The sequence below is a fragment of the Oncorhynchus nerka genome, linkage group LG14, assembly GCF_034236695.1.
Source record: "Oncorhynchus nerka isolate Pitt River linkage group LG14, Oner_Uvic_2.0, whole genome shotgun sequence".
Classification (NCBI taxonomy): domain Eukaryota; kingdom Metazoa; phylum Chordata; class Actinopteri; order Salmoniformes; family Salmonidae; genus Oncorhynchus; species Oncorhynchus nerka.
In genome coordinates this window covers 65096204-65240382 of record NC_088409.1, presented here as the reverse complement: position 1 = coordinate 65240382, position 144179 = coordinate 65096204, and the positions used below count along the sequence as shown (strand labels likewise).

Sequence of the window (144179 nt, the reverse complement as noted above, 5' to 3'; positions counted from 1 at the left end):
ATTCCGACCACTTAACTTTTCCCACATTTTGTTACGTTACAGCCTTATACTAAAATGGATTTCAAAAAGTGTAATCCTCATTAATCTACATACAATACCTCATATTGACAAAGCGAAAACAGGTTTTTATACATTCTAGGAAGAAAATGTAAATGCATAAGGAAAGGGTCAAGGGGTCTGAATACTTTCCGAATGCACTGTATGTCACAATGGGCAACAGACTATGGGGTGTCCGCATCTTTGGACTCAACTGAATTACAGTTTACAGGCATGGTTTACTTCAGGGGTTCTCAAAGAAGGGTCCGCGGACCCCTTGGGGAGGTACTGCAGGGGGTCCGTGGTCAGTAAATATATATATATATATCAAATATGAATTACATAAATATTTTTATGAATATTACTAACAACAACAGATTCAACTAATTTTGGCAAAGGTATCGTGGAACAAGTTTTGTGGTTGTAATACAATACAACTTAATAATATTAAAGGAGCTATATATTTGTTTTGATTCATTTAACTAGGCAAGTCAGTTAAGAACAAATTCTTATTTACAATGACAGCCTACCCTGACCAAACCCAGACCAATTATGCACCTCCGTACCCCACCCAATTACAGCCAGATGTGATACACTCTGGATTTCAACCAGAGACTGTAGTGCCACCTTTTGCACTGAGATGCAGTGCCTTAGATGGCTGTACCACACAGGAACCCACATTGCCGTGGGAGGTTCACAGGGATATTGGCTTCCACAGTACTCCACCAATAATAAATTGTTCAACTCAATCATTTTCATAGTCCAGTTAAAAATAATAATAACATCAATGCAATGTAATTTAAGCTTTAAAACTGTATTTCTTTTTCTCTGCCTCATGGCAAAACAATAAATCATTGCAGGATATTTGCTTTAAAGCCGTAACAACAAAAAGTATCTCTGCCCCATGATAAAATGTGTAGAATTGAAAAAAAAAAAAAAGCTTGAAAACTGCAACATTTCTCTCCGATGCCAAGAGGCGGGCCTTTAACATGTTCCTTCCCAGGGCCCAAGACTTGTTTCGTCCGGCCATGCACTGCCAAAGTCATAGTAGAACTCCTTGTATGCTATTTTTTTTTTATCTCACTCAAATTGTGTTCTGATTATGAGGGGTGCCCTCATCACAAATGGGTTTCCTTGGACCCCAAAAGTTTCAGAACCTCTGGTCTACCTAACGTTACACTGCCAGTATCAACAACGTTTCAGGTCCTTGTCTTACTATTTCTTTCCTTAAATGCTGATTCACTCATGACAAACATCAAACCTTTGGTAAGTGACGTAGACGCTAGACATGCCACACTCTTTGCCATTAATACCTGGATTAATAGTGTTTCCCTGACCACAGCATACCAAGTAGTTTGCAACATAAACCAATAAAACAATGACTGTATTGGGCATTAGGATTCTGAGTAGAAATGACAACCACATCCTCTGTCAAAAAGAAAAATGCAGACATTCTTGTTTTAAGAGGCAATGGAAGTCCCCCAGCTCTTATTGGATAATGACAGATTATCAGATTCTCTGACTGCCCTCACACAGGCAAGCACTTGAACACACACACACACGCGCACACACACTCACACACAGGGAACTGCGCTGGTGGTCTTGCTATGGAGGCCTGGTAATGCACAGCACCATGCCAAGCCAGAAGAGAGAGTGCAGAGCTAGACGGATGCTATGAGGGGGAACAGATACAGTAGACTATATTACATTGAGCCCTTTTTAAAATGACAAGTCAACAGCTGTTCCCATCGTAAAATCCTTCATCTGAAACAGAACTGCTGTCTCAGCAGAGTTGTATGTTAATGCCAATAAAACGATGAGCACTAATCATAGTTGTTTTTTCTTTTCTTAATTATCTATTGTTGGAGCCTAGATATTTTGCTGCTTTGCAGAGGTTCGCCGCCATATCAGCGGTAACTATTCACAAAAGTTATGCATTACATGTTTGGTGCTTAACTTCTCTCATTAGGTTTCAATAACACATTTTCACTTTGCAAGGTTCATTAAAGCCTCTCGAAAATATTCTAAATGTGCCATCGTACATTTAATCTCCAAACAACGCTGCTGCTACTCTCTGTTATTATCATCTATGCATAGTCACTTTAATAACTCTGCCTACATGTACATATTACCTCAATTACCTCAACTCTGTACCGGTACCCCCTGTATATAGCCTCGCTATTGTTATTTTACTGCAGCTCATTAATTATTTGTTACTTTTATTTCATTTTTTTAAGGTATTTTCCTTAAAACTGCATTGTTGGTTACGGGCTTGTAAGAAAGCATTTCACTGTTGTATTCTGCGCATGTGACAAATAAACTTTGATTTGATTTGAGATCCATGTCTCCCTGTAACCAGCTCCTCTCTGTTACCATTTCAAAGGCTCTCTCTAATTCCCTTTCTCTCTTCCTCTCTTTTCATTCTCTCTCCTCCTCTCTCTCATTCCCGCACTCCCCCCTCTCTCTTCCACCCTCTTTCTCTCTCTGCCACAAAACACAGTCAGCTCTTATTGGCTGATAGTCTGTCTCGAACCACGCCAATATTCCCTGACTCATGCGTGGGTATTGGCTGGCGCTGGCTCAGCTAATGGCAGGTGAGGCAGTAGCGCTGTGCTGTGCTGTTGTGTGCCACTTAATCAATGCCCTGCAGAAGTGCCAGACAGCTCAGCACTGGCAGCTCCCTCTGCGTTGGGCATGGCTAACCTTCTGGAGCCAGCAGCGCTGGGGAGGGCATGGCTAACCTTCTGGAGCCAGCAGCGCTGGGGAGGGCATGGCTAACCTTCTGGAGCCAGCAGCGCTGGGGAGGGCATGGCTAACCTTCTGGAGCCAGCAGCGCTGGGGAGGGCATGGCTAACCTTCTGGAGCCAGCAGCGCTGGGGAGGGCCTGGCTAACCTTCTGGAGCCAGCAGCGCTGGGGAGGGCATGGCTAACCTTCTGGAGCCAGCAGCGCTGGGGAGGGCATGGCTAACCTTCTGGAGCCAGCAGCGCTGGGGAGGGCATGGCTAACCTTCTGGAGCCAGCAGCGCTGGGGAGGGCATGGCTAACCTTCTGGAGCCAGCAGCGCTGGGGAGGGCATGGCTAACCTTCTGGAGCCAGCAGCGCTGGGGAGGGCCTGGCTAACCTTCTGGAGCCAGCAGCGCTGGGGAGGGCATGGCTAACCTTCTGGAGCCAGCAGCGCTGGGGAGGGCATGGCTAACCTTCTGGAGCCAGCAGCGCTGGGGAGGGCATGGCTAACCTTCTGGAGCCAGCAGCGCTGGGGAGGGCATGGCTAACCTTCTGGAGCCAGCAGCGCTGGGGAGGGCATGGCATTTCTACACACAAACAAACACACGGGCATACACGTGGACACACACATACACATTAGTGGTGGACGCACACACGCACAGGGACACGCACACACCCAACCCCTTCCTCTTCAAAACACCCCGCCCCCACCCCCACCCCCAAACCCCACATCAGCTCTAGTGGTGGGTTGTCAGGTACAGGCAGCGTATGCCAGGCTGGTCTGACGTACCCTACACCCCACATCAGCTCTAGTGGTGGGTTGTCAGGTACAGGCAGCGTATGCCAGGCTGGTCTGACGTACCCTACACCCCACATCAGCTCTAGTGGTGGGTTGTCAGGTACAGGCAGCGTATGCCAGGCTGGTCTGACGTACCCTACACCCCACATCAGCTCTAGTGGTGGGTTGTCAGGTACAGGCAGCATATGCCAGGCTGGTCTGACGTACCCTACACCCCACATCAGCTCTAGTGGTGGGTTGTCAGGTACAGGCAGCGTATGCCAGGCTGGTCTGACGTACCCTACACCCCACATCAGCTCTAGTGGTGGGTTGTCAGGTACAGGCAGCGTATGCCAGGCTGGTCTGACGTACCCTACACCCCACATCAGCTCTAGTGGTGGGTTGTCAGGTACAGGCAGCGTATGCCAGGCTGGTCTGACGTACCCTACACCCCACATCAGCTCTAGTGGTGGGTTGTCAGGTACAGGCAGCGTATGCCAGGCTGGTCTGACGTACCCTACACCCCACATCAGCTCTAGTGGTGGGTTGTCAGGTACAGGCAGCATATGCCAGGCTGGTCTGACGTACCCTACACCCCACATCAGCTCTAGTGGTGGGTTGTCAGGTACAGGCAGCACCACAAAATAAAGTAATCAATATAACGTTTACACATTACTCTCACAATTCGTACCCTTTGACAGATTTGAACTTTAACACAATTATATGAATGTTATCAAGTCAGTAAAGGTGTTTTTCCAGTTATCCTGCTTGAGGTCTCTAACCCCACTGACCACGACATTGCCCTGCTAGGACGCACAATCATTTTAGAGCTAGAAATTCTAGCTTGCTCGAGTGCCGTGTAGCTTCCCAGCCTTTCAAAGATGACATGACAATGCTTTTCCAGCCAGACCTGAACCCGCAGTGGCCAGATGACCTTGAGTTCTTTGACACACTAGTCAGAGTCAGTAAAGGTGTTTTTCCAGTTATCCTGCTTGAGGTCTCTAACCCCACTGACCACGACATTGCCCTGCTAGGACGCACAATCATCGGTACAGTACAAACCATTATGACTGTGTTACCTGCCCAAGTCTTTGAAAAAACTGTCACCTCAGCCACAGTGAATCACACCAGCGTTCAAACCCCATGTACTGCTACTGAACAGTGGGATCCACCAGTAGATTTAACTCACCTAACCGAAGAACAGAGAGAGGTTGTTAGGCAAATGCTTAGAGAAGAGTGTCACTCCTTCTCCAGATCAGACAATGACATTGGCTGCATTGAACGATTGAAAATGACTATTTCTCTAAAGGACTCTGAACCAGTAAAGCGCACATACAGGTCAGTGCCCAGGCCACTGTATCAGGAGATGAAGGGTTACATTTATGACCTCATAGTCCAGGGCTGGGTTAGGAAGTCAAACTCTTCATATTCCTCACCTGTCGTGTGCGTTCGTAAGAAGGACGGGACCCTACGGTTGTGTATAGATTACAGAGATCTGAACAGAAAGACACATCCCGACCGCCAGCCCATCCCTCGGGTCCAAGACATCATGGACAGTTTAGGTGGTAATTCCTGGTTCTCCCTCTTAGATCAGGGGAAAGCGTATCACCAGGGGTTCATCTCTGAAGAAAGCAGACCACTGACAGCATTTGTGACACCGTGGGGACTCTATGAGTGGATACGTATGCCATTCGGCCTCATGAACGCTCCTGCAGCTTTTCAGCGGTGTATGGAGGAGTGTTTGGAAGGGCTCCGGGATAACATCTGCATTCCTTATCTGGACGACACGCTAGTTTTCAGTAAAACATTCAACAGCCATGTGAATGATGTGCGAAAAGTTTTGCAGCGTCTCAGAGAGTATGGCATTAAACTCAAACCAAGTAAGTGTGATCTCTTTAAACCCCAGGTCCGTTATTTGGGCAGAATAGTGTCTGCAGAGGGCAGCCGAGTTGACCCAGCCGATTTTGAAGCAGTAAGAGCATTGAAAGAAATCAGACCAGAGACTGTGGGCCAGCTCAGAAAAATGCTTGGTTTACTCACTTACTACAGACAGTACATCAAAGACTTTTCTAGGAGTGCCAGCTGCCTGTATGACCTCCTGAAAGCAGATTCAGAGAAATTACCTGACCACCCACGGAAAACAAAAACAAAGAAAGTAAGTCATGTGGTGCCCTCAAACAAGCCAATCCTGTGGACTGACCAGCATCAACAGGCACTTGAACAGCTGATTGAGTGTTTGCTTCACCCACCAGTTTTAGGTTTCCCTGATTTCACTCAGCCATTTGTTGTACACACTGATGCGTCACACCAAGGCTTGGGAGCAGTTCTTTATCAAAAGCAAGAGGGGAAGCTTAGGGTCATTGCTTATGGCTCTCGAACCTTAACAGCAGCTGAGAAGAACTATCACTACCACTCGAGCAAGCTAGAATTTCTAGCTCTAAAATGGGCAATCACTGATAAGTTCCATGACTATTTGTACTATGCTCCCACCTTCACTGTATACAGCGATAACAACCCGCTCTGCTACATTCTGTCTACTGCAAAACTGAACGCAACCACTTCCAGGTGGGTTGCAGACTTGGCTGATTTCCACTTTACAATAAAGTACAGGCCAGGCAGAGAGAACGGTGATGCAGATGCTTTGTCAAGGATGCCACTGGATGTAGAGTCACTGATGAGAGAATGTTCTGAGGAGCTTCCACCAGACACCATCGCCGCCACGATACAAGCAGTTGAGGTACAGAAAGAGGCTGTTGTACCTTGGTCATTTTCAGCTGCATCTATGTCAGTATCAGCTGAAGGTGAGACAACCACTGCAACAACCAGCTCGATCCCAAAAGATGGGATTAGAGAAGCACAAGAATCTGATCCAGTCATCCGTCCTGTGCTCAATTTCAAACTGTCGGGTTCCAAACCGCCAGTTAAAGAGCAAAAGAAATTCAGTCCAAAGACAAAATGCCTATTCAGAGAATGGGACAAATTGACAATAGACAGTGATGGCATTTTGTACAGAATCACTACAGCCCGCAAGCAGTTAGTTCTACCAGAGCAGTACAAAGGTAAAGTGATGGAAGAGTTGCACAATAACATGGGACACCAAGGTACTGACCGCACTGTATCACTAGTACGTGACCGCTTCTTCTGGCCATATATGCAATCTGACATCGAGCACTATGTGACTAAAACTTGTAGCTGTGTCAAGCAGAAAAAGCCAGCCCATGCAACAAGAGCTCCTCTGACAAACATTGTGACAACACAGCCATTTGAACTGGTATGTATAGACTTCCTTCATCTCGACAGATGCAAAGGGGGATATGAGTACATCCTCGTGATTGTTGATCATTTTACACGTTTCACTCAAGCCTACGCCACCACATCAAAGTCAGGTAAAACTGCTGCAAATCTCATCTTCAATGATTTTGCCCTGAAGTTTGGGTTCCCGTCCCGCATCCACCATGACCAAGGGGGAGAATTTGAAAATCAGTTGTTCCATCAGTTAAAGAAACTCAGTGGCATGGCGGGGTCCAGGACAACACCCTATCACCCGATGGGAAACGGTCAAGCGGAACGCATGAACAGAACATTGTTGCAAATGTTAAAGACACTAACTGAGACACAAAAGTCAAATTGGAAGGAGTCTCTGAACAAACTGGTTTATGCCTATAACTGCACCCGTTGCGAAGTGACTGGCTATTCACCATTTTATCTTCTGTTTGGGAGATCACCCAGGCTTCCAGTTGATATGCTCTTTGGATTGTGCACAGAGGCAGGTTCCAGTAACCAGCGAGAATACGTGGAGAACTGGAAACGAGGGATGGAAGAAGCATACGCCATTGCAAATGAAAATGCTCAGAAAGCCACTGAAAGAAGTAAGAAGTACTATGACACTAAAGTTAGGAGTTCAGTGCTACAGCCTGGCGAGCGAGTTCTGATTAAAAACCTGACACCAAGAGGAGGACCAGGAAAACTCCGTAACTATTGGGAAGATACAATTCACACAGTGGTGAGACAAATGGGTTCAGACCTGCCGATTTATGAATTGAGACCAGAAAAGGGTAGGGGACGCTCCAGGGTCCTGCACAGAAATCTGCTCATGTCCTGTGACCACTTACCTTTTGAGACACAACCAGAAATGACCAAAGTGGACAAAAGTCAGAAAACGAGGAGACACCAGCCTGCATCACAGACTCTAGATTCTGATGAAGACAGTGGGGATGAATATGACCTTCATCATGATCCGCTACAGGTTCCCACATCTCCTACAGTACCTGAGGAGAGGAATGCTGAACCAGCGAGAGAGTGGGAACACAGGCCCCCAACAGTGAAACGGACAGTTGCAGTGCCAGTCCCTGATACGCTACCAGCACAGCCTCTTGTTGAAAAGCGGCTGGAGGAGACAACAACAGTTAAAGACCTGCCTGCTGAGGAGAGTAACTTGCCTGCTGAAAATTTGCCTGATGATCGTCCACCAAGTGCCTTTCCTTCATATACTGATGCTTCTGAACCTGAGGAACCAGCCTACCAGCTGCCACAAAGAGAGAGACACCCTCCAAGACGTATCACCTATGATCAGCTTGGTATCCCTTCCTGCTACAGTATACAGCCACAGTTGTTCCCTGTCTACTCTGCACCAGGACTGGTTCCATGGCTGCCATCACTACAGCAATGTTACTTTCAGCCACCTTACATGTATGGGCTTCAGCAAACATGAGGCTACAGAGTTGACATGTTTGACCATGGACTACTGTCAGATTTCACAGACTGTCAAAATAGACAATTTACAGACTATGCATATAGATCATTAAAATTGATGGACTGTTGATCAATAGTATGAGAAAATACTGCTTATGTTATATAGCTGGTCAACAGATATGGACTGTGAATATAACTTGTTAGTTATATTTGAACTGTGACCCGTGACTTCTGCTCAAGTACTACCTTACAGAAGAGGATTTTCTAGGTCCAGTGCATACGAACTGTTGAAGAAGACAATGTTGGTAATGTTGGGACAACATTTATTTTGTCGGGGAGGGTGTGACAGGTTAAAGGACATATTCATAGCCTGTTATACATTGAAAAGTATGAGTAAGTTCATAGTATGTGAGGATCTTAAAACATCTAAGGTTAAAATATGCATTCAGTATTAGTTGATAGAGATTGATAACATTCATATAATTGTGTTAAAGTTCAAATCTGTCAAAGGGTACGAATTGTGAGAGTAATGTGTAAACGTTATATTGATTACTTTATTTTGTGGTGCCTAAAAGTGTTAATCTGTGATCTACGAAATGCTTTTAATCTATGAGCCGGAGATCGATTGCTCTGGTCTCCACCCATATTCCTGGGGAAATTCGCGGTCTTTTTCTCATTGAACTAAATGTTGACTTGAGAATACAACACCGTATCACTCTCGTGATTATTTCTCCCCTGTTTTCAGGTATTTTATTGATGATAAAAATAGTAATTTAAATGTTATAACTAGCGAACATGTCAAGAGTGTTTAAGGTGTGTTTTAGTAACGTCTTGAGGAAGTTAGAGTTAAGTTTGAAGAGAGTAATATTAGCCCTGCTCGGTTGAAGTGAAGGATAGCATCGTACTGAGAGTAGCTGCCGTTTTATGTCGATTGTGAATGAACGTGCGTGTTGTTAATAAGATATTTTGCTGTGTTATTTGTATAATGAGTTTTCTGTTATGTAATGTGTTACTTTTGTGAAATGATTGAACTAAATGTTGACTTGAGAATACAACACCGTATCACTCTCGTGATTATTTCTCCCCTGTTTTCAGGGGCGTAACACAGGCAGCGTATGCCAGGCTGGTCTGACGTACCCTACACCCCACATCAGCTCTAGTGGTGGGTTGTCAGGTACAGGCAGCGTATGCCAGGCTGGTCTGACGTACCCTACACCCCACATCAGCTCTAGTGGTGGGTTGTCAGGTACAGGCAGCGTATGCCAGGCTGGTCTGACGTACCCTACACCCCACGTCGCCCATCCTGCCTTGGATCAGGGACAACATCCAAGATGCCATCTCTCTCTCTGTCTCTCTCTCTCTCTAGCAGCTGCAGTAAACAGTGGCTCCAGGCCCCAGACTGAAAACCCCTCAGCTTAAAGCTTTCAGCATTATCTCTGTAACCCCAAAGCAATTTGCTAGAGGCACTTGGCCTTTCCCGCCGTCATCAAAATGTATTCCTGGCACCAGGTCTTTATCCCACTTCTCTCTCTTTCGACGACGTGCTGCTGGGCTTTAACCTTGCAATGACTCCTCCTCCTCCGCACCAGGTTAATGCCTGGGATCGTTTGCCACGCTCATTCAGTCAAAGCCTTTCAAGCGTTCATCTGCTCAATTCATTGTTCATTTACAAAGAATTGTAATGGATGTCTGTGGTTGCAAGTGTTGTAGACGACATGTACTTGGGGCTGGTTAGTGGGAGATGCCAAAAACAATAAACAGACTGCATTTTAAATGATGAACACTAAAGGTAAAGGACTCGTCCAGCTGCTGCTGTCAGAGGCAGCAGGCAAACTCTGCTGGTGTTAGCATTGTGTGTTGGTACAGGAATTGTGTTATCGCTCACAAATAACATCCACGTAATGAGGACTATCCTTATACAGTACTTGTGGTTTGGTATGGTAATGGGCATGCACAACATGACCAAAAGTATGTGGACACTTTGTCGAACATCTCCTTCCAAAATCATGGGCTTTAATATGGAGTTGGTCCCCCTTTGCTGCAATAACAGCCTCCACTCTTCTGGGAAGGCTTTCCACTAGATGTTGGTACATTGCTGCAGGGACTTGCTTCCATTCAGCCACAAGAGCATTAGTGAGGTCGGGCACTGATGTTGGGCGATTAGGCCTGGCTCGCGGTTGGTGTTCCAATTCATCCCAAAGGTGTTCAATGGGGTTGAGGTCAGGGCTCTGTGCAGGCCAGTCAAGTTCTTCCACAACGATCTCGAAAAGCCATTTCTGTATGGACCTCGATTTGTGCATGGGGGCATTGTCATGCTGAAACAGGAAAGGGCCTTCCCCAAACTGTTGCCACAAAGTTGGAAGCACAGAATCATCAAGAATGTAATTGTATGCTGTAGCGTTAAGATTTCCCTTTACTGGAACTGAAGAGCCTGAAACATGAAAAAAAGCCCAAGATCATTACTCCTCATCCACCAAACTTTACAGTTGGCACTATGCATTGGGGTAGGTAGCGTTTTCCTGGCATCCATCGAACCCAGATTTGTCCGTCGGACAGCCAGATAGTGAAGCATGATTCATCACTCCAGAGAACACGTTTCCACTGCTCCAGAGTCCAATGGCGGTGAGCTTTACACCACTCCAACCTAGTGATGCTTGGCATTGAGCATGGTGATCTTAGGCTTGTGTGCGCCATGGAAACCCATTTCATGAAGCTCCCGACGAACAGTTATTGTGCTGTCGTTGCTTCCAGAGGCAGTTTGGAACTCGGAAGTGAGTGTTGCAACCGATGACAGACGATTTTGACGTGCTTCAGTACTTGGGGGTCCAGTTCTATGAGTTTGAGTGGCCTACTGTACCACTTCACAGCTGAGCCATTGTTCCTAGACCAGGGATCATCAACTAGATTTAGCTGCGGATGGTCGGGGGGCCCGGAACATAATTACTAATAATTTGTAGACTGCAAATTGACCGCAAGAAGCCCAAGCAGATATAATGATTGACTAAAACATCATCATTTCAAACCTTGCTTACAACCCCTATGTGAGAATGCTGTTCATTGACTACAGCTCAGCGTTCAACACCATAGTGCCCACAAAGCTCATCACTAAGCTAAGGACCTAGGACTAAACACCTCCCTCTGCAACTGGATCCTGGACTTCCTGACGGGCCACCCCCAGGTGGTAAGGGTAGACAACAACACATATGCCACGCTAATCCTCAACACGAGGGCCCCTCACGGGTGCGTGCTTAGTCCCCTCCTGTACTCCCTGTTCACCCACGACTGAGTGGCCAAGCACGACTCCAACACCATCATTAAATTTGCCAAAGACACTAGGTGGTAGGTAGCCTAGTGGTTAGAGCATTGGGCCAGTAACTGAAAGGTTACTAGATCAAATCCTCGAGCTGACAAGGTAAAAATCTGGCTTGCCTACTTAAACAAAGGTTATATTTTAAATAAAATGTCAAAACTATGGTACTATAGGCCTGATCACTGACAACAATGAGACAGCCTATAGGAAGGAGGTCAGAGACCTGGCAGTGTGGTGCCAGGACAACAACCTCTCCCTCAACATGAGCAAGACAAAGGAGATGATCGTGGACTACAGGAAAAGGAGGGTCGAATACTTCCCTATTCACAGCGAAGGGGCTGTAGTGGAGCAGGTTGCGAGTTTGAAGTTCCTTGGTGTCCACATCACTAACAAACTATAATGGTCCAAACACACCAAGACAGTCGCGAAGAGGGCGCGAAAACATATTTTCCCCCTCAGGAGACTGAAAAGATCTGGCATGGGTCCCCAGATCCTAATAAAAGTTCTACAGCTGCACCATTGAGAGCATTCTGACCGATTGCATCAACGCCTGCTACGGCAACTGCTCTGCACCCGACCGTAAGGCACTACAGAGGGTGGTGCCTACAGACCAGTACATCACATGGGCCAAGCTTCCTGCCATCCAGGACCTATATTCTAGGCGGTGTCAGAGGAAGGCCCAAAAAATTGTGAAAGACTCCAGTCACCCAAGTTATAGACTGTTCTCTCTGCTACCGCACGGCAAGCGGTACCGGAGTGCCATGTCTAGGTCCAAAAGGCTCCTTATCAGCTTCTAAGCCAAGTTTTTACACTGCTGTTACTCTGTGTTTATTATCTATGCATAGTCAGTCACTTTACCCCTACCTACATGAACAAATGACCTCGACTAACCTGTACCCCCGCACATTGACTCTGTACCAGTACCCCCCTGTATATAGCCTAGTTATTGTTATTTTATTGTGTTACTTTTATTAAATTTTTTACTTTAGTTTATTTAGTAAATATTTTCTTAACTCTATTTCTTGAACTGCGTTGTTGGTTATTAAGGGCTTGTCAGTAACCATTTCACGGTAAGGTCTACACTTGTTATATTCGGTGCATGTGACAAATACAATTGTATTTTATTTGATCATGTGTCTCTCTATTATTCGTGGGAATACTTGGGAACAGATTTCTTAAATTAAAATCACTTGGAGCTGATTTCCAGGTGTTTTTATGGTCTTTTATGTCCAACTTTTTTTTATTGTATTTTTTGCTCAGAAAACTTGGGGGGCCAAATAAAAACACACGCGAATAAAGACAAAACCTGTTCTAGACGTTTCCACTTCACAATAACAGCACTTACAGTGGACCGGGGCAGCTCTAGCAGGGCAGATATTTGACAAACTGATTGTTGGAAAAGGTGTGCTCGATTATATACACCTGTCAGCCGAATCCACTCATTTGAGGGGGTGTCCACATACTTTTGTATATATAGCGTATGTGTGTGTCTGTGTGCATGTCTGTGTTTGTGTGTGTCTGTGGGTGTGCAAGTGTGTGCGTGTGCATGCGTGTGTGTGCAAGCGTGCGTGCGGGCAAGTTCTTCTGTGCGTGCATGCATGCCTAAGTCTATGCATGTGCTTGCGTGCTTGAGAGTGAATGTGCATACGCAAGTGTGTATTTTCTGTGCATGCATGTGTGCGAGAGGGCATGCATGTGCTTGTGTGTGTGTGTGTGTGTGTCTATACATGTGCCATGGGAAGGCTGTCGGTGGCAGCTGTTGTATTCATAGGCTGATGACCACAGAGAGTGTATAGCTGCAGCAGCTGAACAGAGCTGAGAGGAAGACAGGAGACATTGAGGGAGGAGGCCCAGACCCTTCACTGTGTTTGTTTACCATCTCAGTAGACCGTTCAAGGTACATTCCAGCAGGGTGGCGAGCTCCAAGGACTGCTCCAATACAGATTCTACAGGCACACTTGAAATGCGGTCTGGTAAAAGTAGCCTTTTGAGAAGTGTATCTTGGTCCAAAGAAACGTTTGCTTTCACCAAATTTAAAACATTCTGTCATAAAGAGCACATGTTCAACTTAATACAAACACGTTTTCCCATCTCGAAAAGTCAAATAAAAAAATACTATAGTAATTGTCTATTAAGTGCCAAATAAAGTAACAGGGTTGACGATTTCATATTAAATCAAGTCATAAATCCCCTTGTGACAGGGGGAATGGAAGCTTGTTGTGTGCAACAGGGAGTCGCAATTGAATGCAAGCTTCACAAAACAAATTCAATTGTTAAAACATTTCTAGCCTGTCTATCTATGGGGAACAGGGTGGACGGTTTCTGCCACAAAACACCAGATAATGGCCAAAAAAAGTAGAACCAGCTCACCTGCTTTTACACTATGATTTGACTATTAGATGTTCAATGTTTCGTAATTTTTTTTATTTTTAAGGAATAGTTTTACCGTTTTAAAAAGAGAGATCAGTTCACGCAACAGGGTTGACCTTAAAATCAGTGACAGTAATTTAATCACTAATCACATGAAATAAATAATACTCTTCAGAAATGACTTTGTCAAAGCAACAAAACAAAGAGGGCTTTACAAGGTTGTGGTTAAGTGGGTTAAAAGCCGCAAGTCACAGAGGAAAATTTAAAAATGCTGAATTTTGTCACTAGTTTTCTTTACTCACATTTCAAAAGTAGTGAATTCTCCAGGACACTTAATTTAATATAGCAGGTTTTTAAATTAAATACTGGTGCACAATTTCTACTTAAAATATCAAAGGGACGCAAAAGGCACTCTTTTCGTGGAACGACCCAGCTAAGAATACTCACAGTCCAGAAGTGGTGCGAATGATCTTGTGAGGCTGCTCTCTTCCAGTCATGGCTTCTGTGGGATATTGTCTCTGGTTCCTGAAAGACACACAACATGATACAAGCATATATCTTATCATCATGCCACTAAGTTGATATATACTGAGTGTACAAAACATTAAGAATACGTGCTCTTTCCATGACAGACTGCCCAGGTTAATCCAAGTGAAGCTAGGATTCCTTATTGTTGTCACATGTTAAATCCACTTCAATCAGTGTAGATGACGGGTTAAAGAAGGATTTTTAAGCCATGCAACAATTGAGACATGGATTGTGTGTGTGTGCCATTCAGAGTGAATGGGCAAGACAAAATATTTAAGTGTCTTTGAATGGGGTATGGTAGTAGGAGCCAGGCACACCGGTTTGTGTCAAGAACTGCAATGCTGCTGGGTTTTTCACGCTCAACAGTTTCCCGTTTGTATCAAGAATGGTCCACCACCAAAAGGACATCCAGCCAACTTGACAAAACTGTGAGACACATTGAAATCAACCCCTTGTGCCCCGATGAATCGAGGCTGTTCTGAGGGCAAACAGGGGGTGCAACTCAATATTAGGAAGGTGTTCCTAATGTTTGGTATTCTCAGTGTATATGGCATAAAGGGACTAAGACAGATGAGCAGTATCTGTTTTCATACACTTCTCCCTTGATGCTTCACTAGGTTCAGTCTATGCACAGAACTGCCGAATCACATGCAGAGAGAAGGTGGTTTACACACTCATTTCCATAGAGGAACAACAGACACTTTCAAATATGATCTTCACATTGACAGAGTGAACATTTCATAAAACAGTTCTGATGCTAATAATCATTGTTGTAAATGATTGTTGCATGACACACTACATTCTCGACTACATTAGGCAGCCACGATGTAGAATACAGTGGAAATAACATTTACATTTACATTTAAGTCATTTAGCAGACGCTCTTATCCAGAGCGACTTACAAATTGGAAAGTAGTGGTTTATGGCTATCCTCTTGATTGTAACAATTACAACCCAAAGAAAAATGCAATTCCGTTCATCCCTGGCATGTTGCATATTCCTGGAAAAATCTGTGAATCCTTCAAAGGGGAAATTCTAATTTTGAATGTTTTTCTCTGTACATTTCTCAAGACGAGTGGTCTATTCTGGGCACCGCTTCAAAAACACAGAGAGAAAAAACCTCTCTCTCTCTCTGAATTAGCCGGCGGTTCCTTTTATTGGAGTGGATTCTGTTCTAATTTTAAAGCCTTTTGTAATAAAAGGTCTTAATTATGACCTTGAATTCCAAGTAGCGGCGGTGTAACCAGAGAGCTATTACAGTGAGGCTCCTTCTGGGTGCCCATTAGCCAATAGCCAGGCACTACACCGCTAGTCTCCCACTAGACAGCCTCTGCGTGTTCCCTCCCAGCCTACCTGGTAACACAGGTAATCAAAGTAGCAGTTAATGCCATGTACTTTGAGTTAACGTCTATAGCGGTGTTGTGTAATTATGTGTGGCCTGGTCATGACTCAGACACGGCTCGACTGTCAACAGTAGAGCGCTCCTCTGTCTGGACTAGAAGACACAGCCACCGGTGTAAGATGTAATGGTAATGTACACCAGAGCAGGTAATGATGTCATACTGAGTGTAGGGTAAACAGGGAAAGGGGGAAAAGAACGAGTATTTCAGTAAAATTTTAACTGTGAATGTGTGTGTTCTGTAGATCCCCACTGGTATAACAGCTTGTCAACCTGATTGTATCCTAAATGGTACCCTATTCCCTAATATTCCCTAATAGTGCAGTACTTTTGACCAGAGCCCTAAACAAAGTACACTACAGTATATAGGCTAGGGAATAGGGTTCCATTTCAGACAAAATCCCTGTCCCAATTTGTGGGTGATGAGGACTGAGGGTGAGGATGGCGCCATTCTGAAGCCAGGGTGTAATGAAGTCATCATGGGGGCTGTGAGAGATGTCAGTATGAGATAAGTTTTTTTGTGTGTCCTCAAATGACCCAGTGTTCCTACTCTCCACTCTGCCTCTCTTTCTCCACTCCACCCTCCCTCCCGTCCTATCTTCGTCGCCTTCCCTCGTTCCAGACTCCTAGTATCGCTCCACTTAATTATCCATCCTTTCTGCCAACCTTCCACCCCTGTTTCTCCTCAGCATCTCTTCTATAAGAGGTTTCCACACCTCTCCCCCCGTCTGTCTATCACTCTATCCAATGAGTGTCAAACATAGGGGCTCCAATCCAGCCCGAGGGTGGTTAGATTTAAAAATATATATATATATACTGTACTGTATATTTTTTTTTGGGGGACAAACTCAATATACTTTAAAATGAACCACTGAAATTAAAGCTAGTTAGGGAGTATTGAAAATTCCAACAGCTATGTATAGAATACAATTTTTTTGCTAATGTTGATGGCAAGGAAATATAAACCATTTTCAGTGGGGCCCTCCAGACCTCGTTGAAGACCGAAAGCGGTCCGCGGGGCAAAATGAGTTCGACACCCCTATCTTTTATAGGACACCCACCCAGAGCACAGCGCTATAGCTAGCTTGTAGCTACCTTCAGGCTGGTGCCTTCCTTTCCTCTCCCTCTGCTACAGTATTCAGATTCATCACATAAAATATCCCAATAGATTTATTTACATTCTCAAATATATTTTTATCTATAAAAAAACATAGGCTAATACAGACATACCTGTACCCCCCACCCCACCTTCTATCGCTCTCTCACGCTCTCTCACTATCTGCCTGATGGAGGGAGGGTGGGGTAATCCACACTAGTTGCCATGACACCAGACAGCCCTTGCTCAGTGAAGGCTCTCTGCTCTATTTCCCCTGAGCCTTCCACAGAGGAGTGAGTGTGTGTGTGTGTGTGTGTGTGTGTGTGTGTGTGTGTGTGTGTGTGTGTGTGTGTGTGTGTGTATGTCTGTTTGTTTATGTGAGTGTGTGTTTGTGCTCTCCCTGTATATAGCTCCATTCTTGTGTATTATACTATTTTTATTTTCTTCAAATAAAAAAAAAAACTGCATCGTTTTGAAGGGCTCATAAGCAAGCATTTCACAGTAAAGTCTACACCTGTTGTATTCGGCGCATGAGGCAAATATAATTTGATTTGTGTGTGTGTCTGACTGAGAGTGACAGAGTGAGAGCGAATCAGAGTGAGAATGCATGTCACCCATTTAAAGGGACAGAAGGACAGAATTATGTCACTTGTATGTACAATGCTTTCCGAAAGTAGTCATACCCCTTGACTTATTACACATTGTTTCTCACTCATCTACACACAACACCCCATAACGATAAAGTGAAAACATGTTTTTAGAAATGATTTCAAATGTATTGAAAATTAAATATTCACACCCCTGAGCCAATAATTGTAGAAGCACCATTGACGGCAACTACAGCTGTGAGTCTTTTTGGGTAAGTCTCTAAGAGCTTTGCACACCTGGATTGTACAATATTTGATCATTATTCTTTTAAAACTTCTCAATCAAGCTCTGTCAAGTTGATTGTTGAGCATTGCTGGACAGCCATTTTCATGTTTTGCCATAGATTTTCAAACCAATTTAAGTTAAAACTGTAACCAGGTCACTCAGGAACACTCAATGTCGCCTTGGTAAGCAATTCGCCCAGTGTCTGTTGCAAAACAGACTGAACCAGGTTTTCCTCTAGGATTTTGCCTGTGCTTATAGCTGTATTCCGTTTATTTTTATCCTGAAAAACTCCCTAGTCCTTCCCAATGACGAGCATACCCATTACATGATGCAGCCACCACCATGCTTGAAAATATGAAGAGTGGTACTCAGTGATGTGTTGAATTTGCCCCAAACATAACACTTTGTATTCAGGACAAAAATGTATTTCCCACATTATTGCAGTATTTAAGTGCTTTATTGCAAACAGAATGCATGTTTTGGAATATTCTATTCTGTACAGGCTTCCTTTGTTTCACTCTGTTATTTAGCTTAGTGTTGTGGAGTCACTCCAATGTTTTCTCATATCACAAACATTCAACTGTTTTAAAATCATCATTGGTCTCATGGTGAAATCCCAGAGCAGTTTCCTTCCTCTCCAACAACTGAGTGACTGGGTATATTGATACACCATCTAAAGCCTAATTAATAATAACTTCCCCATGCTCAAACGGATATTCAGCATCTGTTGTTTATTATTATTATTTTTTTACATATGAGCCATTGAAAAACCTTCCTGGTCTTTATGGTTGAATCTGTGCTTGAAATTCAATACTCATTTGAGGGACCTTACAGATAATTGTATGTGTGGCGTACAGAGATGGGGTAGTTCTAAAAAAATATATGTTAACCACTATTATAGAACATGGAATGAGTCCTTGCAACTTATTAAGCGGTTAAGGGGTGTTTTTATGCGGTTAAGGGGTGTTTTTGACGTCACTGTATGTCATTCACAAGGGAGGTAATTCCGACCCGAGTTAAATTCACGTAAATGGAACGGAATTCCCCTTTAATGCACTTTTCTCTCTCAGTGTATTCTGATCTTGATCTTAAACTCCACGAGAAAATCTGTTGGCCAGCAAGTAGGGGGGTATTCAGGGGTTGAATTAAATGTATTCAGCGCTTGCAAGCGCACCATGCCTGCAAAGCCCGTTATGCACCTGCATAAGATAACGACGATCTGGAAGTGTGTAGGAAAAGCGTCTGAATCGGGCCCAAGGTAAATAAGAATACACTTAACGTGTCGTGCATCGGATGCAGCAAGGAGGGAAAATGTATCATGAATAAAGAACAATGCCATATTACTGAAACACCATGTAACAAGCCTCGCTTGAAACATTTACAGTAATGCAGACGACATGCTTAACAGTAAGGGGCCGATTCTGACTTCAGAAATGTTCGCCTTTCCTAGGCTTTTCTCAGATGAATACCTTATGCAGGTGAGTAACGGGCTTTGCAGGCGTGGTTCCCCTGGCGCACGCTGAATACATTTCATTAAACTGCTGAAAACCCTCCCACTTAGTGGCCATGAGATTTTCTCGTGGAGTTTACAGTACATTTATCTTAACCCATCCCTTTAAATACAATGTACATGAATTATAATTTTGTCGACAGACTAGAATAGATTGAGAGAAGAGTTCAGAAAGTCGGGATCAATGAAAGAATGCCATTAATGCATCTTCGTCTGTAGATTATTTTAGGCACATTTTCAAAGTTAAGAGTTGTGTCTATGTCCTCTTTCGTTTGCCTAGTCTTGTTAAACGTTTTTAGAATGTATAGTTTTTCATTAAATATTGGAAGCTGGAAAAAAAGTGCACAATAGAGGTTGAACAATAGTCCTATAAATCTACCCTCATTCTGACTAATCATGGAACTGTACGAACCATACGCCAGGCTCCAGGTTTAACCTGCTACGTGTGGTCTGTTCCATAATGATTCTAATAGGCTACATGTCCTAAATGACTGTACAGCGTTAGTCTAATATGATCCAGTAATGCTAGTGACCCTCAGGAACAACTGCACAGACGTGACAGAGGAAGGAAAGGTCAATGGAATGATGTGAAATGTAAGCTACAAATTGAAGAAAACTAACACTAAAGTGACAGTTATAAATGTCTGTGGGTATTACTGACGGTGGCTCCCGATAGTGGCTAATGTTTACATGATAAAAATTGTACAGTAAAATGGAAAAAACCCGCGTATATAATTGAAACATTCTAAAGCACATGCATCAACTCGGCAGGTTCAGCACAATAGAAGCCTATATCTTGTCCATATTTCATCCACGCAAATTATGAGGGCACACAAAACAATTCTGAATAATGGCACATCTATTTATAGCCTAATTAACTGTGGAAAAGGGGCCCAATACATGCCATGTTGATATGATTTTCAGTTTGTGTCCATGTGGCTGGTTTCACATGAATCTCCAGGGATCATAAGGAAAAATGATCTAAAACAATTGCTGTGTGTATTATCACTAGCTCTTATTTTACCAACTTATAAATGATAGTGCATGGAGAACGCTGTTATTTCTTTTCGAAAAAATCAAGTCGATGCTTTTCCCAATTGGAAGCGGCAGGTTTGCTCGACCTTGCGAGTGAGGTCCGAATACGGCGTATCTGTAGACAACTTCGCCACACATTCACTTCTTACATCTCCAAGCCGAATGAATAGTGTGAATAGCAAGTTATTTTCAGCTTAAGTTCAAGGTCAGAATACACACAGAGAGAAAAGTGCATAAAATGGAAATGATGTTCAATTTAGTCACACTTAACTATGAGTGCAGAACAGCTTGTATCTAGACCGTCTACAGTATCTCTCCCTCCCCACTCTCTCACTCCCTCTCCCCCTCTTTGTCCCCCCCCCTCTCTGTGTCCTCCACCGACTCCTAGCTAATAAAACCGTCCACTCTAGCTAGCTTCCCATCCATCCCAAGGCTCCAAACCTGATGAATAATTTAGCAGTCTATATTTCCAGCCATCTGGTTCTCTTTGCTTGGCCATCAGTCCTCCTCCTAGTCTACGGTCACTGGCTGCTTGCATTGCCTTCAAACGTGCACATACATATTCACACCCATAGACATATACAGTACATAGGTACATTCATATACATTGACATACATATTCATACTCAGTGTTAATATGCATCATTTACTTTAAATGCTGTGCTTCTCATTCCCATAGCCGCAATACAAGGAATCCCGGTGTAAAAGGTTTGAGGAGGAAGGTAGCCAAAGATAATTATAATGATAAAGCCATGACAGCCATGTCATGAATATTTATGAAGGTATATTTGTATGGATTAACTATCCTTCTGTGAAGTAGCTGACTTTTACTCAACATGCTACAAAAGTTCAACTTAAGGGAAATGGACAACAAGTGCAAGAATCATCATTTTCCCTCTGTAATGAAAATCAAAAGGAATTGCTGTCATATGATCACCTTAAAGCTATATTGACTTGAACCAAATTATACCGAAAAGGAACACATTCACCACTCCTAATGCCACTTTCTGGTCATGAACCTGTTGCATTGGCCAACATCCACCAGCAGAGGACAGAGTAACCCCTCTGTCCCCTTTAACAAATGATTCTCCAGAGAGGACCATACCAGGTTCAACGCTATACAAAAAAACTGGGTTATGCTTCTGATCAGTCAGGTTCACGATGACAACAACAATCATAACCTAAAAACATAATTACATACAATTTGACAATGACACAGCATATGGTCTTGAGCAAATACAATTGGCGGACATTTTGAAATGACTGTTTAGATAGGGTTGCTGTGCTGAGGTTTTGCTTACTGAAAAAGATAATGTGAGAAAAATCATATGATGGGAAAATCTGGGATCTTTCCATCCCTCTCTACATCCCTCCCTCCATCCCTCCATCCATCCCTCCCTCCATCCCTCTCTACATCCCTCCCTCCATTTCTCTCTACATCCCTCCCTCCACCCCTCTCTCCATCCCTCTCTCCATCCCTCCCTCCATTTCTCTCTACATCCCTCCCTCCACCCCTCTCTACATCCCTCCCTCCATCCCTCTCTATATCCCTCTCTACATCCCTCCCTCCATTTCTCTCTACACCCCTCCCTCCACCCCTCTCTACATCCCTCCCTCCACCCCTCTCTCCATCCCTCTCTACATCCCTCCCTCCATTTCTCTCTACATCCCTCTCTACATCCCTCCCTCCATCCCTCTCTATATCCCTCTCTACATCCCTCCCTCCATTTCTCTCTACACCCCTCCCTCCACCCCTCTCTACATCCCTCCCTCCATCCGTCTCTACATTTCTCCCTCCATCCCTCTCTACATCCCTCCCTCCATCCCGCTCTACATCCCTCCCTCCATTTCTCTCTACATCCCTCCCTCCATTTCTCTCTACATCCCTCCCTCCACCCCTCTCTACATCCCTCCCTACATCCCTCCCTCCATTTCTCTCTACATCCCTCCCTCCACCCCTCTCTACATCCCTCCCTCCATCCCTCTCTACATCCCTCCCTACATCCCTCCCTCCCTCCATTTCTCTCTACATCCCTCCCTCCACCCCTCTCTACATCCCTCCCTACATCCATCCTCTCTACATCTCTCCCTCCATCCCTCTCTACATCCTCCCTCCATGCCTCCCTCCATCCCTCTCTATATCCCTCTCTACATCCCTCCCTCCATTTCTCTCTACACCCCTCCCTCCACCCCTCTCTACATCCCTCCCTCCATCCGTCTCTACATTTCTCCCTCCATCCCTCTCTACATCCCTCCCTCCATCCCGCTCTACATCCCTCCCTACATCCCTCCCTCCATTTCTCTCTACATCCCTCCCTCCATTTCTCTCTACATCCCTCCCTCCACCCCTCTCTACATCCCTCCCTACATCCCTCCCTCCATTTCTCTCTACATCCCTCCCTCCACCCCTCTCTACATCCCTCCCTCCATCCCTCTCTACATCTCTCCCTACATCCCTCCCTCCATTTCTCTCTACATCCCTCCCTCCACCCCTCTCTACATCCCTCCCTCCATCCCTCTCTCCATCCCTCCCTACATCCATCCCTCTCTACATCCATCCCTCCATCCCTCTTTACATCCCTCCCTCCATCCATCCCTCTTTACATTTCTCTCTACATCCCTCCATCCATCCCTCTACATCCATCCCTCCATCCCTCTCTCCATCCATCCCTCCATCCCGCTCTACATCCCTCTCTACATCCCTCCCTCCATCCATCCCTCTTTACATTTCTCTCTATATCCCCCTCCATCCATCCCTCTCTACATCCCTCTTTTACATTCCTCCCTCCATCCCTCTTTACATTCCTCCCTCCATCCCTCTCTACATCCATCCATCCATCCCTCGCTACATCCACCCCTCCATCCCGCTCTACATCCCTCTCTACATCCCTCCCTCCATCCATCCCTCTTTACATTTCTCTCTATACCCCCCCATCCATCCCTCTTTTACATTCCTCCCTCCATCCCTCTTTACATTCCTCCCTCCATCCCTCTCTACATCCATCCATCCATCCCTCGCTACATCCATCCCTCCATCCCGCTCTACATCCATCCCTCCATCCATCCCTCTTTACATTCCTCTCTACATCCATCCCTCCATCCCTCTCTACATCCATCCATCCCTCGCTACATCCATCCCTCCATCCCGCTCTACATCCATCCATCCCACCATCCATCCCTCTTTACATTCCTCCCTCCATCCCTCTCTACATCCATCCATCCATCCCTCGCTACATCCATCCTTCCCTCTCTACATCCATCCCTCCATCCCTCTCTACATCCCTCCCTCCATCCCTCTCTACATCTCTCCCTCCATCCCTCTCTACATCCTCCCTCCATCCCGCTCTACATCCACCCCTCTTTACATTCCTCCCTCCATCCCTCTCTACATCCATCCCTCTTTATATCTCTCCCTCCATCCCTCTCTACATCCTCCCTCCATGCCTCTCTACATCCCACTCTACATCCATCCCTCTCTACATCCATCCCTCCATCCCTCTTTACATCCATCCCTCTTTACATTTCTCTCTACATCCCTCCATCCATCCCTCTCTACATCCATCCCTCCATCCCTCTCTCCATCCATCCCGCCATCCCGCTCTACATCCCTCTCTACATCTATCCCTCTTTACATTCCTCCCTCCATCCCTCTCTACATCTATCCCTCTTTGCATTCCTCCCTCCATCCCTCTCTCCCTCCATCCCTCTTTACATTCCTCCCTCCATCCCTCTCTACATCTATCCCTCTTTACATTCCTCCCTCCATCCCTCTCTACATCCATCCATCCCTCGCTACATCCATCCATCCATCCCTCTTTACATTCCTCCCTCCATCCCTCTCTACATCCATCCATCCATCCCTCGCTACATCCATCCCTCCATCCCGCTCTACATCCATCCTTCCCTCTCTACATCCATCCCTCCATCCCTCTCTACATCCCTCCCTCCATCCCTCTCTACATCTCTCCCTCCATCCCTCTCTACATCCTCCCTCCATCCCTCTCTACATCCATCCCTCTTTATATTCCTCCCTCCATCCCGCTCTACATCCACCCCTCTTTACATTCCTCCCTCCATCCCTCTATACATCCCTCCCTCCATCCCTCTCTACATCTCTCCCTCCATCCCTCTCTACATCCTCCCTCCATCCCTCTCTACATCCATCCCTCTTTATATTCCTCCCTCCATCCCTCTCTACATTCCTCCCTCCATCCCTCTCTACATCCATCCATCCATCCCTCGCTACATCCATCCCTCCATCCCGCTCTACATCCATCCATCCCTCTTTACATTCCTCTCTACATCCATCCCTCCATCCCTCTTTACATTCCTCTCTCCATCCATCCCTCTTTACATTCCTCTCTACATCCATCCCTCCATCCCGCTCTACATCCATCCATCCCTCCATCCATCCCTCTTTACATTCCTCTCTACATCCCTCTCTACATCCATCCCTCCCTCCATCCCTCCCTCTACTGAACAGTGTCCCTTTCTCTGTTAAATGACAGCTCACAGAGATCAAGCCCCTGGTGGAGCGTCAACACAACCAGCCTCTTTGTTCAGGTGAAATTCTTCCCTGGTATCTCCGGCTCCCAAGCTCCCGAGCTGCGTTTACTCAGCTTAAAGAAATGAGACGAGTCTTGTAGCTAGCTGCTTGGCGCCCACCCTCTTCCCCAGCCATCTCCATAGACAGAGGATGCGTCCCAAGTGGCACCCTATGTCCTATATTATGAACTAAAAAGCAAACAGGGTGCCGTTTCGCAAGCAACCATAGACAGAGAGGATGTAACAGCCAAGATAATCCAGTCATTCTTAGGGTGTAGGCCTACACTGTAAACATGATTTAAATGGTGATGGCATAACGTAGACATACTAGTGGAAAATGATATTAGGGATCATAAAATGCGTCGTAGAATTGTAACATATGTCTCTGTAGGTTCATAAAATGAAATCCCAGGGTAAATAATGTTCATAAAATGAAATCCCAGGATAAACTAGGTTCATAAAATGAAATCCCAGGGTAATCTAGGTTCATAAAATGAAATCCCAGGGTAATCTAGGTTCATAAAATGAAATCCCAGGGTAATCTAGGTTCATAAAATGAAATCCCAGGGTAAACTAGGTTCATAAAATGAAATCCCAGGGTAATCTAGGTTCATAAAATGAAATCCCAGGGTAAAATAGGTTCATAAAATGAAATCCCAGGGTAAACTAGGTTCATAAAATGAAATCCCAGGATAAACTAGGTTCATAAAATGAAATCTCAGGGTGATCTAGGTTCATAAAATGAAATCCCAGGGTAATCTAGGTTCATAAAATGAAATCCCAGGGTAAACTAGGTTCATAAAATGAAATCCCAGGGTAATCTAGGTTCATAAAATGAAATCCCAGGGTAAACTAGGTTCATAAAATGAAATCCCAGGGTAAACTAGGTTCATAAAATGAAATCCCAGGATAAACTAGGTTCATAAAATGAAATCTCAGGGTAATCTAGGTTCATAAAATGAAATCCCAGGGTAATCTAGGTTCATAAAATGAAATCCCAGGGTAATCTAGGTTCATAAAATGAAATCTCAGGGTAATCTAGGTTCATAAAATGAAATCCCAGGGTAAACTAGGTTCATAAAATGAATTCCCAGGATAAATAATATTCATAAAATGAAATCCCAGGATGAACTAGGTTCATAAAATGAAATCCCAGGATAAACTAGGTTCATAAAATGAAATCCCAGGGTAAACTAGGTTCATAAAATGAAATCCCAGGGTAATCTAGGTTCATAAAATGAAATCCCAGGGTAATCTAGGTTCATAAAATGAAATCTCAGGGTAATCTAGGTTCATAAAATGAAATCCCAGGATGAACTAGGTTCATAAAATGAAATCCCAGGGTAAACTAGGCTCATAAAATGAAATCCCAGGGTAAATAATATTCATAAAATGAAATCCCAGGGTAAATAATATTCATAAAATGAAATCCCAGGGTAAACTAGGTTCATAAAATGATATCCCAGGGTAAATAATATTCATAAAATGAAATCCCAGGGTAAACTAGGTTCATAAAATGAAATCCCAGGGTAAACTAGGTTCATAAAATGAAATCTCAGGGTAAACTAGGTTCATAAAATGAAATCCCAGGGTAATCTAGGTTCATAAAATAAAATCCCAGGGTAAACTAGGTTCATAAAATGAAATCCCAGGGTAAACTAGGTTCATAAAATGAAATCCCAGGGTAATCTAGGTTCATAAAATGAAATCCCAGGGTAAACTAGGTTCATAAAATGAAATCCCAGGGTAAACTAGGCTCATAAAATGAAATCCCAGGGTAAACTAGGCTCATAAAATGAAATCTCAGGGTAATCTAGGTTCATAAAATGAAATCCCAGGGTAAACTAGGCTCATAAAATGAAATCCCAGGGTAAACTAGGCTCATAAAATGAAATCCCAGGGTAATCTAGGTTCATAAAATGAAATCCCAGGGTAAACTAGGCTCATAAAATGAAATCCCAGGGTAAATAATGTTCATAAAATGAAATCCCAGGGTAAATAATGTTCATAAAATGAAATCCCAGGGTAATCTAGGTTCATAAAATTAAATCTCCGGGTAAATTGTGATGTGTATGAAATGACAGGACCTAAGGAAACCACAGCGAAAACACTTTTAGCGAAGTGAGAGAAAAAACACATTTATCATACCTGTTTATTGTATGAGAGGTAGCCCAGTGGGATGAATGTGTGGCTCACTGTGCTCCCTGCCCTGACAGCTTCCCCACCCATCCCAGACACATTAACTATTAGCCCTCCAGCCTCGGCAGCTGTGTGTGTGGTGTATGTGTACAAAAATCTGTGTGTGCGAGCGTGCATGCATGAATATTAGTCTGTGTGCATGTACAGTATGTGTGTAGGGATGGCTTGCTGTGTCTGCTAAAAAATGGCCGAGCCCAGTCTGGCTGGCTTAGACAGAGGGAGAGAAAGAGAGGTCAAACATTCATTTTACACTACCTTTACACACACTGACAGGTGAGGTCTGCTTTGATCTAACTTCAGCTGATCCACTCCTGTCTGTCAGTTCGCTGGTGGTGACTGCATGGTCAGGAAGCAGCTTAAAGGTTCTGCTTCTCCTGCGCCACAGAAAGATAAGCTACGCAATCTAACACTATGGGGAGAGGTCCAAATCACAGGCAAATACAAACACCAGTAAGGCAGTAAGTAACCCTTTGCTTTTCAATGCTTTACAGCTGCCTATCAGTGCACAACCAACCGCCCAGGAAGGGACACTACCTGCGTCTCCGTACCATTTAGCATATTGCCAGGAACCGCAAGCCACTGTGGTGGGGCTCGGTGTGGACGTAATGGGGAGTTGTGGGGAGTGACAGTTAAAGGGGAGAGGGAGAAGGGGGGCTTTGGGGAAGGGGGTTTGCAGTGTGCAGAAGTGTGTTGGGGGGGGCTGTTCATGTGTGCCAGGCACTGCACACAATGGGGTCCGCCCGCTACGGAGAGAGAGCAAGAGCAGGAAGGAATCTGGCCGCTCTGTTTCTCTCTACCTCCCTCATTCCTTCTCTCTCTCTCTGTCTCTCACTGAGTCAAATAGGAGAGGAGTGGCGAGGGGCGAGGCGAGGGGAGAGGGGCTGGCTGCACTCGGAGCACAGCACGGCCAGGCTGAACCGAGTGAACTGCACCAGAGTGTTTGCTGTGAGGTCAGAGAGTCCAACATTCCTCTGGAGCTGTGTGTTTACACTGCTTGGGAGAGAGAGAGCGAGAGAGAGAGAGAGAGAGAGAGAGAGAGAGAGAGAGAGAGGGGTGGGGCGCCAGGGGGGAACGAGGGGGCTTACAGAACGTGGAACAAATCAACGTCCCGTCCCTCTGCCATACAGTCCCGTCCTGCTCTGCTCTACTCTGCTCTACTCTACTCTACTCTGCTCTACTCTACTCTACTCTACTCTACTCTACTCTGCTCTACTCTGCTCTACTCTACTCTGCTCTACTCTACTCTACTCTACTCTACTCTACCGCTGAGCCAATGCAACACAACACTATCACTTCAACCAGGCTTTTGAATCATCACAAACTTTGCATTATCCGTGAAGAAAAGCAACAGGCTGATAGAGTGTTTATTATCTACAGCCTGGGATCTAGTCGAGATTTTTGTTTGTTTGCTAGATGTGTGGTTTATTTAACGTTAATAATTTATGTGTTAAAGTTGGGGGAAAACTCTAAGGAGCAGAGTTAGATCTGGTAATCAAACACATATTTCTCTGTGCCTCTGGAGACACACATGGAAAAGGACGTTCAACACTCCAATCATGTCAAAAACAATTGTACATTCTGCAGAGTGAATTTCATAATTCTCACAAAGCGAGATTCTACGTAAAAACTAGCTTGGCTTAACAATTCTGAAAACCCGGAGCCTATGGTAAAACTAGAAACTATTGATATTGGTATTTATATTTGTATTGATTCTGTTTATTTTACATTTACTGTAGTATTTTTTTTTTTTTTTTTTTTAAATATATATATATTTTCCATCGAACAGTCTTCAGTATCATTTTATTCCAATCACTACAAATGTAATGCTATTTGTTAGTATGTCATTGTACAATTCAAACCAATTATCTGGTCCAATAAACAACATCGGAAACATTCCATCTCCTTCATAAAGTTGGTTTTCATTTCTAATGAAGAGACCGAGTACAGTAAGTAGTTCCTATGGAATAATCTCAACTTTAAAACTAAACTCTTTACAAAATCCTTGTATCATTATTATAGAAATATGTGTTAAGTAGAAATTCTATATCATGTTCTTGACTAAACATGACTATGGCTTAATACTAGGCAGAAATATGCCATTCACCATTCATGTATATTGCTCACAATTATTGAAGAAAGGTCATTTAAAAAAAATGATATTTAAGAAAAGGTTATTTAAGAAATGTTATTTAAGAAAGCGTTAAAAAAACTGCTTGGCCAAAGATACAATTGTTTCATGATAGAGCCCCTCCACCAATAAATCAACCAGGCTTCTCTCAGATCTGGGCCTAAAGTACTTAATAAATAAAAGGACATGGGCAGGGAGGAGCTGATCCTAGACCAGCACTCTTAAACTGAGAAGTTTTGTGAAAATGAGTACTGGTATGCTGTACTGGGACTAAGAGCTGGGACGATCAGAAGTGCAGTTCATCGGGGAGATTTCTATTCACTGAATAAAGATTTCCTTTCCCCCTCTCCTGGACAGTCAGATATACTACACTCTAATCACAGCACACTTCTGCACTGCAGATTCCACAACGCTGAGCACTAACACTTTAGGTAAGAACATTTGGAAACTAAATAAATCTGTCCACTTTTGTAAATAACGTGTAATATTATCTCTCAGTTGAAAGTATTCTTACAATATCAGACGCTACAATGAAGAAAGTGTATAGTTTACTGACTATACACTATAGAATTCTAAAGGGGTTGTTCTCCAGTAATCCTACAAAGTTAAAAGAATGCATCAATGTAAAGATATTTTCTTTATGCTATATTTACTCCTTTAAAATATGTATATTTAATTGTACTTCCAATTTGTAAAGTACAAATGTTTCTCTCCCCCTCTCTGTCTATCTCTCTCTATTCTCCCTTAGTCTTCCATCAAACACTTTTTTTGTGGCTAAACTATCACACAATTTCTCAACAAAAGAAATGGAAAATGTATTTGCCAGTGTTTTAGTAGTATATATAACAGGGGTCACCTCAGAACCAAAGAGTTCAGATTGCTCTCTTTCGGAAGCCTTAGCAATTGTGATAATAAATCACAATAAATCCACATAAAAGAATCAAATGTTTTTATTCCAAATGATTTATTCCAGAAATAGTCTCTGTTTCATCTGCCATGCCATTATGTGCAATAATGATCAGGTTATAAGGATCAGGCTATAAGGATTTTGATGCAAAAATGACCATTTGAAAATCATCCCATCTGGCATCAGCTAGAATGTAATTCCAGCCAATCAAACCTGAGTGTGAGACTATCGGTTGTCTGGCATTCCAGACTGTTTAATCAATTTAGTTTCAGACTGCTGCATTGCAACACCAGTTGGTAGGAGCTCAACTGCGCACCCCCTGACAAAAAAACCAAATCTAATACTGAACTGCAGGGGAGGAATATGGCAAAATCCTGAAAAATATTTAATCAATTTGAAATCTGCTGACTAAAGCTGAGGAATATCATGAGGCACTAAGACGATAGGGTGAGTTACAAAGTTGCTTAGATTATCTATTTTACATTTCAGAAGCTGAAATATAGGAGATTGAAAAGGCATTTTACTAGCTTCAGATATACAGCTACAATGTCACAGTATATTTTCATTCAAAACTGGGTTTAAAAGAACAGTAAACATTAGGAAACAAAAACAACAGCAGCTTATGGGGAACAAACAGGCACCAGACTATACAAATTTACTGAACCATCAAATTCTCTCCCTTTTTTTTTATACCAACTTTCAATTTCATCAACATGTTTCAATATCACTGTAAAACAAACGTTTATTCTTTGGTGTAACACGTAATTCAATTCAGAACAATTTGAGTTGGTACCAAAACATTTGGCTCTGTAAATCTATAATTATGAACGTCTACAGCAATAAAAACGCAGTCCCAGTCAGAGACAGGAAATGAGAGGAGGAAGTGTGCTTTGCATCCAAAGGTTGAGCTATACTTCATAGTTGTCTATTCTTTGGTAAAAGTCCTCACTTACAGTAACAATACAAAAGATCCAAACTTACACATTGTGCGTGTGTGTGTGACTGGTGGTTGTGTGGATATGTTTACCAACGGCCCCAAAATGCTCACTGATTTACTAAACAGAAGCATGCACTCTTTAGTCCCACGGCCCCTATAGGTGAACAGCTCGAACACTACATTTTAACACTCAATTGAAGGGAAACATGCACTTAAAAAGCACTTAGTAACTACTGACAGGTAAGAGATCATTAAAATGTATCCTAACCCAGCGAAGAGCTGGAAAAGGGGGGTGAGAGAGAGAGACTGTGGTGGTTTTGGCAGTTCAGCTACCGGCTAAGGGGATTGGGGACGACGGGAGAGCAAGAGGGAGAACTCACTCAGGCTCCGAGCAGTAGACCTGGGGGCCAGTGCCTCAGAGCTCTGGCCAGACCACCATTCCTCAGCCCCCTAGGGGGTATAGCCACATTTACAGCCCCAGCAGCCAGCCCTGCCGCAGGGGAGCGTAGCCAGACACCCACTCAGGACACCCGTCGACCAAACAAACCACTCCGGGAGGGAACTACCGCAAAAGAAGAGGCGGCAGGAGGTTTCCAATGCAGCTGGGCACCGGGCAGCTGCCAAATTGACGCCACGCTTCTCTTCTTCCTTTCTCTCACTCTCTCTATCAATCCCTCGCTCCAGAGCTGAGAGGCCCAGGATTGGGAGAGCGGAGGGAGAGAGAGAGAGAAGGAAGAGAGGGAGGGTCAGGCACACAGACACAATAGATAGCCGTGGCTTTGACAATGCCTTCCCCAAACACCAGAACCTTTGCTCCCTCTCCATGACACCCGCATTCAGCCAGACAGACTACGCTGGACACAGACAATGGCAAGAAAAACGTAAGAACAGAAAGAATAGAGAGAGAGCAAGCAGGGGATAGTGGAGGGGGAAAAGGGGGTTAGGATGAATGGTAGGGTAAGATCGGCGAACTGCGCTCACCTTTTGTCCGACTCTTTGTTGTTTGTGTGTTTCGTTCATTTTCCGAATTTTTGCATAGTAATCCGTCACAAAGTTTGGGACAGAGTACCGCGACCGTAATGCGATGAGTACTGTTACGTATTTTCATATTCAGCCCTGCGCACTTTTTGGAATATGGGAAGTGTTTTTCCCCCTGCTTGCGGTCATTGTCCAGTCCTAGTTGGAGATGACATAGAAAAGGAGTGTGAGATGGTCAGCTCAGCTGTTGATGTTTTGCTGTTGTTTCGCCTGAATCCCTCCTGCTTCTCTACACAGTTGCGGCATAAGGACTTTCTTGTCCCCCTCCCTCCCTTTCCACTCACAAGTATAACAGCAAGTATAAGTAGTGCCAATGAGTGAGTGTGTGTGTGTGTGTGTGTGTGTGTGTGCGCCTGAGTGTCTGAGTGTGTGTGTGTGTGTTTGTCTGAGTGTGTTTTTGTCTAAGTGTGTGTGCTTGTCTGAGTGTCTGTGTCTGAGTGTGTGTGTGTGTGTTTGTCTGAGTGTGTGTGTGTGCGTGTGTGGGGGGGCGTGATTGCGTGTCTGAGTGTGTGTACCTGTGTGTGTGCATCTGCTCATGCGTACATCCAGTGTGTTTTAATAAGGCACCGGGTCAGGTGTGAAGACCTGTCCTCAGCAGCTCATTACATTTCTCACACATATCATTCAACAGGAGCCTATAGAACATGGGAAACTGGGAAACACAGGAGAACAAAGGTATGATGCAGACAATAGCATCTCCGCTACGCTACCCCGACAGAACAGACACACTTCCCTTTCTCTCAAACAATCGCAGCTTGGCTGTGCACTATGGGCAGTAACAATTCCCTTGGTAAAAGTGTAACAGCCTTGTATGCCCGCTCCACAATATATTGTAGCTACAGGGGCTTTGCATACAGGTGTAGGAACTTATTTTGAACACCCTATTGCAGGAGAACTTTCCTGAACTGCAGGAAATGTAAAAATGTAGATTTAAAAAGGCTTCTGAAGTTTGTAATTTCCACTTTGAAATTTCAGGCTTGATTTTCTCTCAAAATGCATCAACCCCTACAAAAATATCCAACAAATATAATTCACATAATTATTCACATTTCATGTTGTTGCAGGATTATTTTCCTGCTGTAGCAAACTGGCTCAAATTAAGATCCTACATCTGTAGTTCCATACAGACAGACCAAGCCGAGAAAAAAGCTTGGTTTTAACGGTTCAGCAGAGAGAGGAAGCCAGGAGGAAATGTGTTACATTGAGGGAGGAACTTTTCTAGTGAACTTGGAACTTACTGTACATGGCAATGGAGGAGAGACTATGTAGTCTGAGCATTTACCGTCTCTCAAAGACTAGGATGTAGGATTTGATTAGAAAATGATACAAATACATAGAAATACACAGTAGCCAAGTCAAAACTATTCTTATCTGCTCTTCATGTTCAACCTGTGGTCCAAAACACACCAATGCAATATTTATGGGATTTGTTTATCACGTCTGTGTTAAATCTACAACTTCTGAAGAAATGACTGTCAGTTGTAACTATCTGTGATCCATACAGTATAATTGAATTAAACATACATATCTTATAGATCGTATATCTAATTGATATCTTATATATATATATATATATATATATATATATATATATATATATATATATATATATATATATATATATATAATTAAAATGCATGTGATCTAATTATTCCCTTTGAATAATGTTACTGCTCTCGAGTGGTACAGCGGTCTAAGTCACTGCATCTCAGTGCTTGAGGTGTCACTACAGACCCTGGGTCGATTCCAGGATTTATCACAACTGGCCGTGATTGGGAGTCCCATAAGGCGGTGCACAATTGGCCAATGTTGTCCGGGTTAGGGTCTGGCTGGGGTAGGCCGTCATTGTAAATAAAAATTTGTTCTTAACGGACTTAAAAAGTTAAATAAAATAAAAATACAAAACAACTACAAGGCATAGTCTGACAGCGTGGCCATATCATATGCATGCAGGTTGTGTACAAATATGATGTGTGTGATGATGGGGTCAGTCTGTCTCCAAAGACAGGGAGAAAGAGGAAGGGAGAGATGAAGAGAGAGAAGAGACAGGAAGACAGAGATGAAGAGAGGGAAAGAAAGAGAGATGAAGAGAGACAGAGGTAAGGAGACAGCGAGAGAGAAAAAAATGAGAGCGAGAGAGAAAGGGAGGGAAAGAGGGAGGGAGAGTCAAGGCGAGGCCAGGAATAAATGAGGTGTCTGGTGCACATGCCCAGAGGAATAAGGCTGCTCGATACTTCTAAAGTCTTCACTTGTACTCCATGTATTATTTATATTCCCCACTGCAGCTGTCTCAGAGGAAAATTGAGATGTGTCTCTGTCTCATTCACAGCAGCTATGGGCCCCGACACAGTGCACTGAAGAGCCATCGCCAGCCGTTTGACCCAAAAAACAGGGAAAGAGTTTGTTGAGGGGGACATAGACTCATATTAATGAGTTCTACTCTTCGGGGTGTTAGCCAACTTGCTTACTTTAATGCTGGTATAATGTATTATGATTCAAATGCGTTGTAAGACTTGTCATAAGCAGTATGACCTCCTCATGAGATGTTATTATCATCTCACAATGATTCAGGATAAATAGCAGACATTTTGAATCAAGTGACATAGAGGGGGATAACATATTATAAGATTTATCATAAGAAATTAAAAAAGGCTCATGCATGTTTATAACAAGTAGGCCTAATGAAGCATTATACATATGGCCATTATGTAAATAAAGTGTTACCAGTGACAAACTTTCTGTGGTTCTTTTCTCAGACAATCTTTCATCAACCGGGAAGGTGATGGAACTTTCTGCCCCCCTTCTAAAACATGTTGATCCTACTTTAATTAGTTATTAGATCGTGATCATTCATGAGGATGACGACATCACAGCAACATTCCTCGAAAACGTAACTTTTTTCTTTATTACCAGAGCTTTCACTTGAAGACCACTGAACACATCACAAGACCTGCTATTATTACAATATCATAGCATGATCATATATGTCATGATGTTCTGTCACCTTCTCATCTACAAACCCAAATCACCAAATTACTCACTACAATTTTGCCCATATGCGACATAAAAATAAAAAAGAACTTTCCAGATGGACATAAATTCCCCCCTGTCTGTTTCCTCTGCCCCCGGGGAACTGCTGGCACACTTGTCCATAGCCTGGAAGTACCCAGAGGTTTTCTCCTTCTGGTTTTCTCCTTCATCATTATCAGGCATTTTGTGTTCACTGATTTTAACATACAAGCAGAGAAGGATTTGCCAGCTAAACAGCAGCCAAGAGAATGGTTGCCTTCCAATGGCAAGCCCCACACACTCTGCACCATCAGAAATGTCTTTATTTATTCATGGACATACTGTTGCTCAAGTTGAACTGCATATTTCTTGACTGCATGGTACAACATCTGAGAATATTAACATATGGTCTATTTTTTTGTATTTTGTTTCTTGTGAAGTGAAAAATGTGAAAAACGTTGATGTATGATGTTCCAGCGAACCCACAGCTCAGCGGTTGAGGCAAGCCTCATAAAACAACTGCTCTAAACATGATTAGTCCAGACCAGACAGAAGCTGAGAGAGATTTCAATGGATATTTGGGTAAAAACGGCAGGGAAAAAAGCTACCCCAAAAAAGAGAGAGAACAAATCTCCTTTATGTCTGCTCAAATCCCTCAAAAAGGAGAGTTCATTCAGAGTTCGCACACAAGTCGACAAAAAACAACATTCTTCGTAAAAATAGCATGGGTGGAAAATTGACTTGGGGCATCTTTCACAAATAAGATTCTCGCTTTTTGGGATCATTTTGGGGCAGCAACTAAAAGCCAAGCTGTGTTCGAAAACATCAAATCAGGTGGAGGCACTTTGTAACTAAGTGTAATTAAAGTGATACATCACAGCTAAACAGGCCTCATTTCATTACAACAGGCCTTGTACATCGCACAGGCAGACTATTGTCTTTGCACCAAGGTGACAAAAGCACTGCAATAATTAGCATGAAGACAAGATGGCCGCCCGTATTGGTGGTGGTGGTAAACGAGCAGTGAGCTCATGCAGTGTTGACCACCTTCCAGATGTGTTGATCGATACAGTGTCTTTTGACTGGTATCGATACACAGCACCATGTGTCAAACTGCACAGCCGTGCGGGCATTCTGCATTCAGAGCTTGCCGTTCCCCCAGCGCTGGGGAGAATAAGTAATAACAATGGTGGGTCCCGAGTGCAGGCTGCAGAGGAGAGCAGCACATCTGCACCCAGCCAAAGCGGAGTGTGTTTGCCGGGTGTGTGTGTGTGTGACGCACTGTGTGTGCAGGGCCATCAATCACACCCCCCACAGCCCCTACACACACACTTACATGCACACGCACACCTCTCACACACACACACGCTCTCACACACACACGCTCTCTCCCTCTCATAGGACTAACACACACAAACACAAATGCAATCTCTTATCTCCCAACACACACACACACAATCCTGCACTTAGTGTCACTGTAGTCAGATCGATTAAAGTGAGAGAGGGATCAGGCTTTCCTTCGCATTTCTGCACCTATTAATTTGCTGACTAACTCAGGCTGACGTGTTTGGGGGGAGAATCCAGTTAAGTGTGTGGGAACCATTAAAGCTACACCCAGAGATATACAGTAGACCACTGTTCTACAGAATGCCTCTACGTTGATGAAAGAATGAGGCACTTTGATGAAAGAACAGCAGTAGCTTTTCACATGTCAATCCTGAAAGCCCTGTGTTCCATACAGAATGTGTCTAGCAGGTTCTGAAGTAGGCATACAATCTCAGTGAGCTTCTTTGAGATCCAGTAGAAAATCAATTAACTTCAGTTTTCATTATATATCTTGACGCTGGTCCTCACAAGTGTACTTGAAAACATTCTCCTTAGATGCACTTCATCTTACAGCTATGGCATACACTACCTTTCCAGAGGTACCTTAGACTGCTCTGTGTGATTTCCATGCTACATGTGAAGTGACTGAGATATGCAACATAAGGACCCCACAGTACATTTTCAGTTGGAATCCAGATCTTAGAAATAATGACTGCAATTCACAGATATATAGATATATATAGATATATTGTCTAGGCATGACAATCTACAGTAGACGTCATCTTTCATTGAGAGCAATACCGGAAAGAGAATATTTTGATGGACATCATTCTTTTGAAGACAGGCAGAGGCATGTCGAGTGAGGTATACAGACGGACACAGACAGACAGATAGACTCAGACAGACAGATAGACTCAGACAGACAGAAAGACTCAGACAGACAGATAGACTCAGACAGACAGACAGACTCAGACAGACAGACGGACTCAGACAGACAGATAGACTCAGACAGACAGATAGACTCAGACAGACAGACGGACTCAGACAGACAGATAGACTCAGACAGACAGATAGACTCAGACAGACAGACAGACTCAGACAGACAGACAGACAGACAGACAGACAGACAGACAGACAGACAGACTCAGACAGACAGACGGACTCAGACAGACAGATAGACTCAGACAGACAGACAGACAGACAGACAGACAGACAGACAGACAGACAGACAGACTCAGACAGACAGATAGACTCAGACAGACAGACAGACTCAGACAGACAGACGGACTCAGACAGACAGATAGACTCAGACAGACAGATAGACTCAGACAGACAGACAGACAGACTCAGACAGACAGACAGACTCAGACAGACAGACGGACTCAGACAGACAGACGGACTCAGACAGACAGACGGACTCAGACAGACAGACAGACTCAGACAGACAGATAGACTCAGACAGACAGACGGACTCAGACAGACAGACGGACTCAGACAGACAGATAGACTCAGACAGACAGACGGACTCAGACAGACAGACGGACTCAGACAGACAGACGGACTCAGACAGACAGACGGACTCAGACAGACAGATAGACTAACAGACTACAGTAAACGCTGTAAAAAAGAGCTCTGCTTTTCCCTGTGCGATGCACCCGTCCTTGCCATAGCTCCTTGCCATGAGTCGGAGGCATTACCACACAAATCCGTCTCTCACTGCACTCCTCTCTCTCTCTCTACAAAACAACCTGACAAACAGCTGGAGCCAGGAGGAGTTGCAATGTCACCAGCAGTCTACCAGCAATGAACCGACTGACTGGCCCTCTGCTCCTCTATCTGTGTCTCGTGTCCCTAATGTCCAAGAACCCATCGGCAACAAACAAATCACATCTGTCCCCTGTTTAAGTATCATCAGTCGATTTGGAATTGGGGAGAAACCTGATATGAGCCCCTGAGGCGCTGTACAAAGAGACACTTAACCTGGGGGAGCCGACTGTTCTCTAGTCTAGACTGCATCTCAAATGGCACCCTATTCCCTATATAGTGCACTACATTTGATCAGAACCCTGGGAATAGGGCGCAATTTGGGATTCATCCCTAGATCTGTTTACACCAAATATAAAAATAACATACGAACAACAACTTACAGACGAACACAAACAACGACTACATCTCCTCTGCCCAGACCCGCATGTTCACACCCCCCTCCCTAGTGCCTACATGTTCACACCCCCCTCCCTAGTGCCTGCATTATGGTTTGCCACACGGCCTTAAATGTTGATGTTGCTTTAGAAGGCACATATTCATACAGTCTCTACTCAGACTCTGGGAAATGCTTTTGACTCCATATAATGAGAGGAGGGTGACTGTCACTGATTAGCAACATTTTCATCCCAGTCTCTCCCTCCTCCCTTCCATCTCTCACTTCCCACTAAACATATGATAAAATATGAGCAGGAACTGGCCCAGGTCCACAGGCCTCCAGGCTCCCCTATCCCGGTGACATGCAAGGAGAGGAGACCAGGACTCACACACCAAAAGCAGCACCCACCGCTGCCCCACATTCCTCTCACTTATCTGGGGCAGCTGGGGCTGAGCTGAAACTCATTTGCCAGCCAGGGCCCTGAGAGAGATGGCTGGGTAGGAAGCAGAGGAGGAGGAGGAGGGAGGTGTACGGCTGGAGCTCCAGACGTAAATAATTACCTGTCACGAAAGCGATTGTCTGAGTAGCAGTCATTTTTGCATGGGGAAATAAAAAAAATGGTCCTGGAGATGAATGGCTCTCTCGTTCCTCTCCTTCACTCGTACTGATGCTGTCAGAATGGCCGCTGCACATTGAGACAGCTGAACAAGTTGAATATGGAGCACACAAGATGGACGCTAAACGATCTGATATGATAGGGCTTATGAGTGGCAAGGACCTATTATCTGAACGAATTACACAAGAAAAAAAAAAAAAAACACACACACACACACACACACACACACAAACACACACACCACACACACACAGTAAAGGCTGTATATAAAATCATATTGATCTACTTTGATATATTGTTCAACCTAGGCCTGTAGTGTTATTGTCTCATGAAATGTTGGTCCTGAAGGGTATATTGTATATGGTGAGCTAAGAGAAGTATTTTATGAACAGTGGTGTCTTCATGCTCTGAAGTGCTGTATGTGAGCGCCGGTGTGTGTTTGTGCGTTTGTGTGTGTGTGTGTGTGTGTGTGTGTGTGTGTGTGTGTGTGCAGTTGAAAATGAGCCTGCTGGCTAAAACCGGCACTTTTAGAGAAATGTCGATTAATGTGCATGGTCCCTGTAAAAATACATGTAATAAGGTCAAGTAAGTAAAGTGTATGCGTGGGTATGTGTGATGTTGGTCTATAGACGGCAGCTGTGTTGGGGCGGGAGAGAACATCAGTCATTCCACAACGCCCTCTGAGACAGATTGGGTGCCCATTGCCGCTTACGCCCTATGACAAAACAAACATCATTTGTGATGTTTGGTCCGCAGCCAGGATTTCAGAACAAAAAGGAATAAATATTTCCCAATCAGTCTCGTGCCACCCTGCCTAACCGCCATCAGAGAGTTGTCGCGGGGTCGAGATCAGCCCCCCCCCCCAACAAACTCCATCAGGACGGGGGAGGTTTGTTATTTATGTTTAAGAATGCAGCTAGTTCACTTTTCTTTCCACCAAACCAAAATGGGCTGCCTTATAAATGCTCCTATATTCTTACTGCACTTTGTGTGGCTCGGGCATAAATATTCCAGCATGGTAGGTAGCACACTGCTTACACAGAGTGGTGTTAAAGTACTTACAGTCAGTAAAAATACTTTAAAGTAAGACATAAGAAGTTTTTTATGGTATCTGTACTTTACTTTACTATTTACAGTATAATTTTGACGACATTTACTTCTTTCTCCACTACATTCCTAAAGAAAATAAATGTACTTTTTACTCCATACATTATCCCTGACACCCAAAAGTACTTGTTACATTTCACATGCTTAGCAAGACAGGAAAATGGTCTAATTCACGTACTTACCAAGAGAACATCCCTGGCCATCTCTACTGCCTCTGATCTGGCAGACTCACTAAACACAAAATATTCATTTGTAAATTGTCTAAGTGCTGGAGAGTGCCCCTGGCTATTTCGTGAAATAAAATAACAAGAAAATCGTGCTGTCTGTTTTGCGTAATATAAGGAATATTAAATTATTTATACATTTACTTTTGATACTTAAGTATATTGAAAACCAAATACTTTTCGATTTTTATTCAAGTAGTATTTTACTGGGTGACTTTCTCTTTTACTTCAGTCATTTTCTATGAAGGTAGTTTTATGTTGTTGACTTCAGATTAGCGTCCGGGTTGCTTTTCCGTTAAGATGATGCCTATTGTTTTGTGGAGCTGCCTAGATTTCTTAGCGAAGGAGTTGATGATGAACAAGATAATAAACTAGAGGTCAACCGGGCCTCTAGTTAGGCCGCCTGGCTCGTTGCGAACTGTTGAAAGTTTGCAACAAAAACCGTAACAAAAAAGTTAGTTCCTAACAAAGTTAGTTCCTAACAAAGACCTTAATTAATTTGCCAGAATATTACATAATTATGACATAACATTGAAGGTTGTGCAATGTAACAGAAACATTTAGACTTAGGGTTGCCACCCATTTGATAAAATACGGAACGTTTCCGTATTTCACTGAAAGAATAAATGTTTTGTTTTCAAAATGATAGTTTCCGGATTTGACCATATTAATGAACAAAGGCTCGTATTTCTGTGTGTTTATTATATTATAATTAAGTATATGATTTGATATTTGATAGAGCAGTCTGACTGAGCGGTGGTAGGCAGCAGCAGGCTCGTAAGCATTCATTGAAACAGCAGCTCTTAGCAATGCCTGAAGCACAGAGCTGTTTATGACTTCAAGCCTATCAACTCCCGAGATTAGGCTGGTAATACTAAAGTGCCTATAAGAACATCCAATAGTCAAAGGTATATGAAATACAAATGGTATAGAGAGAAATAGTCCTATTATTCCTACAATAACTACAACTTAAAACTTCTTAACTGGGAATATTGAAGACTCATGTTAAAAGGAACCACCAGCTTTCATATGTTCTCATGTTCTGAGCAAGGAACTTAAACGCTAGCTTTTCTACATGGCACATACTGGTCTTTTACTTTCTTCTCCAACACTGTGTTTTTGCATTATTTAACCAAATTTAACATGTTTCATTATTTATTTAATAAATTGATTTTTATTTATGTATTATGTTAAGTTAAGTTAAAATAAAAGTGTTGATTGTTCATTCAGTATTGTTGTAATTTGCATTTAATACAAATATATATATAAAAATGGGCCAATTAATCAGTGTCGGCTTATTTGGTCCTCCAATAATCGGTATCGTGTTGAAAAATCATAATCGGTCATCCTCTATAATAAACATTCAACCACTTGTGGCTGGGCAGCCTTGTTTTCCTTCTAACTAAGCTTTAATGATACCATTCAGTTATTTAACTTCTCAACTCCTGGCGTACGCAAACACGGGTTCTATATCACTATATTATTGATAGATACCACTAGTGTAGCCTCAGGGCAAATGCAGCAATCACTGCCTGTTTCAGCATACCCAAGGGCATGGGCAGTATTCTCCGATTCGTCAAGGTAACACAGAGAATGGACTCTCATAAAACTATTTTTGTTCTCCTAAAATGTAAGTATAACCTAAACAAGTACTTTTACAAAACCACCACATATCAGCCACCAACCTTCAGCTGACTGCCTTTACTACCAACTCAGCTGAAATTTCACGTGTCATTTGTCTCTTACATACAGTATAGGCCATGCAATTCTGACGCAGTTTCTAAAAATGACCCACGATTGCGAGGCTTGGCATGCTTACAAAGTGAACTTAAGGACAACCCGTCAGAACTGAAATGGATGGAAACTCCTAACTCCAGAAGCTGTTTAGAGGCCTATGTACAAGAAAAATGTAGGAGCTCAAAATATGTATTTTGTTACTGTATTTCGGGCTCCAGAGGGGCGCAGGGGTCACTACAGACCCTGGTCCGATTCCAGGCTGTATCACAACCGGCCGTGGGGAGTCCCATCGAGCGGCGCATAATTTCCCCAGCGTCGTCCGGGTTTGACCGGGTGGGCCGTCATTGTCAATAAGAATTTGTTCTTAACTGACTTGCCTAGTTAAATAAAGGTTTAATAAGAGTCCTCTTAAATTCTGTGGATCTGCAAGCATCCACAGAAACACTAATCATCACCAATCTGCTGTTTAGCTACTGATCTTCCTTTTTCTCCCCAATTTCGATCTTGTCTCATCGCTGTAACTCCCCAACGGGCAAGTCATGCGTTCTCCGAAACATGACCCACCAAACCACGCTTCCTAACACCCACCGCTTAACCCGGAAGTCAGCCGCACCAATGTGTTGGAGGAAACGCTGTTCAACTGATGACCGAGGTCAGTCTACAGGCGCCCGGCCCGTCACTAGGAGTCGCTAGAGTGCGATGAGCCCCTCCCGGCCAAACTCTCTCCTAACCCAAACGATGCTGGGACAATTGTGCACCGCCCTATGGGACTCCCGATCAAGGCCAGCTGTGATACAACCTGGGATCGAACCCGGGTGTGTAGTGACGATCTCTGCGCCACTCAGGAGGCCCCGTTCTTCCTTTTACTGAATAATAATTACAAAGTCAATGGACCTTTGTCCAAAGTTCCAACATATCCCTAATAGGTTCATCCTTGGCAGCTCTAGAGCCTAAAGCCCAGCTCCAGCCCCCTACCACAACCCCAGCCCAAACCCCAGACCCCTGCCTCTGCAAAGTTCCAGCCCAAGCTTAAACCCTAGCTTAACCCAAACCCAAAACTCTGACCAAATCAGCAACCCAAGCCCAAACTTAGGCAAGTCTAGAAAAGGCCAACCCCGACCAGACCTTCCCCAGGTGGTCAGCCCCAGCCTGTAAAGCCAGCCCATGCCCCAGCCCAAGGCCAATTCCATTGGGGAATTTCAACAGACATTCATTTCAACTCTGGCTTCTGTCCCAGCAGCTTGAGCCACAGCCACACAAAGGACCCAAGTTTCAAGTTGAACGTGAGAACCACCTCATCTCCTGACCTCTATTAGCATTTGAATGGTCCAGAAAGGAACTAAAAGCAAAGAGAGATGAGGGAAAGGGAGAGTGACCAAACACAGCTCACAGTGTGCCCTTGGCCGACTCTCCTCCTCAGTTTCAGTTACGGTGAAAACAAACTATGCCCTTTCATACAGATCTCTTTACAGGGTGACACACTCTGACAAAGAGCTACGCCCAATAACATGTTGCTCCAACGTTGCACACACATTTTGGAAAATATGATTGGATACACAAAAACATTGCAAAGGCTTTTTTCCCTCACTGTTAATATGTCTGAAATTTGGTTGAATTATCTAATTAAATGTATCCTGTGGAAAAACATCAGCGCAAAGACCATACATTTCCTGAAGAAAGTGCCTATTGGCAGTAATATTCAACGCATCTAAATCAAAGTCATGACAGTTCAGTTGCTCTTATTTTCAGTTGTGTTAATGGCGGTAAAGCTAAGGTGAAAAAGGCCAAACAATTCCTGGTGTAGTAATTTACTGTGAGAGACTCGTTGGTTAATCTGCCTACCCAGCAGTCCCCAGGACGATACTATTCATTGAGTTTATCTGGGAGAGGGCGGGGGAGTCAACCACACGGACCTTACTCTCAGCCCACTAACAAAAGGTCACGCTCTCTCCGCCCTCAGCTCCAGCTGGTTAGAGGAAGAAATGGAAAGGGAGATGAAGCAGGAGAGGAGGACAGGGAAAGAGAGAGGAAGGAAGATAAGGACACAGAGAGATCACTAACTCATCAAAGAAATTCTATCAGTGCAAGCGGGGTCCAATGTCATAAGCAAAACAGTTCATTCGGAAACCAACGACAACCACAATGCCCATGTGTGGTAACAACACATCCAACAGTGTCACGAAAAAAATGCAATGACCCAACCTTAAGTGAGAGACTGGGGCAGGAGTAGGGAGATGAGGAAATTACAGCAGAGGTGTGGACTTGAGTCTCATGACATGGACTCGAGTTTGACTCGTCAGAAATTTGCTGACTTGAGTTTCAACTAGAAAGAAAAGAAAATAACTTGAGACTTGAAGCCTCAAGACACGAGACTTTGACTTGAGACCGATGACTTTAAATTACCCGTGGATTACTCTCCACGCAGCTGGAGACTGCAGCCACAGCAACGCACTTGCCAATTGTTCTTACAACAGATTGGCTAGTGAAACGCACACTTGGGCATTTGATTGGACCAGCAAACTATCAATCAACACAGGTTGGGTAGCTATTGAACATATTGCTGATTGGATCGGAAGCAGCGCAAATGCCAAATTGTAGGGAGAGAGGATTGCCATAAATACATATGCAGTTCCAAACATTTTGGGGGGTCAAGAATATAAACTGTTTAATTGGGAAGCTCACCAGCAATGAGGCATCAAGTGTCAATTACTGGTCTTTTGGTATAAAATTTGCTTGAAATTGATCATTTACTTTTGAAGCTTGCATTTGGAATTGTTAAAATGTATTATTGAATAATCAAAATGTGTTGTAAACAAAATAATGAAAAGGGTTGTCTGGGAGCCTTCATAAATAGACAAATATTTGTAGTCATTGCATGTATACATTTTCTTTAACTTCACTCGACTCGATTTGCTCTTAGAATGCACCACTTGGATTGAACTCAAAACTCCACTCGTTCTAATTGAGATTTGGACCTTGTGAATAGTGACTTGGTCCCACCTCTGAAATATAGCGGCAGTCAGGAAGAGGTATATGAACGTCAAAGACATTGGCTGCTATGGACATACAGTATGTTTTATGTTTGGTCTTCCAGTCCTCAACAGGAAACAAAGCTCTGTAAATATGTTCCCTTCGTGTCCATTATCCACCTCTCTCTCTCTCATTCCCCCCCAACCTCACCCTGTCTGCCAGTTACACACCACTCCTGCATGAAACAAATGATTCATATTATTGTCAGAGAAGTGAGAGCAAGAGAGTAAGCTGAGAGCAAGAGAGTGAGCTGCAGGGAGAGGCAACAATTCAGAGGCACAATACATATCAGTCTTTGTTACATATTATCTAGTTGCTATCTTCTTACATTTTTTGAAAATCACCAGTATCGTTTTACCCAGACAAGCACCCGATGCCCACAAATGCCTTTAGTGGCACAGAAAAGTATGTCTGTCTGTCTGTGGTAGATTATGTCCTGTGAGATGTGAGTGGACAGGGCTTGGAGGAGCATCCGTCTGTGCTGTGCCATTATTGCTCTCCTCCACTGCTTTTATCATCTCTATAAATCTCCACTGTCTGAGCCCCAGCCTCCCCATAAAGAGCCAACCTGTGAGTATCACCCCAAGCAGAAGAGAGAGAGAGAGATAGAGAGAGAGGGCAAAGTAGCCCAAACCCAGACGCATTCCATCTCACACACCTCTGTCTGGAACAGGCAGACAGACGGACACGCCAGGTACAACTGAGAAATGAACTTTATAACATTTATCACATACATCCAATAGTATACCATTTTAGACCCAAAATAATCAAATCAAACTTTATTTGTCACATGCGCTGAATACAACCTTACAGTGAAATGCTTACTTACAAGCCCTTAAACCAACAATGCAGTTCAAGAAATAGAGTTAAGAAGATATTCACGAAATAAACTAAAGTAAAATATAAAATAAAATGTAACACAATAAAATAACAATAACAAGGCTATATACAGGGGGTACCGGTATTGAGTCCATGTGAGGGGATACAGGTTAGTCTAGGTAATTTGTACATGTATGTAGGGGTAAAGTAACTATGCATAGATAATAAACAGTGAGTAGCAGCGGTGAGTAGCAGCAGTAACAGTGAGTAGCAGCAGTAACAGTGAGTAGCAGCAGTAACAGTGAGTAGCAGAAGTGAGTGAGTAGCAGCAGTAACAGTGAGTAGCAGCAGTAACAGTGAGTAGCAGAAGTGAGTGAGTAGCAGCAGTAACAGTGAGTAGCAGCAGTAACAGTGAGTAGCAGCAGTGAGTGAGTAGCAGCAGTAACAGTGAGTAGCAGCAGTAACAGTGAGTAGCAGAAGTGAGTGAGTAGCAGCAGTAACAGTGAGTAGCAGCAGTGAGTGAGTAGCAGCAGTGAGTGAGTAGCAGCAGTGACAGTGAGTAGCAGCAGTGAGTGAGTAGCAGCAGTAACAGTGAGTAGAAGCAGTGAGTGAGTAGCAGCAGTGAGTGAGTAGCAGCAGTAACAGTGAGTAGCAGCAGTGAGTGAGTAGCTGCAGTGAGTGAGTAGCAGCAGTAACAGTGAGTAGCAGCAGTAACAGTGAGTAGCAGCAGTGACAGTGAGTAGCAGCAGTGAGTAGCAGCAGTAACAGTGAGTAGCAGCAGTAACAGTGAGTAGCAGCAGTGAGTGAGTAGCAGCAGTAACAGTGAGTAGCAGCAGTAACAGTGAGTAGCAGCAGTAACAGTGAGTAGCAGCAGTGAGTGAGTAGCAGCAGTAACAGTGAGTAGCAGCAGTGAGTGAGTAGCAGCAGTGACAGTGAGTAGCAGCGGTGAGTAGCAGCAGTAACAGTGAGTAGCAGCAGTAACAGTGAGTAGCAGAAGTGAGTGAGTAGCAGCAGTAACAGTGAGTAGCAGCAGTAACAGTGAGTAGCAGAAGTGAGTGAGTAGCAGCAGTAACAGTGAGTAGCAGCAGTAACAGTGAGTAGCAGCAGTGAGTGAGTAGCAGCAGTAACAGTGAGTAGCAGCAGTAACAGTGAGTAGCAGAAGTGAGTGAGTAGCAGCAGTAACAGTGAGTAGCAGCAGTGAGTGAGTAGCAGCAGTGAGTGAGTAGCAGCAGTGACAGTGAGTAGCAGCAGTGAGTGAGTAGCAGCAGTAACAGTGAGTAGCAGCAGTGAGTGAGTAGCAGCAGTGAGTGAGTAGCAGCAGTAACAGTGAGTAGCAGCAGTGAGTGAGTAGCAGCAGTGAGTGAGTAGCAGCAGTAACAGTGAGTAGCAGCAGTAACAGTGAGTAGCAGCAGTGACAGTGAGTAGCAGCAGTGAGTAGCAGCAGTAACAGTGAGTAGCAGCAGTAACAGTGAGTAGCAGCAGTGAGTGAGTAGCAGCAGTAACAGTGAGTAGCAGCAGTAACAGTGAGTAGCAGCAGTGAGTGAGTAGCAGCAGTAACAGTGAGTAGCAGCAGTGAGTGAGTAGCAGCAGTGACAGTGAGTAGCAGCGGTGAGTAGCAGCAGTAACAGTGAGTAGCAGCAGTAACAGTGAGTAGCAGCAGTGAGTGAGTAGCAGCAGTAACAGTGAGTAGCAGCAGTGAGTGAGTAGCAGCAGTAACAGTGAGTAGCAGAAGTGAGTGAGTAGCAGCAGTAACAGTAAGTAGCAGCAGTGAGTGAGTAGCAGCAGTGAGTGAGTAGCAGCAGTAACAGTGAGTAGCAGCAGTGAGTGAGTAGCAGCAGTAACAGTGAGTAGCAGCAGTAACAGTGAGTAGCATCAGTGAGTGAGTAGCAGCAGTAACAGTGAGTAGCAGAAGTGAGTGAGTAGCAGCAGTGAGTGAGTAGCAGCAGCAACAGTGAGTAGCAGCAGTGAGTGAGTAGCAGCAGTGAGTGAGTAGCAGCAGCAACAGTGAGTAGCATCAGTGAGTGAGTAGCAGCAGTAACAGTGAGTAGCAGAAGTGAGTGAGTAGCAGCAGTGAGTGAGTAGCAGCAGCAACAGTGAGTAGCAGCAGTGAGTGAGTAGCAGCAGTAACAGTGAGTAGCAGCAGTAACAGTGAGTAGCAGCAGTGAGTGAGTAGCAGCAGTAACAGTGAGTAGCAGCAGTGAGTGAGTAGCAGCAGTGAGTGAGTAGCAGCAGTAACAGTGAGTAGCAGCAGTGAGTGAGTAGCAGCAGTAACAGTGAGTAGCAGCAGTGAGTGAGTAGCAGCAGTAACAGTGAGTAGCAGCAGTGAGTGAGTAGCAGCAGTAACAGTGAGTAGCAGCAGTGAGTGAGTAGCAGCAGTAACAGTGAGTAGCAGCAGTGAGTGAGTAGCAGCAGTGAGTGAGTAGCAGCAGTAACAGTGAGTAGCAGCAGTGAGTGAGTAGCAGCAGTAACAGTGAGTAGCAGCAGTAACAGTGAGTAGCAGCAGTGAGTGAGTAGCAGCAGTGAGTGAGTAGCAGCAGTAACAGTGAGTAGCAGCAGTGAGTGAGTAGCAGCAGTGACAGTGAGTAGCAGCGGCCATTTGATTAATTATTCAGCAGTCTTATGTCTTGGGGGTAGAAGCTGTTAAGGAGCCTTTTGGTCCTAGACTTGGCACTCTGGTACCGCTTGCCGTGCGGTAGCAGAGAGAACGGAGTCTTTGATTCCCTGTTCACACTGCTACTATCCAGAAGGCGAGGTCAGTACAGGGGAATCAAAGCTGGGACCGAGAGACTGAAAAACAGCTTATCAGGCCATCAGGCCATCAGACTACTAACTCAGAGAGGCTGCTGCCTACACTGAGACCCAATCAGGCCACAGGCCACTTTAAATGGATCACTAGTCACTTTATACAATGCACCCTAAATAATGCCACTTTAATAATGTTTACATTACTCATATCACATGTATATATTGTATTTTATACCATCTATTGCACCTTACCTATGTCGCTCGGCCATCGCTCATCCATACACTTAAATGTACATATTTTCATTCACCCCTTTAGATTTGTGTGTATTAGGTAGTTGGTGGGGAATTGTTAGGTTACTACCACAGGGTAGCCTAGTGGTTAGAGCGTTGGACTAGTAACCGGAAGGTTGCAAGTTTGAATCCCCGAGCTGACAAGGTACAAATCTGTCGTTCTGCCCCTGAACAGGCAGTTAACCCACTGTTCCTAGGCTGTCATTGAAAATAAGAATTTGTTCTTAACTGACTTGCCTAGTAAAAAAAAGGTTAATTAAAAACATTTTTTTTTATATATTACTGCACTGTCGGAACTAGAAGCACAAGCATTTCACTACACTCGCATTAACATCTGCTAACCATGTCTATGTGACAAATAAAATAGGATTTGATCATATTTGGGGCCTTCCTCTGACAATGCTTAGTATATAGGTCCTGGATGGCAGGAAACTTGGCCCCAGTGATGTACTGGTCCGTACGTACTAGAGGTCGACCGATTATGATTTTTCAACGCCGATACCGATACCGATTATTGGCGGACTAAAAACCCAGATACCGATTAATCGGCCGATTTTTTTATTTTTTTTATTTGTAATAACGACACAATACTGAATGAACACTTATTTTAACTTAATATAATACATCAATAAAATCAATTTAGCCTCAAATAAATAATGAAACGTTCAATTTGGTTTAAATAATGCAAAAACAAAGTGTTGGAGAAGAAAGTAAAAGTGCAATATGTGCCATGTAAGAAAGCTAACGTTTAAGTTCCTTGCTCAGAACATGAGAACATATGAAAGCTGGTGGTTCCTTTTAACATGAGTCTTCAATATTCCCAGGTAAGAAGTTTTAGGTTGTAGTTATTATAGGAATTATAGGAATATTTCCCTTTGTACCATTTGTATTTCATATACCTTTGACTATTGGATGTTCTTATAGGCACTTTAGTATTACCAGCCTAATCTCGGGAGTTGATAGGCTTGAAGTCATAAACAGCTCTGTGCTTCAGGCATTAACCTTTGACTATTGGATGTTCTTATAGGCACTTTAGCATTGCCAGTGTAACAGTATAGCTTCCATCCCTCTCCTCGCCGCTACCTGGGCTCGAACCAGGAACACATCGACAACAGCCACCCTCGAAGCAGCGTTACCCATGCAGAGCAAGGGGAACAACCACTCCAAGTCTCAGAGCGAGTGACGTTTAACACACTATTAGCGCACACCCCGCTAACTAGCTAGCCATTTCACTTCGGTTACACCATCCTCATCGCGGGAGTTGATAGGCTTGGAGTCATAAACAGCGCAATGCTTGACGCACAACAAAGAGCTGCTGGCAAAACTCACAAAAGTGCTGTTTGAATGAATGCTTATGAGCCTGCTGCTGCCTACCACCACTCAGTCAGATACTTGTATGCTTGTATGGTCAGTCAGATTATATGCAACGCAGGACACGCTAGTTAAACTAGTAATATCTTCAACCATGTGTAGTTAACTAGTGATTATGATTGATTGATTGTTTTTTTATAAGATAAGTTTAATGCTAGCTAGCAACTTACCTTGGCTTACTGCATTCGCGTAAGAGGCAGTCTCCTCGTGGAGTGCAACGAGAGGCAGGTGGTTATAGCGTTGGACTAGTTAACTGTAAGGTTGCAAGATTGGATCCCCCGAGTTGACAAGGTGAAAATCTGATGTTCTGCCCCTGAACGAGGCAGTTAAAACTTGTTGTAACTCCCATCCCGTGAACGGGATCGTTGTCATCATCTGACACTAATTAGCATAACGCAACGGACATAAATATTACTCGAAAATATTCCTATTCATGAAAATCACAAGTGAAATATATTGAAACACAGCTTAGCCTTTTGTTAATCACCCTTTCATCTCAGATGGTCAAAATATGCTTTACAGCCAAAGCAAGACAAGCATTTGTGTAAGTTTATCGATAGCCTAGCATAGCATTATGTCCAGCTAGCAGCAGGTAACTTGGTCACGAAAATCAGAAAAGCAATCAAATTAAATCGTTTACCTTTGATGAGCTTCGGATGTTTTCACTCACGAGACTCCCAGTTAGATAGCAAATGTTTCTTTTTTCCAAAAATATTATTTTTGTAGGTGAAATAGCTCAGTTTGTTCTTCACGTTTGGCTGAGAAATTGACCGGAATTTGCTGTCACGACAACGCCGTAATCAATCCTCTTCAGTAGGAGCGAGAGGAAAAATGGCTACCTCTGTATTTTACGCAAGAATCACTCTGAGAGCCATCAGATGACCACTTGCGCAATGTAGCCGCTTACGCTTATTCTTCAAGATAAAGGCGGGAAACTACGTCAAAATGCTGTAGACACCTTGGGGAATACTTAGAAAAAGTAATCTGGTTGATAGGCCAATCACTGCTCAATAGGGACGCATCGGAACGCAGAGCATTCAAAACATGAGTCACTACCGAATTTGATTTTTCTCAGGCTTTCGCCTACAATATCAGTTCTGTTATACTCACAGACAATATTTGTACAGTTTTGGAAACTTTAGAGTATGTTCTATCCTAAGCAGTCAATTATATGCATATTCTAGCATCTTGTCCTGAAAAAATATCCCGTTTACTTTGGGAACGTTATTTTTCCAAAAATGAAAATACTGCCCCCTAGTCACAACAGGTTATTAACCCACCGTTCCTAGGCCGTCATTGAAAATAAGAATATGTTCTTAACTGACTTGCCTAGTTAAATAAAGATTAAATAAAAGGTATAATATATATATATATATATTAAATCGGCCAACTCGGTGTCCAAAAATACAGATTTCAGATTGTTATGAAAACTTCAGATTAATCAGTCGATCTCTAGGACGTACTACCCTCTATGGCGCCTTACGGTCAGATGCCGAGCAGCTGCCATTCCAGGCGGTGATACAACCAGTCAGGATGCTCTGGATGGTGCAGCTGTAGAACTTTTTGAGGATCTGGGGACCCATGCCAAATCTTTTCAGTCTCCTGAGCGGGAAAAGGTTTTGTCGTTCCCTCTTCTTGGTACGTTTGGACCATGATAGTTCGTTGGTGATGTGGACACCAAGGAACTTGAAATTCTCGACCCGCTCCACTACAGCCCCGTTGACGTGAATGGGGGGGCGTGTTCAGCCCTCCTTTTCCTGTAGTCCACGATCATCGCCTTTGTCTTGATCACATTGAAGGAGAGGTTGTTGTCCTGGCAACACACTGCCAGGTCTCTGACCTCCTCCCTATAGGCTGTTTCATTGTTGTCTGTGATCAGGCCTACCACCGTTGTGTTGTCAGCAAACTTAATGATGGTGTTAGAGTTGTGCTTGGCCACATAGTCATGGGTGAACAGGGAGTACAGGAGGGGGCTAAGCACGCACCCCTGTGGGGCCCCCATGTTGAGGATCAGCATGGCAGAGTTGTTGCCTACTCGTACCACCTGGGGGAGGCCCGTCAGGAAGTCCAGGATCCAGATTCAGAAGGAGGTGTTCAGTCCCAGGGTCCTTAGACTAATTTTCAACCAGAAAAGCGCTTGGACTGATTATATCAGTGCAGAATTACTGGTATGATGATGTTATATGACAAGCTACAGCAGTACAGTGAAAGAGCAGATAATAACAGAAGAGAGATGGTGATTGATACAGGGTTCAGAGTAAGTGCATTGCCACAGGATCTCTCCAAGGTCAGTCAATCAAAAAGGCTCAGCTCTCTGAAAATGAGAAGCCACACAGATAAGTGACCCAGGTGCTTCCGAAGATTGTTTCGCCTTTCACAAAGCCCAGATAACTCCTACACAGCGCAAACCGCAACCAATACCAATTGACACAATCTATACCAAACGACTGTTGAAAACGACCTGTCGTTGTATTGTGTGCGTCAAATATGTCCACCTTCTGTTAGCAAGTAGAAAGTAGAAACTAACTAAGATGGACCAATGTTGACCTCCAATAAAGCACAATATTCTGTGTTTATGGTCCCATCTGCAGGCATGCCGTTAGCTTTATGTCAACAGACGACTGAATCCTTTTACCCCGCATTCATAACACAGCCCTGATGTCACTGAGATAACCTTGCTTAACCACTGATGCGGATCTGCTAACTAGACACTGTTCGTTTTCAAGCCTTGCTCCCGCTCACCACTCTGCTTCTCATTAAATGGTCCTCCAGACAGCCACCGTGTCAGATGAAGACTTGCCGTGCAGCTCATACTGAAATAAAAAATAATCAACCCACTCCACCATCTTCCCACCTATGAGCCTCTTTCTACCCTTCAATCTCATTACCACACAACAATTCTCTGACAAGCAGGAGAAAACATGGTTTAAAACATTGAACAAACCCCCTTGAGGTTGCAATTTGAATATCAGCCACATGTACCGAGACTCAGGACTCCCCAGATGGGATACTTCAGTATCTGCCCATCTAAGCTCTGGCTTCATTGTTAGGATCACCATGGTGATGAGAGGCTGCCCTGCTCCCATCATGCATCTGTCTACCCATCATGCCCTAGCCTTTGTCCTCTCCCCAGGAGAGATGTGGCAATGCCCAGAGAAGTGGCATTAGATTGATGCATCTATTTCCAACCATCAAACAAGCCCTAGTCCCAATGAATGGAGGCCAATAGTCATTGGAGCATTTCAATGTCCCTCTCCCCGGGACTGAAAAGTAACAAACAGCGAAATGTGACAGGGAGCCGAAGGGAGTTGACAAGTTCACAGCACTTTCAGAGAATATGGCTTCATACTGTTTGAATGATCCTGGACCTACAGAGGGCAAAGATTGGGTTGGCATTCACTGTGCACTTCAGAACAGGGTGGCATCCCTAATGGCACCCTTTTCCCGACATAGTGCACTACTTTTGACCAGAGTCCAATGGGCCAAGGTCTGGCCTCATGCCTCCCCAGGCCTCTGGCCTCCATTCTCCTTCCTCTGGCTCGCTCTCTGGGGTGATGTTTAATGAGGATTCTTTATTGGAGTTCTCTGGGAAGAGTTGGGCCACGTGAGGTTTCTACTCATCCCAAGTTTAATTGTGAGCTGCTTGCCTGGCTCATCGCCTAAGTGAGGCTACCCAAGCATATTACTATGTCTAAAACAATGCCAATGATGACTTTTACAACTGTAGTTAAGCTTATGAAATAGACAATAATGTGTGATTTGATCATGTCCACTGTCATATCTGAAAAAAATCTGTTTTAATCTTTTACTCTAGTCATAATCCCTGCTGTCATTTGGTCAAAACCAGCCTAACATGTCAGATTAACTATTTTGTTAATGTATGAAATGATTCAAAGATATATCATATCCTCTTGGGGATTCATCAGGCAATAACAAGCCTGCTATCTGTCAAACCTAGTGGTTAAGAGCATTGGGGCAGTAAGGTGGTGTAGGGGGTGGAAACATTTGCTGTTCTTGTCACGCCCTGATCTGTTTCACCTGTCCTTGTGATTGTCTCCACCCCCTCCAGGTGTCGTTTATTTTCCCCAGTGTATTTATCCCTGTGTTTCCTGTCTCTCTGTGCCAGTTTGTCTTGTATGTTTCCAAGTCAACCAGCGGTTTTCCCGTTCTCCTGCTTTTTGCATTCTCCTTTTTCTAGTCTTTCCGGTTTTGACTCTTGCCTGTTTCTGGACTTTGTACCTGCCTGCCTGACCATTCTGCCTGCCTTGACCACGAGCCTGTCTGCCACTCTGTACCTCCTGGACTCTGATCTGATTTGGACCTTGTTGCCTGTCCATGACCATTCTTTTGCCTACCACTTTGGGTGAATAAACATTGTAAGACTCTAACCATCTGCGTCCTGTGTCTGCATTTGGGTCTCACCTTGATAGTTCTGCCCTTGAGTAAGGCAGTTAACCCCCAACAAAACATCTTGGTGCTGTGAATGTCAATTAAAGGCAGCACACTGCACCTCTCTGATTCAGAGGGTTTGGGCTAAATGTGCAAGACGTATTTCAGTTGAACGCATTCAGTTGACCAACTGACTAGGTATCCATAGTGTCGATGGTGGTTCATAGTCATGGGAGTCTGTTGAACTAACACGAATACTCAGTGTAAAGAGGACAACAGGGTGTTTCAAAGGAATGCCTGTTTCAGTCAGAGCATAACCTGACAGTGGGGTAGGTGGGAAGGATAAATATGTCTGGTATGCCACAGTTACCGAACAGCATGTTCAGTGTACTGAAACCACTGCTCATCTCTACCACACCTTAGTCAATAGGAGGAAATGAGAGACACAGCTGTCAGTACCCAAGTTTTTTTCCCCCATGACCTTTTTCTGTCACGACCAAAGAAAGGAGTAGACTGACTTAGAGAATGGAAGGGGCGATCATCAACAGGTTTCTCCGAAAATGTTAGTGAACAGGCGTCATAGCCGACTAAGATACTAGGATATACCGACATCTATGTAGTAAGAGAGGGCACATCTGTTAGATAACATTGCATCCTCTGTATGTTGCTGAATTTCTGTCACAGTGTGTATTGGAAAGCTACAACCAGAACCACTATGAGCTTGGATTGAACTAAACAGATACCACATGCCTCCTTTAGGAAGGTCTTGAAATACTATCAACGTTGCACGTTGTCTTGAAATTCATAAACCCACAAAAGCATGATGATTTTGTGGTGTTTAATTCTATGCCTTATTTAGTAAGTAAATAACAAAGAGGTTATAGGGTAATGTACACAATGTTCAGCTCTATCAGCACTAGCACACTCTCCCCCGGTAACATATTCTGCCCCAGTTCTAGAGGCATAAATTATACATCTGGCAACACAACATCCGTGGGGTGGTCACCACTGACACCAACCAGTAGCAAGACATGAAACATGCTGGGATATACATGGGTAGTGTTCATTAGGGCACACACCGGAAAACGATTTAAAAATGAAAAAACTCAAATGTGCATTTCTTATGGAGGTGGTCCCGCTCCTTGTTTGTCCCTTTTCTTTCATTTGAACCGAACGAACAAGACCCAGGAAATATACCTTCAGTATTCGCACAGCCAGATAAACTGCCTAATGCCACGAATAGTAAAACGACAAGTTCATTATTGTATTCTCTCTCTCAGGCGATCATACCAAGATGCTGTTTATTACTGCAATACAATGACACGTTATTCAAACAAGTCTCACGATTTCAGGGCGATCTATTCCACTACTATGCTGATCTTCTTGTAAAATTGGGAGAATAGAATAGAATAAAACAGAATGGAATAGGGATATAACATTGTGACATTGAGTGTATTAGGATAAATAATCTGAGTTGAAAATAGGCAATCGTTCAAGGCTGCAGCATGACTGTGTGTATGCCAACTATGATCATTAGTTTGAGGACATCTGAATGTGTGGTAGTGAATCAACAAAACAGTAAATGTGCTCTACACTCTTAGAAAAAAGGGTTCCAACTGGGTTCTTCAGCTGTCCCCATAGGAGAACCCTTTTTGGCTTCAGGTAGAACCCTTTTTGGTTCCAGGTAGAACTGTACAACCCTCTGTGTAAAGGGTTTTACCTGGAACCAAAAGGGTTCTGCCGGGAACCACAAAGTGTTCTTCAAAGGGTTCTCCTATGGGGACAGCCAAAGCCGAAGAACACTTTTAGGTTCTAGATGGCACATTTTTTTTCCTGAGAGTGTTGACAAGAAAAACAGTTTTCACTCATTTAATGACCACTGTCAAATGATATTGACCAGAGCCGTATACTATATCTCTACATATTGCTCTGCTAGTGCTGTTGACCACGACAAGAAACAACCTCCCTGACCTCCATAGATCCAACCTGCACGCCCACGCTGTAGTCATTTCTCAAAGTGATGTTTCCTCTATCACAACCACGCGGTTTCAGTCAAGACACCAAGACAAATCCCTCTACGGCCCACGCTGTAGTCATTTCTCAAAGTGATGTTTCCTCTATCACAACCACGCGGTTTCAGTCAAGACACCAAGACAAATCCCTCTACGGCTAAGGTTGTGGACTCCTATTCCAAGACATGCAAACGTCTGAAGTCTCCACACAAAATGGTCACATAATGCGCTGTGGTAGAATGCAGGCAGCTAAACCAGTAACAGACTACATACAGTAGGTGCCACTCAGCAACACTGAAGGGCATAAAGAGAGTCCACGTGTTCGTCCGCCCACCCTGTAACACTGCACAATTCCTAGCCTATAAGGATTTGCACCACACAAGCACCCTATAACACCACATACAAGCAAACATGAGATAAACTAACTTATACTGTGCAATAACCAGGAAAGATGCATGAAAAGGGAACTCCTGTCCCTTGCTTGAGAACCTCATAGTACTGACCTTAACATAAGATCCCATGTTTCTCATCTCTCCTTCCTGCTCATATTTCACACCAGCTCCCTCTTGCCTTTCTTTTGAAGTTAGTCCCTCCAGATCCACTGTTTCTGAGGCAAAGTCAATGGAGGAAATAGACAGATAAACTCTGTTCATTTTTCTTCTCTTCATTTTCTTTCTTCTTTCAGTTGTTTTGTCTAGTTGAAGCCGTCTTCCTCCCTCGGCCATCTCTGAACACCAAAAAAAAAAGGGTCAAATAACACAAAAAGAGAGAGCTGTGCAGCGAGAGAGCCTGACAGAGACAGAGAGTGTGTGGTACTAAAGTCTGCTCGGACACAGTCACCTCACCTCCCTCCTGTTCAAATTTAGAGGCTGGAGCTGGTAGAGCAGAGCCAAGCCCCACTGAGCATGCCCAGAACTGAGAAGCACACTTTTAAATGAACATTACTTCCTTTCCAGTCCCTGGCTTCTCCTACCCTCTCTCCAATCCCTAGCTTCTCCTCCTCTCTATCTCTCTCTTTCTCTCTTTCTAACAATTCAATTCAAGGGCTTTATCGGCATGGGAAACATATGTTTACATTGCCAAAGCAAGTGAAATAGATAATAAACAAAAGTGAAATAAATAATAAAATATTTACAGTAAATATTACATTTACAAAAGATCCAAAAGAATAAAGACATGTCAAATGTCATATTATGTCTATATACAGTGTTGTAATGATGTGCAAATTGATAAAGTACAAAAGGGAAAATAAATAAACATCACTATAAGTTGTATTTACAATGGTGTTTGTTCTTCACTGGTCGTCCTTTTCTTGTGGCAACAGGTCACAAATCTTGCTGCTGTGTTGCACACTGTGGTATTTCACCCAGTAGATATGGGAGTTTATCAAAATTGGATTTGTTTTTGAATTCTTTGTGGGTCTGTGTAATCTGATGGAAACTGTCTCGCTCTCTCTCTATCTCCCTCCCTCCCTCCTCATGCCTGTCTCTCAGTTGAACAGGAATCAGGAATGCTATTCTCATACCAAAGTCAAGCGATTTGCCTTACCCACCAAGGAACATGCCAACCTCTCTGGATCAACGAGCATATCCCTCCCCTGACAGACAAACATACAGACAGACAGTGGAAACAGTATTTTAGTAATATTGGAGCAAGACGTGCTCTACTTACTGGAACTCATAGCCTCAAGCTAATTTTCAATCCAGATCACTTGCAACAGTCTTTTCATCTCTCTGTGAAGTCTAAACAGGAATGATAGTTGATGTGAGGGTCTCTAAGACTAGAACCAGCCCAGTGTTCCCAAGGTCATAAATAAGGTCAGAATGATGTCAAATGTGACCTTTCTCATTTCCCCAACATATCTCCTCACACAGCTCCTTCCTTGTTAGTCATCACAAAAACACAATTGCTTGCAAATGCTTTATAAAAACAGAACATTTTAAACAATCATATATCTATGTATTTCTCTCTCGTTCTCTCTCGCTGGTCCCTTATACCTGGGCGTGACTGATAACAACATAATCTCTTCCTATGTGTGAGCCCCCTATTTGGCATCAGACTGGTGATCCAGCAGGACTTCAGCTTTCTGTTCACTGTGTCCCACACCACTGCCTCACACAGATGGGTGACTTACTCCCACCACTTATCACTGTTCCCCTGAACACACATACAGACACACACACAAACACCCTGGAATCAGTACAGCGTACGTACCCACACTGGGCTGATAGCAGAGGCCGGGGAAATGGAGAGTCATTCTGAAGAGAGGGATTACATTGCACAGTGAGAGAAGAAGCGAGCTACAATCCTGAACAGGGAGCACTATTACTGACCAGTACACATGGCACATAATGCACTAACAAAAACCTAAGCATTTTTTAAACACTGAGCCACCTTAACACCATTACATAAAACAATATGTCTTCCAGAACTAAATTACTTAACTGCCTAATACAGCCGAAAGGTAGAATGATTGGTTATTCATTTAAGTTGTTTATCTTCTGAGACCATATTATGCAGTTAGGTGCCTGTGTAATCTCAAGACTCCTCCATGCTGACCCAAGTCCGTTAATATGGGGGGACAAGTTGGGGAAGAGGGTCGGGGGAAGGGGGTATCAGTCAAGCCTGAGCTCCAGACGGCTGTGGACTGGTCCTAGAGATCAAAAGTCAATGAAAGGTCGTGGGAAAGCACTGGTCAATATGGTGATGTCAGGCTGGTGCTCCAACTTGCCAGGGAGCAGACAGACAGACAGACAGGCTAGGGGGGAGAAGGGTCCTAGCTACTAATTCATTACCCTCCCCCCTTCATTTTTGACGGTGTGTGTTCGAGCTGCTCGTTCCCTGCGGTTTTCTCAGAGCCTCGTCACTACTGTATGTCACAATGGGATGCCGGACTAGCGCGTCTCGGCGTCTATGGACTATGCTTTAACGCTTTAAGGATTGATTAGGATAGCTGTTTGGAGTATTTTGGGGCATTGTGAGGTAGTTTTGGTCATTAACAGGACCTGGGGAGAGAACGAGGCGAATCGTCAACAAAGTGACTGAAGCTAAGACCCTGAGCCAAGAGGGCTTCAAAGGTGGGGCTTGCTATGCCTATTTGAGCTTCAGGAAAGCCCCAGTAGGAGAGTGGCCAGTTCCTCTTAGCTCCATGCTGCCTCATTAGCTTTCTTTTACAGAGGTCTGGGGGCAGGAGGCCGAACATGACCTCTGACATTGTGTGCCGACAAGCTGTGCATCGAGAACAAAGCACTGTCATTAAGAGCAGCCCAGAAGGGGCTGAGCCTTACAATGTGCAGCAGTGTCAGTCTGTAATGAAATGAAATGGCCGAACGCATTAGTTCACCCAAACGCACTGCTTGTCAACTCAAGTCTGGCACTGAAAAGGGAAGGCAGGCGGCAACAACATGCTGTTAATGGACCATACTTAACGTCCACCTGTTCCTGTGCAAATACATGTGTAAAGTCCATTGTTTGTTTGTTTTTGACCATCAAGTGCCTAAAACCCCATAATCATGGTAGTCCACAGTAGTATATTTCCCTCTCTTTAAATCAATAAATCAAGAACCAAGAAAAATAATACATGTCTAAGCGGTGTGCAGAGAATCTAAAGTCAAGAGCCATTTAAATTGGAGCTCAGAGCAATCTCATCTTAAGAGTTTGTGAGCAAGCCTAGTGCTGGTTGTCGAGAGCGGTAGTTGAATTGAAAACATTGAGGAGAAAAACATGTTTGGCATTTCAATGACCACTTCTACCATAAAGAGAGACGGGGTCAAGAAAGGTTCACTAAGATCTGCTGCGTTTTCTTTGTGAAAAGTCCCCATAGCAATAGTAAAATGAGGGAGATGGAGAGGAAATACGTTGCATTCTACTGATAAATGCTACTGTATGAGGACCTAACCTCAGAGTCCACTGTATGTATTGAAAGAGCAATTAATTGATATACAGCTATTGATATCTGTGTTATTAATGAACTGCATTGATAATGTATTGATAATGCACAAACATTCCCATTAGCCACAGATCTCAAGTCAACTTCCCCAACTTACTTTACATAACATTGCTGCAATATTTACTTCTGGATCAATTTTGTGTCTTAAGGAAATATTATTTATACCATTACCTTGATATAGGGCATTGTTTGTGAAAAACCAAGCTCACAGCTTAACACCTGTAGTTTTAATGCATTATATTGCATTGCAAGACTTGACAAGAGCATGTATACTGAACAAAAATATAAACGCAACACGCAACAATTTCTAATATTTTGCTGAGTTCCAGTTAATATAAGAAATTCGGTCAATTCATTAGGCGCTAATCTATGGATTTCACATGACTTGGCAGGGGCACAGCCATGGGTGGGCCTGTGAGGGCATAGGCCCACCCACTTCAGCTCATGAAACATGGAACCAGCACTTTACATATTGCATTTATATTTTTGTTCAGTGTATAAGCCCATGATGTAAGGGATAATCAACAAGAGACTCTGTGTTCTATGGAAAATAATGAACGACGTGGAACCAACCTTCCACGGAGTTGCATTATTTTCCAGAGAGCGCAGAGAGCCACGACTTCATTATCCCTTCTATACCATGGCTATAATTTAACACTTTTGCCGCTATAAATTATTACTAGATAGACAGTAGTTACCTTGTAGAAACCAAACAAACAGACTTGCTAGTTTAGCTAACCAAACCATCAGTCCTAGCGTGCTATTATGAAAATCTAATTCTACAATGACAATAATGTTCTCAATTCACTATTGCTTTCAAAAGTAACTCAAACATAGAACATGTAAGAATGAACTATAACCATCGAATTCTCACAAGCAAATATACTGTGCGTTATGGAAATAATGCACACTCTAGAATGTCCGTCAAACCAATCAGAAAAGAGTATTCAACAATACCATGGTATAAATGTAAATATAAACTGGGTAGTTCGAGCCCTGAATGCTGCTTGACTGAAAGCTGTGGTATATCAGACAGTATACCATCGGTATGACAAAACATACATTTTTTTAGCAATAAGGCACCTCGGGAGTTTGTGGTATATGATCAATACACCACGACTAAGGGCATGTATACTGTTCTAATTACGTTGGTAAACAGTTCATAATAGCAATAAGGAATCTCTGGGGTTTGTGGTATATGGTCAATATACCACGGCTAAGGGCTGTATCCAGGCACTCCCCGTTAATTATCTCATAGTGATCCAAGCCATTTTGAGTCATTTGAATTGTCATACAGAAATATTGTAGGCCTATTAAAAAAAAAAATCCACCTTTATTTAACCAGGTAGGCCAGTTGGGAACAAGTTCTCATTTACAACTGCAACCTGGCCAAGATAAAGCAAAGCAGTGCGACAAAAACAACAACGTATAAACAAACGTACAGTCAATAACACAGAAGAAAAGACAAATAGAAAAATCTATGTACAGTGTGTGCAAATGTAGAAGAGTAGGGAGGTAGGCAATAAATAGGCCCTAGAGGTGAAAATAACTACAACTTAGCATTAATACTGGAGTGATAGATGTGCCGATGATGATGTTCAAGTAGAGATACTGGGGTGCAAAAGAGCAAGAGGGTAAGTAATAATACGGGAATGAGGTAGACGGGTGTGCTATTCACAGATTGGCTGTGTACAGGTACAGTGATCGGTAAGCTGCTCAGACAGCTGATGCTTAAAATTAGAGAGGGAGAAATAAGTCTCCAGCTTCAGAGATTTATGAAATTTGTTCCAGTCATTGGCAGCAGAGAACTGGAAGGAAAGGCAGCCAAAGGAAGTGTTGGCTTTGGGGATGACCAGCGCAATATACCTGCTGGAGCGCGTGTTACTGGTGGGTGTTGCTATGGTGACCAGTGAGCTGAGATAAGGCGGGGCTTTACCTAGCAAAGACTTAAAGATGACCTGGAGCCAGTGGGTTTGGAGACTAATATGTAGTGAGGGCCAGCCAACGAGAGCATACAGGTCGCAGTGGTGGGTAGTATATGGGGCTTTGGTGATAAAATGGATGGCACTGTGATAGACTACATCCAGTTTCCTGAGTAGAGTGTTGGGGGCTATTTTGTAAATGACATCGCAGAGGTCAAGGATCGGTAGGATAGTCAGTTTTACGAGGGTATGTTTGGCGGCATGAGTGAAGGAGGCTTTGTTGTGAATTAGGAAACCGATTCTAAATTTAATTTTGGATTGGAGATGTGAGTCTGGAAGGAGAGTTTACAGTCTAACCAGACACCTAGGTATTTGTAGTTGTCCACATATTCTAGGTCAGAACCGTCCAGAGTAGTGATGCTAGTCGGGCGGGAGGGTGCGGGCAGCAATCGGTTGAAGAGCATGCAATTAGTTTTACTAGCATTTAAAAGCAGTTGGAGGCCACAGAAGGACTGTTGTATGGCATTGAAGCTCGTTCGGAGGTTTGTTAGCACAGTGTCCAAAGAAGGGCCAGATGTATACAGAATGATGTCATCTGCGTAGAGGTGGATCAGAGAATCACCAGAAGCAAGAGTGACATTGATATATACAGAGAAAAGAGTCGGTCCGAGAATAGAAACCTGTGGCACCCCCATAGAGACTGCCAGAGGTCCAGACAACAGGCCCTCCGATTTGACACACTGAACTCTATCTGAGTAGTTGGTGAACCAGGCGAGGCAGTCATTTGAGAAGCTAAGGCTATTGAGTCTGCCGATAAGAATGCGGTGATTGACAGAGTCAAAAGTCTTGGCCAGGTCGATGAAGATGGCTGCACAGTACTGTCTTTTAACCATGGTGGTTATGATATCGTTTAGGACCTTGAGCGTGGCTGAGGTGCACCCATGACCAGCTCTGAAACCAGATTGCATAGTGGAGAAAGTACGGTGGGATTTGTAATGGTCGGTGATCTGTTTATTAACTTGGCTTTCAAATATTTTAGAAAGGCAGGGCAGGATGAATATAGGTCTATAACAGTTTGGGTCTAGAGTGTCTCTCCTGTTGAAGGGGCACTTTCTAATCTTTGGGGATCTCAGAAGATACAAAAGCTTTCCAATCTTTGGGGATCTCAGACGATACGAAAGAGAGGTTGAATAGGCTAGTAATAGGGGTTGCAACATTTTCGGTGGAAAGAGATGGGGGACAAAATGGCGCCGTAGATAGAACACTGTGTTTCAGCGAGCTCCTGTGGCATTCGTAAATTTATATTTTTACATTAATCTCCTAGCTTGAAAAAGTGGTATAATTGGCTAAATAAGTTATCCTACAATGAGTCTTGACGGCTATTTCTCAAAAATGTCTGACAACATGCCCAACAGAACTACTAAGAACTCGACCAAAACCACAATCCCTGTAGATGTGCAGGAGGAGCTAGCTAATGTTAGCGAAGCTAACACCATTGCGGATCCAGGCACAATGGACCTGGTGATTCAAAAGATGACTGATAACATTACTAAAGTGATCGATGTTAAGATAAGAACGGTCTTAGCAGGCCATTCAGCTGAACTACAGAGGTTTGTGAAACGTGTTGATGAGGCGGAAGGAAGAATTGCTGCAGTGGAAACTTCAACTACATCTATGGACACTAAGATAAAAGCACTTGAGAAACAGGTGCGCGAAATGGCGGAGCACATTGACGACTTGGATAATCGAGGACGCAGATGCAATATTCATGTTGTGGGACTCCCGGAAAATTCTGAAGGGGCACATTCAGTAACATTCTTTGAGGAATGGATCCCTGGCTACCTACAAATGGACACTAAGGCTGGTCGTGTGAAGCTGGACAGAGCCCATCGCTCTCAAGCACCGATACCCGGTCCCAACCAGCGCCCACGGCCGGTGGTTATAAAGTTCCACAACTTCACCGACAAGCAGCGCGTCATGGATGCGGCTAGAAACATTGGCTCTGATGGTAGTCAACGTAAAGGTCCAAAGGTCTCATTCTTCAATGATTATTCTACAGCGCTTGTACGAAGACGCAAAGCGTTTGATGAGGCAAAGGCTCGACTCAAGAGAATGAAGATGGACTACGCACTGCTGTACCCGGCCACATTGAAGATTATGGTCAACAGATCGCCTAAAAAACTCTACACACCTGAAGAGGCTGCTGCGTTTATTGACTCTCTCAAGGTAAATAACTTTAAGTTGCACCTCCGCAGCATTGGATACCTTTTTTTAAAGTTTTAGTTGAATCTGATCATGAAACAGTGGTGTGAGTTCTCATGTACTCCGGTTCAGTAATATTTGTGTCTTTATTATTTTTCTTGCTAAAGTAATAGCCACTATAGCTCAGGCTGAGATATGTGTGAATCCATATTGGTGCCTAGGCTTGGTTTTAGGTGGAAGATCCTCAATCTTCTTCTATTGATTTTCATTTCCATATACTGTATATAAAGGATGAGGCTATTGAGTGGCAATGCGGACTTAAGAGTCTACATTGGAAAGTTGAAATCCCCCTGCACGTTAGCTAGTGGGAAAACCCCCTTTTGGATCTTTACATGTTTAATTTTTGGGTTTAGTATAGCTCGAGTTTAGGGTTTATATCGTTTGTTTATGCTCGGTGAGATAGAGGAGAGTTCAACACATGGAAAAAGGTACCACCCCACTTTTACAGTAGGATTCAGTCTGGATATTGAATGGTCAAGGCACAATGGCAGGTAACAGACTGCGTGTATGTACATGGAACATTAGAGGGAGCCATAACCCCATTAAAAGGAAGAAGGTACTGTCTTTTTTGAAAAAATTAAATATTGATATTGCCCTGTTGCAAGAAACGCATTTGGATGATAAGGAGCACCTGAAATTACAACAAGGGGTGTTTGGTCAAGTGTTTTTCTCATCATTTACATCCAGATGTAGAGGTGTAGCAATTCTGGTGAAAAAGAACTTACCACTTAAGGTCTTGAATTGTGTGAAAGATAAATTTGGTCGCTTTGTTATAATTAATGGTACTTTACAAGGGCAGAACATTTCCATAATGAATATTTACTTCCCCCCTGATTTCCTCACTAAGGTATTTCTAGACTTTTCAGAATTAAACTCGGACACTGCAGTGGTTGGAGGAGATTTTAATTGCTTGTTGAACCCCCTTATTGATAAGTTTCCCAGCGGTATAGCTTCACTCTCTCCTCAAGCTAAGTCACTTAAAGCTATTTGTGATGATCTGGGGTATGCGGATGTCTGGAGAACTTTTCATCCCTCCAACAGAGAGTTCACTTTTTTCTCTGCACCTCATGGATGTCAGACTAGAATAGATTACTTTTTTATGCCCAGGACGTCTTTGAAGTCTATTTTATCCGCTAGGATAGGAAGCATAGTCATATCAGATCATGCTGAGGTGATCCTGGACATAAAATTCAACGGGGCATCCAATCTGTCAAGACATTGGAGGTTGAATACAACCATTCTTAAAGACCATACATTTACATCATATTTTATTACAGAGTTTAAAGCATTTTTCTCTAACTCCCAATCAACAGATAACCCCTCGCTCCTTTGGGAAACCTGTAAAGCCTACGCCAGGGGTCTGATTATGTCATTCACAGCCACTAAGAGGCGGAAAAAGCGTGAAAAGCAAAAAACATAAGAGGGTGAATTAGGAACTAAAGAGAAGGACTACATTAAAACTCCCACTCCTGCCCTATTAAAGGAAATATCAGTCATTAGATCAACGTTAGACTCTCTCCTAACACAGGACGCTGAAAAGATAATGAGATTTGTCAGGCAAAAGCTATATGAACATGGCGATAAGCCAGGAAAGTACTTGGCATACCTAGCTAAAAAGAGAGCTGACTCTCAGTCAATTGCTACGATTACTGATTCTGATGGCAATCATTTATATGAAAATAAATTGATAAATGACTCATTTAAGAAATTTTATACAAACCTTTATGGCTCAGAACTGCCAAAGGATGCACCCAAATTAATGGAGAACTTATTTTGTAAGATTGAGCTCCTTACTATCTCAGAAGAACAGAGGTCTCTCCTTAATGCCCCTATTACCGATGAAGAGATAATGTTTGCAATTAAGAATCTGCAAAATGGTAAGGCCCCAGGACCAGACGGGTTTTGTAGTGAGTTCTATAAAGAGTTCCATGGCCTGATCCTTGAGCCATTGCGTGATATGTTTAACCACTCATTTTCAAATGACCAGCTCCCTCAAACGCTGAGAGAAGCCAACATATTACTTATTCTCAAAAAGGGAACATGTCCAGAGTCTTGTTCCTCGTACAGACCAATTTCCCTTCTGAATGTGGATAGAAAATTGCTTTCTAAACTTCTAGCCACAAGAATAGAGGACTCACTGCCACTAATTGTGAAAGGAGACCAAACTGGCTTCATTAAGGGCCGTAAGTCATGCAACAATGTCAGGCGGCTTCTTAATGTAATTCAAGCCTACCAACAAAAGCTATGGATGGTCTTGTGCTCTCCCTAGATGCTGAGAAAGCATTTGATCGTGTGGAGTGGTCTTACCTATTATTTGCTCTAAATAAATTTGGTCTGGGGGACAACTTTATAAAATGGGTGAAAGTTTTATATGATGATCCTCAGGCTGCTGTCCTTACTAATGGGCTACGGTCAAATAGCTTCTCTATATACAGAGGTACCAGACAGGGCTGTCCATTGTCCCCTCTCCTCTTTGCACTCGTTATGGAACCACTGGCCGAGGCCATCAGGGTAACGCCTGCTATACAGGGGCTGCTCATTGGTGATGTTCACCATAAAATAAGCTTGTATGCTGATGATGTCCTGATATTCATCTCTAGTCCCGAGACTTCAATTACATCTCTTATTAATATTATTGAATTATTCAGCGAATTCTCAGGGTGCAAGATTAACCTAACTAAGTCAGAGGCTATGCCACTTGGTAGCCTACACTCTGTACCTAATACTTCTCCCCCTTTCCCTTTTAAATGGTCTCCCTCAGGTTTCATGTATCTGGGTATATTTGTAACCCCTAAATTCCAGCAAATGTACAAAGCCAATTTTGTTCCCTTGTTTGATACAATAAGACAGGATCTGGAGCGCTGGAACTCTCTCCCGATTTCTTGGTTGGGTAGAATATCCCTCTTGAAAATGAACATTTTACCTAGACTACTTTACCCAATCCAAATGATTCCAGTATTACTCTCCAATAAGGTAAGAAAGGATGTAAATGGATGGCTAAGTTCCTTTATATGGAGTAAACGCAAGCCAAGACTTAAGATGGCAATATTGTAGCTGCCAAGTTCTATGGACGGCTTGGACCTGCCCAATATCAGGTTCTATCAATGGTGTGCCCACCTTTGTTATATTTCTGACTGGATCACAAATGATGACTCCTCTATTTGGTTAGACATTGAGACTTCTCTTTCAAAATACCCCTTACAGGATATTTTATTTTTCAGATGTTTCAAGTCTCTAGAAGATCACTGCAATAATCCCATAACAACTTAACACACTCAAAGTATGGAGGTCAGTTCAACGCTTCCTGGGAAGGTCCAAACTAACCTCTGCTCTTACCCCAATTCTTAACAACCCAGATTTTAGTCCAGGATTGCTGGATGCTGGCTTTAACTTTTGGCTTAATAAGGGCATACGCAGACTAAATGACTTATTTGCTGATAAGATTTTATTGTCATTTGAGCAGATGGTCGAGAAATATCGACTCCCAAAGCAGGACCTTTTCCGCTTCCTACAAATAAGACATTATATTCTGAAGAGCACCACCTTAATTGGTAACCCTGATGTGTCTGTCATTGAAAGAATGCTTTTTTCCCACAAAGGAAAATGTCTGTAAGTCTGTTTTATGAAACTTTAAGGTCCTTTTCTGCTGTCAACACACAGAGGGTGAAACAGGTGTGGGAGAAAGAATTGTCTGTTACTATTGACGAAGAGATGTGGGAGGACATTTGGAGATATGCAAAAACAATATCTATATGTAATCGTACTAGAGCAATCCAATTAAGAATAATACACAGATTGTATATATCCCTAAATCGCAGACATGCTTTTAGCCCCACTTCCTCTTCTCCTCAGTGTCTTAAATGCAAAACTGATACAGGCACCCTAACACATTGTTTGTGGTCATGTACCAAAATACAAAGATACTGGTCTGGTGTTCTGCAGGAAATTGAAAAGATCCTAGGGGTTGATCTATAATTGGACCCAGTTTCTTTACTGTTAGGTCTCCCTAGTAGGCGTGTTACTTCTGTGGGTAAGAGGAGGCTTTACAACATCCTTACCTTCGCAGCGAGGAAAAACATCCTTTTACAGTGGATTAGTGATAAGGTTCCTTCTATTAAAGATTGGCATAAGATACTATTTGAATGGGTGCCTCTGGAATATCTGACATGTACATTGCATTCTAAAACAGACCAGTTCTACAAAGTATGGGAACCTTATCTAAATTACCTAGAACCTGAGGTATCAGCTATTATGCTGCAAGGACTCTCTTAGAATGGCGGGGATCTATGTATTTCAGAACTACACTGTACGTTCCTGTTACAGATACCAGTATCCTGTGTGTGTGTGTGTGTGTGTATCCTGTGTTCTTTTCTCTCCTTCTCCCCTCACAGGTGAAAATCATCACTCCCCAATCAGTCACCAATCCAATCATCAATCAGAAGACACACCTCCTCCTGTTTCCTACCCTATCACAGTTCCTTTCCCTTGGTTTAAAAACCCTGTCAGTTGTTTGCTCTAGAGCTCAATCTCTCTGTAAATGCCATGTCTGTAGGTCTCTGTGTTTCACTCTCTCTTTGTGTATTAACCTCTCTTTTGTTTGAGCACCTCCATAGCACTTTGTCCTCACCTGTGATTATTGTTTTTGGTTATGGTGTTTGTGTTTGTGTTTGTTTGCTGGTGGGGAAACCAAGACAAGTCGCCCATGGGCATACACTACCCGTAGGTAAACTTTGTTAAATACACTAGTTAGAACTGGGCGGACCACCCACTGTATTTTTTGGTTAGTTAGTTAGCTGTTGTTAAAGTAGGCTAGTCTAGCTTAGGGGTGTTTTTGAATACTTATTGTTTCTTTCCTTGGGTCCAGCTCAGCCCCTTTTCCTGCTCCCCCCCCATTACCGTGTGTTTATTAATAAACCTTGAGTTTGACGGTAGATTTCAGTTGTCCTGGTTATTTCGTTCACACTTTTACTTTGTCACTATTATAATTTGCCTGAGTTATGTTACGGGTCTCATTACCATCCCCCCTAGACTGTCGGGCCAAAAGGGATTCGTAACAGTTCCATGTGTGGAACCTAACTTCTTGGTTTAAATTGAGCTTTTTTGTTTAATTTCTGTTTGTAAGTTTGTTTAAAATGTATGTATTGAGAGACGCAATGAGGATGGGTTGAGAGAAGCACCGAGCGGGAAGAGGAAAATGGTGTACATATGTATGGGTGTGTGTTATGTATGTATGCATGTATATGCATGTGTGTGTAAATATATATATATATATATACGTAGGTATGTGTAAGTGAGTGCTGTTTTTGTTGTTGCTTTGTCTCTGTTGTTGTATCTCTTAATATGGGTGAAAATTGTGAAATTCCAATAAAAAATACTGTTACAGAAAGAGAGGGTCCAGATTGTCTGGCCCAGATGATTTGCAGGGATCCAGATTTTGCAGTTCTTTCAGAATATCAGCTGTCTGGATTTGGGTGAAGGGGGGGGGGTGCTGAGATGTTGGCCAGGTGGAGAGCAAAAATGCTTATTGAAATGATTGATTATCGTAGATTTATCGGTGGTGACAGTGTTTCCTATCCTCCAGTGTAGTGGGCATCCTGGGAGGAGGTGCTCTTATTCTCCATGGCCTTTACAGTGTCCCAAAACTTTTTGGAATTAGTGCTACAGGAAGCAAATTTCTCTTTGAAAAAGCTAGCCATAGCTTTCCTAACTGACTGAGTATTTTGGTTCCTGACTTCCCTGAAGAGTTGCATATCGAGGGGGCTATTCGATGCTAATGCAGAATACTACAGGATGTTTTTGTGCTGGTCAAGGGCAGTCAAGTCTGGCATGAACCAAGGGCTATATCTGTTCTTAGTTCTACATTTTTGTAATGGGGCATTAAGATGGAGAGGGAAGCACTTTTGAAGAGCAACCAGGCATCCTCTGCTGACGGGATGAGGTCAAAATCCTTCCATGATCCCCGGACCAGGTCGATTAGAGAAAGTCCTGCTTGCTGAAGTGTTTTAGGGAGCATTTGACAGTGATGCGGATTGGTCGTTTGACCGCGGACCCAGTACGCACGCCCGCAATGAGGCAGTGATCGCTGAGAGCTCCTGGTTGAAGACAGCAGAGGTGTATTTAGAGGATGACATCTAAGAAGGTGCCCATGGTTACAGATTTAGGGTTGTACCTGGTAGGTTCCTTGATGATTTGTGTGAGATTGAGGGTATCTAGCTTAGATTGTAGGACGGCATGCCCCAGTTTAGGTCACCTAACAGTACGAACTCTGAAGATAGATGGGGGGCAATCAATTCACAAATGGTGTCCAGGGCACAACTGGGGGCCGATGGGGGTCTATAACAAGCGGCAACGGTGAGAGACTTGTTTCTGGAAAGGGGATTTTTAAAAGTAGAAGCTCGAATTGTTTGGGCACAGACCTGGATAGTATGATAGAACTCTGCAGGCTATCTCTGCAGTAGATTGCAACTCCGCCCCCTTTGGCAGTTCTATCTTGTCGGAAAATGTTATAGTTGGGGATGGAAATTTCAGGATTTTTGGTGGACTTTTTGGTGGGCGGGGCTCCGTGACGGCAGAAGAGGTATTGAAGCCCAGGAATTATCTGATGGAATTCTTCGGCTAGCCGGGAGAAGGGCCTAGCTCGAGGTTAGCTCCAGGCTAACTGGTGCTTGCTTGAGGGACAGAAACCCCCTCGGACGGTTACGTCAGTAGACGAGTCATGATGGATTGGTGGGGCTCTGTGTCAGCAGCAAAGGGTCCAGGCCAATTGGCAAAAGCGGTAATTGAAGCCCAGGGATCGTTTGATGGAATCTCTTCGGGCTAGCCGGGAGATAGCCTGGAGCTAGCCTCGAACTAACTGGTGCTTGCTTCGGGACAGAGACGGTAGACAGGAGTAGCCACTCGGATAGCAGCTAGCTAGCTGCGATGATCCGGAGTAAAGGATCAGAGCTTGCGGTAGGAATTCGGAGATGTAGTAGAGAAAAGCAGTCCGATATGCTCTGGGTAGATATCGCGCTGTGCAGGCTGGCAAGAGTTGCCCGGGCTGAGGCTGGCAGTGCGAGTAACGGTGATGACCGCTAGCAGTGGCTAACTGACTACTAGCTAGTAGCTAGTTAGCTGGCTAGCTTCAGAAGGGGGTTCCGGTTCAAAAGTGTAAAAATAGCAGAACCACACCACATTCATCTTTCCCTTGATCCTGACTAGTCTCCCAGTCCCTGCCGCTGAAAAACATCCCCACAGCATGATGCTGCCACCACCATGCTTCACCATAAGGATGGTGGCAGGTTTCCTCCAGACATGATGCTTGGCATTCAGGCCAAAAAGTTCAATCTTGGTTTTATCAGAACAGAGAATCTTGTTTCTTATGGTCCTTTAGGTGCCTTTTGGCAAACTCCAAGCGGGCTGTCATGTGCCTTTTACTGAGGAGTGGCTTCCGTCTGGCCATTCTACCATAAAGGCCTGATTGATGGAGTGCTGCAGAGATGGTTGTCCTTCTGGAAGGTTCTCCCATCTCCACAGAGGACCTCTGGAGCTCTGTCAGAGTGACCATCAAGTTCATGGTCACCTCCCTGACCAAGGCCCTTCTCCCCTGATTGCTCAGTTTGGCCGGGCAACCAGCTCTAGGAAGTCTTGGTGATTCCAAACTTCTTCCATTTAAGAATGATGGAGGCCACTGTGTTCTTGGAGACCTTCAATGCTGCAGAAATGTTTTGGTACCCTTCCCCAGATTTGTGCCTCGACACAATGCTGTCTCGAAGCTCTATGGACAATTTACCACAGGTGGACTCTATCAATTGTAGAAACATCTCAAGGATAGTCAATGTAAACAGGATGCACCTGAGCTCAATTTCGAGTCTCATAGCAGGGTCTGAATATTTATGTAAATAAGGTATTTCTGTTTTTTGTTGTTTTTATACATTTGCAAAAAAACATCTAAAAACCTGTTTTCGCTTTGTCATTATGGGTTATTGTGTGTCGATTAATTAGGAAAACGTAACAAAAGAAAGTTTTTTTTACTGCAGTAATTTTGCAGTATAACTGAAGTTACAGTGCAGTTATTCTGCAATTACTGGTCCAAAAAAGTTGACTGCAAGTAACTGCACTTTTTTTTATATAAGGGTAACAACAACATGCACAGTTGTGCAAATGCAATGACATAAATTACCATGAAATAACAGTTCAAAGATAATCAAAACATAAACCTTCATCAGAGCCAATTGAACAGCGTTCTCAACAGTAAGGTCCAATTGTCCAAGACAGCCGACAACATAGTTCGGACCAGAGCAACCAACAACACTGACTGGATTGTTGAGGGCAGCCAGCTCGCCGAGAGGGGTTGGAGCGTCATACCTACCTCACAAAATGGCTCTCCAGTGACCCCCACTGGATTCAAATTGCACATAATTTCACAGGCATTTCGCTTTCAGATTTTCTATCGCTCATTTGTCATTTGACAAACGTCCATGCCTGATCATTTATCGATGTCATCGACAGTGAAAGCCACAAAGTTCATTCTACGAAAAACTAGAAATATAAATTATAACCTCACACCCCTCACTGCATTAGAATACCTGCATATACAACCAGTCTCTCCACTGATGCAGTCAGCACCCAAACATTTGCAGAAAGTCAATTCAATAAGAGGGGGCCTTATGTCAAATGTATCAATGATGTACTGTATGTAAAGTGTCAAAAGACCCCTTTCATCTTGAAAACCATGTATTTTGCAAATATATTTTGCAAAAACAACTTTCCTGGAAACAATCAGAACGTTGAGACACAAAAAGTCGAAATCATGCTGAAATGACCTCTTGATTATGTTAGCCATAGCCACCTGAATTCCAAAAATATAGGCAGACAATAAACAGAACAAGATTTCGACCTACATTTTAGCGTTAATTGCCTGATTACTGAAACTTTAATTTATTAATAATTAGGCCATTATTATTATCATTATCAGCATTATTATTATTGCAGCCAATAATAATCAAATTGGCCTATAAATCAAGAATGGTACAGCATTACCTACCTGGTAATATAGCCTATCGCTTAGCCTACGCGTCAAGTGCAGCGCATAGTTTGGTCCTCTTTTGGTCCCTAATTTTGTCAGAGAATGGTCAGGTTGGTCACTTGCTATGGTAGACTAGCCTACAACTGAATTTGCCAGCATCACTGATGCAGGCTAGCCTTTACACTGCTTGAAAAACGAAGTCCACTTTTATAGCCTATCCTAAGGCTCGAGGCAATGCAATTGGCGAATAGATTTCCAAGACAGACAAAAGCAGACCTCAATTGATCTAACGCTGAAAACAAATTCATTGTCATTGACGACACCCATTCTTAATGCTTTACTTAGTGGGAGAATGGCGATTCACATCCAAATAGCCCACATCAATTGCGCTGGTCATTGAGAGCAACTCCTGTCACGTGCCGCCTGGAAAGGGAACAAGTCCAGGGGTTCTTGAGCCAACACTTTTGACTCACTGCAATCAATATTTAGCCAATTAGGAGTCGTTTCTTTTACCATTTCACTGTGATATTGGTACATGTTTAGCGATCTTCCAGGTCTAGGATATTTACCTCGGAAGCAACAGTAGCCTAGGCTATGGAACCATATTCAATTGTAATAACGATGCAATACTGATGTATTTCATTCTAAATGGTTAGGTTATTTAGCAGTGCTTACCATTATTGCACCATCCAGCAGGTAATATTGGGTGCCTGATGCTTTATTGTTGTGAAACTACCTTCTTTATTGGGAAAGGGCACAATGATTATTCAAACGTCTTCAAGTCTATCGACTCAACCAAACAACGAGCAGAGTCGACCGTTTGAAAGTTATAGCTCTTTCAATCAGAGAAAAGGCGGGGATGTTTGAGGTGGGAAGTACAGCTGTCTCGAGAGGCTCCGTCACCGATAATTAGCGATCAATCACGAATTAGTTTAAAAGCTTGAGAAGAACACCGAGAGCACTATTAGATTGCAAAGATTCACTGCTCTCCGATAATGACTTGTTTTTTTTAGAGGAATGAATTCGCCTGTGCTTTTATCAGCCTCTTCTGTGTCCTATCACTCCATAAATCAAGAACTTTAAGGCAACAAACAATTCATGTGACTGTGGAGTAGGCCTATGGAAAAAGGTTGATTGCATATGGAGTAAGGGCTTAATAAAAACGTTCTAATCAACTGCAACTACTTCATTATTTCATGAGGATCTATTATTTATTTTCTGATAATCAATACCTGCCTGAAAGACATCTGTACAAAACCACTAAGTCAATATCATAAATGTTCAATCTAAAGCCTAGTAGTTCTTTAGCTGTGGATGCTTCAGTTAATTGATAGTGTTGTATGAGAAAAGCTACCTACTATATTTGCATTCACACATACAACATGATAGTACCATCATGTATACATAGTCCAGGCGATATGTGAAAAAATATATATACATTATTTCATAAAAGCATGAAACTTGGTACAGGCATGATTCCTGAGTGAATTTTTATTTTAAAAAAATATTTCAGCTTTATTTAACCAGGTAGGCCAGTTGAGAACAAGTTCTCATTTACAACTGTGACCTGGCAGTTGTAATAATACCGTTGCCATGATTCTATCTCAGTCACACCTTTTCCAAACCATTATTTGGGGTGTAGACAAAATGCGATAAACAACTTCCAACATTTTCCTTTTTTAAATATTTGTCAATAAATGAGCATAGTGTATTCTTGTGGAAGTTCCCTAAAAATAACACTCTTGTCCAATACAAATGAGGTTTCAGGCAATAAGAGAAGATAAACAGTGAGGCATTTATTTGGGTCCCTCAGACATCCGTGAGGAATTGGTGTGGTTTAGAGCTTGGCATTAAACAAAAGGCTAAACAAATGAATCAACATCAGACTAACGAGAGACTGGAATATAGCAATCACAGAGGATAAACACGATCAATGGAAGAGCTTGGGAAATGATACCGACACAACCCAATCCAGTGGGGATAGGAGTTTTTTCAAAGTCAAATCAAATCAAATGTATTTATATAGCCCTTCGTACATCAGCTGATATCTCAAAGTGCTGTACAGAAACCCAGCCTAAAACCCCAAACAGCAAGCAATGCAGGTGTAGAAGCACGGTGGCTAGGAAAAACTCCCTAGAAGTCGACATTTTAACTTTATTTAACTAGGCAAGTCAGTTAAGAACAAATTCTTATTTTCAATGACGGCCCATGTACTGTAAACATTGGCATTACTAGAAACATGCAAAAACATCATTCTTCAGAGGCAGCACAGGTCTGCTCTTCCAGGCTGAGTTTGTGGAGATTGAACCCCTGGTGGGCCCCTGTAACTGGTTGTACACTGATACCAAAGCCAGCATCTATCCAGAGAAAACAACCTGTCTATGAGTTCACTACAGAGGTGTTGAGTGAAGTTTTCCTTGTTCAACATAGTGCAATTTTGTTTTCTAACCGAACTTCAACCCATAACCCTAAACTGAACGAATCACATTTGTTTCCTAAAATTAACTAATCACATTTGTTTCCTAAAATTAACTAATCACATTTGTTTCTGTCCTCAAGTCAGAGCTGCCTTCAGAATAATACGGAACCCGCAGGACTCTCCAACCCATCACCGGGGGCAAACTACCTTCCCTCCAGGACACCTACAGCACCCAATGTCACAGGAAGGCCAAAAAGATCATTAAGGACAACAACCACCACTGCCTGTTCACCCCGCTATCACCCAGAAGGCGAGGTCAGTACAGGTGCATCAAAGCTGGGACCGAGAGACTGAAAAACAGCTTGTATCTCAAGGCCATCAGACTGTTAAACAGCCATCAGTAGCACCCTAGAGGCTGCTACGCTATATACATAGACCTGAAATCACTGGGCACTTTAATAATGGAACACTGGCCACTTTAATCATGTTTATATATTTTGTATTACTCATCTCATATCTATATACTGTATTCTATTATATTCTACTGTATTTTAGTAGTCTATGCCGTTCAGACATTGCTCGTGCAAATATTTATATATTCTTAATTTCATTCCTTTACTTTGGATGTGTGTATATTGTGTGTATTGTTGTGAAATTGTTAGATATTACTTGTTAGATATTACTGCACTGTTGGATCTAGAAACACAAGCATTTCGCTACACCCACAATAACATCTGCTAAACACGTGTATGTGACCAATAAAATGTGATTTAATTTAATTTAAGGAAAACTCTAATCTGCAACAGAGGCTGGACACTGACAATGATGTGAGACAGACATACCACACTCACACAGGTGTAGGGGTCGACTGTCCCTTAACTGCATGCTAGACAGCATAGTCAACTCAGGTCTCCCTCTGGTTCCAGGTAGGCGGCAGCTGGGGGAAGGTGGTGGTGGTGTTTGTGTTGGTGGGGACTTCCCCCTCCAGCAGCAGGCCTAGAGTGGACTAAAAGCGCAATTTTAAGTAGCTCAGGTAGCTTGTTAGTCAACAGGCACAGTTGTGGCAGACCTTGACCAACTCCCGTCTCCAAGGTGACCAGACAAGGGGCAGGAGTCTACGATAAATCAAGTAGAGAACAACAAAAATGGAAGCACAGCACAGCAAAGCAAGTTCAATCTTAATAAACTAAAAAGACACAATTTCTAATAAAAAGTCATTGCAAACCCAAAACAATTAATAGATAGACATAAAAGTGCTGGTCTTCAATTTGAGGGGAAACAAAGGAGGGGAACATGCGACCCAGACACCCCGGCTCTCTATACTACTGTAGATGGGGAATAGATTAAACACTGAAAGACTTTGAGACATTATGTCAAAGGTAAAACATCACTCTTGTTTTGACAGGAAGATTAGGACACAAAACACGAAATGTCCTTACATCAAGTTGTTCGACAAAATTCTTAATTGAATTGTACATTTATGTTGAATATCTACCTGAGTATATCTAACTGATATCTACCTTGATATCAAATTCCTCAATAAAATGTTTTGTTGATGACCTATTTCTATGCAGAGGTTTTCAACAAAGTTGTATATTCAGCAAATCATTTTTTCATGCATCAATAAGCATCTGCCTGGGAGATTTAATAGAAACGTGTTTGTTTAAAGATGGTTGCTGAGTTTTTCTGCATTGCAGTAGTAGATGATGCTTTCCTAAGTGGAGATTTTAGCCCTAGGTAATAAAAAGTCCTGTTTACATCCAAGTGGGTCAATGCATCACTTCTCTCATTTCCTAGTCTACTTTAGGTATTTTAGAAGAGGGCAATCATAGCACATACAAAAAAATCTAACTAATACGTTTAATTTGGCCTCCAAATCAGAGTTCTGTTGGGGATGGGGGAGGACTGGCTTATTAAAGGAGAGTTCAGGTTAAATCAGGACAAGAGTGGCAGAGATCGAATATCCCCAGCTCGGATAAACAGTGTCTGAAACCAGATCCCCAAAGCCCCAGGTGTATTTATACGCTGGAGTAAATAGGGGTGAGCAGGCCACAAAATATAATTGGAAGTCTGTGCAACAATAACCTAATGTAACCTAAATAAATGTTGCATTTGGGTCTCTAATTATACAGAGATAAGGACTCAACAAGTGAGAAAGATGCTATTGATAGAAGGATGCTGTTTGTTTCCCAAAAAATTAAACAAGATGATTGATACACAATTGACTCTCATGGAAGTTTTATGCACATAATCAGAGGTATGAGTTGGTTGTCAGATTTGTAGTCGTACCATAGAGTACCACGGGATGAGGAAATGGTTCCAATCGTATTTCCACCATTCCCATTGGGTATTTTATTAACACTTCAAATAAGGGCTGTATTTCGTGTAGGCTTACCCTGGCGTGACATTTTGAGAACCATGTGAATCTCTAGCTAGAGATGACGTGCAGGAGCTTGCAGGGATTTGTAGTCTTGCATGATGTCTTCTTTGATGCTAATTAGCATTTTCAATTCTGATATTAAATACAGCCGAATATATTGATAAAAGTCTTGTCCGAGAGAGATTTACATGGTTATCAAAACGTCACGCCAGGATAAGCCTACACATTTAAGCCAAACATTTTAAGTGTTTCTAAAATTCCATATGGGAAAAATGAATGGTGGAAAAATTATTACAACCATTTCCCTTTTTGACCGCTAGGTTTTATGGGTATTATGACAGCTCCACTGTGGGCCTGTATAGCCTACTTGTATGCATGATTACGTGTGTTGCTAGGTACATTATCAGTGGTGCTGACGACATAAATGCATAATCGGGTGTGATATGGTCACGTTTGCCTGCTAAATCAGACTGACGGCAGAGCTCATTCTGGTTTAACCCGGCTTGGGTTGCTTAACCTGACTTAAAGAGGTACGTCAGGATTTTAGCAATGAGGCCCTTTATCTACTTCCTCAGAGTCAGATTAATTTGTGGATACCATTAGTATGTCCCTGTGTGCAGTTTGAAGGAAGTTGCTAACTAGCGTTAGAGCAATGACTGGAAGTCTATGGGTACATAGACTTCCAGTCATTGCGCTTCGCTAGTTAGCATTGTCTCACAAAACTACCTCTAACTTCCCTTATACTGGACAGAGACATACAAATGGCCAAAATCCTGAAGTATCCCTTTAAAGGTCTAACACAGCTTTTTTTAAATCCTAGTATCATATAATTTCTGGGTAACAATTAAATACCTTAATGTGATTGTTTTCAATTAAAACGGTCAAAAAGAAACTGCTTGGCAAAGAGCACTTTCTCAAACAAGAATTTAGCTAGGACTGTCTGGGATTGGTCTGAGTGGGGAGGGGAAAAGTGAAAACTAGCTGTTATTGTCAGAGAGGTTTGGAACTCTCTTTTTTATAGATCTAATGTACCTCCTCTTGATGTCACCTGGCAGGCCAAAAATCCATCCCACCAAAAGCTCAAAAGAATGGATTTTTAATTTATTTGACACAATATCACAGTATCTTATTCCTTTCAGTTTGTTATTTATGTCTACTTCCAGCATCCCTTCTAAGGATTACTTTGTTTTTAAATCACTTCAGGCAGGGATGTCATGCACCTATTATTTTAAAAGGGGCACAAAGTATGTAATAATGGAGAATTTTGCAAACACCTGAAACATATTTTTCCTGCAATCTAGATCCATAATCATTATGCCTAATTCTATGTAAAAAGATGTCTATTTTCCTGCATAGGTTATCTAAGCATACCTCTTTACCTGTTCAATTATATGTGGGTGGGGGGGGGGTACTCTTTGCCTGGTCCAGAAAGTGTACCCCCTCCACAAAATACAGCTGACAGATCATTTTTATAAATAATTATGTTAAAACATGGACTTAAAAATTAAGTTTAGTAATTAATTTAACATCTGAAACAAAAAAAGACAAACCTGAGGGGGCACGTGCCCTTGTGCCCCATATGGGCATGACGCCTCTGCTAAGATAGATACTGTATGTAGTCAACTCCAAAGGGCTTACACTTACACCTAGTGGCTAAACCATAATACTACGCATTGAACAAACTGTTGAAGGAATTGTCCCCCCCCCCCCCAAAAAGATATCCAAACAAAACTAAATAACCAGGGTTTTTATTTGATATGTAACTTCTACATATCTGAAAAAGTGATACTGTCAGTATCATATAGGGGGGTATTGGAAACAAAATTTGAAACCAAATAAAGAACCCACCTCAGAGATGCTCATATCTGAATATACAGGGAATACTGTATCATCTCCTCCTTCAATCAGTTTGTTTTCATTTCAATCTTTTGCACATCTTAGCCCACTAGTCCTCTAAACCAAAGCATTTTGGTGAAAAGTGTATTTCTTAAATTAAAGTATATATACATTTGGAAATATAATATTGGAGAAAATAAATTAACACAAATTGACAGAGATGGCTTCCTCCTCAGTTTTTAGATTTCCTGGGTTTCCTCAACAGTGCATGTAGGCTTGCTTTGTTCCTCACTGACACCTTTATCACAAATTTGTAATTGTACTTGTAAGTATCGTACTTGCATGTATCAATGGAAGAACAGCATGAGAGCATTGTTTAAGAGCCTCCTTAATAATCAATATTTGCAGAAAGATTAGATCAGATAGATTTAGATGAGGCTAAACAAAAGCTGACTCAATGAGCAGAGAACATATCTCTGACATCACTGAGACATCAAGAGAAATCAGGTTCAATCTTAAGAGGCACTCAACAAATTTCATGGCCCAATGAAATGCACATACTGTAAAAAGTCACAATGAAATCTACACCTGAGAAAAACATGTATTTCCCTACCATGGGACAGGTCTTTTGCATATGATATTTCACAACTGGAAGACTGAAAGATGTTTTCTAGTGCAGTGGTCAACAACTATTCTGCCATAAGACCTTACATGATGTAAAACAAACACATACAAGTTCCTAACTACTGGTTATTCGACCGGCCTCACCAAGGCTCACCTGTGATTGTCAATAGTGCACTTTGTGCCATCGAGACTGTTTCAACCAAACCGGGTGACAAGCCACCCAGTGAAAAACATTTTGACACATGTTGTCTTAATGACGTCATTTTCTGGTTGCAAACTAGTTGTAAACCAGTTTTCTGGTTGTGAAGAAGTCATATAAAACCAGATTTCCAACTAGTCTCGGTTACAACCACATAAAGATGTATTTTTTATGACGAGCTCAAAATGTCATAGTAAATATGTCATATGTTGGTTGTTATCTTGTCACATAACACATTACAACCAGGCAAAGGCGTATTTTTCTGGTTACTACGTTAACACAAAGTTTTTCTACAACCAGCATTCAACGTGACCATAAAAGACATCGTACTGACCACACTGCAATCCGTTTAAATGGATGAATAAGTGGTTGTACGTACAGTATTCAAGAGAGCATGGATTAAGTTTAGCAGGTTTTTTCCCCCCAATGAGATCAACTTTATACACACAGAAACACAGATTCCACAATGAGAGACATCTGTGAGATGACTTGCGGCTACAGTCAAGGGCTTTTGAGGATAACATTTGCCCTCGCCAACAGTTAATCTGCAAGCGGGACAAGGAATGCAATTGCTTTTCCAAACACAAACAATTATGCTCATTTTTTTTAGGTCAATGTTCTCAACCTTATGACTCCCTTCTGGGACGCTGTTGACTCGGTGTCATATGTAATGGCCCATGTGCTTGCTGTAGCCAGCTGAGTGATAGCCTCCACAATCAACCAGGCCCCGAGACTTACAGTAATCCTGCCCTCTCCAACTTCACTCTCTTCTCTCTCTGCTCTCACTAACAACAATACTGTCAAATTAGAAATGTCAACAATACTGTCAAATTAGAAATGTCAACAATACTGTCAAATGACAAATGTCAACAATACTGTCAAATGACAGTACGTACAGTACAGTACATCCAGGTCCAACCACCCATTGACTCTGGTGGGGTCTCTCCCTGTTATTTGAGTAGAAACTTAAGCCTCGGGATGGGGCTGAGCAAGTCTGCTCTCCAGGGAAGCGGATGTCATTCCTGAAGGAGGGTCTCCTTCCAGTTGAAGCTGTGGTTGGGTCCATGTGTGAGGGGCAGGATGGGCGGGTCCACTAGCTGCCAGACTCCTGTGTCGCCCTGCTCCTCGCAGGAACAGAAACCCAGGTAGGGGATCTACAGGAGGGAAAGAGGCTCTCGTCAGCCGCAACAAAGGCAGTATGGGTGGAAAGGCAGGGGGAGAAAGAGAAAGGCAGACAGAGAGAGAGAGACAGACAGAAACACAGGCAGAAACACAGGTACAGAGAGAACGGCATAGAGTGAAAGTAAAGAGGAAAAAAAGAGTGAGGGGGAAGACACAATGAGATCAAAAGAAAACATCACATTGAGCGAGTAAAATAAACTCCAGCTGACCTTCCTGACTACTTGGATGAAGTCCTTGGAGGTCTGGGGGCTGCGGCCCTGGAGCTGTCGGGTGCAGGCCTCCAGAGAGGAAGCGTGGGCAACAATCAGTATGTTGTTTCCTACAGAGTGGGAGATGAGGAAATGAGGGAACGGAAGAACAACACGGACCAAATGAATCCCAATGTTCATCCCACACATGATGTTTCTGTATCACATCTAGGTTAAAAAAAGTATTTGTTTTCTTTCAAATACCCTGAGCGTTTGATTGAGCCTGTCTAGAGTGGAGTGGGAGATGAGAAGTGTTTGCACTTTTGGGATCCGTTTTGGAATCCGTTGATTCCATTGCGCCAGGCAAGTTCAATCGAGCACAGCTAAAGGATTTGAAAGATACAGTGGGGCAAAAAAGTATTTAGTCAGCCACCAATTGTGCAAGTTCTCCCACTTAAAAAGATGAGAGAGGCCTGTAATTTTCATCATAGGTACACTTCAACTATGACAGACAAAATGAGGAAAAAAATCCAGAAAATCACATTGTAGGATTTTTTATGAATTTATTTGCAAATTATGGTGGAAAATAAGTATTTGGTCAATAACAAAAGTTTATCTCAATACTTTATTATATACCCTTTGTTGGCAATGACAGTGGTCAAACGTTTTCTGTAAGTCTTCACAAGGTTTTCACACACTGTTGCTGGTATTTTGGCCCATTCCTCCATGCAGATCTCCTCTAGAGCAGTGATGTTTTGGGGCTGTTGCTGGGCAACACGGACTTTCAACTCCCTCCAAAGATTTTCTATGGGGTTGAGATCTGGAGACTGGCTAGGCCACTCCAGGACCTTGAAATGCTTCTTACGAAGCCACTCCTTCGTTGCACGGGCGGTGTGTTTGGGATCATTGTCATGCTGAAAGACCCAGCCACGTTTCATCTTCAATGCCCTTGCTGATGGAAGGAGGTTTTCACTTAAAATCTCACGATACATGGCCCTATTCATTCTTTCCTTTACACGGATCAGTCGTCCTGGTCCCTTTGCAGAAAAACAGCCCCAAAGCATGATGTTTCCACCCCCATGCTTCACAGTAGGTATGGTGTTCTTTGGATGCAACTCAGCATTCTTTGTCCTCCAAACAAGACGAGTTGAGTTTTTACCAAAAAGTTATATTTTGGTTTCATCTGACAATATGACATTCTCCCAATCTTCTTCTGGATCATCCAAATGCTCTCTAGCAAACTTCAGACGGGCCTGGACATGTACTGGCTTAAGCAGGGGGACACGTCTGGCACTGCAGGATTTGAGTCCCTGGCGGCGTAGTATGTTACTGATGGTAGGCTTTGTTACTTTGGTCCCAGCTCTCTGCAGGTCATTCACTAGGTCCCCCCGTGTGGTTCTGGGATTTTTGCTCACCGTTCTTGTGATCATTTTGACCCCACGGGTGAGATCTTGCGTGGAACCCCAGATCGAGGGAGATTATCAGTGGTCTTGTATGTCTTCCATGTCCTAATAATTGCTCCCACAGTTGATTTCTTCAAACCAAGCTGCTTACCTATTGCAGATTCAGTCTTCCCAGCCTGGTGCAGGTCTACAATTTTGTTTCTGGTGTCCTTTGACAGCTCTTTGGTCTTGGCCATAGTGGAGTTTGGAGTGTGACTGTTTGAGGTTGTGGACAGGTGTCTTTTATACTGATAACAAGTTCAAACAGGTGCCATTAATACAGGTAACGAGTTGAGGGCAGAGGAGCCTCTTAAAGAAGAAGTTACAGGTCTGTGAGAGCCAGAAATCTTGCTTGTTTGTAGGTGACCAAATACTTATTTTCCACCATAATTTGCAAATAAATTCATTAAAACTCCTACAATGTGAATTTCTGGATTTTTTATTCTCATTTTGTCTCTCATAGTTGAAGTGTACCTATGATGAAAATTACAGGCCTCTCTCATCTTTTTAAGTGGGGGAACTTGCACAATTGGTGACTGACTAAATAATTTTTGGCCCCACTGTAAGTACTAATTGAACCCAGGACTGTTATTTTTATTCACATCCCATCCAAAGCCACAGCAGTGACTGAACCCTGCACCATAATTACCCATGTTTTTGCAGTCAGACAGAATGTCTTTGGTCACTTGGTAGCTCCGGCTCATGTACGTGTCATAGGACTCCGACACGCTAAGTTTGGTTATCGGTATGAGAGGTCTGTGGGAAGAAACAGTGAGAACATGTGAGACAGAGGTATGGCTGAAAAGGCTCTGGCCCCGTCCAGCAACAACCCTTAGCCCCTACCTTTAACACTTCATGTACATAGGTCAGAAGGAATTAAATAAGGATAGGCAATATCGTAGTAGCTCCATAATCTTCTATGATAGTCTTAATGGAATGTTGACCATATTATTTGTATATATCTGGTTTCTTTATAGCTGTGCCTAGGTCCAAGGCTGGAGGGACTAGGGGTTGGGCCTAACTCTGCGTTTACACATAGAAGCGGCATCGTGCTGTGAAACATTGGAAGCCATTCATTTTCAGTGGGGTGAAAAGTACCCTTTTGTCATATTTGAGTAAAAGTAAAGATACCTTAATAGAAAATGACTCAAGTAAAAGTTAAAGTCACCCAGTAAAATACCAACTTGAGTAAAAGTCGAAAAGTATTTGGTTTTATATATACTTAAGTATCAAAAGAAAAAAGGTATAAATCATTTAAAATTCCTTATATTAAGCAAATCAGACGGCAACATGTTTTTAAAATATTTTTTAAATGTACGCATACCCAGGGGCACGGCACACTCCAACACTCAGAACTTAAGTTACAAACGAAGCATGTGTTCAGTGAATCCGCCAGATCAGATCAGAGGCAGTAGGGATGACCAGGAATGTTCTCTTGAGAAGTGTGTGAATTAGACAATTTGTCTGTCCTGCTAAGCATTCAAAATGTAATGAGTACTTTTGGGTGTCAGAGAAAATGTATGGAGTAAAAAGTACATCACTTTCGTTCAGAATGTGTGAAGTAAAAGTAAAATTTGTCAAAAATATAACTAGTAAAGTACAGATACTCCAAAAATAACTTTCAAGTATTTTTACTTAAGTACTTTACACCACTGTTCATTGTAAATGTAAGGAAAGCCAAAGAAGCGGAGTGGGCGGGGGACTGTTGAGCGATGTGAGCACGGACGTGGAAGCTGAAAAGGACGGGCAGAATTTTCTTCAAATCCTCGGTGATATCGCTATGCGAGTGACCAATCGAATCTCACCATAGCTTCCAACCCCTACTGGATTGGCTGACAATAGCTGTTGATACGTAGCACTACCTAGCATGCTTTCAAGCTTCTTAGCACCCACATGAAGGCGAGGCTAGCGTGGCTAGACGAGTGACGCTTGTATAGTGTAAATGGCCAGTAAGATTACAGGTTGGAGGTGAACCAGGAAACAGTCTTGCCTGTATCACCTGTATGTTGTGTCAACAGTGAAGTGGGATGCAGCCAGGTCTGTGGGAGGGATCCAGGCAGGAAGAGAGCTCCCAGAGACCCACTTGGTCCACTCGAATAGCCCTGGCTCCACTCTGATCTTCAGCTTGCCATCCTGCTGCAGACCTGCAAGGGGAGACAGAGAGGCACATCAGCAAAAGAGGAAGACTGCAGCCTCTGCTACACACAAAAGCCCTGTCCAAAAACAACCCGTAGCGCCCTAGCCCCTAGGCATTTATGTAGATCTGAAAGCATTGGATTGAAACGATTGGATTAATGTAAGCGATATGGAGACAATTTCCCTTAGCCTATCAGCAGTGGCATATATTCATGGATGGAATCAGTAGGCGTGTCCAAACTCTTGACTGGTACTGTATATATAATAATAATTTACTAATATTTAAAAAAATCTTTTATCTTTCGGCTCTCTGTGCTTCATAATTCTCCTTCAATTCACAAGAGGCTGAATGTATTTCACCGGAGAAAGCATCCGAGCGAGCAAAACATCACCCTTCTGTCTCTGTATGTGTAGGCCATTTATCTGATACTGTTTGATCCAAAAGAGTATGACATTGTTGCCACCCGTATAAAATAATAGCCAATCAGCATTGAGCTAAACTGAGTGAGCTCAACTGTGAATGGTCCTGACGCACCAAAAAGTCTCAAGGGAAGCCAGTTTGGATTTGGCGTCAAATCACATTGAGAGCATACTCATTGACAGAAAAAAAATGAATTGTTGCATCTCGTTGTGTTGTTGTCCTCTGGTGGCAAGCTAGCTAGCTAGCTAAACATAGTTCCTTTCCTAAATTAGCCATGGATGGAGTTAGGGATTTGGACTTGTGGTTTTACTTAATTGTCTGTACTGGCCAATGATTATAACGGAAATTCTGATCCAACCATTCATTCATACATTGTCCCCTTGGCCTGAGGGGATGGAAGTTCAATATGTAGCTAGATGTAGAAGGTTAATGTTAACTAGCTAACGTTGCCCATGAAAGGAAGTTAGGCTACCAGAGTAAGCATTTTAGCCAGGTAGCCTAGGAAAAGAACAAAGAAAACCGTGTACTGTAATAGACCGTTTCGTCGACATTTTTTTTTTGTACCTTTATTTAACTAGGCAAGTCAGTTAAGAACAAATTCTTATTTTCAATGACGGCCTAGGAACAGTGGGTTAACTGCTTGTTCAGGGGCAGAACGACAGATTTGCAACCTTCCGGTTACTAGTCCAACGCTTTAACCACTAGGCTACCCTGCCGTCAAACAGTAACATGAAAGAGAGGGGGATGGCATTGGTGTTTCTCTACAAGTAGGGTGAGCCAACATGTTTTTTCTACTTGCACGAACACGCACACACACACACACACACACACACACACACACACACACACACACACACACACACACACACACAGAAATCAGAACCATGGACAGCCACATCATATTTAGCTTACGTTAATTGGACTATATTGTTTTTGGTCTCTTTTAGACTGTATTAGACGAACCATAGGTGATTTGATGATGTTGATATCTTGAAGTTGAAATGGTGCTGTTATAGTGGAGGCAGCTCGTGTTTTCTTTGCAACTTGGTGGTTATAAATCAATAGTTGTTTAGGATTCTGAACATTTTGGAACATTAACTTGCTGTTTGTCACTGTTTGTTACATGCAATATGCTTTGTGGTTTTGTGATGAAACAAAGGTGTAGTTGAATTTACTCTGTCACTGTGTCTTCTTATTGTCTTGGCCTTAGGCCTAAATATCCCGGTGTTAAGGCATATGAACTAACCGGTTATAGAAAGCAAAGAACGCAATTATCACAACACATAGGTTTTAATACCCACGCACCGTTACTGCCCATCAGAAGGAAAGGGAAATACTACAAATTGACTAATGGTATCAAACCCCTCTCAGATCTACATACAGTAAGTGCATTTCTACCACTAAAGGGGCAATCCACGGTTGAAACAATAACAAAGCGTACTCCCTGCCACTGTTTCGGGATGGGGCCGGAGAAATGTAACCATTTTCAAAGCTATGGACACAGGTATGGATGCAAGAACTGACCATCCATGATATAATATGATCGTTTTAACCATGTTTGTAGGCTATACAGTGGATGTTTACATTTACTTGTTTAGAAACATTGGAGTAAAAAAAACATATTTTGGTTCTGATGGGGTATGACAGTTGCTAAGCTTATGAAGCATTTATAAATGAGATTGTTTACATATAATTCCGATTCAGATTCACATCAACTTTATTATCCCATCATTATCCCGCCAAATTCATTTGGTCATGTGTTTCAAAAGACAGTACATAAAACATGAAAACACAGAAACTACACAAAATAATTCATTCAAAGTGCAATGGCTTCACATTTAAAGGGAAAGTGCAATATAATATATACTGGAGGGACAAACAGACTATCTATTATACAACCTAATGGCTGTTGGAATAAAAGAGTCCCCATATCTATCTGTTTTAATATTCTCTTGAAGAAGTCTCTTTCCTCTTGTCCGAATGCTGCTGTGACTGAGTTTTGAGTGAAGGGGATGAGTACCGTCCTATAAAATGCTTTCAAGCTTTAGGAGGATGAGTTTTGTGTACAGGTTGGTGGCTGATTCTTGATCTATACCAATTATTGTTCCCGTCGTCTTAATCAAGCGCTGAAGCTTGACTTGGTCTTGCACTCGCATGTTTCCGAACACGCATATCAGACCAAAGTACATGTCATGTTATGTCTTGTCCCTGTGCTTTCTCTTCTCTTCGTTTCCCCCTGCTGGTCGTATTAGGTTACTATCTCTCTCTCTCTCTTTCGTTCCGTTCTTGCTCCCAGCTGTTCCCCATTCTCCTAACGACCTCGTTTACTCTCTCACACCTGTCTCCTCTTTTGCCCTCTGATTAAGTCTCTATTTCTCTCTCTGTTTCTGCTTCTGTCCTTGTCGGATTCTTGTTTGCTTTGCCCTTGTCCCGTCCTGTCGTAATCTGCCTCTTCATCAGATGCTGCGTGTGAGCAGGTGTCTCTGTCCTCTACGGCCCGCGCCTACCCAGAGGGACCTGCAGTCTGTTGCCGCTAGCCCTGCAATTCTCCTCTACTACTAGAAGGAGGACTCTCCTGCAAAGATAGAGGATTTATGTTTTCCCTGTTTGGACATCTCCTGTAAAGATTGAGGATTTATGTTTTCCCTGTTTGGACATTAAAAGACTCTGTTTCTGTTGAATCGCTGTTGGGTCCTCACTCACCTGCATAACAGAAGAATCCGACCAAGAATGGACCCAGCGACTTCGGATCCTCTCTACTCAGCCGTCGAGATCCAGGGAGCGATGCTAGGCAGACACGAGCAGGAATTGTCTGCTGCTCGACATGCCGTTGAGACCCTGGCCGCCCAAGTCTCCGCCCTCTCGAAACATATTCACAATCTCCGCCTCGATCCACCGGCTACTTCCAGGGCTTCCGAGTCTCCGGAGCCCAGAATTAATAACCCACCGTGTTACTCTGGGGAGCCCACTGAATGCCGCTCGTTCCTCACCCAGTGTGATATTGTGTTCTCTCTCCAGCCCAACACGTACTCCAGGGGTACAGCTCGATCGCCTACGTCATATCTCTCCTTACTGGACGGGCTCGTGAGTGGGGCACGGCAATCTGGGAGGCAAGGGCTGAGTGTACTAACCAGTATCAGAACTTTAAGGAGGAGATGATACGGGTTTTTGATCGTTCAGTTTTTGGGAAAGAAGCTTCCAGGGTCCTGTCTTCCCTATGTCAAGGTAATCGATCCATAACGGATTACTCTATAGAGTTTCGCACTCTTGCTGCCTCCAGTGACTGGAACGAGCCGGCGTTGCTCGCTCGTTTTCTGGAGGGTCTCCACGCGGAGGAGGTAAAGGATGAGATTCTCTCCCGGGAGGTTCCTTCCAGCGTGGATTCTTTGATTGAACTCGCTATTCGCATAGAACGACGGGTAGATCTTCGTCACCGAGCTCGTGGAAGAGAGCTCGCATTATCCGTTTCCCCCCTCTCCGCATCACTACCATCTTCCTCCACTGGCTCAGGTGCTGAGCCCATGCAGCTGGGGGGTATTCGCATCTCGACTAAGGAGAGGGAACGGAGAATCACCAACCGCCTCTGTCTCTATTGCGGTTCCGCTGGTCATTTTGTCATTTCATGTCCAGTAAAAGCCAGGGCTCATCAGTAAGCGGAGGGCTACTGGTGAGCGCTTCTACTCAGGTCTCTCCTTCAAGATCCTGTACTACCTTGTCGGTCCATCTACGCTGGACCGGTTCGGCAGCTTCCTGCAGTGCCTTGATAGACTCTGGGGCGGAGGGTTGTTTTATGGACGAAGCCTGGGCTCGGGAACATGACATTCCTCTCAGACAGTTAGGGGAGCCCACGGCCATGTTCGCCTTGGATGGTAGTCCTCTCCCCAGGATTCAGCGTGAAACGCTACCTTTAACCCTCACTGTCTCTGGTAATCATAGCGAAACCATTTCTTTTTTGATTTTTCGTTCACCTTTTACACCTGTTGTTTTGGGCCATCCCTGGCTAGTATGTCATAATCCTTCTATTAATTGGTCTAGTAATTCTATCCTCTCCTGGAACGTCTCTTGTCATGTGAAATGTTTAATGTCTGCTATCCCTCCTGTTTCTTCTGCCCCCTCTTCACAGGAGGAGCCTGGTGATTTGACAGGGGTGCCGGAGGAATATCATGATCTGCGCACGGTCTTCAGTCGGTCCAGGGCCACCTCCCTTCCTCCTCACCGGTCGTATGATTGTAGTATAGATCTCCTTCCGGGTACCACTCCCCCCCCGGGTAGACTATACTCTCTGTCGGCTCCCGAACGTAAGGCTCTCGAAGATTATTTGTCTGTAGCTCTCGACGCCGGTACCGTAGTCCCTTCCTCCTCTCCCGCCGGAGCGGGGTTTTTTTTTTGTTAAGAAAAAGGACGGGACCCTGCGCCCCTGCGTGGATTATCGAGGGCTGAATGACATAACGGTTAAGAATCGTTATCCGCTTCCCCTTATGTCTTCAGCCTTCGAGATCCTGCAGGGAGCCAGGTTTTTCACTAAGTTGGACCTTCGTAACGCTTACCATCTCGTGCGCATCAGGGAGGGGGACGAGTGGAAAACGGCGTTTAACACTCCGTTAGGGCACTTTGAATACCGGGTTCTGCCGTTCGGTCTCGCTAACGCTCCAGCTGTCTTTCAGGCATTAGTGAATGATGTACTGAGAGACATGCTGAACATCTTTGTTTTCGTTTACCTTGACGATATCCTGATTTTTTCACCGTCACTCCAGATTCATGTTCAGCACGTTCGTCGTGTCCTCCAGCGCCTTTTAGAGAATTGTCTTTATGTGAAGGCTGAGAAGTGCGCTTTTCATGTCTCCTCCGTCACATTTCTCGGTTCTGTTATTTCCGCTGAAGGCATTCAGATGGATTCCGCTAAGGTCCAAGCTGTCAGTGATTGGCCCGTCCCTAAGTCACGTGTCGAGCTGCAGCGCTTTCACGGTTTCGCGAATTTCTATCGTCGTTTCATTCGTAATTTCGGTCAGGTGGCAGCTCCTCTCACAGCCCTTCTGTCAAGACGTGCTTTAAGTGGTCCGTTTCCGCCCAGGGAGCTTTTGATCTCCTCAAGAAGCGTTTTACATCCGCTCCTATCCTTGTTACACCTGACGTCTCTAGACAGTTCATTGTCGAGGTTGACGCGTCAGAGGTGGGCGTGGGAGCCATTCTGTCCCAGCGCTCCCAATTTGACGATAAGGTCCATCCTTGCGCGTATTTTTCTCATCGCCTGTCGCCGTCGGAACGTAACTATGATGTGGGAAACCGCGAACTGCTCGCCATCCGCTTAGCCCTAGGCGAATGGCGACAGTGGTTGGAGGGGGCGACCGTTCCTTTTGTCGTTTGGACTGACCATAAGAACCTTGAGTACATCCGTTCTGCCAAACGACTTAATGCGCGTCAGGCTCGTTGGGCGCTGTTTTTCGCTCGTTTCGAGTTTGTTATTTCTTATCGTCCGGGCTCTAAGAACACCAAGCCTGATGCTTTGTCCCGTCTCTTCAGTTCTTCAGTAGCCTCCACCGACCCCGAGGGGATTCTCCCTGAGGGGCGTGTTGTCGGGTTGACTGTCTGGGGAATTGAGAGGCAGGTAAAGCAAGCACTCACTCACACTCCGTCGCCGCGCGCTTGTCCTAGGAACCTTCTTTTCGTTCCCGTTCCTACTCGTCTGGCCGTTCTTCAGTGGGCTCACTCTGCCAAGTTAGCCGGCCATCCCGGCGTTCGGGGTACGCTTGCTTCTATTCGCCAGCGTTTCTGGTGGCCCACTCAGGAGCGTGACACGCGTCGTTTCGTGGCTGCTTGTTCGGACTGCGCGCAGACTAAGTCCGGTAACTCTCCTCCTGCCGGCCGTCTCAGACCGCTTTCCATTCCCTCTCGACCGTGGTCTCACATCGCCTTAGACTTTATTACCGGTCTTCCTTCGTCAGCGGGGAAGACTGTTATTCTAACGGTTGTCGATAGGTTCTCTAAGGCGGCTCATTTTATTCCCCTCGCTAAGCTTCCTTCTGCTAAAGAGACGGCACAAGTCATCATTGAGAATGTTTTCAGAATTCATGGCCTTCCGTCAGACGCCGTTTCGGACAGGGGTCCGCAATTCACGTCTCAATTTTGGAGGGAGTTGATTGGGGCTTCCGTCAGTCTCTCTTCCGGTTTTCACCCCCAGTCTAACGGTCAAGCAGAACGGGCCAATCAGACGATTGGTCGCATCTTACGCAGTCTTTCCTTTCGTAACCCTGCGTCTTGGGCAGAACAGCTCCCCTGGGCAGAATACGCTCACAACTCGCTTCCTTCATCTCCTTTTCAGAGTAGCCTCGGGTACCAGCCTCCTCTGTTCTCGTCCCAGCTCGCCGAGTCCAGCGTCCCCTCCGCTCAGGCTTTTGTCCAACGTTGTGAGCGCACCTGGAAGAGGGTCAGGTCTGCACTTTGCCGTTATAGGGCGCAGACTGTGAGAGCCGCTAATAAGCGTAGGACTAAGAGTCCTAGGTATTGTCGCGGTCAGAGAGTATGGCTCTCCACTCGTAACCTTCCCCTTATGACAGCTTCTCGCAAGTTGACCCCGCGGTTCATTGGTCCGTTCCGTATTTCTCAGGTCGTTAATCCTGTCGCAGTGCGACTTCTTCTTCCGCGACGAAGCGTCCACCCGGTCTTCCATGTCTCCTGTGTCAAGCCTTTTCTTCGCGCCCCGTTCGTCTCCCCCCCCCCCATCCTTGTCGAGGGCGCACCTATCTACAGGGTCCGGAAGATTATGGACATGCGTCCTCGGGGCCATGGTCATCAGTACCTAGTGGATTGGGAGGGTTACGGTCCTGAGGAAAGGAGTTGGATTCCATCTCGGGACGTGCTGGACCGTTCGCTGATCGATGATTTCCTCCGTTGCCGCCAGGTTTCCTCCTCGAGTGCGCCAGGAGGCGCTCGGTGAGTGGGGGGGGGTACTGTCATGTTATGTCTTGTCCCTGTGCTTTCTCTTCTCTTCGTTTCCCCCTGCTGGTCGTATTAGGTTACTATCTCTCTCTCTCTATCGTTCCGTTCCTGCTCCCAGCTGTTCCCCATTCTCCTAACGACCTCGTTTACTCTCTCACACCTGTCTCCTCTTTTGCCCTCTGATTAAGTCTCTATTTCTCTCTCTGTTTCTGCTTCTGTCCTTGTCGGATTCTTGTTTGCTTTGCCCTTGTCCCGTCCTGTCGTAATCTGCCTCTTCATCAGATGCTGCGTGTGAGCAGGTGTTTCTGTCCTCTACGGCCCGCGCCTACCCAGAGGGACCTGCAGTCTGTTGCCGCTAGCCCTGCAATTCTCCTCTACTACTAGAAGGAGGACTCTCCTGCAAAGATAGAGGATTTATGTTTTCCCTGTTTGGACATCTCCTGTAAAGATTGAGGATTTATGTTTTCCCTGTTTGGACATTAAAAGACTCTGTTTCTGTTGAATCGCTGTTGGGTCCTCACTCACCTGCATAACAGTACAGCACACTCTGGACAGATTTATAGTACATTTGTAAGATACGGCAGTCAACATTAAAATGGTTCAGTTTGCATTAAAAAAAAAACATTATCTGTTGCAATTTCTTTATCTTTGCAAAGGCACAGTCATTGAATTTCAGTGTATTGTCAATTTAGATTCCCAGGTACTTATATGTGGTCACTCTATCAACTGATTCCCCATTGATTTTCGTAGGTGGTAGTGGAGTTTTGTTCCTTCTGAAATCAATTTCCATCTCTTTTGTTTTCTTAACGTTTATTTCAAGAAAGTTATTTGCACACCACTGGACAAATCTTGCAGTTCGTCTAACAAAACCTTGAAGAGAGGCTTGTTCTGGGTGGAGGAAACCCTCCACAGCGGTGTCATCTGCATATTAAACAAAGAAATGTGGGCTGCGTCAGAGGCTTGACAATCGTTTGTGTGCTGATGAGTTCTGGCTAAACTTGGAATATTGTTAATTATCAGGTATCCTATTGAAATATTGAGTGCTATAGTCTAGGGTCTACACCAGAAGTTAATGGTTATCTGTAGGAGGAATGTATATGGTGGAGGAAATTAAGCTCGGAATGTAATGAGTAAAATAAAGGTAATCACATGTGGCAGACACTGATAAGGGTGGAGATATGTGGTTTCGCGGGGAAGGGGGTCGAGGTCAGGTCAGGTCACATTAAGGGAGAAGGATCAGTTTATTGCCCGTATCACTTAACTTCCTGCCTAGCAATAAAGATTTCATGTTTAGAGAGGAGACTCCACCCAAATTGGGGTATATATACTATCGCTGGTGGAAATGTGTTTTTATCTGTTCAGCTGTTCGATCAATTGGGTGAATAAACTTGGTTGGAACTTTTATAGTGTCCGTCAACTTCTTACTCTGGTATTTAGAACCTAACAGTACAGTGTGTGCAGTATCGGTGAAAGCACGCGAACCTGAGGGGCTCCCGTATTCACCGTTCAAAATGTAGAGATGGCGGAGGTAAACTTCAATTGTTGAGTACGGTTCAAAAGGAAACTATTAATCCACTTGATCAGTAGAGAGTTGACACCAAAATTCACCAGTAGTTGGGGTTGGATAGTGTTAAACGCGCTACTGAAGTCAATGAATACAATTTTGATTAGGCTATTTGTCTTTTCTAAATGTTGGTCGATATTGTTCAGCATGTCCAGTAACGCATCATCAACACCCCTGGAGGCGCGGTGTGCCAATTGGTTTGGCCTGTTGTTTTTAGGTATTGGGAAAATCAGCCACTTCTTCCATGAGTCTGGAATTATCCCACTGTTCAGTGACAGCTGGAACAACTTCTGGAACGGTAATGCGGTATCCGCTGCCTCTTACAGGTCATCGGCGCTGTCCGTCAGGGCCGCCCAGTCAGTGGACTCAAAACAGTCCTGGAGGCCTTAAGTAGTTTCAGGAGTCCAGCTTTTTTTTTTTTTTTTTACCCCTTTTTCATGGTATCCAATTGTTAGTAATTATCTTGTCTCATCGCTACAACTCCCGTACGGGCTCGGGAGAGACCAAGGTTGAAAGTCATGAGTCCTCCGATACACAACCAAGCCGCACTGCTTCTTAACACAGCGCGCATCCAACCCGGAAGCGAGCCGCGCCAATGTGTCGGAGGAAACACTGTGCACCTGGCAACCTTGGTTAGCGTGCACTGCGCCCGGCCCTGAGCAATGAGTTCAATGTCTTTAGTGCAGACCTTGTGCTTAGTTGTAATGTGGGCAGGATTGCAGTGCTTCGCAACTTTAAAACACTTTAAACAGACAAAGAAAAACAGGAAGAGACCTGAGCACAAATGACCGTGTCGCTGCAAGAACAGACGCCACAACACTCCAACCTCAGCCCCAAAATGGATGTAGCAACTGCACATGGCCCCTTTAAGTCTTCATCAAATGTTATAGAGGATTATGGATGTTTAAAAAAAATCCTAAATAGGATTTGTAGTGGCAAGTAGCTACAGGCTGGTTACCTTTGAGGATGTTCTGAGCAGTCTGGACACAGCGCAGAGAGGGCGAACAGTACACAAAGTCTATCACTGTGTTGCTCTCCAACAACGCCTCGCCTGCAACACAGACAGACAAATAGACAGGGGAATAGATTGTTATCACGCTGCAATGAAACATGAGATATGGAATTGGGCAGATAACATAGCCTACTACTATGTGTTGACAACCACATACCCACTATTCGTGCTTGTGTGGAACCAAACACAGTGATGGGGGTGTCCATGTTGTAATCTCTGTGTCCTCCACTCCACATGGGCAGGCTGACTGGCATGTTCAGGTTAGTGCGCACATATCTACCTGTAGAACAGAACACCATAACCCAGCACACTGCTGTTACGGTTTCAAAACCTACAAACAATACTGCTCTTTTATCTATCCTATCAAAAACATCAGATTCATCCAAACTCAAAATGTATGACTCCTTTGAAAGCACACTTGCTTTTAGGATTGCACCTCCAGTACCATTGTTCTGACTCTGCTCACCTTTGGAGTCAGAGCACAGTGAAAGCCAGTGTTTCCCAAACACCACATCCATCCGCTCACCGTGCCGACAGACAAACAGGGTCCGCTTGGGCAGCCGAGAGTGATTGCTGCTGACCCGAAGCACCTAAGAAACAATACAGTGAATTGGGGACTCAAATCCATAACATTTCCCATCATTTTCGAGAATTGATCAGTACACAAAGATTCCTTGATGCCCTTCCAGACTCCCTCTGCCTACCCAAGGACGTCAGAGGACAAAAATCAGTTAACCACCTAACTGAGGAACTCAATTTAACCTTGCCTAATACCCTAGATGCAGTTGCACCCCTAAAAACTAAAAACATTTCTCATAAGAAACTAGCTCCCTGGTATACAGAAAATACCCGAGCTCTGAAGCAAGCTTCCAGAAAATTGGAACGGAAATGGCGCCACACCAAACTGGAAGTCTTCCGACTAGCTTGGAAAGACAGTACCGTGCAGTACCGAAGAGCCCTTACTGCTGCTCGATCATCCTATTTTTCCAACTTAATTGAGGAAAATAAGAACAATCTGAAATTTCTTTTTGATACTGTCGCAAAGCTAACTAAAAAGCAGCATTCCCCAAGTGAAGATGGCTTTCACTTCAGCAGTAATAAATTCATGAACTTCTTTCAAGGAAAATATCATGATTATTAGAAAGCAAATTACGGACTCCTCTTTAAATCTGCGTATTCCTTCAAAGCTCAGTTGTCCTGAGTCTGCACAACTCTGCCAGGACCTAGGATCAAGAGAGACACTCAAGTGTTTTAGTACTGTATCTCTTGACACAATGATGAAAATAATCATGGCCTCTAAACCTTCAAGCTGCATACTGGACCCTATTCCAACTAAACTACTGAAAGAGCTGCTTTCTGTGCTTGGCCCTCCTATGTTGAACATAATAAACGGCTCTCTATCCACCGGATGTGTACCAAACTTACTAAAAGTGGCAGTAATAAAGCCTCTCTTGAAAAAGCCAAACCTTGACCCAGAAAATATAAAAAACTATCGGCCTATATCGAATCTCTCAAAATTTTTAGAAAAGGCTGTTGCGCAGCAACTCACTGCCTTCCTGAAGATAAACAATGTATACAAAATGCTTCAGTCTGGTTTTAGACCCCATCATAGCACTGAGACTGCACTTGTGAAGGTGGTAAATGACCTTTTAATGGCATCAGACCGAGGCTCTGCATCTGTCCTCGTGCTCCTAGACCTTAGTGCTGCTTTTGATACCATCGATCACCACATTCTTTTGGAGAGATTGGAAACGCAAATTGGTCTACACGGACAAGTTCTGGCCTGGTTTAGATCTTATCTGTCGAAAAGATATCAGTTTGTCTCTGTGAATGGTTTGTTCTCTGACAAATCAGCTGTAAATTTCGGTGCTCCTCCTATTGTTTTCACTATATATTTTACCTCTTGGGGATGTCATTTGAAAACATAATGTTAACTTTCACTGCTATGCGGATGATACACAGCTGTACATTTCAATGAAACATGGTGAAGCCCCAAAATTGCCCTCGCTACAAGCCTCTGTTTCAGACATAAGGAAGTGGATGGCTGCAAACTTTCTACTTTTAAACTCAGACAAAACAGAGATGCTTGTTCTAGGTCCCAAGAAACAAAGAGATCTTCTGTTGAATCTGACAATCTTAATGGTTGTACAGTCGTCTCAAATAAAACTGTGAAGGACCTCGGCGTTACTCTGAACCCTGATCTCTCTTTTGACGAACATATCAAGACTGTTTCAAGGACAGCTTTTTTTCCATCTACGTAACATTGCAAAAATCAGAAACTTTCTGTCCAAAAATGATGCAGAAAAATGAATCCATGCTTTTGTTACTTCTAGGTTAGACTACTGCAATGCTCTACCTTCCAGCTACCCAGACAAAGCACTAAATAAATTTCAGTTAGTGCTAAATACGGATGCTAGAATCCTTACTAGAACCAAAAAAATGTATCACATTACTCCAGTGCTAGCCTACCTACACTTGCTTCCTGTCAAGGCAAGGGCTGATTTCAAGGTTTTACTGCTAACCTACAAAGCATTACATGGGCTTGCTCCTACCTATCTCTCTGATTTGGTCCTGCCGTACATACCTTCATGTACCTTCACAAGACGCAGGCCTCCTAATTGTCCCTAGAATTTCTAAGCAAACAGCTGGAGGCAGGGCTTTTTCCTATAGAGCTAAATTTTTATGGAATGGTCTGCCTACCCATGTGAGAGACGCAAACACGGTCTCAACCTTTAAGTCTTTACTGAAGACTCATCTCCTCAGTGGGTCATATGATTGAGTGTAGTCTGGCCCAGGAGTGTGAAGGTGAACGGAAAGGCTCTGGAGCAACGAACCGCTCTTACTGTCTCTACCTGGCCGGTTCCCCTCTTTCCACTGGGATTCTCTGCCTCTAACCCTATTACAGGGGCTGAGTCACTGGCTTACTGGTGCTCTTTCATGCCGTCCCTAGGAGGGGTGCGTCACTTGAGTGGGTTGAGTCACTGATGTGATCTTCCTGGCTGGGTTGGCACCCCCCCCCCCTTGGGTAGTGCCGTGGCGGAGCCTTGTCTCAGGATGGTAAGTTGGTGGTTGAAGATATCCCTCTAGTGGTGTGGGGGCTGTGCTTTGGCAAAGTGGGTGGGGTTATATCCTTCCTGTTTGGCCCTGTCCAGGGGTATCATCGGATGGGGCCACAGTGTCTCCTGACCCCTCCTGTCTCAGCCTCCAGTATTTATGCTGCAGTAGTTTATGTGTCGGGGGCTAGGGTCAGTTTGTTATATCTGGAGTACTTCTCCTGTCTTATCTGGTGTCCTGTGTGAATTTAAGTATGCTCTCTCTAATTCTCTCTTTCTTTCTCTCTCTCGGAGGACCTGAGCCCTAGGACCATGCCTCAGGACTACCTGGCATGATGACTCCTTGCTGTCCCCAGTCCACCTGGCCGTGCTGCTGCTCCAGTTTCAACTGTTCTGCCTGTGGCTATGGAATCCTGACCTGTTCACCGGACGTGCTACCTGTCCCAGACCTATTATTTGACCATGCTGGTCATTTATGAACATTTGAACATCTTGGCCATGTTCTGTTATAATCTCCACCCAGCACAGCCAGAAGAGGACTGGCCACCCCTCATAGCCTGGTTCCTCTCTAGGTTTCTTCCTAGGTTTTGGCCTTTCTAGGGAGTTTTTCCTAGCCAACGTGCTTCAACACCTGCATTGCTTGCTGTTTGGGGTTTTAGGCTGGGTTTCTGTACAGCACTTTGTGATATCAGTTGATGTACGAAGGGCTATATAAATACATTTGATTTGATTTACACCAGAAAAACAGCTTTGCTATTGATGCAGGGGTATTATAGTTTTGTGGTTTTATATTTGTTTTTTATTAAAAAATGTATTGTGAGAAAAAAAACGTACAAACTAAAACTGAACATAATTCATGATTGTTTTTATTATATTTGAGTTCGTTTTGGAGTCAAAGATAATATTTTCCATGTAGTTTTAGTTTGTTAATAATTTTATTTCAGTTTACTAAAATAGTTTTTTCACGATTCGTTTTAATTTTAATCTAACCCTGAATTGAAGTCATTCTTCAAGAATAAGAATAATCCTTTTTCAAGATTAAATGCTAGGCACTAGTTATCCTGGTCAGGAAAAGCTCCTGGCCCTAAAAATCACAAATGTATGGTTCAGTTAAAGAGACTTCCTTCTGTCCAGTACCTGCATGGGATGACAGATGAGGCTCAAGGTGGGTGTGTCCCCAGGGCTTGTGTTGTCGAGGAGACGGCTGTCCAGCAGCCCATCGAATAGGCCCCTTTCCCTGCTCACTTTGTCCGAGGAGGCGGAGCAACTGAAGAAGGAGTGTGATCTGCACAGGGTAGAGGACACAGAGGACAAGAGTAGAGGACAGGGTAGAGGACACACATACTCACTACTACTCATTCATCACTACTGACTACTGAGCAGAACTCTCCACGCTCATCTACAGTTCCTTCGGGATTGAATGAATTGAAATGCAATTGACCCCAGCCCCCATGTTGTGGACCGAGAGCTGTAAGTAAGAAGCTGGTGAAAATAATACATTCTCAAACTGGCACAGGACATTCTGAGGGCTCACCGGTGGAAGACCCAGGTGTCACACTCATCTGCCCGGCTGACGTAGTTCTCAGGCAATAGGCCGGACAGCCCCGTGGCCAGGGAGGACCCGTAGACCCAGCCCTCGCTAGTGTTGTTCTGCTCCAAGGGAGACATGAAGACAAAGTCGCCCGGGACCAGCTCCAGCTCGTCCTCATTCTGAGGGGCGTAGGGATACATCACACGCAGCGTCTGCAACAGAGGGAAGGAAGGACACAGCTTGAGAACACCCATGCCTTATCTAGCACCATAATACAGTACAATGCAAGGCTATAGGTGTAAATGAGCAAGCCTGTAAAGGGTCACTCTGATATTTACAGCCGTTTCTAAATTAATTATACTGTATATTCCCATTCTTGAAGAATATAACTTATTATACATGCCTCATGAGCTTGTATTGTAAAATGTACAAGGTCCATGTCATGGTATTGATTAGTAGAAAGTACAAGAGTAGTATTGGATGTGAAATGAAGGTGGACAGGGTTTGCGTCAGAAAACAAGGTGGTTATTATTACCTCATGATTGGCAAACCGTATGTCCCGGGAAAAAAGGACAGCCAGCCAATCACAGCCTAGCTTCACCTCGATTCCCTTAGCCAGCTTTTCCAGGGAGGTCAGGTGACTGGTGGGGAAGTGGTAGGCTAACGTCACATGGAGCTGCTTCTTATGGGGCTCTAAATGGACATCTGAGACAGAGAGAGGAGGAACGAGTGAATAAAGGTAAAGAATATGAAGAAAGTCACCTGTGTGCTTGCGCGCACACACATTTTCTTAATGGGTGTTATGATAAAGACCATACAAAAAAGGTGCTATCTAGACCCTAAAAGGGTACTGAAGGCTGTCCCTATAGGAGAACCCTTTGAATAACCCTTTTTTGGTTCCAGGTAGAACCCCATTTGGGTTCAATGTAGAACCCTTTCCACAGAGGGTCCTAACATTGAACCCAAAAGGGTTCTACCAGGAACCAAAAAGGGTTCACCTCTTTTGGAACCCTTTTTTCTAAGATTGTAGGCAGCTCATGAGTTTTTTTTATTTTGGGGAAGCTTACAATTTATCCTACCATTTCTACCTATCTGCGTGCCATGGAACTATAGGCCATACCTTCCACTTTCAACTAAGTAAAATACATAGGCCTAAAGGCAACAAATAAAAACAGTAGAAAATCTCTACTCCACCTATCTTCCGCACTTTCTATCTGTCTTGAGCTGTCCTTAGTGAAGTGCAACATTGTAACTCAGCAGGTTGCGTGCTCAGGCGTGTGCTCGCCCTCAATGTTATCAGACCAGAGAAACCACACACATGCTCATTGTTCACATGGAGCACACCAAACAAAAGTCAATGAAAAAATTGACAAAACTCCTAAATGATAGTTATGAAATAAACCAAAACTTGTTTCTCACAAGTGTAGCAGGTTGTGAACTCTGCAAACAACATTTTCCACTCTGAGAATGAGAGCAGTAAATTACTGTAATACATGCATTAACAGAAATGTATGTAACCAAATGAAGGAGATTAATGCTACATTTACTAGGCCCACTGGTTACATATGTAATGTCGATTGATAAAAAATAAACAATCAAAGGGCCAACAATTCACACAATGAAACAATGAATGTGCAACAATTGGCAGGAGACAGCGGAGAATATTCTGGAGAGCTGAGTGCATTCTGGAGATTGGGTGTGTGTCCAGGTGTCACAGGCAGAGAGAGTCCCTACCAGCATTTCTGGCAGCCTCGGAAGCAAAGTCAGCAGCAAACTGCTTGAGGACCTCTGCGATCTGCTCCTCAACAAAGAGGCCTATGAAGTTGAAGGAGGTGTAGAGCTCCAGGGGCAGGGGGCTAGGGAAACGACCCCTCCATTGGGCCACCGTGGCCTGCAGGGCCTCCAACAGGGCGTCCACCTTGTTGTCTGCACACTGGGGGTCAGGTTAGAGTCTGAGTACCACACAAACACTGAGTCTTACATCAACAATAGTGCCAGTTCTCCAAACATAGACATTCTAGTCCTGGACTTAGAAGTCTGCTCAATTGAGAATTGCTATTGAAAGCATGTTTTAGTCCGGGACTAGGATTCATCTGTGTCTGGGAAACTGGCCCGTACTAGACAGATGATACAGTCTCTTGACCTCAATGGGACTTCCTGGATAAATACACACTTAGAAAAAAGGGTTTACAAAAGGGTTCTTCACAGTCCCCATAGGAGAACCCTTTTCAGTTACAGGTAGAAACCTTTTTGGTTACAGTTAGAACTATTTTGGGTTCTGTGTAGAACCCTTTTAACAGAGGGTTCTACATGGAACTCAAAAGGGTTCTACTTGGAACCAATTAGTGTTTTTTAAAGGGTTCTCCTATTGGGACAGCCAAAGAACACCTTTGTGAGTGTAGGTTCAATTAAAATGTTATAAAAATATAAAAAATAAAGAGTCACACGTCAATGTTAAGTAACATAATCATAATACTTCATGGTGAGCTGAATTAGAGGAGCATCCATGTGTTGATGTATGACCGTGAGGCGTGTCATTTCCCCCTGGGCTCACCATGAAGAACTGGCAGAGTGTGATGTGGGGGAAGATGTTGTGGGCCTTGTTCTTTCCGCAGGAGACTCGGGACTGCTGCCAGAAGTGATGGAGCTGATTCTGCAGGGGTCCGCTGGGGCGCAGGTACAGGACGTACTCTCTGGGCAACGGGTCATCCAGGAAGGGGTCATCCACATGGGAGAACAGCCTGAGGAAGAGCAGGAGAAGAGGAGGAGGAGGAGGAGGCTTAACAATGACTGAGGTAGAAGATGGGTGGGGGTGGGGGGCTCCAATGTAGCTGTTTTTATCTCAATATAAAATCATTTCTGGGTAACAATTAAGTACCTTACTGTGATTGTTTTCAATTAAAATTGTCAAAAGTAAAGCAAAAAATTGCTTCTTAGGAAAGAGCCAAGCAAGGATTTAGCTAGGACTGTCTGGGAGTGGTCTGAGTAGGTAGGGGAAGGTTTGGAACTCTCTTTCTTATTGGTCTATTAACAGATTTACCACCTGGGGCCATGTCACCAAGCAGGCCAAAACTCCATCCTACCAAAACAAGCAGACATTTCAGGCCGTCTTTTCAAACAGCTCGTACACTAAAAGGGCATTATCATAACTTTCACAATTTCACAGTATCATTTCAACCTCATAGTGTGGAAATATACAGTGCCTTGCGAAAGTATTCGGCCCCCTTGAACTTTGCGACCTTTTGCCACATTTCAGGCTTCAAACATAAAGATATAAAACTGTATTTTTTTGTGAAGAATCAACAACAAGTGGGACACAATCATGAAGTGGAACGACATTTATTGGATATTTCAAACTTTTTAACAAATCAAAAACTGAAAAATTGGGCGTGCAAAATTATTCAGCCCCCTTAAGTTAATACTTTGTAGCGCCACCTTTTGCTGCGATTACAGCTGTAAGTCGCTTGGGGTATGTCTATCAGTTTTGCACATCGAGAGACTGAATTTTTTTCCCATTCCTCCTTGCAAAACAGCTCGAGCTCAGTGAGGTTGGATGGAGAGCATTTGTGAACAGCAGTTTTCAGTTCTTTCCACAGATTCTCGATTGGATTCAGGTCTGGACTTTGACTTGGCCATTCTAACATCTGGAAATGTTTATTTTTGAACCATTCCATTGTAGATTTTGCTTTATGTTTTGGATCATTGTCTGGTTGGAAGACAAATCTCCGTCCCAGTCTCAGGTATTTTGCAGACTCCATCAGGTTTACTTCCAGAATGGTCCTGTATTTGGCTCCATCCATCTTCCCATCAATTTTAACCATCTTCCCTGTCCCTGCTGAAGAAAAGCAGGCCCAAACCATGATGCTGCCACCACCATGTTTGACAGTGGGGATGGTGTGTTCAAGGTGATGAGCTGTGTTGCTTTTACACCAAACATAACGTTTTGCATTGTTGCCAAAAAGTTCAATTTTGGTTTCATCTGACCAGAGCACCTTCTTCCACATGTTTGGTGTGTCTCCCAGGTGGCTTGTGGCAAACTTTAAACAACACTTTTTATGGATATCTTTAAGAAATGGCTTTCTTCTTGCCACGCTTCCATAAAGGCCAGATTTGTGCAATATACGACTGATTGTTGTCCTATGGACAGTCTCCCACCTCAGCTGTAGATCTCTGCAGTTCATCCAGAGTGATCATGGGCCTCTTGGCTGCATCTCTGATCAGTCTTCTCCTTGTATGAGCTGAAGGTTTAGAGGGACGGCCAGGTCTTGATAGATTTGCAGTGGTCTGATACTCCTTCCATTTCAATATTATCGCTTGCACAGTGCTCCTTGGGATGTTTAAAGCTTGGGAAATCTTTTTGTATCCAAATCCGGCTTTAAACTTCTTCACAACAGTATCTCGGACCTGCCTGGTGTGTTCCTTGTTCTTCATGATGCTCTCTGCGCTTTTAACGGACCTCTGAGACTATCACAGTGCAGGTGCATTTATACGGAGACTTGATTACACACAGGTGGATTGTATTTATCATCATTAGTCATTTAGGTCAACATTGGATCATTCAGAGATCCTCACTGAACTTCTGGAGAGAGTTTGCTGCACTGAAAGTAAAGGGGCTGAATAATTTTACACGCCCAATTTTTTAGTTTTTGATTTGTTAAAAAAGTTTGAAATATCCAATAAATGTCATTCCACTTCATGATTGTGTCCCACTTGTTGTTGATTCTTCACAAAAAAATGCAGTTTTATATCTTTATGTTTGAAGCCTGAAATGTGGCAAAAGGTCGCAAAGTTCAAGGGGGCCGAATACTTTCGCAAGGCACTGTATATAAAACACAGGAACATCTAGTTTTTGACTGCAGTGAGCCTTGAAAGGATTATAGTCATTCACACCTGGCTAAATAGTAAGAGTACACACATACGCAGTACAGCAGAGGGCAGCATCACACTTACCATAACATTATCACAGTTCAACATGGGTCATCTCTGGGAGTGTATGTATGTATGTGTGTGTTAGAACTCACCAGTCACATGCTGCCTGTACATTCCTGCCTCCTGTTGATACTAGTGCCTTCAATCTGCAAAGACGGAAAACAGTGATGGCTACAATGCTTCCCTTTGAAGGTTTTATTTCCAATGCTTGTATGCAGTCTCCTTATTTGCATCCACTTATGATATATTGTAACATTGTTACTAAAATATTTAATGAGATGTTGTATGGTGAAGGCATATATAGCCTACGTATGGTGAATCTCACTTCTCTTTATAGCCATACCGAGAGGGACAAAGTCAGAGTTGACCATCTCTGTTCCCTATTTGACCATCTCTGTTCCCTATTTGTGTCAAATAAGTGACAAAAGCTACATCCCAAATGGCACACTGTTGCCTATTGGAACCCATCAAAAGTAGCGCACAATATAGGGAAAAGGGCGCCATTTGGGAGACACAAATTCACACAGTGGTAATAAGCAATACTGAGGTAGAGTTCACGAAATGCATTCTTTGAAATGTTGGTCGATATTGTTCAGCATGTCCAGTAACGCATCATCAACACCCCTGGAGGCGCGGTGTGCCAATTGGTTTGGCCTGTTGTTTTTAAGTATTGGGAAAATCAGTCACTTCTTCCATGAGTCTGGAATTATCCCACTGTTCAGTGACAGCTGGAACAACTTCTAGAACGGTAATGCGAGCTGGTCTGCGCATGTCTGAAGTGCCTTGTTCCTGACGCCGTCAGGACCATGTCCTTGTCCTTGAAAAGGTTTTCGATTTTTTTTGTTCTGCCTTGCACTCTTTCATTTTGCTTTTGAGTTGCCTCTGAATATTTTTCCTGTCCTTGTTACTGCCACCTGATTTAAACACTCACTTTTTGAGTTGAGGGTTGAGAAGCTCTTTTAATTCCTGAGTTACCCACGATTTATTACTGGGGAAGATGTTGCCTTCCTTTTTGGGAATAACGAGATCCTCACAGAAACTGTACTCAGAGACGGTATCCGCTGCCTCTTCCAGGTAATCGGCGCTGTCCGTCAGGGCCGCAGTCAGTGGACTCACAACAGTCCTGGTGGCTGTATCTTTAGTCATGGGGAGTATGGTTTAGCAGGAGTACTCCGCCATTATTATTATATTTATTTTTTATTTTAACTAAGGTAAGTTAGTTCAGAACAAATTCTTATTTCCAATGACGGCCTAAACAGTTCAGTCTGATATAGTGGACAGTTATGCTAAGCTAATCATACAGTTTTAATAAGAAAGAGTGGAGGAGATTACTCAATATTGTATGAGTGTGACTGAAACACAGAGGTGTGAAATAAACAACCCACCTCACATAATTTCCACCCAGCCATTTCAAATGTCAAAATCAATTCATCTACGAAAATAGACACACGTGCTCAGTCACTCCCCAAAATGGCAGTCTGCACAGTATGTGACAAAATGACTACCTCTACTACTGCGTTGTGAGACAGCTTCCTAAATCCGGCAGCACCTGGAGGCCTGGTTAACAAGCAGTGGAGGGAGCATGCTGATTCAATTATTCTTATTAGACCCTCAGAATCTAATTAGAGACTACTCAAGGGAAGGGGGGGAAAAAAAGTGGAAATTGCTAATGCAATTTTCCACTCTGGGGATTATAATCTCCATGGCACCCGCAGTGGTGGAGAACAAGAGAGGACCTAGTTCCGAGACCTGGTGGACACTAGTAGTGAGACCAGGTGGTGCAGAGACCCTCTCCAATGTAAATGTTTATGTACATTTCTGACTAACGGGATGGATGCAGAGCGTCTCAGGGCTCTGATCTAGGTCTGGTTAAGACAGGGCACTAAAAAGTGGTCTGGCACCAAATGGCACAATATTGCTTCAGTTCAGCTGACTTCTGTACCCGCACACAGGTCGACGCAACAGTGTCAAAAGGGTATGGGAGAGCAAATACATAGGAACAACAAACTCAATGTGTGCATGTGTATCTTCAATATTTCATCATACTCCACGCAATAGAGGTAGAGTGCCCCAGAGATGTGTTGCCTTCTTCTCCCGTATCACACTTTCCCCAGCAGAAGCCCCTAGGGGACCCCCAGGTGCCAGGTCATCTGGAAGAACCACGTCGCAGCTGAAAAGGGAGATTGTTCAGATGTAATCTGCAAACAGAAACTTGAGTCAATAAACCACGGCTCCGTGCTTCCGCTGAGGATCCCACACAGTCCCTGGTCGCTCGTTCCTCCTTCTCTTCATCCTCAATATCTGCCATTGTTATATTAATCTTGCCTATCAGCAGAATTCCCACTCAAGTGGGATCGTTTACTACTTGTACTTCTTTAAAGTAACTGTCCAGAGGAAATCTCTGTTATTCTGTTAACTCTTACACCAATCATTTTGTTGACTTATCCTGTACTTGTATTTGTGGCCAAAGCATAAATAAATAAACAAATAAAAAGATATATATTTTTGTGTCTGTTTCCACACCGCCCCTGCTACATCTGTGTATATGACAAGCCCTGTCCAAGAGTGGAAGCTAAATGTGGCCTATGTACCAAGTGTGAATCAGAGAGGTGTAGCGATCTCATCACTCTAACTGAATATGTTAGGTGGATAACACAATCATACATACAAAAGCCACAGTTGTATGAGTTCAGCTACATTCAGCTCAGAAAAGTTCCGACCGCAATGGATAAAACAGCCAGCTGCTTTTGACTTGTGGCTTGCTCTCTGTTCTAGAGATCCCCTGTGAACTGCACAGACCTCCTGAAACAGGTAGCGAGAGCCTTCTCCCTGTCCGGCTGTCTATGGGCTGCGCTGAAATGAAACCCCCAAGAGTATCGCAGTGCTTCCCCATCCACACTTCATATGCTTCTGTCAGGAAAAGCCTCAGAAGTACATCAGCTGAGGACAACGTGGTCGGTCTTTCTCAGATCTGAACGAGGTGTAAAATAAGCTGCGGTCACCGGTATTTAAAGGTGAAGATCATACGCCTTGCAATCAACGGGAACGGCTGGAATGAAGAGAGAAACAGCGTGACTGCTAGATCCCGGCCATCTGTCAACACATCGTAGGCGAAGTTGGCAGAGACACTGAAGGCTGTGCTGTGCTGTGCTGTGCTGTGGTTGTCCACCACAGCAGGATGAGAGAAACCTCAAGTATGAACATGGTGTAAGAAACTGACTCTTAACTGCTGTCTTTTCTGCTCCCTGAATTCATTTGAATTCAATTCAACTTTATTTCCACCTCGGGCTACTACAATAAATAAAGTTCCCAGAATAGACTTTTTATTGAGTGGTAAAGTAGTGTTACCAGGGCTGGGATCAATTTAGAAATGGATTTCAAATGAATATCATTATGACTGTATTTGAATTATATTTGAAGGGTTATTAGACTGTTGTGTGTCTGTAGCATGGAAGAGCTTCATCGTGAGGTATTCATTTACACTATTACCCCCACACACCCATGTCTTGCTTCGCAGTTTCCCAAACTATCACATCTGTCCTACAACCACATGATATCAACCATCCCACAGGTCCATGTGCACTTGTAATCAACTACATTTTGCTCTGTGAGTTTGGGTTCAAGGGAACCGAGAGGTTTGGATCCGGTGGGATCCAGTTTCTTCCAGAACGGATGAAGTACAGATGCTGTACAACATTCTGTTTTGCGAGCTAATTACATTTTTGTCCAATCTAGGAATAACAAAATAAATATATACATTTCAAAACACACAATGTTGTCTGCAACTGATCAAAGTACGGTGGAAATCAATGTAGACGAGCGTCTGTGAGAGCCTTCTCACCATACCCCAAGTTACCATTCTCTAGGAGTCTCTTCAGATCATACAGTGCATTCGTAAAGTATTCAGACCCCTTCTCTTTTTCCCCATTTTGTTACATTACAGCCTTATTCTAAAATTGATACAAACATCTACACACAATACCCCATAATGACACATTTTTGCAAATGTATAAAACATGTCAAATAGAAATACCTTATTTACATAAGTATTCAGACCCTTTGCTATGAGACTTGAAATTGAGCTCCTGCATCCTGTTTCCATTGATCATCCTTGAGATATTTCTACAACTTTATTTGAGTCCAACTGTGGTAAATCCAATTGATTGGACATGATTTGGTAAGGCACCTAGTCTATATAAGGTCCCACAGTTGACAGTGCATGTCAGAGCAAAAACCAAGCCATGAGGTTGAAGGAATTGCCCGTAGAGCTCCGAGACAGGGATTGTGTCGAGGCCCAGATCTGTGGAAGGGTCCCAAAAATATATGCTGCATTGAAGATCCCCAAGAACACAGTGGCCTCCATCACTCTTAAATGGAAGAAGTTTGGAACCACCAAGACTCTTCCTAGAGCTGGCTGCCCGGCCAAACTGAGCATTCGGGGATAAGGGCCTTTGTCAGGGAGGTGACCAAGAACCCAATGGTCACTTTGACAGAGCTCCAGAGTTCCTCTGTGGAGATGGGAGAACCTTCTAGAAGGACAATCATCTCTGCAGCACTCCACCAATCACGCCTTTATGGTAGAGCGACCAGACAGAGCCACTTCTCAGTGAAAGGCACGACAGCCTGTTTGGAGTTTGCCAAAATTAACCTAAAGGACTCTCAGACCATAAGAAACACGATTCTCTGGTCTGATGAAACCAAGATTGAACTCTTTGGCCTGAATGCCAAGCTTCATGTCTGGAGGAAACCTGCCACCATCCCTACGGTGAAGCATGGTGGTGGCAGCATCATGGTGTGGGGATGTTTTTCAGCAGCAGGGACAGGGAGACTAGTCAGGATCAAGGGAAAGATTAACAGAGAAAAGTACAGCAAGATTCTGCTCCAGAGCGCTCATGACCTCAGACTTGGGCAAAGGTTCCCCTTCCAACAGGACAACAACCCTAAACACACAGCTAAGACAACGCAGGAGTGGCTTCGGAACAAGTCTCTGAATGTCCTTGAGTGTCCCAGCCAGAGCCCGGACTTGAACCTGATCGAACATCTCTGGAGAGACCTGAAAATAGCTGTGCAGCAACGCTCCCCATCCAACCTGACAGAGCTTGAGAGGATCTGCAGAGAAGAATGGGAGAAACTCCCCAAATACAGGTGTGCTAAGCTTGTAGTGTCATACCCAAGAAGACTCGAGACTGTAATCACTGCCAAAGGTGCTTCAACAAAGTACTGAGTAAATTGTCTGACAACTTATGTAAATGAGATATTTCATAATTTTTTTTACAAAAAATTCTCAAACCTGTATTTGCTTTGTTATTATGGGGTATTGTGTGTAGATTGATGAGTAAAACAACAATGGAATCCATTTTAGAATAAGGCTGTAACAAAATGTGGAACAAGTCAAGGGGCCTGAATACGTTTCGAATGCACTGTAGATACAAATCTCTCGTGACAGCCTTAAACATCTAGTGGCTTGGTTGTGGGTGCCGAGAGTAGTGCAATAATAACTGTTCAAACAGCGTAGAAATACATCCTCTGCTACAGTGTATTGAGCGACATGGGAAGTTTCTCTCAGTCCATGCTGATCATGATCTGTTCTAGTGTATTTCTATACCCATGGAAACCCACACACAGTACTAGTGCTGGGAATTGCCACGGACCTCCCGATACGATGTGTACAGCGATTCTCACGTATCGATGTGTATTACAATTCATTACTGTCATTTTTTTGCGATTTGATGTCCAAACATATTGCTCATCGTGTGCCTGCGGCAGAGGGACAAGAGAGAGCCATAAGAAAACACGTTTTTTGATCAGTCACGGAAATAAAAGTGCTGAAAACAAAATTGGCTCCTTTTTAAAAAAAGAAGAAGATGGGGAAACAAGCTATGAAGGAGAAATACTGGAGTTTGGTGCAGGTACAGCACACCAGTGGCAAAATAATACTGTCAAAATGATACAATACGATATATCATCGATATATAACTGGATCGATTGTTCCCCCTATCACTCTACAGTACCCTGCAATACAATAATCAGTGCATGTGCATTGGAAAACAGTTTGTCATTATTAATAGTAAAATGCTTACAGCCTAGATAGATAATCTACCATTCCATAATCTATTGATATACCACTGACAATGCAGTGTAATATACAACCTATATCATACTTTTCAGTCGATTGTTTCGCCTTGTGTTACATGGATTGCATGTTATTAAGATCACACTCAGTGGTTGTAAAGGATTGTAATCATACAAACCATACATTCTTGAAGGTGAGAAAACCACTCGCTTTGTTTTAACGCCCACTACGTTATGAAAGTGAGAGAGATCCTGTGAGCTTCTCCAGACAGGAAGAGGAACAGACAAGGCACTAAGCAGGACGCCCCCACAATCAGGTCACTCGTGTACGTATTGTGTAGTACGCCGAGTGTATATGTGTTTGTCTGTGTGTGCGCGCGCACGGTGTGCGTGTTTTTGAGGTGTACAGAAGAACTAATACGTCCTTATGCAGCACTGCAGAGAAATGTACATTACTCCGTCTGACAAACACAATGTGTGACGGCCCACATAATGGGGCAGAAAAACAAGTACACACGGAGACAATGACTAATATTGTCCAAAGGTTCTGAAAAATAATTGACTATGAAGCTGAGGAAACCAGGGGTTTAGTCAGCCTTTAAGCTGAACTTTAGTCACTTTATTTCCATGTGTTGAAAGACTGAATCATAAGGAACAATTGATACCTAAAAGGTGTTGTGAAGACCACGAGATGAACAAGGAGACAATGAAATGTCAAGGTGATCCGGCCAGGCTCAGACAGCAATAGCAATATAGGGCATTAAGGCTGCGTTTCAACTCAGGGCAGCACAATAGACAGCTGACAATACGCCTTTTAAAAGGTAAGTCATGTTTGAGCCGATATTTCCAGTGTTTATCATGAATGTGATCTCCTCAAATGTCGAGGAAATTACTTTTAAAAGGTGATGCTTTATAACGCACCTGGTATTGAATCATGGCCTAAGTCAACGAAAGGAGGAGGGGAAGGATGTATTTCTTAAATATTCAAACAGGGCCCTTGTTCAAATCCAAAGTTACCATGTGCACTAAAGCCTTCCAATGTAATATTTACAGCTCAGAATGCTACTGCGTTTATGATTATTCCCCCTGGCTTCTTCTCCTCCCAGTCTACTCTTGGCCAACCAGGGCAGCAGACAGACAGTGTGATGTCACATGACTCACCAGGAAGGAAGGAAAAACGCCACAAATGCAGACACTGCATGGAATGGCCAAGCCTTAAATTAAGTGCCTGAGATATTTCTGATCTATCTCTCTCTGGCACTTATCTGTTTTCAAAAGGGTGACACGCTGATCATTACTGCACTATAAAATAGACAACTGTATTGCTGGAAATTGGTGAACTAAAGAGAATGGAGGTTGAGTTAATATTTATTATAGCCGGTCAGTATCAGACGAGTGAAATCTATTATAAAAATGTGTGAAAAAGTGCTTTCACTTTATAACTCTGGCTATCTCAGTGGGGGATGATCGGAGCAATGGGAAGGCTCAAATGAAAGTTGTCTGTATGCTAGAAGATTTTGGATATTCAATGGTCCCACCTCATTGTCTGACAACAGTTGTGCTCCATCATCCCCATCACCAATCAACGATTTACAGGAAATGTCTCCCCAGGACATCCCATACCATTTCAACGCCAAACGCCACCACCCAGACAGACGCACTCTCACCCCTCCCACCTCAGCTCTATGGGGAAATCACATGGCTCTGGCCTATGCATCCGGACAGTTCCTGTTTACAAACATGCCAGAGACCTTGTCACACTGAGGCTAAGCCACTTCTCTCTCTCTCTCTCTCTTTCTCTCTCTCTCTCTCTCTCTCTCTTTTGTTCTATTCACGGAAGATTGTATTTGTCGTAGGAGACTTTGTTTCCCCCGGTATTGTGCTGTGATGGGGGGAGAATTCCGTCCTCCTAACATTAATAGAACCAATCAGATTTGTCATGTTTTCCTGTCCATTGTTACAACCGCTATGTGTCTGCCTGCCTCCACACTCAGACAGCCAAACAGAGACACAAGGAAGTAGTATAATACCTTGAGAGAGGTCTTTGTTGATCTACTCACAGGAGCTGTGAAGAAGATGTGTTTTGAATTGAAAGTTAGAGGTTCTCAATTCTCAATTAAATTGAACCCATTTAAACGGCATTGTAACATTGGAATAACACTTATCATTGCACTGTGGCTTACACACATTCCCGCAGGCAGGCAGGCACGTACACACACACATTATTATTAGTAACAACGTGTCAATGTAGAATATTGTAATCCCTCACTCACATGCAGACTCTCGCTGGATTCAGTGACGCTTTTACTGACAACTAATTCTCTGCTGTGTTTTCCTCTCATTATGCATTTCATTGATGTCTAGAGGAAGACTCGAGGGGTAAATGAAAGACTTACTGTTCAGACAAAATTCCCCCACTGTGCTCTACCACACTGACTGCAATTATCTACCATGCTACAATTATGCTCTAATTATTTGTGAGGGAGGCCTTCACTTATCCACAGTTTTTTTCTCACAAAGCTGTCATCCATAAACTGCCAAACGATTCACAAAAGTGTTTCTCTTGCCTCATTATATCTACTAATGCAGTCGGTGCCAATTTGTGTCTCCACAAAACCAGTGGCCACAAAACAAATCACAGGGGTACACACAACGGTGGTCAAACACTTTGACCCAGACAAAAATTGTGCTTAACTATGTAGTATTCCAAATATATAACATTGAGAAGGGGCTACTGTTGAACTTCTTCACATGAATATAGGAACACAACCATTCGGCCTTTCTTACAGTAGAACACTTCCTACAGTAGAACACCTCGGCCTACAGTAGAGCACCTCGGCCTACAGTAGAGCACCTCGGCCTACAGTAGAGCACCTGGGCCTACAGTAGAGCACCTCGGCCTACAGTAGAACACCTCGGCCTACAGTAGAGCACCTCGGCCTACAGTAGAACACCTCGGCCTACAGTAGAGCACCTCGGCCTACAGTAGAACACCTCGGCCTACAGTAGAACACCACTCTAATACACATGGAATTAAATCAAATGCTGTTGCATGTCTCTATTGTCTGTTATGGTGTTAAATAGATACTCTTGCATATTTTCTGAGTAAGGGAACTGCTGTATAAAAATAGGAACGCATCTGTGCATATGGCATGTGTTATACATTCAAATGCTAGCCTATTTGATACAAATCAGATGAAGAGACTGCTGGTTAAGGAAGGAACCATCCAGTTCAGAAATGAACCATCAAGTTCAGAAAGACAGTGTGCACAGCCACAGCCCGTAAAAGATGCCCCACGACTGTAAGTACCTTGTGCTTGCCAAACCAAGCCTCAAACACACTCTCCTTGTCATTACAGCTCTACCACAGAGCCAAGAAACCACCTCTGGTTCAGTGCCTATTCTACGGACACAGAAAACAAGGGTACCTTTGTAACTAATGGCATTATTTAGGCTAGAAAACACATTGCTGTTTCTCCAGTGAGTTGTTTTTGACTCTGGGTTGGTACACACCTTTGTTTTTCACATTGCTAGTGGGGCGGTAGGTGAAAGCTGGATACAGTGTGCTGGACATAAAATATGGATAACAATATTACCATGTACTGTGTACATAAAAATGATAAAGTAGGCTGCCTGACATATGGGCATCAGAATATCGTTGCATAGGCACACAGAATGAGGGCAAATGCATTTTGATGTAATCATTTCATCATTCACCCACCGTCGGCATATAAAAGTGCATCCATTGTGATTTCATTTCTGATCATTTGAACCCAATCTACAGAGAACTGGCAAGGAGTTGGAGCTCCCTCACATAGTGACGCCAGTCAGTGGATGGATGCCGCATGAGGCTGGAAGCATGAGGCTGGAAGCATGAGGCTGGAAGCATGAGGCTGGAAGGACACTAGCTCTTGGAGTGGCTGTCGCAGTTCTGGCAAAGGTAGCACTGACACATATGGCCCGGCCACAACTAAACACACACAGACGCGCACACAGACACACACACACACACACACACACACACACACACACACACACAAACACACACAAACACACACACATACACACACACACATATATAAAGGGGGGAAAAGGATGGCTAGCAAAAAAAGCAATTACCAACAGACCAAATTGCATCCACACATTTCCAAGCAGGATTAGCTCTGCTACTGCTCGTGCCTGTGTGAGGGGAAGGGATAAAAAGGCTGGACTGTATATGTGATTGGTCTCCCATGTGTCTACTGCAAAGCTCCAAGTGGTCTGTCGCTGTTGGCATCACTGAACAGATGCAACACTGAACGAGCCCCGTATGCCTTAATGCAAACAACAGCTGCCTCGCAGGCCACGGGGACTGAGAGAGAGGGGCAGAGACGGTACTAGTAGCAGAGGGGACAGAAGGAGCACAGCTGCCAGTCCCAAAATATGCCAAGGCGGGCACCTGCGGGTATGTCAGCAACTGTGGCCAGGCCTCGTCAAAGTCGTCAGCCTGGAGAGACAATAGGCAGTATTGAGGAGAGCAGACTGGCACACTTCTGCCTCTGTGCAGGTCACCCATGGGATTTTGAAGAAGAGTCTTCTTAACTGACCCTACTGATTGATATTGGAGACAACAATGACCACATGATTTGGTATCTGAGCATCTGGACAGAGCAAAGATACACTATGGAGGTTTAGTTGTTTGCTAATAGTTTACGTTGAATTTTGTCTTCAATCTTGGCTGAGGTTCATGATATAATATGAATCCATTTCTTATCTCATGAAACCACATTAATTCTTAGTTTTAATCAAATAATATATTTTTTGCTCATGGGTGTGGGGAGGTGCGCCACTTGCTGGCCAATTGAGGTCATTTCAGGACAATATTTATATCCAAATGTTCTGTATAGCCTCTTTAACTGGTCCTGATGTGTGATGTTGGAGAACAATGATTACATTATCTGGTGCCCTGAGTTTCCAGACAGCATTTTGAAAGGCATTAGGAACATGAGGGTTATCTTCAGTAGTGTAACTCTCTTAGGAAGGAAACACATGACATGTACACACCCTAGCATGATCCTCCCGATAAAGAGCGACAGTGATGTGGCATTAATGCAGCGTTAGTGCAGCGTTGGCCTGTAAAACTTAACACCGGCTCTTAGAATTTGAATATGTATGATGAAATGCCTGAAGGCTCCAGTGGTAAACATGTGAACCCGACTGCCACGTCAAACAAAGCAATCCAAGGAACTCTCATTTACAAAACTATTTCAAAGACAGAGAAAATGACCTACAAAAGAAAAAAAAAAACATTTCCATTATCTTTTGTCATCGTGGATAATAAAAGTGTTCTTCTATATCCAATGTTGCTGCCAGAAGAAAGGGGGGGAGGCGGCGACAGCAATCTCCTTGAAAGTAGACAGGTTCCACTGTGTCAGCCCCTGTGTTGTCCACACATGTTCCAACGCTTCAGACTTTCCAGCCACAGCTAACAGATATGGCTTACTGCTGCCTCAGCCTCACAAAGTCCCCCTCATCATCACAGCAGAAGGCAAGGTGGGAACAGCACATAGGGACCAGCATTTTTACACAATTTTCCACAAACCTCCCCGGCAAATACTCAGAACATTACAGAGGTGTGGAGAGTTATTTTTTTTAAGTATAAACTAAACTGCTCAGAAACAGGGGGAAATGTGCTGAGACAGCATTCGTAGCATACTGTGTTACTTGAACTGCCACTACGCTGCAATGTTCAGAGATCTCAAAAGCAGTGTTTGCCTGCGCTAAACCAAATCGTATGTGCCAGAAATATCCCTGGAAGCTGCAGTGCATTGCAATTTTGGATTAGGCGGTGAGCGTAGCTAATTGCTGAAAGCCGCATTTACTACTACACAGGATATGTGTGGTGAACATCCCTGGAAAAGAGTCACGTGCAGAATAATGAGATATTATACACCTACTCTTTTCCAGCTTTTCCTTGGAGTAAATATAATCATCAGAACATGATAAGACATACAGTACATACAGAATATAGATATAGAGTAAATGTATTGTTATAAAGACACTGTATAGGTTATGTCTTACTAAATATATGTGTGAGGGAGGCCTTTAGAAGAATCATGTGCCATTCCAGACTAGCTGTCGCCATTGGTGTCGGCTAATGGGGATCCTAATAAATCAAATCAAAAATCAAAACGATACCAGGGCTCAACTCTGTCCCGTGTTCCAATTAATTAACACAGTTTTAGTTAGTCATAGCAGATACAGAGGGAGGAACGACAAACCTCAAGGGCAGAAGTTGACAAAAGCATCTCCGAGGCTGTATTGTTTTGAGCCCTTGATGTAAATGCAAACCAAAAGAGTCATTTGTTTGTAGACTGGGATAAAGATGTCAGTCAGTGGCAGAAAATAGGGTATCTGGTCATTGTTTCATACCCTCTGGTCATTGTTTCATACCCTCTGGTCATTGTTTTATACCCTCTGGTCATTGTTTTATACCCTCTGGTCATTGTTTCATACCCTCTGGTCATTGTTTTATACCCTCTGGTCATTGTTTTATACCCTCTGGTCATTGTTTCATACCCTCTGGTCATTGTTTTATACCCTCTGGTCATTGTTTTATACCCTCTGGTCATTGTTTTATACCCTCTGGTCATTGTTTTATACCCTCTGGTCATTGTTTTATACCCTCTGGTCATTGTTTTATACCCTCTGGTCATTGTTTTATACCCTCTGGTCATTGTTTCATACCCTCTGGTCATTGTTTTATACCCTCTGGTCATTGTTTTATACCCTCTGGTCATTGTTTTATACCCTCTGGTCATTGTTTTATACCCTCTGGTCATTGTTTTATACCCTCTGGTCATTGTTTTATACCCTCTGGTCATTGTTTTATACCCTCTATTCTTGTGTTGTATGTTTAGTGCATCATTTACTATCAACCAAATCAAAAGGAACTAACACCAAACAGACATTGAAGTGAAATGAGAGAGGGCTTTCCCCCCTAAGGGCAGAGTTGTACATTAGACACAACAACTACACCAGTATACTGAGTCTCAGTGTCTCTACAGAACCAACCGAGTAGCCTCAAGTACAGGGTCAAATCATTGGCTCTTGGGGGTGCCCTAAAAATGTATATACATTAGGGGTTCAAGCAGCGAAGCTGTGTTGTATTTGTAGGCGTGTATTATTCTGGTTCTCTGTGGATTTAGTCAAAGATGTGAATTCCAGTGAAATGGCAAGGCCTAGGAGGGTGCAACTTGGCATAATGGTAAAGGCCCATGGGCCACGCTCTCATGCAATGCCATGCCAATTGGCGAGATGGTGACGCTATAACAAGCAATTTAAAGGTCAGTACATAGGTCCCTCTTTCGCGCCTTATGGTCAGATGGTTGCCATACCAGGCGGTGATGCAACCGGTCAAGATGCTCTTGATGGTGCAGTTGGATAACTTTTTGATGATCTGGGGACCCATGCCAAATCTTTTCAGTCTCCTGAGGGGGTAAAGGTGTTGTCATGCCCTCTTCACAACAGTCTTGGTGTGTTTGGACCATGATAGTTTGTTGGTGATGTGGACACCAAGGAACTTGAAACTCTCTGCCCGCTCCACTTCAGTCCCGCCGATGTTAATGGGGGCCTGTTCAGCCCTCCTTTTCCTATAGTCCACGATCAACTCCTTTGTCTTGCTCACATTGAGAGTGAGGCTGTTGTCCTGGCACCACACTGCCAGGTCTCTGTCCTCCTCCCTATAGGCTGTCTCAACGTTGGCAGTGATCAGGCCTACCACCGTTGTGTCGTCAGCAAACTCAATGATGGTGTTGGAGTAGCTCATCCAAGGGAAATGTGGCCAATTTGTCTTGATGGTGGAGCTATGGGCCCAAAGCGTGAATGGCTGCTTGCAGCTATATTTATCTTTGTTTTGGGAGTGCACAGCACGCACCCCTGGTTACAACTGGAATAAAAACCCTGCTGAAGGGTTGTATGTTTGGCAAAATTACTATGTGCAGAAAGCAAGTCTGAAAAACTGCACCTCGTGACTGTGGGTTTCAACATCCCAGATGTTATTCGGTACATTGCTTTTGCTCTTTCACTCCTCAGTGATCTCTCTCACACACTGTAGCTACTGTGGTTCATCCCATCAGAGAGGTTCTAGTAAATGTCTGTTGATGCTAACCCAGCTTTGCTTCCCATCTGCATTGTCCCCCTCCCCCTCCCTGAATCAAAAACGCTAGTCAGTGACATTGGTGGCAGGCAGACATGACAAATCTCCGAGGGCATGTCCCTTTAAGTCGGTCAGGAAATGTAGGGGGTCAATACTTGAGAGAGGCAGGAAGATGCTATTCATAACTTGCTCTGTCAGGGCCAAGCAGTCACGGGCTGTCCAATGTAAAATAGCTTGTGGCGTCTCTCACAGCTTCTAGGCATTCTTTCTCTCTCTCTCTCCCTCTTTCTTTCTTTCTTTCTCTGCTGACAAAGGGAGCCTCGAGGCATTCCTTCTGACGTGTGTGTGTGCACGCGCATGCGTATTGTCTGTGTCCATTCAGCATGTAAGTCACAACAGACTCCCTATGACATCTGACCTCAATGTCTTGGAGATAATACAGACTTGAGACCGGGACTTATTCACAATACTATTGTGAATAACTATGATCATAATCACTGGGAAGCACATTTATTATTTTTGCTGAAAAAGGATGTGGGTTGTGATCCTGATCACATAGAAATGATGCAATTGATGTTGGTTTAAAAGTTAACAATGTATTTACTCTCTATAATGGTGACATTAGGAAAACTGCTTCCTTACATGGTGGGTCTGTCTGTGAGTCTCTCCTAGTGAGGACCCAGCTGACATAACAGTTGTACATTGTGCTGCAGTAATTTGGTCACATCAAGAACAGTCAGTCCATTCAGATCAGATTGAGCATGATCCATATCCTCTCTCTCTCTCTCATATGGTTACATAGACAAGAGGTTACTTACAACCTGGACTCATTGATAGATGTAATATAATAAATGAAAATCCAGGAAACTCAAATTAGTATGATATGTTACATTTGGTATTGTATGTATTCATTTGTGAATCCATTTAATGTCACAAATTACAATTTGTATAATATGTTACAAATTACAATTTGTACAAATATATTCCGAATTTGCAGTACGTATGATACGTTATGAATTCCGAACTGTTGTGGCTAATGTTCGCTAAACTAGGGGTTGGGTGTTAAGTTTAATAGACAAGTTAAAGGGTTAAGGTTAGGGTTAGTTAGAAAGTTGTAGGTAGTTGCAAAGTTGCTAATTAGCTAAAATGCTATAGTTGTCCGTGATGAGATTCGAACACGCAATCTCTGGATTGCTTGTTTTGATGGTGTTGGTTGTTTGTCTTGATTTTCTAGGATTTTGTTTTTTAATCAACCGTTAGTGGTCACATGAAATGACTCATGGGCTGCTTGTAAAACCCATACAGCGCTGTGAAGAGCAGAGCCAGAGCTCTGACATGTGTAGCAGCCACTAAGTTCTAATTTAGGTGCTTCTTAGTGCCCAAATCCACCATTTTTAACACGGGGTACGTGTGGAAAGGGCTACCATATCCTACTAATTTGAGTGGCCCGGATAGTTACGTCTAGTCTATGAGACCAGGCTGTTACTTAAAACTCCCTAGTCCTTTCCGATAAAGAGCATACACATAACATGATGCAGCCACCACTATGCTTGAAAATTTGAAGAGTGGTACTCAGTGTTGTGTTGGATTTGTCCTAAACATAACGCTTTGTATTCAGGACATACATTTTATGTCTTTGCCATATTTTCAGCAGTTTTACTTTGGTGCCTTATTGCAAACAGGATGCATGTTTTGGAATATTTTCATTCTGTACAGGCTTCCTTATTTTTACTCTGTCATTTAGGTTCGTATTGGAGTCCTCAGTGTTCTATCACAGCCATTAAACTCTGTAACTGTTTTAAAGTCACCATTGGCCTCATGGTGAAATTCCTGAGCGGTTAGTTAGGAAGGACGACCTGTATCTTCGTAGTGACTGGGTGTATTGATACACCATCCAAAGTGTAATTAATAACTACACCATGCTCAAAAGGGATATTTAATGTCTGTTTTTTGTTACCTATCTACCAATAAGTACCCTTCTTTGTGAGGCACTGAAAACCTCCTTGGTCTTTATGGTTAAATCTGTCTTTGAAATTCACTGCTCGACTGAGAGACCTGACAGATAATTGTATGTGTGGGGTACAGAAATGAGGTAGTCATTCAAAAGCATGTTCAAAAAGACTATTATTACATACAGAGTAAGTCCATTTTTACTCCTGAACTTTAGGCCTGCCATTTATTATTTACCTTTATTTAACTTTGCAATTCAGTTAAGAGCAAATTATTATTTACAATGGCGGCCTACAACAGATTTCTACCTTGTCAGCTCAGGGATTCAGTCCAGGAAACTTTTAGTTACCGGCCCAACGCTCCAACCACCAGGCTACCTGCCCCCTCCCCCCACCCCTCCAACCACCAGGCTACCTGCCCCCCTCCAACCATTAGGCTACCTGCCCCCTCCCCCCACCCCTCCAACCACTAGGCTACCTGGCTATTTCAGCTTCACATTATTTATTAATTTGTAAAAATGTCTAAAAGCATAATTCCACTGACATTATGGGGTAATGTGTGTTGGCCGGTGACACAAAATCTAAATTGAATCCATTTGAAATTAATGCTGTAAAACAACAAAATGTGGGAAAAGTCAAGGGGTGTGAATAGTTTCTGAAGGCACTGTACTTATTGCAAATTTGTAACATATTGTACAAATTGCAGTTCACATAGACTATATGACCCAACATATGTGAATACCTGCTAATTGAACACCTCTTTCCAAAGTCATGTGCATTAATATGGAGTTGGTCGCCCTTTGCTGCTATAACAGCTTCCAGTTCAATGGCGACGAGATTTACACCATTCCAGCCAACACTTGGCAATGTGCATGGTGATCTTAGGCTTGTGTGTGGCTGCTCAGCCATGGAAACCCCTTTCATGACACTCCAGACAAACAGTTATTGTGCTGAAGTTGCTTCCAGAGGCAGTTTGGAACTCAGTAGTGAGTGATGCAACCGAGGTCAGACGATTTGTACGAGCTATGCGCTTCAGGACTCAGCAGTCCTGTTCTGTAAGCTTGTGTGGCCTACCACTTCTCGGCTGTTGCTCCTAGACGTGTCCACTTCACAATAACAGCACATGCGTTTGACCGAGGCAGCTCTAGCAGGGCAGAAATTTGAGAACTGACTTGTTGGAAAGGTGGCATCCTACGACAGTGCCATTCTACTGCCAGTGTTTGTCTGTGGAGATTGCATGGCTGTGTGCTCAGCAACGGGGTGGCTGAAATAGCCGAATCGACTAATTTGAAAGGGTGTCCGCATATTTTTGTATATATAGTTTATCATACGAAGTGTAATTCGTAAGACATCATACAAAATGGATCAACAAATTAATACCATACCAAACGCAACATATCATACTAATTTGAGTGTCCAGGATTTTCGTTTACTATGTTATGTCTACCCATCACCCCTGAGTCCATATTGTGTGAGAGTTTCTGGTCATGAGGAAAAGTAGGACGCTGCCAGCCAATTGCACATGGTGAGAAAGAATATGGGGATCAATAAATTGCCTTATAGGTGAAATACGACAGCGCGTCAGAAAACATTGTATTTTTAACCAAATATAAATTGTAATTTTAACAAATGCCAAACTGTACCCAAAGCGCTAGTGTCCACCTCTACGAGTGACTCCGATAAAGTGTCAATAGAGCGTGTTATACACAGTAGCCTACTTACGCCCTGGTTTTGGGGAAACCCATCGATAAGAGGACGTCCAAATTCGATCCATATTTCACAGTGCCAGGTACTTTCGGCCGAAGTCTTCGCGGGATGATTTTGCTGTAGAGATCCTCTTTTGCAGCCATGATTCAGGATTACATTGGTTTTCAGATCCAGTCTACGGTACTGTAGCGAGCGGTGGAGAAAGATAACTAATAGACTACAACCGATTATTATTGTGAGCAGTGTGGTCGCGGGCGCTCCCTCCTCCCCGCCCCCAGAAACTCAAATTATGTCTGCTGCCTCGTTTTGTGTATAAAAAGCAGAGTTACGTGCAGAGTGCACAGGATCTATTATGAATTTTCGCCTGTACTCTGGCAGCGACCCAATGAGTGTCCTAATTACAGTAGCCTAATTATAATTGGCAGAGTGGAATAATAATAGCCCATTCAGTATAGCTTTGATGTTTACATTGTGTCCTCAAAACGTTAGGTTACGTTTGATTAGAAAAATAAAAGGGAATTTTAGATCAAGTGAGCAATATGTAATACAGAGTAACGTTAGACACAGCCTAATATGGTAGATTCAATAAATAAGTGAAATTAGGCTATTCACACTGCATTTGCATAATAAATTAATAAACCATATTTATTCAATGTTCATAAAAATACAAATGTGTTAAATTTATAAAATTACTCAAGCCAAGTCACATACTCAAACCAAGGCACAACGGTCTCATCATAATCCATTCAATACAGGAAATCATGGGCTACAAATTTGCCCACATGAACAGAAAAATATGTTGTCATCTTAGCTACAGATTTTTTACACTTGATTGATTATTAAGATGCCCATTATAGATCATTTAAAATCAGTCTTGGCTGTTGGTTCCAATGGTACCAGATGGGTTATATGGCACAATCACACAGAACACACAGCCAGCCTCTTGGAACGCTCTCCTCATCTCCACCTAGTGTCAAAGCAAAGACAAGCACACCCGTTTAGAAATGCTTAAGTAACTATCAAACCTTAGCCCTAATCCTAGGAAGCTGCGGTGTATCAAGTCGAGTTATATAACAGAGTTGCAGTTGATAGCTTGAGCATCAATTAACCATTTGTACGCGACTATCAAAATAAAGTGACCAAAGTATGAAACACAATCTCTTTTCCAATGATTCCACAGAGCATACAGTATACATTGCTGTTTAAGATGTGAAAGTATAAGTCTTACCAGTCTTACTTGGTCCAGACACAAGCCCACTACAGCACCACCACTGCCAGGTAGTTTCGCAGCTGAGCCAAACTGCATTGGGCAAGCAAACACACCGAACGATAAACAAAAACTACAAAGAAACATCATAGGAAAAGATGAGATAATCTTGGAAATTTTAACTCTATACTTTACCTGTCTTGCCAGTTGCACCATCTTGAGATTGCCTGGTCCCAAACAGTCTTCTGTGTACACAGACCTACAGGACAGAGATCGTTCCAGTATTAGTTGTTTCCTGTGTGAACAATGAGGTGCACTTACTGTACATCTTACTACGTAAAATCATGCTGTTCGGTGATGAGAATTAACTCTTTAGGGCCAAAAGTTTTTGCTGATCAAGTCATGTGGGTCAGGAAAATCTTCTGGCCCTATATGACAGTTGCTGATCATGTTTTATCTTTCCAAGGTCACATATTTAAAAGCCCAACAACTTCACGGGGGCAAAGAGATTTAACTTCCTCAAACCAATGACAGACTCAAAAGGATGTCACGCTTGTCTTTACCGTCGCAGTGCAAAGTTCTCATCCATCAACTGTGCCAGCCTGCTCCAGTCCATTCCCTGCAGTGCAACCCTGTGGAGGACAAGAGAACCCAACCCTTTCATTACCAGGTAATGCTCACTTAAAGATGCACTCTCAAATGTTTGTATAATTTCAGCCAGTAGTTTTGAATGGTGCTTACGAGCCAAAAGTGGTGCCCGTTTTTGCGTAACTAAGTCATCAAATTTTGTACTGCATCATCCATTTCGTATGATATGTTGATATGTTACGTCCTGCAAATAAATAAATGTTTTACATGTTACGAATTTGTTGTGCTCAAGATCCTAGATGGCATGATTAAGCCATATCAAAGAGACACGCAATAACTTTGTGGGGGGAGTATGGAGACAGAGGTTAGATGGGCAGACCAGCATCGGAGGGCTGCTGGTTGAAATCCCATGACTACCATCCACTGGTGTTGTGCCTTTGCTATCACACCAGGGGCACTACTGCCACTGATCCTGTGAGCCTCCAAACATCTTACACAAACCTGGCTTGATCTGTGAGCCCAGCAAAAGACTTCATGGCATCAACCACTTCAGCTTCTCCTGGAAAAAAGGAGGTGAACAGAGGGACTAAATACAGATAGAGAACAAAGGTATCCATTTTTATTGTCATCTGATTCCTCTAGCCTACAGTTTAAAATCTATGAAGTGATAATTCCGTCAATACAGGAAGTAAACTGAAATCCCAAATGGAATTGACCCCGACCTTGGTGAACATTGCTGCCTGCCAACCGAGCTTACTGTGTGTGTGTGTGTGTGTGTGTGTCTTACCGTTGAGCCAGCGCTGTCTGACGTTGCTGTGAATCCGACCAGAGTCACTGGGATCACTCAGATAAGCTAACCAGAACGGTGGCAAGCTGCTCATGTCCATAGGAATGTAATCTCCTGTGTACAGTCAACACACAAACATCAACATGTAAAAGGTTCATTGTAAACTCAGTTTCATAATGTATACATAAACGTTCAGCTCTAGATATATGTAAGAGGATGCACACAAAGACATGCACAGGTGCCTTAAACTCGCATGCAGCAAAACTCCCATACCCCTAAAGAATGAATTACCTTTCAAAAATCATTCATCAATCACTAGGCCGCAGATGTGTCAAACTCATTCCACGGAGGGCCGAATATCAGCGGGTTTTCACTCCACCCTTGTACTCGACTGATGAATTAAGGTCTTAATTGAAAGGAATAAACAAAAACCTCAGTGGAATGAGTTTGACATCCCTGCAGGGGTTCACAGTTGACTTTTCACTTTTTTCCTAATTTGACACCCCGAAATTAGAGGCCATGAGTAACTTGATCAAAAAGAATAGTATCGATTGGCCTATAGGTGGCACTATTATAAGCAGTCTCAATTTAACCCTAATGTCTGTTGCCGGTTTGACCTAGAGACTTGAATCTTTGTATGTAGGTGTTTTTCCTCATGGTGAACAAATTTGCCTCAAGGACCCATATGGTCCAGCATAATACATTTTTCTCTATCTTGTAAATTTGAGAAAATATTTAAAATAACTTCCTCTCATGAACCAAATTCGGTATGTATGTCCCATGGTACATTTCTTAAAAGATAAGGGATTAGATAAGAGATAGCTGAGTTATTGATAAATCATGACATCTGATTTTACGTATTCATTTAAATCCTTTGTAAATCCACTCCACAATGGCCTATCAATTTGAAACATTTTAGGGTCATCAAAGCCATTACTATGATGAACCATGTTAAGTGTGGCATTGATATCTTTAAAAAATAAGGAAACTATTAACACTTATTTGACTTTGTAACGCTAATGCTTAAAATCATAATAAAACATCTTCTCATTGACTAAATGTCAGATTCACTCCAAATCTAGTCTTTGGACTTGTAACAATATTCCATAAAGATTTTGAGAAATGACGTTGATACATTCAAAGATGGCAACACTATAATAGTGTAAGCATATTAGCACATATGCTAATGTGCTACAATATGTAAAAGAAATACTTCAAAAATCTTCTTCTCATGAACCATAGGACCAAATGACACCAAATGTGGAATGAAGGTCTTAACTAGTTTGAGAAAAGCTACAAAAGATGGCTGAGCTATTGACAAATCAAAAATCTGATTTCATGCGTACACTTAAACTACTGTAAATCAACACCACAGTGGCCTTTCAACTTGAAACGCGCTGTCGCTATTATGGATGTCCCTAAGATGAACCACACTGAATTTGGTATTGATATCTCATATCAGTCTTACATGGTTTTGAGAAAAGAAAATTGCATTCAAATATGGCCGCACTGTACCTATAGATTTGCGTTAGCACATATGCTAATGCTATAAAATACTTTAGAAATCTTCTCATGAACCATATGTCAGATTGACTCCAGATTTATATAGACTCAATGAATTAGCCTCTAATTAATCTGAGAATCATTAGTTGCTGCATTCAAAGTTGGCCATGCCACACCACTAGATGGCAGCATATCACACCAGGGCTATAAGAACTGAACCGATGGACATGGGGCCATGACATTTGGTATGTAAATCTTATGTATATGTCCTTAGAAGCTGTGTGAATATCAAGTCACTGCAACCTTAGATGGCTGCACAAGACCTGTTGGTGGCACTATAGATGGCATTGGCACCTGTGGCACCAGAAGATACTAAAGCAATAACTATTGATCAAGTGGACTTTGTCTCATGCAAATGAATGTTAGATTTGAATTATGCAGACAAACAATGTGAAATATCATGATTAGTACATCTGTATAATCACATATTGTTGCCCTATTATGTGGTGTGAACGTAGTGACAAGTGGATCTTTTATTTTGGAAAATAAGAAACTGGAAGTCATGCGCAGTGAGCGTATACACAAAGTGTACAAACATTAGGAACACCTTCCTAATATTGAGTTGCACATTCCACTTTTGCTCTCAAAATAGCCTCAATTCATCGGGGCATGGACTCTACAAGGTGTCGAAAGCATTCCACAGGGATGCTGTCCCATGTTGACTCCACTGCTTCCCACAGTTGTGTCAAGTTGGCTGGATGTCCTTTGGGTGGTGGACCATTCTTGATACATATGGGAAACTGTTGAGCGTGAAGAACTCAGCAGCGTTGCAGTTCTTATCACAAACCGGTGTGCCTGGCACCTACTACCGTACCCCATTCAAAGGACCTTAAATATTTTGTCTTGCCCATTCACCCTCTGAATGGCACATGTACACAATCCATTTCACAATTGTCTCAAGGCTTAAAAATCCTTCTTTAACTGGTCTCCTCCCCTTTATCTACACTGATTGAAGTGGATTTCACAAGTGACATCAATAATGGATCATAGCTTTCGCCTGGATTCACCTAGTCAGTCTATACCATGGAAAGAGCATGTGTTCTTACGGTTTTGTACACTCAGTGTATATAGTATATATTTATAAATATTCATATATACAGTAAACTCAATACATTTAAGTATGATTACCTGCTGCATTCCAAGATAACCAACCTACAGCACTAGACTTAACTTCACTTGCGTCATCCTTGTAGTACTGAGAGATAAACATGGTAATGCTTTCACTGATTGCACATAAAGGAAGATAGTTCCTACAGGATAGAGTGCTTGCTTTGTTATGAGACTGATCTTATGTCATTTCTGACATCCTGTGAGCCCTGTCTGTGAACCCTGTCTGTGAGCCCTGTCTGTGAGCCCTGTCTGTGAGCCCTGTCTGTGAGCCCTGTCTGTGAACCCTGTCTGTGAACCCTGTCTGTGAGCCCTGTCTGTGAACCCTGTCTGTGAACCCTGTTCATTGCTGCTCACTGCTGTATTCACCATTATTATTAGCGTTAATATACTGGCGGTCCTTATTATGTATAGGAGTTCCTAAAAATGTGTTTATGTGCCATAACAGCTATTGAGACTGCACATTTCAAATACCATAGCCCTGTTCATCCATCAGTTGTTTGCTAAAGTCCATGTAGACCAAGCCCTCATAGACCTGCAATGAAAAGAAGGACATTTGTCAGAAATAAACTCTTTACAGTAACCAGGCCAGGGAAGTACAGTCCAGCTCGGCTTGGCTCAGCTCGGCTCAGTAGTGTGAAAAGGGGAGTGTTGTCTTTTCATTGCTGACCTGCACAACTCTGTCCTGAAGACCAGCAGTGATGAAGAGTTCATCCGTCTCGACGTTGAGGATGAAGTTGGCCCTGGTGGGTTTAGGAAGGTCCTAGGGCAAACAGAACAAAACAACTTAAACACAGGTTGATCATTTGGCGCATGAATAGAGTGAATTCCAGAGTAACATGTTCCTCTTCTTACACTTTCTGTGATGTTGTAGAATTTCATCAGACACTTCAGAGTGGCAGACACTATTGCACTGTTAGAGAAAAGAACGTTATAAAATTAGATAAATAAACAGAAATGTAATTATGAACAAAGGGAGTTTGAGCTAGAAAAGATGACAAGACCAAAAAAGTCAAAAACATAAGTATATGACTCAGAGGAAATATTGATTAGTATGTGGTTAACCTATAAATATGGAAGAAAATAACAGTTCACCAGGCAGCACTTACCTACTTCCAGCCAGGCCCTTCAACAAAGCAGAAAGGGGGGAAATAATAATTCAATCAGTCACTAACATTATCACTAGCCTTTTGACCTAACATAATTGAAAACAGCATATACAGATACATACAGATCTCTCAGGGACTTTCTCAGGATACACTGTCATGAACTAGGCTCATGAGACATTTATAAGTGATATTCTTCAAGAATGAATGGGTATCATTAATTCAAATGAACAAAAACACCTACTAAATATCACAGAGTGAGCCTTTAAATATAGAGACTGTAGTGTAGACACTTACCACCTGGCGAGGAATGTTGGTATCATACTTGAGAGTGAAGTTCTGCTTTGTCAAAGCGATACTGCCAAAGAAAGCGTGCAGGGGACTCAAGTGAGCATTAACCATGTCAGAATAAGAATGTTCAGCTGTGTCCCCCCCCCCCCCCCCCCAACCCCACATCAGAGTTATTGAATACTCCGTATTTGCTGTTACTGGCTCCAGTGACATTTTCTTCTCACCCTTGTTTTGAGCAGAATTGGTAAAACTTCTTACAGGTAGCCTGGAGTAACCGTAGACCTCCCAAGTACCTGTAGATCAAAACAATATCAATACGGTTTGGGAATTCATCATGCCAACATCCTGCATGCATGTGTGGCATTGGGGCTTTTACACTGACCCCTCCTTACGGCTGATACAGTACAGATCCTGCAAGCTTCCAAATTCAGTCGGATCATTGAGCGGATGAGGCAGAAGAACCTGAAGAAAACAGAGCAAATATATCAATCATACTATCTTTATGGTTGAATACGTTAACATTTGATCAGAGAAGACACTACGCATGTTGCATTGTCCTGTCGTGTATATTAACTGGAGTAAAGCCTGACTGTTACCAGGGCCTGGCTCTCCATGAGTGTGACCTCAGCCCAGAAGTTGGAGATAGTCATGGCGATCGTTTTTCCATTGAAGCCGTCAGAAGGATTCCCCATCAATCCAACTCTATGAGGACGTGAAAGATGATGTTAGCTCACATTCACTGAAATGACATATCCCTGAAGATAGTCCAGAAGGTGAGAGAACAACGCATCAAAACTATTTTTCATAAAGTCTTTGTAGCGGTGCAATCTACCTTGCGTATGAGCGGCATGTTATGGGTTTGGCAGGGCATTGCTGTTGCTGGGCAGAATAGTGGGCAAGCCACTTGGTGTAGTCTGACAGCCCCTGTGAGGAGATAAATACATATCGTCAATATACATCATCATCAAATTACTCTTTCCAATCGAGCTGATAATCTAAATGGTTGTCAATCTATTCACATGCTCTCCAGGGGAGAGTTTACATATCTCATGTCATAACAACTTGACCTGAAACTTACACAATAGTGACAATTATAATATTCTGTTAATCAACAGTAGTCTGTATGGATGGGGGGAAAAAAATCAACCCACCACTTGTCCAATGAGCTGGAACCCTGTGGGCAGTTTCATGCCAAACACAGGTAACTTCTCCTCATTGATGATCCACTCCTGGGTGAAAAGACAAACAGTGAGTCTCGTGACGCGAGTGTTAGTTGCTAAACAATTTGATAGATAGTACTAGCGATACTGAAATAAAACTGGATTGACCCCAACCCTGGTTCAATTCAGAAAGTGAATTGATATTCAAATCATGACTAGAAAATCCTCATATAAAGCAACAGACAATTTTCAATTAATGAATTGAATTTCAATTCACTTCCGGGAAGACACTGAATTTAAAACTGAACTGAGCCCAAACCCAAAGATTCCCATGTTCACAGTCCTTACTGACCCAGAACCTGCCGAAGGTCCGGTCTTGAGCTTGGGGCTGCAGGGTGAGGAAATCCGAGAGGTAAGGCAGTGTGGCTTTGCGAAGGCAGTAGAACACCACACTGGCCAGACGCAATGCTGTCACTCCCTCCTGTGGTTTCTCGAGGAAGCGAGATATCCTAAAATACACAGGGATACCCGGTCTTTTAGACTTTTCTGTTGGTGGCAAATTACCCATTCAGTGATCAAATGGGAGTACTGTTATCAACAATATACTGGCATCAAGATAAGTTCTGCCAAAGATTATGTTTCCTGTTGCCTACCTGTGGGTGTCAGGGCATACCTCCACTATACCCCTGGAGCTGCTCTTCTCTCCCTCCTCTAGCTCATAGTATATGGCCAACTCTCCAGGCTAAGTCAAATACAGAGATCCTAACATGTAAACAAGGCTAAAAACCTACTCTGCTATGAGCGTGGTTACAGTTTCTCAGAGGTGAGGTATATGTTGTTATTCACCAGAAGGAGCACATATGTTATCTTACCTTGGACCTGAAGAAGCGGAGAACCTGAGCAATATCAAAGTTCTGGTCTGCACAGAGCATATCCCCTGCAATCTGTCCACAAACATGTATTTTGAAAAATAATCCCCACACAATGGAACATTTCAATGGAACATTTCAATCCACACAATTGAAGAAATTATAAAATGACATCTAGGATCAGTGCCGTACCACCATGATATCGTCTTGCAGCTTGCGGCTGCGGATGGCGAGCTCCAGGTCAGCCACTGCTCCTAGCCGGCCCTCAAGGGTTGTGCTGCCGTCATTCACTACATTCTCCACAGGGAAGTCATTGGCCGTTGCCCAGCGCTCATAGTGCTTATACCTGGAATGGGAGACATATAGGGGAACAGCTAAGCAGTAACTGGTAGATAATCAATCATTTCCAGCTCATAGGACAACATTTCCCAATACAATTGGCTTAAATGTAAATACATGGGAGGCAGGTTCAGTCTGCTATGATGAAATACAGCAAGTCTCAACACTTTCACCACATGTTACTGTACTTACTTGTCTGCGTTCGTGACCAGATAGACCTCACTGAACAACTGCCGCCTGGAGAGAAATACATAAACACAGTGCATTTGGAAAGTACTCTCCCTCAATCTACACACGAGATAGCCCATAATGACAAAGCAAAACATGTTTTTTTTAGAAATGTTTGCTAATTTATGAAAAAAAGAAACATTACATTTAAATAAGAATTCAGACCCTTTACTCAGTACTTTGTTGAAGCACCTTTGGCAGCAATTACAGCCTTGAGTCTTCTTGGGTATGACGCTACAAGCTTGGCACACCTGTATTTGGAGAGTTCCTCCCATTCTTCTCTGCAGATCCTCTCGAGCTCCGTCAGGTTGGATGGGGAGCATTCCTGCACAGCTAGTTTCAGGTCTTTCCAGAGACGTTTGATCGGGTTCAAGTCCAAGCTCTGGCTGGGCCACACTCAAGGAAATTCAGAGACTTGTCCCGAAGCGACACCTGCATTGTCTTGGCTGTGTGCTTAGGGTTGTTGTTCTGTTGGAAGGTGAACCTTCACCCTAATCTGAGGTCCTGAGCACTCTGGAGCAGGTTTTCATCAATGATCTCTCTGTACAATGCTCCATTCATCTTTGCCTCAATCCTGACTAGTCTCCCAATCCCTGCCGCTGAAAAACATCCCCACAGCATGATTCTGCTACCACTATGTTTCACCGTAGGGATGGTGCCAGGTTTCCTTCAGACGTGATGCTTGTTTCTTTCTCATGGTCTGAGAGTCCTTTAGCCAAACTCCCAGAGGGCTGTCATGTGCCTTTTACTGAGGAGTGGCTTCCGTCTGGCCACTCTACCATAAAGGCCTGATTGGTGGAATGCTGTAGAGATGGTTGTCCTTCTGTGATTTTCTCCCATCTCCACAGAGGAACTCTAGAGCTCTGTCAGAGTGACCATTGGGTTCTTGGATACCTCCCTGACCAAGGCCCTTCTCCCCCGATTGCTCAGTTTGGCCGGGCGGCCACCTCTCGGAAGTCTTGGTGGTTCCAAACTTCTTCCATTTAAGAATGGTGGAGGCCACTGTGTTCTGGGGACCTGCAGAAGTGTTTTGGTACCCTTCCCCAGATCTGTGCCTCGACACAATCCTGTCTCGGAGCTCTACGGACAATTCCTTCAACCTCATGACTTGGTTTTTTCTCTGACATGCACTGTAAACTGTGACAGGTGTATATAGGCAGGTATGTCTAATCAATTGAATTTACCACAGGCATACTACGATCCTATACTACGAAACATCTCAAGGATTTTTCACTTTAGAGTAAGGCTGTAACATAACAAAACGTGGAAAAGGTCAAAGGGTCTGAATACTTTCTGAAGGCACAGTATTCCAAAGTTAAAGGGATTTAATCATGTAATTATGTCAACTGGGACTGAGTATAAGACATGTTGTACAGGAAAACTGTAAGGGCAGTCGACAGTCATTAAATTTGACCGATTACTCACGTGTTCACCGTCTCCCACCAGAAGTCCAGGATTTTCTTTCCGCCTATCCCAGGCAACAATGCCTTTGGCACCCCAGTCAGCTGTCCATACAAACCAGTGGCATCATTCTAGAGAAATTACAAATAAGGAGTGATGGGATGTGGGTTTGGAAGTTGTTGCACACCGTAGAACTTTATTTACTCATCTTAAAATAATATTCTCCAAAGGATGTTGATACTTGGACATATTTCAGCAGGCCTATAGCATAGTGACCAGTTAGCACTCTCTCCCTCACTCACACACACAGCTCAGCCTGCCCTACAGTCATACAGGTGAATAGGGAAAAAGAGACTTACAGTGCATTCAGAAAGTATTCAGACCCGTTCCCCTTTTCCACATTGTGTTATGTTACAGCCTTAAATGGATTAAATATTTCTTTCCCCTCATCAATCTACACACAATACCGCATAATGACAAAACAAAAACTGTTTTTTTTAGACCTTTTTGCAACAAAAAAAAAAGAATAAAATACCTTAAGTATTCAGACCCTTTGCTGTGAGACTCAAAATTGAGCTTAAGATGTTTCTACAATTTGATTGGAGCCCACCTGTGGTCAATTCAATTGATTAGACATGATTTGGAGAGGCACACACCTGTCTATATAAGGTCCCAAAGTTGACAGTGCATGTCAGAGCAAAAACCAAGCCATGAGGTCGAAGGAATTATCCGTAGAGCTCAGAGACAGGATTGTGTCGAGAAAGATCTAGGGAAGGGTACCAAAACATTTCTGCAGCATTGAAGGTCCTGAAGAACACAGTGGCCTCCATAATTCCTAAATGGAAGAAGTTTGGAACCACCAAGACTCTTCCTAGTGCCGGTTGCCCGGCCAACTGAGCAATCAGGAGAGAAGGGTCTTGGTCAGGGAGGTGACCAAAAACCCGATGGTCAATCTGACAGCGCTCCAGTTCCTCTGTGGATATGGGAAAACCTTCCAGAAAATGTGCAGCTCTCCACCAATTAGGCCTTTATGGTAGAGTGGCCAGAAGGAAGCCACTCCTCAGTAAAAGGTATAAGACTAGTCAGGATCGAGGGAAAGATGAACGGAGCAAAGTACAGAGAGATCCTTGATGAAAACCTGCTCCAGAGCGCTCAGTATATTTGCAAATTTCAACAACAAAAAATGTGTGCTTTGTGTTTATGGGGTATTGTGTGTAGATTGGTGAGGGGAAAAAAACAATGTCATCCATTTTAAAATAAGGCTGAAACGTAACCAAATGTGGAAAAAGTCAATGGGTCTGAAAACTTTCAGAATGCACTGTATGTAACACTCCAAGACTGACTGAACGTTGTGTCATTGAACATCCCTTTTTCTTCCTGAAAAAACGTTTTGTTCGAAACTACATCTTTCAATTATTTTGGTAGTTAGCCTACCTTGTTCAGCGGTAAGTCTGATGTTGTATTGTTTAAGTGCAGTGTATGTTTTTGTGTGTAATGACCTGCTTGTGTTGTGAAATTAACCATGTAAGTTATACGACCTCTGCACCCAAACCTCGTCTGCTTACATAAACAACTTACCTTTATCTGAGTTTCTAGAACAGTGCCGTGACCAGCTACCAATAAAATGCAGATCATTTTCTTGGCCCTTGTCTTATTCGCGTGTACACGACATCAAATGCCTTGGTTTATGCGATTCGGTACAATAAATAGTCAAATCGTTTACCATACAATTTCACGTTGAACTGTGACAACAGGACTGCTACACTGTAGTCTCATTCTTAAAGCGCCAGTGTCTCCGAATGATGACCCCCTGCCGGCGAGATCACATAAATTGCATGCACTCAGGAAACAGTAAAACTATTGAAAATATAGTTAGTACATCCATATTACTCGTAAATTTGTTTTATAAAAAATTCTAATGACAATCATACATTATGTAATAGGTTATCCAATGATTAAATGAAAACTCTGAATGATACCACTAATGTTCTTAGTAGATTCAACCACCTGAGCCACTGCCTGTTCACCCAGCAATCATCCAGAAGGCGAGGTCAGTAGAGGTGCATCAAAAGCTGGGACCGAGACTGGAAAACAGCTTCTATCTCAAGGCCATCAGACTGTTAAATAGCCATCACTAGCACATTAGAGGCTGCTGCCTATAGGCATAGACTAGGAATCACTGGCCTCTATAAGGAATGGAACACTAGTCAATAATGTTTACATATCTGGCACTCATCTCATATGTATTATACTGTATTCTATATCTTTTGTCACTTAATGTTTACATAACTGACATTACTCATCTCATGTGTATATACTGTTTTCTATACTATTCTACAGCATCTCATTCACTTAATGCTTACATAACTCATATCATATGTACTGTTTTTTCTATACTATTCTACTGTATCTTAGTCTGCTCCGCTCTGACATCGCTCGTCCATATGCATAGTCTTAATTCATTCCTACTTATATTTGTGTGTATATGTTGTGTAATTTGTTAGATATTACTGCACTGTCGGAGCTAGAAGCACAAGCATTTCTCTACACCCACAATAACATCTGCTAATCATGTGTATGTGACAAATAAAATTTGATTTGATTCAATGAGTAAACTGAATAGAAAGCTCTCAATCCCATGAAGTCGTTCCACTCAAATATGAAGTTCCATCATAATTTATCAATACAAAGATCCTTTATTGCAATATATATCATTATAATACATTTCCCGCTGACAAGTTTAGAAAAAACAAAGTTCTGAGTCATTTCTGCAAGTGGGGACAGCTGATACTCTAGATGTGTCAAATGTAAAATGTATTTTGAAACCTATACTAAGAGTTAGTATATATACCTGATACAATGAAGCGCAATTGTATCAAAAAGGTAAAAAAGCTAAACAAGTATGTACATAACAGCTGAAGAGCTGCGGGAAAAATCTTTAAAAGAGCTAACATGGTTTTCCTTATGTAAAATGTGGTAATTTAATGACCTATCTTGCAAACTCCTTCAGACTGATTTTGTAGTGAAGTTTTTGTAGTGAGAATTTTCTTTTAGTTTGAGGTCAAAAGTTCCATTCCTTCACTGAGATATTCTCCCCCGACTACCCTTGCTGCTCCTCACTGAGTGTCTGCGTTTGCTGCTCCTACAATGCCATTCTGTCGCAGCTGGTTCCTCAGAACCTGGTTCTTGGATTTCCAGTCTTCTACCTGTGCAAAATTAGATGGGAAAAGCAGCTCAAACAAAACCTATTATTACATCTGATGCATGGATTTTCGTGAAAAGCTGTTATTTTGGTTTGATATTTTGTTTGCAAGTTACATTTTCAGCATGTTTGAGGGGTACAGTTTGAGCACGACGAGGTGCAGAACCCCTAACCTCGATCCCTTTATAAGTAGTTAATAAGTAGTTGTTTGGATGCGAGGTGATTTGTACAGTTGTGGCAAAACGTTTAGAGAATAACACAAAGTCTGCTGCTTCAGTGTCTTTAGATATTTTTGTCAGATGTTACTATGGAATACTGAAGTATAATTACAAGCATTTCATAAGTGTCAAAGGCTTTTATTGACAATTACATGAAGTTGATGCAAAGAGTCAATATTTGTAGTGTTGACCCTTTTTTTCAAGACCTCTGCAATCCACCCTGGCATGCTGTCAATTAACTTCTGGGCCACATCCTGACTGATGGCAACCCATTCTTGCATAATCAATGCTTGGAGTTTGTCAGAATTTGTGGGTTGTTTGTTTGTCCGCCCGCCTCTTGAGGATTGACCACAAGTTCTCTATGGGAATAAGGTCTGGGGAGTTTCCTGGCCATGGACCCCAAATATCGATGTTTTGTTCCCTGAGCCACTTCGTTATCACTTTTGCCTTATGGCAAGGTGCTCCATCATGCTGGAAAAGGCATTGTTCATCACCAAACTGTTCCTGGATGGTTTGGAGAAGTTGCTCTCGGAGGATGTGTTGGTACCATTCTTTATTCATGGCTGTGTTCTAAGGCAAAATTGTGAGTGAGCCCACTCCCTTGGCTGAGAAGCAACCCCACACATGAATGGTCTCAGGATGCTTTACTGTTGGCATGACACAGGACTGACGGTAGCGCTCACCTTGTCTTCTCCGGACAAGCTTTTTTCTGGATGCCCTAAACAATCGGAAGGGAGATTCATCAGAGAAAATGACTCAGCAGTCCAATCCCTGTACCTTTTGCAGAATATCAGTCTGTCGCTGATGTTTTTCCTGGAGAGAAGTGGCTTCTTTGCTGCCCTTCTTGACACCAGGCCATCCTCCAAAAGTATTTGCCTCACTGTGCGTGCAGATGCACTCACACCTGCCTGCTGCCATTCTGTATCAACTTTAGGAGACAGTCCTGGCGCTTGCTGGACTTTCTTGGAGCCTTCTTCACAAAAATTGAACCGCTCTCCTTGAAGTTCTTAATGATCCGATAAATGGTTGATTTCGGTGCAATCTTACTGGCAGCATTATTCTTGCCTGTGAAGCCCTTTTGTGCAAAGCAATGATGTCGCCACATGTTTCCTTGCAGGTAACTATGATTGACAGAGGAAGAACAATGATTCCAAGCACCACCCTCCTTTTGAAGCTTCCAGTCTGTTATTCAAACTCAATCAGCATGATAGAGTGATCTCCAGCCTTGTCCTCAACACTCACACCTGTGTTAATGAGAGAATCATTGACATGATGTCAGCTGGTCCTTTTGTGGCAGGGCTGAAATGCAGTGGAAATGTTTTTGGGGGGATTCAGTTCATTTGCATGGCAAAGAGGGACTTTGCAATTAATTGCAATTCATCTGATCACTCTTCATAACATTCTGGAGTATATGCAAATTGCCATCATACAAACCGAGGCAGAAGATTTTGTGAAAATTAATATTTGTGTCATTCTCAAAACTTTTGGCCACGACTGTAGATCAGTGACGCTGCGCAGTCCGACAACGTTGTCAAATCTCAAATAAATGTTTTCTGTGGTTCTGTGTGATTGCATATACAATTAGTGTTGCAGTAAGTAGGTGAACAGGATTGATAGCAGAAAAATCCCTCACTCGCTAATCCTACAGCCTGATCATCAAAATCCAAATCAGAACCTAATTTGAACCTATTACAAAGCGTGAACGATTTAAAGTTGGCTACATTTACACAGGCAGCCCAATTCGGATCTTTCCCACTTTTTGGTATTTTGACCAATTAGCTCTTTCAACAATAATTGGGCAAAATATCAGAATTGTGTAAACACAACCAGAGTATCTTACCTCTTGCCTCAGTAGTTGGTTGTCCATTTTGAGCCTATCCAGGGTGCTTAGGTCATCCCCCAGTCTAAGGTTGTTCTGCCGAAGCTCCTGGATATAGTCACAGGCTTTGGAGAGGATCCCACCTTTACTCTGGACCAAAACACAAAGACTGTGTCACCCTCTCCCATGTAGGGCCAGGAGGCTTTTCTTGAGAATGTGTTCTGACAAGAAAAAAACTCTTGGTACTACTTTTTATAGTTAAGTTTTTTCTAGTCAGGTGACATGGTCAGGAAAAACTCCTGGCCATACCCATGAGACTTGACATTGACCCATTTTATGGTGATACTGACCTCATTGCTGATACTGACCTGCCCTGACTTGGTAGGGTCAATGTTGCAGTCTGGGATGGTCTTTGAGAGCGTGACGATCCAGTTGTTGATCTTGTCCCTGCGTCTACGTTCAACTTGAAGACAAATGACACAATAACAAATTTGAGTGGTTAGGCTGGGAAACACATGATTCTGTGCTCATCGTGACATCCAAATCCAACTAGCATTTAAGAGACATTTCATATGAGGTATTGTATGAGTAATTTATGATGGGTATCTAGGTCTCACCCTCGTTGTGCTGGGCTCGTCTTTTGTCATCTCTAGAAGTGCGTGGGACCTCTGATTTTCTACAAGACACAATTAGTATAGACATGAATAAACAGATATTACCATGAAAACTTTGGCATACACAGCATACACATCCATGTGTGCAGCTAAAACAGTAACAAGGCTAATAAAATAGCCCAACACAAAGAAACTCATGAATGGACACAGGACAGTGTGACTAACTAGTATGGTAACTGTGATGACTCTCCTGGCTTCTCCAGGAGAGCCATCACAGTACCTACTGTACTGATCAAAATGGCAGCTTACGCGTTGTACGGTTGTGTGCGAGGTGCAATGGACCTCTGGTTGGCTCCCGTCAGCACTTCCTGGGGGGACATCATCACATACAACTGCCCTGAAACAAAGAAGTCCCTTGCTTTTACCAATTCAAGTTAACAATATACAGTACCAGTCAAAAAGTTTGGACACACCTACTCATTCAAGGGTTTTTCTTCATTTTTACCATTTTCCACATTGTAGAATAATAGTTAAGACATCAACACTATGAAATAACACATACGGAATCATGTAGTAACAAAAACAAGTGTTAAACAAATCAAAATATATTTTATATTTGAGATTCTTCAAAGTAGCCACCCTTTGCTTTGATGACAGCATTGCACACTCTTGGCATTCTCTCAACCAGCTTCATGAGGTTGTCACCTGGAATGCATTTCAATTAATAGGTGTGCCTTGTTAAAATTTAATTTGTGGAATTTATTTCCTTCATGCATTTGAGCCTATCAGTTCTGTTGTGACATGGGAGGGTTGGGGGTCCTATTTAGTAAAAGAACAAGTCCATATTATGTCCATATTTGACTGGTACTCTAACTGTATCAATATCAAATGGCATTCAAAATGGAAAGCCAATTGGAAATAAATGCCCAACCTGATGGAACATAGAAATAGGATCTATTCATTCTATATAGTAATTATATTTCTATGTGATTGAGTCTCCATCTCCTCACCAGTGGGAGTGCTCTGACTTAGATGTGTATCAGATGCCTGCACCACGCTGGTTACCATGGTGCCTGGTGAAGCATCAGCGATGGTTGCAGGGTAGTAGGTGTAATGCGTCTCAGTGCCGTCCCCTTCCAACCCCTCAGACTGAGAGTACAAAGCCTACAGCAAGAGGACACCTTTGTCAGTGTTCAATAACAATCGAAACTGTATACAGTGAGTAGTAGAAGTAGAGGAATAGAATAGAGTAGATCATCTTTGCTATCCCAGATTAAAAACAATGCTATGTTTGATTTGCAGAATCCGACTTTAATCAAATACTACTAGCCTGGTGGACAAAACTGGTTGAAATGTAAGTAATTACAACCAAAAACAGGCTGAAATTACTTATTTTGACATTATTTCAACCAGTGTTTCCCGCTGGGAGGGCCCCAAGTCCTGCTCGTATAAATTCTCACCTGGGTCACAGGCTGTGTGGCTGCAGGAAATCCAGTTAGCACACTGACTGCTGTGGCTCCATCACTTTGAGCCTCCAACTGTCCATCAGACACCTGGATTACTCTGTATGTCACCTTAAGCAAAAGAAAACACACAGGTTTGTTGAGCGAAACATAAAATCGTTCATTAGTAATGACAGAAGACTGAGCCTTAGAAAACCTTGGATGGGCATTGGCTGGGCTCAGAGCTCCAGCTCAGGGACTTCGGCTAGATCTAGTGAGCCCTGTACAGTATGCTTTTCCCAACTGTACCTGCCCAGCGGGAGGGTAGTACAGCTCCCCTACCTGCCCCCCAGCTCCCTCCGTCTTGAATAGATACTTTATTGGATGCTCTGAGGAGAAGGTGGCGGCAGACTGAATGGTGGCGATGGCAGCTGATGGGTCATCTGCTGTAGCCACTGCACCTGGTAGAGCAAAATTCAGAATACAGTCTCTATAATATCAGAAAGAAAATACCATGGGTGTCTTGTCTTCTGATGTTTTGAGGGTCGTTATTTCCTTTCTACATGACATTACCTTCTTCAATGACATGTGCACTTTCATCCGGGTCAGGGCTTTTCTGTTGACTACATAACAAAATGAGAAGAACAATGATAATACACAGTAACAAATATACAGTAACACACCGCTCTTTCAACTTGTGCTAGAATATGACCATCTAGCTCAACACTCAAATTTATTACAACAAATCATGTGGAAGTAGCTTTGGTTCAAATGGATTATGGTTAAATCAATGCATTGTTAGCTCACCCCTTCATTTTCACAGAGTGTCAACTGGAAAGAGAATCTCCTTCATTCACCCGGGAGCTAAACAGGCTTGAGGAAAAAGGTAAAGTTGGTAATCTTTTGGGAAAAACAAACTAGGCTATAGATCACAAACCTGAAACCTCTGATTTCCAAAAAATCTAGAAAGCATTCAAGGAACCAGCTATACAGTATGTTTGATTGGAGTGATAACAGTACTCTTTAGGCCCCTTCAGTAGTTACAGTGGATGTTGCCCCCTACAATGTAGCCGCGAGCTTGGAACCTCATTCAGCTAATAACTACTGTTACCCTGTAACTTTCCAGATCATTTCATTGCCGAAAACGTCATGCAAACAGCTGAAGCTAAATGTCAAAATTCGAAATGCCAAATCCAGAGTGCTAAAGTAGTAGCAAACCAACACACATACCGATATTTCATTGTATAAGTTACGAATATGTAGCAAGCTGCATTATTCCAACGGTTCCTTCATGCTGCGACGGGTCAGTTAAAACAAAGCACCTTTGCTATAGCTAGCTGCTACTAGCTAATGTTGTGAATTAACGTAAACTAACCTGAGCTATTTAGACAGTAATAAAGCCAGGCAAATGTCGAACATTTGGCATTTGTACAACGCTGCTTGAAACATTTAATTGCATAGAGAATACAGTATTTGTACAATAGCTACATACAAGATCGGAATATTTCCCTTACGGTGCAATTGGCCTCTCCCCAGTTGTTTGTCAACATTACTGGCTGTCTGCGCCATTGACTGTATGGTCTGCGCATGTGCAACATTTTAGGTGCGATTAATGTACCTCGCCTGGCGCGCTCATTGAGAAGATTTTGCCTAGTAATACCATTCCACTGCTCCTAGGAACTGCGCCCGATAAAATAAATCAAACAGATCTAGTGTTGTAGCCATCTTTACCGGTCTTCATCAACTGTGCAGATCTTGGATCAGCATTCTAACCACACCCCTGGTATAAATCAGAAGGAGACATAGTATATAACCGATCCTGAATCTGGGACCGTGGGCAAGTAGCCTACATTAGAAGTTATTTTGGCCGAAGGGGATCACTGTTTCACAATTTTGTATCATAGAAAATTACGTGAAAGTTAATCTAAATTCCCAAACGAATGACTCCTGCATGCACCGTAACTCTTGTCTTGTTTTGTTGTAGTCTTTATTTTCCCACTCAAAATTATCAAAGGTTCGCTACAGTGATGTAAAAGTGACTGGCAAAACACTGGACAGCACCCGTGGTTCGAACCCCTTTGCAGAGGTAGAGAACATTTCTGGGAAAGAGAGTTTTCGAAGTAACCACTGAGCTACACCAGCGCAGTATATTACATGGTAAATGCGTGTATTAAACATAAACCGCGACGTCGTCAACATCCTGTTTCAATACATTGTACAGTGGGGAGAACAAGTATTTGATACACCCGAGACACATGCAGATCTTGGATCAGCATTCTAACCACACCCCTGGTATAAATCAGAAGGAGACACAATATATAACCGATCCTGAATCTGGAACGGTGGGCAAGTAGCCTACATTAGAAGTTATTTTGGCCAAAGGGGTTCACTGTTTCACAATTTTGTATCATAGACAATTATGTGAAAGTTAATCTAAATTCCCAAACTAATGACTCC

At 43.2% G+C, this 144179-nt stretch overlaps 3 protein-coding genes and 1 pseudogene across 4 annotated transcripts; 1 reads left to right on the top strand and 3 right to left on the bottom strand.

The window, feature by feature from the left end:
* Positions 1 to 21731: 21731 nt before the first annotated feature.
* Positions 21732 to 22425, top strand: LOC135559672 (guanine nucleotide exchange factor subunit RIC1-like; annotated as a pseudogene).
* A 53415-nt stretch (positions 22426 to 75840) lies between these two features.
* On the bottom strand, positions 75841 to 124040 carry LOC115141704 (ubiquitin-associated and SH3 domain-containing protein B-like). The gene is made up of 14 exons (XM_029680845.2): positions 123797 to 124040; positions 106009 to 106062; positions 103542 to 103728; positions 102722 to 102920; positions 101523 to 101692; positions 100991 to 101199; positions 100594 to 100741; positions 96870 to 96993; positions 96561 to 96683; positions 96350 to 96442; positions 86334 to 86478; positions 84984 to 85090; positions 82914 to 83023; positions 75841 to 82676 (listed from the first exon to the last, which is right to left on the bottom strand). Exons 1-14 carry the CDS (start codon positions 123922 to 123924, stop codon positions 82539 to 82541), a joined length of 1935 nt encoding a protein of 644 aa, XP_029536705.1. The 5' UTR covers positions 123925 to 124040; the 3' UTR covers positions 75841 to 82538.
* A 359-nt stretch (positions 124041 to 124399) lies between these two features.
* Positions 124400 to 136216, bottom strand: gkup (glucuronokinase with putative uridyl pyrophosphorylase). 2 transcript variants are annotated; one of them, XM_029680847.2, is made up of 23 exons: positions 136006 to 136215; positions 134452 to 134558; positions 132991 to 133035; positions 132652 to 132805; positions 132463 to 132534; positions 132244 to 132332; positions 131943 to 132099; positions 131582 to 131659; positions 131263 to 131354; positions 131027 to 131132; positions 130813 to 130892; positions 130655 to 130723; positions 130437 to 130497; positions 130143 to 130159; positions 129889 to 129946; positions 129704 to 129796; positions 129508 to 129568; positions 126364 to 126477; positions 126078 to 126135; positions 125552 to 125620; positions 125184 to 125247; positions 125010 to 125081; positions 124400 to 124748 (listed from the first exon to the last, which is right to left on the bottom strand). In XM_029680847.2, the coding sequence occupies exons 1-23, from the start codon at positions 136060 to 136062 to the stop codon at positions 124650 to 124652; spliced, it is 1872 nt and encodes a 623-aa protein (XP_029536707.2). In that variant the 5' UTR covers positions 136063 to 136215; the 3' UTR covers positions 124400 to 124649. The 2 variants fall into 2 exon arrangements, 1 of the variants encoding a protein (XP_029536707.2); XR_003865395.2 differs by lacking the exons at positions 124400 to 124748; positions 125010 to 125081 and adding an exon at positions 125730 to 125820 and having other exon boundaries at positions 125227 to 125247; positions 136006 to 136216.
* Positions 136217 to 137103: 887 nt separating this feature from the next.
* Positions 137104 to 142575, bottom strand: LOC115141712 (upstream stimulatory factor 1-like). The gene is given in 11 exon segments (XM_029680860.2): positions 137104 to 137633; positions 139688 to 139816; positions 140017 to 140129; positions 140284 to 140342; positions 140590 to 140677; positions 141291 to 141444; positions 141741 to 141854; positions 142032 to 142183; positions 142296 to 142345; positions 142530 to 142543; positions 142546 to 142575. Coding segments are annotated over 11 exon segments (993 nt in total). The 3' UTR covers positions 137104 to 137543.
* Positions 142576 to 144179: the final 1604 nt, after the last annotated feature.

Bases quoted from the DNA above. Each gene is read 5' to 3' on its own strand.
- LOC115141704 (XM_029680845.2), bottom strand. From the start codon at position 123,924: ATGGCTGCAAAAGAGGATCTCTACAGCAAAATCATCCCGCGAAGACTT. The intron at 100,742-100,990 runs GTGAGCCCTCAG...TACCCTGTGCAG, and splicing joins GACACCTGGGTCTTCCACCG to ATCACACTCCTTCTTCAGTT. The intron at 86,479-96,349 runs GTAACCAGCCTG...CTCCCCTTGCAG, and splicing joins TGCTCAGAACATCCTCAAAG to GTCTGCAGCAGGATGGCAAG.
- gkup (XM_029680847.2), bottom strand. From the start codon at position 136,062: ATGATCTGCATTTTATTGGTAGCTGGTCACGGCACTGTTCTAGAAACT. The intron at 132,333-132,462 runs GTAAGATAACAT...TATTTGACTTAG, and splicing joins TCCGCTTCTTCAGGTCCAAG to CCTGGAGAGTTGGCCATATA. The intron at 132,100-132,243 runs GTAGGCAACAGG...TGTGTATTTTAG, and splicing joins GTATGCCCTGACACCCACAG to GATATCTCGCTTCCTCGAGA.